The sequence below is a fragment of the Ahaetulla prasina genome, chromosome 4 (assembly GCF_028640845.1).
Source record: "Ahaetulla prasina isolate Xishuangbanna chromosome 4, ASM2864084v1, whole genome shotgun sequence".
Lineage (NCBI taxonomy): Eukaryota > Metazoa > Chordata > Lepidosauria > Squamata > Colubridae > Ahaetulla > Ahaetulla prasina.
The window spans coordinates 145,847,624-145,991,802 of NC_080542.1; the positions used below are offsets into that span (position 1 = coordinate 145,847,624).

The window sequence follows — 144,179 nt, forward strand, 5'->3', positions numbered from 1 at the left end:
CTAGTAACTGAATTAATCCTGGTTTCATGCCGAGTCCAAAAGCTGGATTTGCACTATGCTTTAAACCCCACCAAACAAACCACGATTAAAACTAGCCAAACCTAGCATGGTTGTATACAGTAAGCATGAGGACTTAAGAGCTATTAAAGTATATTTTGCAGAACCAACAATGATTTTTAAAAAAACCTTATTTATCCCAATTCATAAATACAAGAATGTCCGTACAAATAGCCCTCAACTTATAACAGTTCATTTAGTGACCATTCAAAGTTGCAACGACGCTGGAGCAAATGATTTATGACTGTTTTGACATGGCTGCTGAAGCGTGGTTTTGTGATCAAAATTCAGTTGCTTGGCAACTGGCGTGTACTTAGGGCGGTTTGCAGCGCACCCCTTTGTGACCTTCTGGCAAGCAACATCAATGGGGGGAGGGGAGCCAGATTCGCTTCACAAATCTGTGACTCACTTAACAGTTGCGGCAAGAAAGGCCGTAAGACGGAGCCAAGCTCACTTATAACAAATGTCTCACTTAGCAACAGAAATGTAGGCGTCAATTGTGGTCATAGGTCAAGGACTTATATACACAGATTATGACGATCAAGGAAATTGTCACCAACCATTTCTGCATTCAATTTCCTGGTATCATGTTTTACAACCTATGTCTCCGGTTATCCATTTGAAACGCTTCCTTCGGCTGCCATAGATCATAAAAAGCCAGACTATAATCAACATTTTAATTGCTGATAATGATGCCAGCCTTGGAGTATTTTTAGGACATGCTGACGTATCCTTACAAAATGTACCCAGGTGCTTATTTCTCATTTTCTATATAGAGAGAGGTATACATTTCTTGTTCTGTCCCAGCTCCCCAAACACGACCAACCCTCTGTAGTTGAAGCAATGATTCCTATATTAGGAGCGACAGCAGCCTCGGCAAAGAGTTTCTTTCTCACTGCAGGCTAAGAGGTCTGTTGGGCAGGGAAATGAATAGTTGTCTGCCATCTCTATTCATCTCCGCCCCCTGCCTTTTATCCCCAGATCTAGGGTGGGGCTTCACTAGCAGCGTTGGCTCTTCCGTCCCAAGGACCGGCCCATAGATTTCCACTGCTCTCCTCTCCTCTGCCTTCTGTGCATCAGGCACTGGACCCAGCTGTTCCTCCTCTTCCTCATCAGCCACCTCCAGTCCTGGAGGCTGTTGACTCTCCATCTGAGGGTTGACGGACACCTCTGTCTCCTCCTCTGCTAGCTCCATTCCTCCTTCCCCCTTGGAGCTCTCAGGTTGCCTTGATGCTGACCTGACTCCTACATCCCCCTCCTCTGATTCGGCTGCTGTAGGGGCCGGTGCCGACAGGTCACAACCTTCCTATTGCCAAAAGCCAACCTGAAACTCACACAAACCAATCAAAAGAATAGGAAGAGCATACCGTTTTTCATTTCTTCTGCAACAATTTTTTTTTTATTATTTACATTTATATCCCGCCCTTCTCCGAAGACTCAGGGCGGCTTACACTATGTCAAGCAATAGTCTTCATCCTATTTGTATATTTATATACAAAGTCAACTTATTGCCCCCCCAACAATCTGGGTCCTCATTTTACCTACCTTATAAAGGATGGAAGGCTGAGTCAACCTTGGGCCTGGTGGGACTTGAGCCTGCAGTAATTGCAGGCTGCTGTGTTTTAATAACAGGCTTCTTACAGCCTGAGCCACCACGGCCCTAAATAAAGGCAGTCCTGGGCTTAGGACAGCAACTGAGCCCAAAATTTTCGTGAAACATTTGTTAAGTGAGTTTTGCCTCATTCCTTGCCACAACTGTTAAACGAATCCCTGCGGTTATTAACCTAGTAACACCTTTGTTAAGTGAATCCGGCTTTCCCCCACCTACCCCAATGACTTTGCTTGTCCGAAGGTCAGGGGATCACGTGACCCCGGGACACTGCAAAATGTCTGAATTTTGATCATGTGACCCTTGGGGATGCTGCAGTGGTCGTAAGTGTGAAAAGGTCAATTACAATTTTTCGTTGAATGACCATTCAGTTACAACAGCACTGGAAAAAGTGACTTATGACCATTTTTCACACTTATGACCAGTGTAGTATCCCATGATCGTGTGATCAAAATTCGGACGCTTGGAAACTGACTCATATTTATGACAGTTCGCAGGATCCCGGGGTCACATGACCTTCTGACCAGCAAAGTCAACGGAGAAGCCAGATTCACCTAACAACAGCGTTATTAATTTAACAACTGCAGTGATTCACTTAACAACTGTGGCGAGAAAGGTCTTAAAACTGGGCAAAGCTCGCCTTAACAACAAAACTCTCGCTTAGCAATGGAAATTTCAGTGGCCAATTGTGGTCGTAAATTGAGGACTACCTGTAAGAGGTTTCCAGCCAGCCGTAAATGAAATATTAGGGATTTGGGAGAATGTATATATAATAATATAATATATACAGTATATATAATATACAAATGGATGAAGACTATTGCCTGACATAGTGTAAGCCGCCCTGAGTCTTCGGAGAAGGGCGGGATATAAATGCAAAAAAAAGAAAGAAAGAATTAATTTTTTGTTTTATTAATATATGACTGTAAGAGGGCAAACCAAGCTACAAAACAGACAGGACCTGTTCTGCTGGTGTCCCTTCCAATTGTCTCCTTAGCCAGCTCAGCAAAGGTGATCAAGAGACAATTGGGTGTGGTTGTGTTATTGTCTGGGAGAGAGAGGGAAGGGTGTTTGTGTGTTTGTAAAGCAGTGTGAAGCTGTTTAAAGCAGACATAAAGAGCTACTGTTCTCTAGAAGAGAATTCTTTTTTTTTATTGGCCAAGTGTGAGTGGACACACAAGGAATTTGTCTTGGTGCATATGCTCTCAGTGTATATAAAAGAAAAGATACCTTCATCAAGAATCATAAGGTACAATACTTAATGATAGTCATAGGGTACAAATAAGCAACCAGGAAACAATATAAATCATAAGGATACAAGCAACAAAGATAGTCATACAGTCATAAGTGGAAAGAGATTGGTGATGGGAACAATGAGATGATTAATAGTAGTGCAGATTTAGTAAATAGTTTGACAGTGTTGAGGCCTTCTATATATTTTGGTGTGTAAGTATTACTGTTCGCCACCAAGTTAATTCTTTCACCATTCAAGTAGAAGAGACTTAAGATGCTCAGAAAGGTTGCCAGTTCGGCGGTTAAAATCCCTAGTATAGGTCTCCTGTGTGAGCAGGGGGTTGGACTAGATGACCTCCAAGGTCCCTTCCAACTTTGTTACTAAATATAGTGTTTCAAGTGAACAGAATAACAAGCAGAACAGAATAACTGTTGGAAGGGACATTGGAGGTCTTCTAGTCCACCCCCTATCCTATTTTGGACCAGTGGTTGTCCAATCTCTTCTTAAAAACCTCCAGTGATGATGTATTTGGAGGAAAAGAAAAAAGTGTAGCAGAAGTGGGAAAGAGTAAAAGTAGTGAGCAGTGAGTAGTAGCCTTGGAGTACTCGGATGTGAGTTCACTAGAGACCAGTGTGATTGTGTTGGCTCTCTTCGGTTTCGAAGCCTACTGGCTATAGACGACAGAACCTGGGACAACCATATTTTTTGTTTTTGCCTTTCCTCCTCCTATTTTCCTCACAACAACCACCCTGTGAGGGGGATTGAGCTGAGAGAGGGGGGACTGGCCTAAGTCACCTAGCTGGCTTTTATGCCTAGAATTCACTTTCTCCTGGCCATTAAGCCAAAGTCACTCACCCAAATGTGCCTAAAATAAAATTAGAACTCACTGTCTCATTATGATTAGCACAGAATCATCCAGCTGACTTTTTCACTTAAGGGAGAACTAGAATTCACAGTCCTCTAGAGATTGGACCAAAGTCATGTAGTTGACTTTTATGCCTAAAATGGGACTAGAACTCGCCGTCTCCTGGTGATTGGCCCAAAGTTACCCAGTTGGCTTTCATACCTAAAATGGGACTGGAACTCACTGTCACCTGGTGATTGGTCCAGTCACCCATCCGACTAAGAAGAACTAGAACTCCGCATCTCCTGGTAATACTGTTGTGGGTATTATTAACCTTTCCCACTTTTGAACATAGAGCAGTGTTGAAAGAAATGACCATCTGGGGTTCAGTTCCAAGTGGGGAGAAAGACACTGGAAACACGGAAACTGTTTGGAAAGATGGTTTAATGGTGGTCAGGATCACATGGTTCAAGGTCCTGGGCAATAGAACACATGGGTAAGAGAGAGAGAGAGATTTATACCCTCTTTTGGGCCCTGCCTTGGAGCTTCCTGTTCCTGTGGTAAGGACCTGTATTCTGATTGGTTGTCAGACTCCCATGGGGCCCATGCAGGGGTAATTTTGTAGGTTGTCTTGAGTCCCAGGCTTGGTTGAACCTTGCTGGGTGATGCAACCTCCCCAGGTGCCATGTGATGAGTTCTGTTGCTAGATGGGTAGAGGGCTAATCCTATCCTGTCCTGGGGGCCATGTCTTAATCCCATCACCCTGGAGCTGAAGGGGTGGTGGTGCAGGGAGCTTCAGGGAGCTGCTTTGTCCTTAAAACATGTTTTTCCTTTTCTCATCCAGGGAAATATAATATTCTGCCTTTTTAATGTTTCCTAAAATATTTCATTCTTCTAGGAGGGGGGTGGGTACTAGCTTTCTTCAGCAGTGTCACTGCGATTGCCATATATAAAAACAAAATATTTATTTATTTTATTTGTCATAACAATATATATATAAGCATCACACAAAAGATTATATAGTATATAAACATATATATGAGGAAATATAAGGAGGTATAAGCATATATATATATATATATATTTAAGAAGGAAAAAAGAAAAGAAAAAAGTGTAGCAGAAGTGGGAAAGAGTAAAAGTAGTGAGCAGTGAGTAGTAGCCTTGGAGTACTCGGATGTGAGTTCACTAGAGACCAGTGTGATTGTGTTGGCTCTCTTCGGTTTCGAAGCCTACTGGCTATAGACGACAGAACCTGGGACAACCATATTTTTTGTTTTTGCCTTTCCTCCTCCTATTTTCCTCACAACAACCACCCTGTGAGGGGGATTGGGCTGAGAGAGGGGGGACTGGCCTAAGTCACCTAGCTGGCTTTTATGCCTAGAATTCACTTTCTCCTGGCCATTAAGCCAAAGTCACTCACCCAAATGTGCCTAAAATGAAATTAGAACTCACTGTCTCGTTGTGATTGGCGCAGAATCATCCAGCTGGCTTTTTCACTTAAGGGAGAACTAGAATTCACAGTCCTCTAGAGATTGGACCAAAGTCATCTAGTTGACTTTTATGCCTAAAATGGGACTAGAACTCGCCGTCTCCTGGCGATTGGCCCAAAGTCACCCAGTTGGCTTTCATGGGACTGGAAATAGGACTGGAACTCACTGTCACCTGGTGATTGGTCCAGTCACCCATCCGACTTTCATCCTTAAGAAGAACTAGAACTCCACATCTCCTGGTAATACTGTTGTGGGTATTATTAACCTTTCCCACTTTTGAACATAGAGCAGTGTTGAAAGAAATGACCATCTGGGGTTCAGTTCCAAGTGGGGAGAAAGACACTGGAAACAGGGAGGCTGTTTGGAAAGATGGTTTAATGGTGGACAGGATCACATGGTTCAAGGTCCTGGGCAATAGAACATATGGGTAAGAGAGAGAGAGAGATTTATACCCTCTTTTGGGCCCTGCCTTGGAGCTTCCTGTTCCTGTGGTAAGGGCCTGTATTCTGATTGGTTGTCAGACTCCCATGGGGCCCATGCAGGGGTAATTTTGTAGGTTGTCTTGAGTCCCAGGCTTGGTTGAACCTTGCTGGGTGATGCAACCTCCCCAGGTGCCATGTGGTGAGTTCTGTTGCTAGATGGGTAGAGGGCTAATCCTATCCTGTCCTGGGGGCCATGTCTTAATCCCATCACCCTGGAGCTGAAGGGGTGGTGGTGCAGGGAGCTTCAGGGAGCTGCTTTGTCCTTAAAACATGTTTTTCCTTTTCTCATCCAGGGAAATATAATATTCTGCCTTTTTAATGTTTCCTAAAATATTTCATTCTTCTAGGAGGGGGGTGGGTACTAGCTTTCTTCAGCAGTGTCACTGCAATTGCCATATATAAAAACAAAATATTTATTTATTTTATTTGTCATAACAATATATATATATAAGCATCACACAAAAGATTATATAGTATATAAACATATATATGAGGAAATATAAGGAGGTATAAGCATATATATATATATATATATTTAAGAAGAAAAAAAGAAAAGAAATTTATTTATTTATTTATTTATTAAATTTTTATACCGCCCTTCTCCCGAAGGACTCAGGGCGGTGTAGAGCCAAAGATAAAAAGTTGATATACATACAATTTAAAACCAAGATTTAAAACTAAGCAAATTACAAAAAGGCCAATATTAAAATTTAAAAATTTAAAAACCCTAAGACAATAAAAACCCAATTTAAAATTAATAAAACTATTATGCCAGTCCCGCTTGAATAAATAGATGTGTTTTCAGCTCACGGTGAAAGGTCCGAAGATCAGGCACAGACGTAGGCCAGGGGGAAGTTCATTCCAGAGCGTCGGGGCTCCAACAGAGAAGGCCCTACTCCTGGGGGCCGCCAGCCGACATTGTTTGGCGGATGGCACCCTGAGAAGACCCCCTCTGTGGGAGCGTACAGGTCGGTGGGAGGCATAAGGTAACAGCAGGTGGTCTCGCAAGTACCTGGGTCCCAAGCCATGGAGCGCTTTAAAGGCGGTAACCAAAATCTTGAAGCGCACCCGAAAAACCACAGGAAGCCAGTGCAAACTGCGTAGTAGCGATGTTACGTGGGAGCCACGAATGGCTCCCATTACTACTCGCGCAGCCGCATTCTGGACTAACTGCAGTCTCCGGGTGCACCTCAATGGCAGCCCCATGTAGAGAGCATTGCAATAATCCAACCGAGACGTAACCAGAGCGTGAGTGACTGTGCATAAGGCATCCCGGTCAAGGAAGGGACGCAACTGGCGAACCAAGCAAACTTGGTAAAAGGCCCTCCTGGAGACGGCCGCCAGGTGTTCATCAAAGGACAGCCGTCCATCCAGGAGGACGCCCAAGTTGCATACCACCTCCTTTGGGGCCAATAACTCGCCCCCAACAGTCAGCTGTGGGTGCAGCTGACTGTACCGGGGTGCCGGCATCCACAGCCACTCTGTCTTGGAGGGATTGAGCTTGAGTCTGTTTCTCCCCATCCAGACCCGTACGGCTTCCAGGACAGCACTTCGACAGCTTCGTTGGGGTGGTCCGGGGTGGAAAAGTACAGCTGAGTATCATCAGCGTACAGATGATAACTCACCCCGAAACCACTGATGACCTCCCCCAGCGGCTTCATATAGATGTTGAACAGGAGAGGCGAGAGAATCGACCCCTGAGGCACCCCACAAGTAAGGCGCCTTGTGGACGACCTCTGCCCCCCTGTCAACACCGTCTGCGACCGGTCAGAGAGATAGGAGGAGAACCACCGATAAACGGTGCCTCCCACTCCCAATCCCTCCAACCGGCACAGCAGGATACCATGGTCGATGGTATTAAAAGCCGCTGAGAGATCTAATAGGACCAAGGCAGAGGAGCAGCCCCTATCCCTGGCCCTCCAGAGGTCATCTACCAACGCGATCAAAGCCGTCTCTGTGCTATAACCGGGTCGGAAGCCGGACTGGAACAGGTCTAGATAGACAGCTTCATCCACGTACCGGGGGAGCTGCCATGCAACCACACTCTCTACAACCTTCGCCACAAAGCGAAGGTTGGAGACTGGACGATAATTCCCCAAAATAGCTGGGTCCAGGGAAGGCTTCTTGAGGAGGGGTCTCACCACCGCCTCTTTCAAGGCGGCAGGGAAAACCCCTTCCAGCAGAGAAGCATTTATAATCCCCTGGAGCCAACCTCGTGTCACTTCCTGAGTAGCCAGCACTAACCAGGAAGGACACGGGTCCAGTAAACATGTAGTTGCATGCAACCTCCCCAGCAATCTGTCCATGTCCTCGAGAGCCACAGAATCAAACTCATCCCAAATAACCTCTACAAGACGCGTCTCCGTCATCTCGGTTGGATCATCGCAATTTTGGTCCAAACTATCCTGAAGCTGAACAATTTTATCGTATAGATAACCGTTAAACTCCTCAGCTCATCCTTGTAAAGGGTCATCCCGTCCCTCCTGATGAAGGAGGGAACGGGTCACCCAAAACAAGGTGGCTGGGCGGTTATCTGCCGATGCAATGAGAGTGGAAACGTTTCGCCTCCCTCATTGCCACTAGGTAGGTCTTAGTAAAAGACCTCACTAGTGTCCGATCAGCCTCGGAACGGCTAGACCTTCAAGTGCTCTCTAGGCATCTTCTCCGGCGTTTCATCTCTCTCAGCTCCTTGGAGAGAGCATTGCAATAATCCAACCGAGACGTAACCAGAGCGTGAGTGACTGTGCATAAGGCATCCCGGTCAAGGAAGGGACGCAACTGGCGAACCAAGCAAACTTGGTAAAAGGCCCTCCTGGAGACGGCCGCCAGGTGTTCATCAAAGGACAGCCGTCCATCCAGGAGGACGCCCAAGTTGCGTACCACTTCCTTTGGGGCCAATAACTCGCCCCCAACAGTCAGCTGTGGGTGCAGCTGACTGTACCGGGGTGCCGGCATCCACAGCCACTCTGTCTTGGAGGGATTGAGCTTGAGTCTGTTTCTCCCCATCCAGACCCGTACGGCTTCCAGGCACCGGGACAGCACTTCGACAGCTTCGTTGGGGTGGTCCGGGGTGGAAAAGTACAGTTGAGTATCATCAGCGTACAGATGATAACTCACCCCGAAACCACTGATGACCTCCCCCAGCGGCTTCATATAGATGTTGAACAGGAGAGGCGAGAGAATCGACCCCTGAGGCACCCCACAAGTAAGGCGCCTTGTGGACGACCTCTGCCCCCCTGTCAACACCGTCTGCGACCGGTCAGAGAGATAGGAGGAGAACCACCGATAAACGGTGCCTCCCACTCCCAATCCCTCCAACCGGCACAGCAGGATACCATGGTCGATGGTATTAAAAGCCGCTGAGAGATCTAATAGGACCAAGGCAGAGGAGCAACCCCTATCCCTGGCCCTCCAGAGGTCATCTACCAACGCGATCAAAGCCGTCTCTGTGCTATAACCGGGTCGGAAGCCGGACTGGAACAGGTCTAGATAGACAGCTTCATCCACGTACCGGGGGAGCTGCCATGCAACCACACTCTCTACAACCTTCGCCACAAAGCGAAGGTTGGAGACTGGACGATAATTCCCCAAAATAGCTGGGTCCAGGGAAGGCTTCTTGAGGAGGGGTCTCACCACCACGTCTTTCAAGGCGGCAGGGAAAACCCCTTCCAGCAGAGAAGCATTTATAATCCCCTGGAGCCAACCTCGTGTCACTTCCTGAGTAGCCAGCACTAACCAGGAAGGACACGGGTCCAGTAAACATGTAGTTGCATGCAACCTCCCCAGCAATCTGTCCATGTCCTCGAGAGCCACAGAATCAAACTCATCCCAAATAACCTCTACAAGACGCGTCTCCGTCATCTCGGTTGGATCATCGCAATTTTGGTCCAAACTATCCTGAAGCTGAACAATTTTATCGTATAGATAACCGTTAAACTCCTCAGCTCATCCTTGTAAAGGGTCATCCCGTCCCTCCTGATGAAGGAGGGAACGGGTCACCCAAAACAAGGCGGCTGGGCGGTTATCTGCCGATGCAATGAGAGTGGAAACGTTTCGCCTCCCTCATTGCCACTAGGTAGGTCTTAGTAAAAGACCTCACTAGTATCCGATCAGCCTCGGAACGGCTAGACCTTCAAGTGCTCTCTAGGCGTCTTCTCCGGCGTTTCATCTCTCTCAGCTCCTTGGAGAACCAGGGAGCCAATTGAGATCTACACCGGGTCAGAGGCCGCAAAGGCACGACACAGTCCAAAGCCCCAGCCGCGGCCCATTCCCCGGCCGCAACTAGTTCTTCAGTCGTGCCATGGGCAAGATCCTCAGGGAACGGCCCAAGCTCCGTCCGGAACCTCTCCGGGTCCATCAGGCGCCTGGGACGGAACCAACGCATTGGCTCTGTCTCCCTGCGGTGGTGGGCGGCGGTCCGAAAGTCTAGGCGAAGAAGAAAATGATCTGACCATGACACCGGTTCCATCACTATATCTCCTAATTCCAGATCATTAACCCACTGACCAGAGATAAAAATCAGGTCTAGTGCGCCTCCCCCAATGTGTATAGGGCCATCAGTTACTTGAATCAAGTCCAAGGCCATCATGGAGGCCTGGAACTCCTGAACCACCGTCAACGACAAGCCGGCCGATGGCAAGTTGAAATCCCCCAAGACCAAAAGTCTGGGAATCTCAACCGCCACCCCAGCAAGCATCTCTAGTAGCTCAGGTAGGGCTGTAGTCACGTAGCAAGGAGCCAGGTACGTGATCAACAGACCCATTTGATTCCGATGGCCCCACTTCACAAGGAGGGATTCACAACCAGCTATCTGAGGTACAGTGGACTCCCTTGGCTCCAGACTCTCTTTAATCACAACCGCCACCCCCCCACCACTACCTTGGGCCCTCGGCTGATGGAATGCACGGAAACCCAGAGGGCACAGTTGAACCAGGGGTATACCCCCCTCTGTGCCCAACCAGGTCTCCGTAATGCCCATAAGGTCCGCGGACTCCCTCTGAATCAGATCACAAATCAGGGGAGCCTTATTAACCACGGACCGGGCACTGCAAAGCATCAGCCGAAGACCCAGGCTCTGAGGGTCCTGGCCATCCGGGAAACGAGTAAGGACTAAGGGGCCGGAGCACGTGATTGCTTTTAGACATCGAACACGTGCTCCCAAAGAACAATACGGCCCCTTGCCTCCGCCATATCTGCCTCTCCCACTTACCGTACAGATGGAGTAACACTCTCTGCTCTAAAAACAATAGGACAGGAACAGTAGGCACGTTTGTGCTCTTATGCATGCCCCTTAATATCATGACTTTTTTCTAGCTGCTAATCTCTTAGTCCCAAAATAAAACTGCTGTATCTGGTCAGCATCTTAAACATACGTTTGATGAAACTGGGACCTTAAAAAAAATCCAATTTCTAACCCACCTGTAGCTCAAATGCAAAAGGGCTGTTTTATCAGTCATCTCGGCAAATCTTTTGATGTCTCTCTCTTTCAGTCTGTGTGTGTGTCTGTCTGTCTGTCTGTCTGTCTGTCTGTCTCTGTCTCTCTGTCTGCCCCCCCCCCCACTATGTGTGTGTGTGTGGATTTGTCTCTGTCTCTCTCTTTCGGTCTCTTTTTCTGTGTCTCTCTCTCTCTGTCTCGCTCTGTCTCTGTGTGTGTATATGTGTGTCTCTGTCTGTCTCTCTGTGTGTGTGTGTGTGTGTGTGTGTGTGTGTGTGTTGTCTCTTGTGTGTGTGTGTGTGTGTCTCACTGTCTCTCTCTTTCTGTCTCCCTGTCTCTCTGTCTGTATCTCTCTTTTTCTTTCTCTATGTCTCTCTCTGTCTCTGTGTCTCTCTCCTTTTCTTTCTCTCTGTCTCTGTCTCTCTCTGTCTCTTTGTATGTATCTCTCTCTTTTTTCTCTCTGTCTCTCTCTGTCTCTCTTCTTTTCTTTCTCTCTGTCTCTCTCTGTCTTTGTCTCCGTCTCTCTCTCTCTTTCTGCGTCTCCTCAATAATTAAAAGTGCAAAATTCCATTTCCAAGATCTAAACAGATTTATTCAAAGAGCATCCAACCCTTATACGAAGCTATTCCATAACAGGGGGGGGGGAGGGGGAAAATCCTAATTACTTTTTGGCTACCAGCAATGTGATGCTTTTCACCAATAACTGAAAAGTTTGTCACTGTTTATACAATGATTTCTTGAATTTTATCAGCCTGGGAACCAAAACTCATATCCCCCAGAAACTGATAGTGTTTTAAAGATTTTGGCTTTATTTCAGACCTCTCTGAAAAGATCCACTTAAAGAAAACACAGTTATGTATAATATAAAACTTCATTAATTTCCTTTCTTAATTGAGGGTTCCAATTTTCATGGTTCCTCATTATTTTGAATTATTCAATAGCCACAATGATCAGAAGAAATGAGATAATCCACTTACAATCATTCATTTAGCCACCATTCAAAGTTAGAACAACCCAGAAAAAAAAGTGACATACAGCTGTTCCTCGCACTTATGACCGTTGTAGCATCCCCACAACCACATGAACAAAATGCTTGGCAACTGGTTTGTATTTATGATGGTTGCATTGTCCCAGAATCACCTGATTACCACTTAAAAACTTCCCAGCCAGCTTCTGGGTCACAAAGTCAGTGGAAGAAGCTGGATTCACCTAATGGTATGATTGACTTGTTGGAAGAAATGTCCATCTGGGTTCAGTTCTAAGTGGGGGGGAAAGACACTGGATTTATTTATTTATTTATTTGTCAATCATATATAAGATAACAGAGTATGAAAAGAGTAAGTAAAAAAGGAATATTAGGACAGGGACGGTAGGCATGCAAGTGCTCTTATGCACGCCCCTTACAGACCTCTTAGGAATGGGGTGAGGTCAACAGTAGACAGTTTAAGCTTAAAGTTTTGGGGGGTTTGGGGAAGAAACTTCATGGAAGTAGCTTGGAAAGAAGGTTTATTGATGAACAGGATCGCATGGTTTGAGATCGTAGGAAGAAAAAACGGGCAGAGAAGCTGGGAGTCCCTGGGTTTTATGCCCTCGGTTGGGCTTGGAACTTGAGCTTGCGTTCTGATCGGTTGCCAGACTCCCATGGGGCCATGCAGGGGTAACTTTGTAGGTTGTCTTGAGTCCCAGGCTTGGTTGACTCTTGCTGGGTGATGATCAGAGGTGAAATCCAGCAGGTTCTGACCAGTTCTGGAGAACCGGTAGTGGAAATTTTGAGTAGTTTGGAGAACCGGTAAATACCACCTCTGACTGGCCCCATCCCCATCTATTCTCTGCCTTCCGAGCAGTGGTGGGATTCAGCCAGTTCGCACTACTTCGGGAGAACCGGTTGTTAACTTTCTAAACAGTTTGGCAAACTGGTTGTTGGAAGAAATCATTAGGGCAGAGAACCGGTTGTTAAATTACTTGAATCCCACCACTGCTCCCGAGTCCCAGCTGACCAGGAGGAAATGGGGATTTTACAGTATTTTTCCCCTGGAGTGGGGAGGGAATGGAGATTTTAAAGTATCCTTCCCTGCCATGCCCAAACTACTCAAAATTTCTGCTACTGGTTCTCCACAACAGGTCAGAACCGGCTGAAACAGAATAATGGAGCTGGAAGAGACCTTTAACAATAACAGAGTTGGAAGGGACCTTGGAGGTCTTCTAGACCCTACCCCATTCAAGACAAGTGGCTGTCCAGCCCCTTCTTTAAAAAGTTGGCGCACCCACAACTTTTAATTAAAATTTATTTAAAAAACGAAAGATTTATATCATACAAGATAAGCAGAAACTAAAGGAGATTGTCTCTCACAAAACCAGGCCTTGTGACGTGAAAAACTTTATAGGTGTGATAAAACGTCCACATTCCCATGAAGGAGGGGCTCCATTCCAGAAAATGACACAATTCATGTGTGAGAAAGAGAAGATAGCTCCTTTTTAATAGATCCCTGGTGATCCTTGACTTTCAACCATCCGTTTAGTGACCGTTCACAGCACTGAAAAAAGTGATTTATGACCGTTGTTCACACTTATGACCATTGCAATATTCCTGGGGTCACCGGGGACACAACGTTTAGATGCCTGGCCGCTGATTCATACCTATGACCATTGCTGCATTTCACAGTCCTTTTGCGACCTCTGACAGGCAAAGTCAATGGGGAAGCCAGATTCGCTTAATAACAGTGTTACTAAATTAACAACTGAAATTATTCACTTAACAACTGTGGCAGGAAAGGTCATAAAACTCAACGAATATCTCTCTATGCAACAAAACATTTGGGCTCGCTTGTGGCCATCAATCAAGAACTTACCTTTTTATTCAGCAAATTATCATTTACTAAATGATACGCCTGGATACTATAATCTCCCTGACTTGATTTCTTTGTGCTTCATTCTCTATTTTCTTGATCTGCTTTCTGTTTTTCTTCTCTCTTTTTAAATTTGGGCCTGCTTGTATGCTTTCTCTAGAAGTTTAAGACGGGGAAGAAAAAAACAGAAAAATAATAGATTTCATAACACCCTGTTTTGACAGAGAAAAAGGAGGCGGAATGAGAAGAAAAAAAAAGAAAACTTTATAAGGATTTTAAGGAGGTTTGGCAGCTTCTCAAAATAAGAGAATATTAACAAAAGAAAAAAAAAAGGGGGGGGGACTATTTTGCAAAACGATGTGGAGGAATAGCTTAAGATTTTAAAGCAGCCCACCCAGTGGTGGGATTCAAGTAATTTAACAACCTGTTCTCTGCCCTAATGATTTCTTCCAACAACCAGTTTGCCAAACTGCTCAGAAAGTTAACAACCGGTTCTCCCGAAGTGGTGCAAACTGGCTGAATCCCACCACTGAGCTCACCTGAGAAATGGAAGCGGATCAGCTAGCCGGTAACTAATGCAGAAGTTAGCAGTGTTAACGCACAAAAGCAACTTTTTGACTTGCAAAGCTGAAAACAACACAAAGGCTCTTACGCTTCCTTATGTCAATAGCAAAGGAAATATGTTTTCTATATTTAAATACAAGGGAAAACTTCTAACAATAATACCTGTGAAACAGTATAGATCTGTGACGGCGGACCTATGGCAGCAGAGCCCTTTCTGTGGGCACCTGAACCATCGCCCAGTTCAGCTCAACCTCACTTGTGCCTCCTGCCGGCCAGCTGATTTTTGGGATGTGGGGGTCGGGGACGCATGCAGGAGACTCATGCGTATGTGCAGGGGGGGTTGCAAGCATGCGGGGGGGGAACGGAGTGAGGGGGGGTAGGGCATGCCACCTCTCACAGCCTATTTTTGGGGCCAGGAAGCTGCAGGGAGGGCTGCTAGGCCAAATACGGCAGTGGGTCGAGGTGGGTAGCGCCTGCATGCATAGGGGTAGGGGGAGCATGGGAGGATTGTGTGCGTATGTGCGGGAGGCGGGGGAGCATTGGTGGGGAGTACACACATGTGCAGCAGAGGTGGGTTTCACCAGGTTCTGACCAGTTCTTGAGAACCAGTAGCGGAAATTTTGGGTAGTTCGGAGAACCGGCAAATACCACCTCTGGCTGGCCCCGCTCCCATCTATTCTCTGCCCCTCTGAGTCCCAGATGATTGGGAGGGAATGGGGATTTTGCAGTAATCTTCCCCTGGAGTGGGATAGGAATGGAGATTTTAAAGTATCCTTCCTCTGCCATGCCCACCAAGTCATGCCACACCTACCAAGGCACACCCACAGAACCGGTTGTAAAAAATGTTGAAACCCACCCCTGATGTGCAGGGAGGACGCCCATTGAATTATGGATGATGGCATGCACTGTTGCACACACGCACTTTTGGCACATGACAAGAAAAGATTAGCCATCACTGATCTAGATAGCCCTTGACTTACGACGAGTAGCTAAAGAAGGCTAAAACATATGAAGAACGGTTGCAGGAGTTGGGTATGTCTAGTCTGATGAAAAGAAGGACTAGGGGAGACATGATAGCAGCGTTCCAATATCTCAGGGGTTGCCACAAAGAAGAGGGAGTCGGGCTATTCTCCAAAGCACCAGAAGGCAGGACGAGAAGCAATGGATGGAAACTAATTGAGGAGAGAAGCAACCTAGAACTAAGGAGAAATTTCCTGACAGTTAGAACAATTAATAAGTGGAACAACTTGCCTGCAGAAGTTGTGAATGTTCCAACACTGGAAGTTTTTAAGAAGAGATTGGGCAACCATTTTTCTGAAATAGCATAGGGTCTCCTGCCTGGGCAGGGGGTTGGACTAGAAGACCTCCAAGGTCCCTTCAGGCTCTGTTATTCAGATATGCTGTTGTATTCTAGATCAGGAATCTACAGACTCCTGTCATGTCCGGCTGGGGAATTCTGGAAGTCGAAATCCAGAAGACTTCAAATTGCCCAATGTGGGCATTTCTGTCCTAGATGGGTTTTGAGAGATGAAGTTAGCCTTGAAACCAACAATTATGGAAACACAACACAGGTCCCATCAGGAAATCCAGGCAGGAAAAAGGTGGCATTAGGGTGTGGATGGAACATGGGAAGAAGTTGGAATTTAAACTGAGGATGGTGTGTGCTTGCACACGCCCATATCCACCTAGCCTTTATTTGCTTAAATGTAAAGGCTACCCAACTCAGAGGACTCTGGGCGGTTTACAGTCTGGAAGTCTAGAACCATAAAAATGAAAGAGGTAGATGGTAAACAAATGTATTGCTCCACGAAAGAAAAACTGATGGACTCACTCACCCCAAATACAGTCCTGAGAGTAAAGTTCTCACTTGCTATTCCAGCTTCCTTCCTCCTTCTCTGCCTCCCTCTGTTTCTTCCTATCTTCTCTCACTTCCACTCTCCCTCGTCGTCCTTCCTTCTTTTCTCTATTTCTTGCTTCCTTCCATCTTTCCTCCCTCCTTCCCTCCCTCCCTCTTCTTTCTTTCTTTCTTTCTTTCTTTCTTTCTTTTTCTTTCTTTCTTCTTTGGCTTTCTTTTTCTCGCTCCTTCCTTCCTTCCTCCTTCTCTGCCTCCTCTGTTTCTTCCTATCTTCCTTCCTTTGTTCCTCCTCCTTCCTTTTCCTCTTCCTTCCTCCCTCCTTCCTTCCTTCTTCCTCCCCTTCCTTCCTTTTCCTTTGTTCCTCCTCCCTCCTTCCTTTTCCTTTGTTCCTCCCTCCTCCTCCTCCCTCCTTTGTTTTTCCTTCTTCCCTCCCCCTTCCTTCCTTCCTTTTTCCTTTGTTCCCTCCCTCCCTCTCCCTTCTTTCATTCCTTCTCTCTATGCATCTTTCTTTCTTTCCTTCCTTCCTTTGTTCCCTTCTGCCCTCCCTCCATTCTTTTCTCTTTCCCTCCTGTTTCCTTCATTCCTTCCTCCTCCTTCCTTCCTTCCTTCCTCCTCCCTCTCTCCATCCTTTTCTTCTTTCCTTCCTTCCTTTGTTCCCTTCTGCCCTCCCTCCATTCTTTTCTCTTTCCCTCCTGTTTCCTTCATTCCTTCCCTCCCTCCCTCCCTCCCTCCCTCCCTCCATCCTCCCTCCCTTCCTTTTTCCTTTGTTCCCTCCGTCCCTTTCTCCTAGGCTGCTTAACAATTGTAGTTAATTATTTTTTTTACTTGTTCAAACTAGGTCTTTGTCTTTTCTTGAATGCAAATTGAGCTCCTACAAAGAGAGAAACTATTGGCCCAGGACTAGCCTATGACAGCAGGGTCTGACCAAAACAAGATAACCTGGAAGGATTACTTGCTGTGATTTGCAAATTATATTTCTATTGACGCAGCTGAAAATTGCACTTGGCTTTGTGGAAGCTACATTAAAAATGCAAGCTTGATTTACCTCAACTAAGAAAACTCACTTCATTGGGATATCTTAGACTTGGTTGCTATCTATTGCTGGATCCCAAAGCAAAATGCATATATTTTACCCCATCAAAGGGTTAAAACAAAACAAAAAAAAGGCTATTGACAATCTCATTTGGGAAAAAAAGCCATGCAACCTAAAGCATCAACTTCCAGAAACAATGGATGGTAACCTTTACAAAACCTTTGTTTAGCAAATTTAAAATTAATTCCTACTATGGCTATTGATTTCCTTAAACAGCTACTGAAAAATGTGTTACGGCCATAAGAGAATGTTTGCAGCTCAGGACTGAACTTCGAGCTCTAAGCTTGACTGTTTTATTGTTGAGATTTTATTACCTAACTAGGTAACATCATCAGTGCTAGAAGGGAGTGGGGTTTGTGGGTGGGAGGGAGAGAGGGAGGAAGAGGACGGGGGAGGGGGAGGACATCTGTGGGGTCTTTGATACTCTCTGAGCTTGGTGGTTTTCTTGCAGATGTTTCATGACCCAAATAGGTAACATCATCAGTGCTAGAAGGTTAGTGGGGTTTGTGGGAGGGAGGAAGAGAGGAATGGAAGGGGGAGGGGGGAGGAAGAGAAGGAGGAGGAGGAGGAAGAGGAGGAGGATTGTGCAGTCATTTTTTTTAATTCAAAAGTTTTACAAAATTTTCCCTTCCCCACCTCCTCCTCCCCTTCACAACCCCTCCCCGACTTCCCGGAACGAGCACAAGGTATAGTTAAAATAAAACAAACATATGCTAAAAATTTCATCCCAACTTAATTATACCCTACAATCATCAATTCCTAACTTCCCCAAAAGCAATCAAAATAATACATCATAATCATTCAAAAACAGTCTGATAACTCTTAGTCTGATATCTACGTTGAATATAGTCAATCCATTTTTTCCATTCCTTTAAGTATCTTTCTTGCGTATTGTCTTTCAGAAAGGCTGATATCTTCGCCATCTCAGCCAAATTGGCAACTTTCAATATCCATTCTTCTATTGTTGGTACTTCTTTTTTCTTCCAGTATTGTCCTATTAGTAATCTTGCTGCAGTTATTAGATTTAAAATCAATTTAGTCTCAATTACTATACAATCCGTAATAATTCCCAACAAGAAAAATTGCGGCAGGAACTTTATCTTCTTTTTCAGAACATTTTGTAAAATCCACCAAATTTTTATCCAAAAGGCCTTTATGTCCTTACAAGTCCACCAAATGTGAAAATATGTAGCGTCATCACAATTACATCTCCAACATTTTGCTTGCATTTCTGGATACATACACGATAATTTTTTAGGATCTAGATACCATCTATAAAACATTTTATAAAAATTTTCCCTCAGATTCTGTGCCTGCGTGAATTTAACATTTCTAACCCAAATTTTTTCCCATGTTTCCAATAATATTGGCTCCTGAAAATTTTGTGCCCACTTTATCATACAGTCCTTTACCAAGTCCCTTTCAGATTGTGCAGTCATTGTGTTCTCTCAGCTTGGTTGTGTTCTAGGATAGTGTCGTGTCCCACTCCTCCGCTGACGGCCGGGTCAGGGAAATCCGAATCAGGCTTGCCTCTGCAGCTCTGCCCAAAGTCCTAGCAAAGTCCTCAGAGCAGGCAGGAGACCAGAAAGTGACTTCAGCAAGATAAGTTCGACTTTGCCTGACTCAGAGACTGCCAGAAAGCAGATCCTTTATATAGGCCATGGGGTGTGGCTCCATGACTCAGCACTCATTAAGGCCTGCCCCTCCCTTCCTTCTGTTGTCTCCGCCTATCCAATCTTCTGATGCGAGGGTCACTCCAATCAGCGGCTGTTGGAAATAAACTTTCCTCAGGCTCACATGCTGTGGAGGAGGGGGAGGGGTCTAGCTGCTCCGTTTGCCTGGGCATGGAGCCAGGGCTGGGGCCGGGGGGTGCTCCCTCCTCTGCAGCCTGCTTGGGCATGGAGCCAGGGCTGGGACCGGGAGGTGCCCCCTCCTCTTCAGCTTGTCTGGGCATGGAGCCAGGACTGGGGCCGGGAGGCATACATTCCTCCGTGTTCGGGAGCAGATAAGAAGGCCCCGGCTGCTGTGAGAGCGGGCAAGACACAACAGATAGGGGTCTCCAACCTTAGCAACTTTAAGACTTGCTGGCTGAGGAATTCTGGGAGTTGAAGTCCACAAGTCTTAAAGTTGCCAAGGTTGGAGACCCCTGTTTTAGTAGACATTTCACGACCCAACTACATAACATCATCAGTGCTAGAAGAGTAAGGTGAGCTCTTATGCTAGTAGCTACAAATGTGTTCCTGGTCCTGTGCATTATTAAAGCACAATCTTGTATATCTTTAGGAGGATGTGGATTCATTACCACAATTCTTACAGAAGAATGATCAAGCTACAGGTATTCTTCGGGTTATGACTGCTTGCTTGCAGGGTTTTGAAGTTATGACCTGCTTGAAAGAGGGGACTTACAACCCAGATTCAAAGTCCAACAGCCATCTCTCAAAGTCACATTTCCACACTTTAGGTGTGCAGTAACACAGCAACATTATGGCTATTTGCAGCATCCTGAAGTCACACAATCAACTTTTCAGCAATTGTGATGAAAACCGGCATTTCCAGTTTGGGGCAAGAGCCCACCTGTAGCAAATAAGGGATTCCTACTTACGACCAGCGCATTCATTTAATGACCACTGCAAAAAATAGGAGGAGGAAGATGCTTTGAATATATTTGTAAAAATATAAAGAAAGACACAGACTTCAGAGGATAATTAGAACCGCAGAAAAAATAATTGCTACCAACCTGCCTTCCACTGAGGATCTGTATACTGCACGAATCAAGAAGAGGGCCGTGAAAATATTTGCAGATCCCTCGCATCCTGGACATAAACTGTTTCAACTCCTACCCTCAAAACGACGCTATAGAGCCCTGCACACCAGAACAACTAGACACAAGAACAGTTTTTTCCCAAAGGCCATCACTCTGCTAAACAAATAATTCCCTCAACATTGTCAGACTATTTACTGAATCTGCACTACTATTAATCTTCTCATCATCCCCATCATCCGTCTCCTTCCACTTATGACTGTAACTTTGTTGCTGGCAATCCTTATGATTTATATTGATATATTGACCATCATTTGTGTTGTAAATGTTGTACCTTGATGAAGGTATCTTTTCTTTTATGTACACTGAGAGCATATGCACCAAGACAAATTCCTTGTGTGTCCAATCACACTTGGCCAATAAAAATTCTATTCTATTCTATTCTATTCTATTCTATTCTATTCTATTCTATTCTATTCTATTCTATTCTATTCTATAACCAAGGCAGGATAGAAATGAATGCATTTTTAAAAATTGTAAAATCAGGTCGGTCACATGACCAATCTGCTTAACAACAATTGCAGGGCAGGCTCCATTACAGTCATAACTCAAGGACTACCTGTATAAGGATGCTGTAAGAAATGAAGCAGAAAGACCCACTGAATTCTGCTCCTATCGATTCACACTGCATGGACTTCAAAGCAGCATAAAAGTGATTTAAATATTATTTTGACTTCTAGTAGCTCGAAAACCAGGACTTTTCCCTGGCACTTCATCCAAGAACTGGCCACATCCCTCTCTGTAGGTAGTCCTCAACTTATGACCATTTGGTTTAGTGACCGTTCGAAGTCACAGCAGCATTGAAAAAAATGACTTAGGACCATTTTTCACACAACCCTTGCAGCATCCCCAGGGTCACATGATCAAAATTCGAACATTTGGCAACTGACTCATACTTATGACGGTTGCAGTGTCCCGGAGTCATGCAATCCCCTTTTGCAACTTACTGATAAGCAAGTCGGACATAAATACAATCGAGAGATTGTCCAGAGATATTTCACGAAAAGAGTCCTCCACTCCTCTACTCGCAATAAAATACCTTATGCCACCAGACTCCAAATTTTGGGCTTAGACAACTTAGAACTATGCAGACTTCAATCAGACCTAAGCATGGTACATAAAATTATCTACCACAATGTCCTACCTGTCAATGATTACTTCAGCTTCAACCTCAACAATACACGAGCAAATAATAGATACAAACTAAAAGTAAGACCTATTCTTGAATACAGCTCACCTGTCTGGAACCCACACCACATCTCTGACATCAGTACAATTGAACGTGTCCAGAACTATTTTACAAGAAGAGTTCTCCACTCCTCTGAAAACAACAAAATACCTTATCCCACCAGACTTGAAATCCTAGGCTTAGAAAACTTGGAACTCCGTCGCCTTCGACAAGACCTAAATTTAACTCATAGAATCATCTATTGTAACGTCCTTCCTGTTAAAGACTACTTCAGCTTTAATTGCAATAATACTAGAGAAACCAATAGATTTAAACTTAATGCCAACCGCTTTAATCTAGATTGCAGAAAATAACAGAATCATCAGTGCTTGGAATACTTTACCTAACTCTGTGGTCTCTTCCCATAATCCTAAAAGCTTTATCCAAAAACTTTCTATTATTGACCTCACCCCATTCCTAAGAGGACCATAAGGGGCGTGCATAAGCGCACAAACGTGCCTACCGTTCCTGTCCTATTGTTGTTGTTTTTTCTTTTCTTCTTCCTATATATATATATGCTTATACCTCCTAATATTTACTCATATATATGTTTATATACTATATAATCTTTTTGTATGATACTTACATATATTGTTGTGACAAAAATAAATAAATAAATAAATAAACCGCTCCAAACTCAATTGCAGAAAATACGACTTCAGTAACAGAGTGGTCAATGCCTGGAATGCACTACCTGACTCTGTAGTTTCTTCCCCAAACCCCCAAAACTTTAAGCTTAAATTGTCTACTGTTGACCTCACTCCATTCCTAAAAGGTCTGTAAGGGGCGTGCATAAGAGCACCTACGTGCCTACCGTCCCTGTCTTAATATTCCTTTTTTACTTACTCTTTTCATGTATCCAAATTATGTTTATATTTTTACCTGTTATCTTATATATGATTGACAAATAAATAAAATGAAAATAAGTCAATGGGGAAGCCAAATCCACTTAACAGCCGTGTTGCTTACTTGACAACTGCAGTGATTCACTTAACAAATGCAGCAAGAAAGGAAATGGGAAATGGAGCAAAACTCCATTAAATAACAATTGTCTCGCTTAGCCACAGAAATGCGGGGCTCAATTGTGGTTATAAGTCGAGGATTGTCTGTACTTACCAGTCATTTCCGTAACAACAGACTTAACTAATCACTAATTTCCAAAGTCAGCATTTCACTTTTTTTCCCTCCGTGTCTCAAGCACAAAAGTCCAGAAGTGGTTTCGAACTAGAAATAAAATTCCGCATTTTCTTTGATTAAAACAGTTAATTTGGCTTGAAATTCTACAAGCTCCATCAGTTGTTCCATCCATTCTTCCATCCTGGAGATTAATATATCTTTTTTGTGCATAAAGAATTCTAGCTGCAGTGAGCATCTTCAATATTTTTTTTTTCAAGTTCCTTGTCCGGAAGTCCTAAAAGAAAAGTCTCTGGTTTCAGGTTTATATTTATAAATATATTAAATATAATATTAAATATAATTATATTTTAATATTTATTGTACGAATTGCTCTGCATTAAAATATGAAATCTGGCCCCTGATTTCTAGAAACCTGGAATTGGGTAGTAAACTAACCGTTACGACTTCGTTGCACACAATTAGTAAGTTTAAACCAGGTGTTAACTGAAAAATAATTTTCAGCTTTATTATGATATAGTTGCCTTCTTTTGGTTGACATTGTTTAAAGGTAAAGGTAAAGGTTCCCCTCGCACATATGTGCTAGTTGTTCCCAACTCTAGGGGGCGGTGCTCATCTCTGTTTCAAAGCCGAAGAGCCAGCGCTGTTCGAAGACGTCTCCATGGTCATGTGGCTGGCATGACTCAATGCCAAAGGGACACAGAATGCTGTTACCAAAGGTGGTCCCTATTTTTCTACTGGCATTTTTTACCTGCTTTTGAGCTGATAGGTTGGCAGAAGCTGGGACAAGTCACGGGAGCTAAACACGTTAAACGGCAACACTAGGGATTCGAACCGCTGAACTGCCGACCTTTTGATCAACAAGCTCAGTGTCTTAGCCACTAAGCCACCGCGTCCCTTGACATTGTCTACTCTTCCGTTATTAAAATGTTTTTCTGGCATATTTGCCTAAATATGGAAAGATTCAAATCCTTTCCTAAAATCCATTCAGCTTCATCTGCTCTATCAAGGATTTGCCACTTCAATCTGCAATCTTATCTTTTTAAGATTCAGGAAATTTCATATTTAGAAACTTTAGAAAAAAATAAGAAGTCAATTTGTGTCCAAATTGAATCCAACATTTCCTTAGCTAAGCAAGTGTATTTCTTGTGTATTTGCCCCATTTTACAACTTTTCTTGCCACAATTGTTAAGTGAATCATTGCAGCTGTTAAGTTGCAAACATGGTTGTTAAGTGAATCCGACTTCCTCCATTGACTTTGCTTGCCAGAAAGTCACAAAAGACATTCACGTAACCCCAGGACACTGTGTCCGTCATAAGTGTGAGTCAGTTGCCAAGAGGCCAAATTTTGATCACATGGCCATGGAGATGCTGGCAATAGTTGTGTGAGAACCGGTTATAAGTAGCTTTTGTCAGTGCCATGTAACTTCCAACGGTCACTAAACGATTCGTTGGAAGTCCAAGAAAATCAATATCCTTTTCCAAATGTGATTTAAGAAAATGTTGGATAGCCATTTTGTCTGAAATGGTGTAGGGTTTCCTGCCTGGGCAGGGGGTTGGACTAGAAGACCTCCAAGGTCCCTTCCAACTCTATTATTATTATTATTATTATTATTATTATTATTATTATTATTATTATTATTATTATTATTATTATTATTAATTATTATTATTATCCCAAACTGCATGTGTTAGTACGCATTTTTATGTCACCCACCTTTAAGAACAGCATCCAAAAGATAGAAATTGAAAAGAAAAGATGTTTATGAGCCATCAATTGGATAGAAAATATGAGTTAAGGTTGGCTAGATACCAGATTCAGATCAAATGTGAACTTCAAACATTATTTAGATCAGGGGTCTCCAACCTTAGCAACTTTAAGACTTGTATACTTCAACTCCCAGAGTTCCTCAGTCAGCAAAAGCTGGCTGAAGAATTCTGGGAGTTGAAATCCACAAGTCTTAAAGTTGCTAAGTTTGGAGAACCTTGATTTAGATGGCATTCTGATTGAATTCCCTTTACATACCGATTAGGGTTAAAACAGGATCAAAAATCGGAGTTTAGCGCAACTTGGAAACCATCCAATCACACGGAAAATAATCCTCAACGTACCACCGCAATTGAGCCCAAAATTTCCATCGCTAAGCGAAACATTTGTTAAGTGAATTTTGCTCTGTTTTGCGGCCTTTCCTTCCACAGACGTTAAGTGAATCCCTGCAGTTGTTACATTGGTCACACGGTTGCTAAGTGAATCCCCATTGTCAGAAAGTTGCAAAAGGGGAACGAGAGACTCTGCAACCATCATTGGGCTGGGAAATGGCTCAACAGGCTAATGCAGCTTGTTATTAACACAGCTGCCTGCAATTACAATTACTGCAGGTTCGAGTCGTACCAGCCCAAGGTTGACTCAGCCTTCCATCCTTTATAAGGTAGGTAAAATGAGGACCCAGATTGTTGGGGGCAATTAAGTTGACTTTGTATATAATATACAAATGGATGAAGACTATTGCTTAACACAATATAAGCCGCCCTGAGTCTTCGGAGAAGGGCGGGATATAAATTCAAAAAAATAAAATAAATAAAATAAATAAAAATAAAAATAAATACGTGCTAAATGCCTGAATTTTGATTATGTGACCGAAAGGATGCTGCTATCGGCATAAGTGAAAAATGGTCACAAATCCCTTTTTTTCAGCGCCGCTAAATGACAGTCACTAAATGAACTGTTCTGAATTGAGGACTACGTGTGGATTTAATTTCCCTTTCTTTCTTTATATGTTTTTTTCTTTATAAGTTTTACAAAGAGCAAAAGCAACAAAGAAAAGAAAGAGGAATAAAAAAAAAACAGAAGTGCAGAAAGTTAAAAAAAAAATTCCTTTTGCGGCAAATATAAGTACAGTGGCAAAATTATCTTTTTCTATCATTACAAAAAATGCAGACATGGTTTTTATTATTGATTTTTTTTTTCTTATCATCAAAAAGGATTATGTGCGTTTGGTTTTTTCAGTTTGATGTAAAAATCTGTAAGACATCACCAGTCAACCATAAATACAGGTATTGTTTGTTTATTTGTTTTATTTTATTTTGTCACAACAGTATATATAAGCATAAGCATGAAACAACTATACAACACATAAGCATATATATAATGAAAGGAAACAATAGGACAGGAACGGTAGGCACTTTTGTGCTCTTATGCATGCCCCTTATAGTCCTTTTAGGAATGGGGTGAGGTCAATAGTAGACAGTTTTTGGTTGAAGCTTTTGGGATTTTGAGTAGAGACCCCAGAGTCAGGTAGTGAGTTCCAAGCGTTAACAACTCTGTTACAGAAGTCATATTTTCTGCAATCAAGTCTGAAGCGGTTGACATTAAGTTTGAATCTATTGTTTGCTCTTGTTTTGTTGCGATTGAAGCTGAAGTAGTCTTTAACAGGAAGGATATTGCAATAGATGGTTCTGTGTGTGTTTTTTTTTTTATTTATTTATTTTGTCACAACATTATATATAAACATATATAATGAAAGAAAACAATAGGACAGGAACGGTAGGCATTTGATTTTTGATTTGATTTGATTTGACTTCTCAAATCAAATCTCTGCAAGTTATCTTCAATAATTCTTGTTGAGGGTAATGCTGAATCTTTTGCAATTAGAATCTCAATGCAATTCTTGTATATGAAAACAAAATTCAATGCCTTTTTTTTCCCACTTGTCCATAAATCCCTCCCAAAAAAGTATCTGATTTGAATTGCAATTAACTTTTAAAACTGCCTGAATTAATGTATGTAAAGTCACCAAGTCAGCTTTCATGTCTAAAGTGAGATTAGAACTCAGTCTCCTGGTGATTGGCCCAAAGTCACCCAATTGGCTTTCATGCCTAAAGTGGGATTAGAACTCATTCTCTCTTGGTGATTGGCCTAAAGTCACCCAATTGACTTTCATGCCTAAAATAGGACTAGAACTCACTCTCTCCTGATGATTGGCCCAAAGTCACCCAGCTGGCTTTCATGCCTAAGGCGGGACTAGAACTCACTGTCTCCTGGTGATTGGCCCAAAGTCACCCAATTGGTTTTCGTGCCTAAAATAGGACTAGAATTCCCTGTCTCCTGATGATTGGCCCAAAGTCACCCAGTTGGCTTTCCTTCCTCCTCTTCTTCCTTGAGAGACATGGTCAAAAAGATGGAGAAAAACAACCATGAAAAGGCTTGGTTAACTCATAAAATCCAAAGCGAAGTCGTGGTAACCCTTCTTGTGTTGATATGCTGAGGGTTTCCTCTTGGTATCGAGCTGCGGGTTTGTTTGCTGATCAAATTCTGATTCAGCATTTCCTTTCCTGCTTTCTTTATCGACTGGTACAAATCTTTCTCTTTTGTCTTAATCTTCAAGGAAGCCATAATAGCCTTCTGCAGAACAAATATTATGGTCTTATCGAGGTTACCAGAGAGATGGTGGTTGGTTAAGAAATACACTCACACACACAAACAAATATAGATATAGATATATATTTTCAGAGTTCTTGCTTGAAGCACAAAGAACAAGGCTTAAATTATCCAACTTTGGACACATTTGGAGTCCAGGAAAGGAGGAAGAGAAGAGGGCAAATATGAGAGGGTGGATGGACTCAGTGATGGTGGGTGTACCATTGGAAGACTTTATTTATTAATCACACTTTTATACCGCCCTATCTCCCAAGGGACTCAAGATCTCAAGGGCCAACCTGGGCCCCGATCATTCTCTAGAACAGGGCTGTCAAATTTGATTTCATTGAGGGATGCATCAGGGTTGTGTTTGATTTGGGGGGGGGCTAGGGTGGGTATGGCCAGCTCAATGTCACTCAAGTTGGGGGCAACTGTGGTGGCCCGAGCTTCCTGCATCCCTCTGCCAGTGAAAATGGAGCTCAAGCGGGCCACCAGTGGCCCTCGCAACAGGGGTGAAATCCAACAGTTCTAGAGAACCAGTAGCGGAAATTTTGAGTAGTTTGGAGAACTGGCAAATACCACCTCTGGCTGGCCCCAGAGTGGGGTGGGAATGGAGGTTTTGCAACAAGGTTTCGCAATAATACAAGAGCAAACAATAAATTCAAACTTAAAGTTAACCGCTTCAATCTCGATTGCAGAAAATATGACTTCTGTAACAGAGTTGTTAACGCTTGGAACTCACTACCTGACTCTGTGGTCTCTTCTCAAAATCCCAAAAACTTCAACCAAAATCTGTCTACTATTGACCTCACCCCATTCCTAAGAGGTCTGTAAGGGCCGTGCATAAGAGCACAAACGTGCCTACCGTTCCTGTCCTATTGTTCCCTTTCATTATATCAAATTAATATAGTTGTTGCATACTTTTGCTTATATATATGTTTATATGATGTGTTGTTGTTTTATGTCAATGTTTGCGTATACTGTTGTGACAAAATAAAAATAAAAAATATCCTTCCCCCAGGAGTGGGGAGGGAATGGGGATTTTGCAGTATCCTTCCTCCAGGACTGGGTAGGGAATGGGGATTTTGCAATATCTTTCCCCTGCCACGCCGACCAAGCCACGCCCACAGAACAGGTAATACAAAAGTTGGACTACACCACTGCCTTGCAAGCTCTGTTTTTGGCGGCAACCGCTTCCTGCAACTCTCTGCCGGAACTTCACTGGCAGAGGCACCGCAGGCTAATCATTTGCTGTTTCCAGGGCAGCCCTGCAGACCAAATCTAAGCACCCCATGGGCTAGTTCCGGCCCACAGGCCTTGAGTTTGATACCCCTGCCCTAGAAGATCTGTCTATCTATGCCAAGGGTCTCCAAACTTTAAGTAACTTTAAGACTTGTGGATCTCAACTCCCAGAATTCTTCAGCCAGTATATAGGGAGACCCCTGGTCTATGGGGTCTCTCAGACTTGATCTCGGCTTGAAGGAGCATAAAGAAACAGTCAGCCAAGGTGGAGATCCTTTTTACCTTGAGAAACGAACAATTCTGGGAAAGAGAAGGAGAGGTTGACCGAAAAGAAAGTTGGAGGAGCTCGGCGGTGATGAGTGTTACACTGAAGGACCCGAAAGACAAGGTTGAGGAAAGAAGAAAGAAAAGAAACAAGAAAGGAAAAGAAAAAAGAAAGAAAGAGAAAGAAGGAAGGAAAGAAAGAAAGAGAAAAAGAAAGAAAGAAAGAAAATAGGGAGGGAAGAAAGAAAGAAAGAAAATAGGGAGACCCAATTTCTTGCCCACCCAGGAAAGTCCTGGGGGGGGGGATGAGGGCCTCGATTCTGCCCGCTTTGGCGCCGACTATGCAGGAGACTTAAGCAATGCCACTGAAACATAAAATTCATCATTCAGGGCAGAAATACAGATTAGACTTCAGAAAAATGAAAAGGACACGATTCTCCTAGTTTGGAGCCAAACTGAGGGAGCCTCGGACTCCCTTCCTTCTTCTTTCTCTCTTTTCTTCCTTCTCTCTCGTCTTTTCCCTTCCCTCTTTCTTCGCTCTCCTTTCCTCTCTCTTTCTTTCCTTCCTCTCTTTCCTCTTCCTTTTTTCTTCCTCCTTCTTTCCCCCTCTCCTTCCTTTTCTCTCTCTCTCTCTCCTTCCATCCTCTCTTCTTTTACTCCTTCCTTCCTCCTGTCTCCTTCTTCTCTCCCTTTCCCCTCCGCCCGATCCCTTCCCTCGGACCTCACCTGCCACCCGAGTCCCGCCCCCCGCTCCTGCCAGCCTCCCATTGGCCTCCGGCCCCTCCGGCCCCGCCCCTAAGCCTCTCCCCCCCCCCCGGGGGGCCTGGGAAAAGGGACTCCCCGCCCCCTCCCTCCCCGACGAGCCCGTGGGAGACCCGCGGCTGGGCTTGCCCTCTTCCCGCCGCGCTGCTTCTTCCTCCACTGCGTCGTCTCTTGCCAGCTGCTGGAAGAGGCAGCGGAGGCAGCTGGAAGCGTCCCTTGCAAGTTGAGACCCCCGACGCTGTCCTGGGACGCGCGATGCAAGCCCGCCGTCCTTTTGCATCATAACCATAAATAAGAATTCCGAGAATAAAAACAGTGTTTCGCCTTCCTTTCGCCCGCGATGGACTCCAGGCTCCTGCGCCTCTGTCTTTGGGCTGCTTTTTCCGGCTTTTTCCTGCCCGGGGTGAGTGAGGGGTCTTTGGGTGGGTGGGGGGGGGTCTCTGCAAAGATGGTGAGGGGCTCGGAACTTCACATTGCGCGCGCGCCCCCCACATCTTCCGATATATATTTCATTTATTTCTTTCATTAAATGTCTACGCTGCCCGTTCTCGTCCTCCGGAGTCTGCCCAAGCCAGGTTGTTTGCTTATTTACTTATGTTTTAAGGAATTAATTTATATATTTATGTATCACTTGCTGTTGATATGTACAATGTGAGCTTATGAATTCCTTGTGCATCCAGTCACACTTGGCCAATAAAAAAATTCTATACTGTTCTATTCTATTCCATTCTTTTCTCTGTTCTCTTTTATTCTCTTCTCTTCTCTTCTCTTTCCTTCCCTTGCATTCCATTCTATTCTCTCTTCTCTTCTCTTCTATTCCATTCTTTTCTCTATTCTCTTCTTTATTCTATTCTCTGTTCTCTTCAATTCTTCTCTTCTCTTCTCTTTCCTTGCATTCCATTCCATTCCATTCTCTCTTCTCTTCTCTCTTCTATTCTTTCTTCTCTTCCATTCTTTTCTTTTCTTCTCTTCTCTTTCCTTCCCTTGCATTCCATTCCATTCCATTCTGTCTTCTCTTCTCTTCTCTTCTCTTCTCTTCTCTTCTCTATTCTATTCTATTCTATTCTCTCTTCCATTCTTTTCTTTTCTTTTCTTCTCTTCTCTTTCCTTCCCTTGCATTCCATTCAATTCCATTCCATTCTCTCTTCTCTTCTCTTCTCTCTCTCTTCTCTCTCTCTTCTCTTCTCCTCCCTCCTCCCTCCCTTCCTTCCATTCCTTCCCTCCCTCCCTCCCTCCCTCCCTCCCTTCCCCCTCTCTTCTCATCTCCTCTCCTCCTCCTCTTCTCTTCCCTTCCCTTCGATACCATTCTCTCTTCTCTTCCCTCTTCTCTTATCCGTTTGTTCCATTCTATTCTCTCTGATTCTATTTCCATTCCATTCTTTTCTTTTAATTGGCTTGCCGGCCGCTTCCGCCTCCCCTAAAAAACATGATTGCAAGGCAACTTCCAACCTCAAGAGAAAAATCTATAAATAGGCAAATGTAGAGAAATCTCCCCCAAAAAAGATAGCAATTAAAAATACGGGTTGTAACTAACCCTAAAAGTCAGGCATTTAAAACGGAATGAATGCGTACAGCACCTGGCACATCCTACCTGTAACAGGCCACTTTGCTTAAAACCTATCCAGGTTAGCTTTTCGTATGAATGTTGCATCTGGGCTCTGAGAGTACGTGTGTGTGTGTGTGTGTGTGTGTGTGTGTGTGTGTTTGTGCACACGTACACACACACACAAATTTATGTGTCAGACATTAGGCACCCCAGATCTCCCGTCTCTCTTCATCCACATTAAGACCCACATCCTTTGCTATCTTTGCTGCATAAGAAAAAAAAAAGCACTTTGTACATGCTCCAATAAAAGCATTCTGCACATGCTCAGTTGCTCGGCCAGATGGCCATTTCTCAGCACGGTTGGTTGGAGGGTTTAAAACCGGTGGTGAAATCCAATTTTTTTTACTATCGGTTCTGTGGGCGTGGCTTGGTGGGCGTGGCTTGGTGGGCGTGGCAGGGGAAGGATATTGGAAAATCCCCATTCCCTCCCAACTCCTGAGGGAAGGATATTGCAAAATCTCCATTCCCTCCCCACTCCTGAGGGAAGGATATTGCAAAATCTCCATTCCCTCCCCATTCCTGGAGGAAGGATATTGCAAAATCCCCATTCCCTCCCCACTCCTGGAGGAAGGATATTGCAAAATCTCCATTCCCTCCCCACTCCTGGAGGAAGGATATTGCAAAATCTCCATTCCCTCCCCACTCCTGGGGCCAGCCAGAGATGATATTTGCTGGTTCTCCGAATTACTCAAAATTTTCACTATCAGTTCTCCAGAACCTGTCAGAACCTGGTGGATTTCACCCCTGGTTAAAACCCACAGCTGGTTCTGGGTTGAAATTCAGCTCAAAGGATTCTTATGGATAAATTTTGCCCCCCCTTTTTTACACCCCACCCCCCCAAGTCTGGTTGAAAAAAAGGCTTCAGAGAGATTAAAAACCTTCCTGGAGAATTGTTGTAGGTGCCAAAAATATTTTAGTTTGGGCCTCAAAACATTTATAAAATGTGGGGAGGGGGATCAGCAGGAAAATGCTCGGCTGACATAACCCCCTTTCCTCTAAAGGGGTCCTGTTGATTAGCCACTGAGGTGGCAAGATAAGGGTGAACGGGAGATTTATGAGTTTTTATTATATGGTGGATTTTCAATTTTAAAAAAAGCCTGCAATCACTTACATGTGAGTTGTGTGGCTACTTAAATTGCTTTAACTAACCAAATAAATAAATTTAAGCTGCACAGAGTCCAGTAGGGTTGGGCAGCCAATAAATTTAAATTAATTGCAATATTGGGATCAATTTATCCCATATTTATGAGATTCCGGGTCTGTGCTGCCCTTCCAGACCCCTTAAACTCTCATTTGTGGTTTAAGTTTGGCAAAACCTAGCTAGTTCTAAACTCCATATTTCTGAACTTCAAGTTCAGCCACTGATTCGCTTTTTCTCCTTCCTGAATGGCTTAAAAATCTGCTGAGGAGCAAACCTTTGGCTTGATGAGATCAGAGCTGCCAAAGTCAGAAGTTTCCCCTTTCTCTGAGCGATGGACTACAGTACCCATCATCTTCCAGCGAGATGGGAATTATGGGGCTTGGTTCAGGGTTATCAAATTAAGGAATGCAGTACTCTCCATCTCTTCCGCCACACGAATAATCCTTTGATTACACTACAAATTGTCTTGCTAGGGTGTTATTTTCTTCCTAGAGAGAAAAATGGTAAATTGTTATATTGCCGTAGTCTGAGAATTGCAAGAAATCTCCCCTTTAGCTTTTCTGCTTCCCGGCAAACCAATACTTGATTTAGGTGAGAATATTGTAAGATTTTAGCCTGAGTGTACATCATTTTAAAAAGTGGTACTAAAATCAGGCAGCCTGCAGAAATCTGGATTCAAACTTCCATTTAGTCCTGAAATTCCTTTATGTGAGTCACAATTTCTGCACGGCTCTCACGGAGTTGCTGTGAGGTTCGAACAGCTCGTGTGCAGCTTGACATCTGTAGACGGGTGCCTTTCTGATTAGTGCAAGACATGCTAAAATAAAATAAAATTATATCTATTGATTACATCCATGTATATTTATTACAGCAAATGACATTTGGTTTTATGTGATGAAACAACTAAAGGAAAAAAAAACTGCAAGAAGTTGCTTTTTTATATATTGTAAGAAGCACTTCAATGGATAAAGTTGAATCTTTTTAATAAATCTGTGTATATTCATAAAAGCATAAAGTGTTTGGTTTTATGAATATAGGGTGTACAATCGCTTGACTGAAGAAGTGCTTTTTATATTCATATAAGAAATGCTTCGGCAAATAAAAACAGCATCTATTTAATACATTTATGCTTAATTTATAAAAGCAAAAGTTCTTTGGTTATATAAATACAGTATAAAAAGCACTTAACTAAAGATAAAAATTGCAAGAGGGTGTTCTTTTTACTCGTGTAAGAAATGCCTGAATAAATAAAATTGCATCTTTTTAATAAACCCATGTATATTTATAAAAGCAGAAAGCTTTTTGGTTTTATAGGGTGAAAAAACAACTAAAGAAAAATAATACAAGGTGCTACTTTTGTATTATAAGAAATGCTTAAATAAATAACATTGCACCTATCTTTATGTATTTATAAAAGCAAAGAGCCTTTGGTTTTATAAATATAGGGTGGAAAAATACTCAACTAAAGAAAAAAATGTCAAAATGACACCTTTTTATTCACATAAGAAATGTGTAGTCAGTAAAATTGCATCTATTTATTAAATCAATGTTTATTTATAAAAGCAAAGGTCCTTTAGCTTTATAAATGCAAGGCATAAATGTTTCATAAATGCAGGTTATAAATGTTTTATAAAAGTAGGGTGGAAGAAATACTTAACTAAAGAAGAAAAAACACAATTAAGTTCTCAGTAAGTAATTTACAATGTGGATCAAAGATTTGGAAGTAAAGAAAAATGCAGATAAATTCAGGTTGTCCTCTACTTATGACTACAATTGAGCCCAGCATTTCTGTTGCTAAGTGAGACATTCTAAGTGTCTCTGCCAGCATTTCTGTCTGCTAAGTGAGTTTTGCCCCATTCTGCAACCTTTCTTGCCACGGTTGTTAAGTGAATTACCGCCGTTGTTAAGTTAGGGACACGAGTTGTTAAGTGAATCTGGCTTCCCCATTGACTTTGTCAGAGGGTCGCAAAAGGGGATCACGTGACCTTGGGACACTGCGACCGTCATAAATATGAGTCAGTTGCCAAGCGTTCTGAATTTGGATCATGTGACCATGAAGATGCAGCCAAACTCATAAATGTGAGAAACAGTCATAAGTCCCTTTTTTCAGTGCGTTGTAACTTTGAACACTAGATAGTCATTAAATGAACTGTTGTAAGTCAAGGAGTACCCTAGCTGTAGCCTAGCTTGACTGTAACCCACCTGCAAACATCTTCTTGGACTGGGCCGGATATCTCATAATTCCTTCCTGGCAACCCGGCTCTGACTGATGGTGGTTGTAGTCCCAGGTACTTGAAAGGCGCTAGATTGATTGATTGGAGAACCAGGGAGTTATCTACTTAAAATGAAAGCAGGGCTTCTGATTTATGGTTTATTCCATCATACTTGGAATTCCGTCTCACCTGGTGACCAGTCAGCTATTTTTGGAAGCTGCTAATTGTGGACTGGAGGATTGGTCGCCTCGACCTGTTGTTATTCCTGCTAGTAGTTGCTATTGATAATTTTCTGCTTGTAATTCTCAGCCACCCAAAGTAGCATGAAATTCAGAAATTTAGTGTGAATTTCTCCAGTTCCCCTTTCTATCAGTAAATCAGTGGACGCCTTTACATCCAGAGGCAGCCAAAACCGTTGCTGAAATACACCTTGCATTTATTTTATTTTTTTAAAAAAGTTATCTCTTTTTTTTTTTTGACCCTGAGTGATAATAGACATGACCTCCAAATTCTGATTCGAAGAATTTGAATATGGGGGGGGGGAACTCCTTCTCTGTGTTTTCCTTGCTAGATAATGCCCCTGTTACATCTTCCCAAACTCTCATTTGCAGCACACTAAAAAAATTGCAGAGTGTTGCATTAATTTGTAGATTTTTACCCCAAATTGAGCAAAAGTCTACAAATTATCTGGTTTTTTGCACCCATTCTGCCTGAAGGGACTTTTCTCAAATGTCAGGTTCTGTATGCCATGCTCGAAATGCAGATATATCAGGGAGGGAGGGACAGGGAGGGAGGATGGATGATGGATAGACAGACAGACAGACAGACAGAATAGTGACAGAAGACGGATGGATGGATGGATGGATAGAGATAGATAAATATAGATATAGGATAGATAGATAGATAGATAGATAGATAGATAGATAGATAGATAGATAGATAGATAGATAGATGATAGAATGAAGAGGAGAGAGAGAGAGAAGGAGAGAGAGAGATGATACAATGGGTAGATAGATAGATAGATAGATAGATAGATAGATAGATAGATAGATAGATAGATAGATATAAATACAGATATAGGATGGATAGATAGATAGATAGATAGATAGATATAGATGATAGAATGAATAGATAGAGAGAGAGATGATACAATGGATAGATAGATAGATAGATAGATAGATAGATAGATAGATAGATAGATATAAATATAGATATAGGATGGATTGATAGATAGATAAAATAGATAGATAGATAGATAGATAGATAGATAGATAGATAGATAGATAGATAGATAGATATAAATATAGATATAGGATAGATAGATAGATAGATAGATAGATAGATAGATAGATAGATAGATAGATAGATAGATATAGATAGATGATAGAATGAAGAGGAGAGAGAGAGATGATACAATGGATAGATAGATAGATAGATAGATAGATAGATAGATAGGTAGGTAGATAGGTAGATAGGTAGATAGGTAGATAGGTAGATAGATATAGATATAGGATAGATAGATATAGATAATAGGATAGATAGATAGATAGATATAAATATAGATATAGGATAGATAGATAGATAGATAGATAGATAGATAGATAGATAGATAGATAGATAGATAGATAGATATAGATAGATGATAGAATGAAGAGGAGAGAGAGAGAGATGATACAATGGATAGATAGATAGATAGATAGATAGATAGATAGATAGATAGATAGATAGATAGGTAGATAGGTAGATAGGTAGATAGATATAGATATAGGATAGATAGATATAGATAATAGGATAGATAGATAGATAGATAGAGAGATAGAGAGATAGAGAGATAGAGAGATAGATAGATGATAGCATGAAGAGAGAGAGAGAGATAGATAGATAGAGATAGATAGATAGATAGATAGATAGATAGATGATAGATAGATAGATATAGATAGGATAGATAGATAGATAGATAGATAGATAGATAGATAGATAGATAGATAGATAGATAGATAGATATAAATATAGATATAGGATGGATTGATAGATAGATAGATAGATAGATAGATAGATAGATAGATAGATAGATAGATATAGATAGATAGATGATAGAATGAAGAGGAGAGAGAGAGAGATGATACAATGGATAGATAGATAGATAGATAGATAGATAGATAGATAGATAGATAGGTAGATAGATATAGATATAGGATAGATAGATATAGATAATAGGATAGATAGATAGATAGATAGATATAGATAGATAGATAGATAGATAGATAGATAGATAGAGAGAGAGAGAGAGAGAGAGAGAGATAGATGATAGCATGAAGAGAGAGAGAGAGATGATACAATGGATAGATAGATAGATAGATAGATAGATAGATAGATAGATAGATAGATAGATAGATACATACATACATACATACATACATACATAATATTAGAGAGAGATGAGACAGAAATTGGACGGATGGATGGATGGAATTACTATCTTGGGATTTTAATTTTCACTTTTTAGAGATTCCAAATTCTGGAATGTGCCTCCCCCCCCACTTCTACTCATAGCCACTGACCTTTTAATTGACCTTTTAATTTGTACATGCTCCTTATCAACGATCTGCCACTGTTGACCTTCAAGCAATTTTGCCCTTTTCTCTAATCACTAACTAACCACCCCAAAAACATGCATAAAAAAAAGCGAAGCATATTCTTTCTTTCTATTTGTGTTGGCCCTTAAGGCTGTCTTGCCAGTTTTAGTCATTTCTAAGAAATTTCTCCAATATCCACAACTGGCAATGTATTTCTGATGTTTGCCTCTCAAAACAACCTTTAAATATCCAAATAAAAAAGGATGTTTCAGAGGTTTGGGTGGAACAGAGGTAGCCCCCATTCATTTAGTGACTGTTTGAAGTTACAACAGCACTGAAAAAGTGACTGATGACCGTTTTTCACATTTCTGACCACTGCAGCAGACGATCAAAATCTGGCCTCTGGCAACTGACTCATACTTATGACGGTTGCAATGTCCCGGGGTCACGTGGTCCCCTTTTGCGACCGTCTGACAAGCGAAGTCAATGGGGAAGCCAGATTCACTTAACAACCACGCTACTAACTTAACCGATGCAGTGATTCACTTAACAACTGTGGCAAGAAAGGTCGTAAGATGGGGCTAAAACTCACTTAACAACTGCCTCGATTAACAATGAAAATTTGGGGGGTTCAATTGTGGTCATAAGTCAAGGACTACCTGCAATTGATTTTTTTTTCCACTGAATCTCTCCTATTATTGATCACCCTCAAAGATATTTCTTTCCTTTTTAAAGAGCTTATTTTATTCTTTGTATTTCTAAAAAATCCTGCAGCTCATCAACTGAAATCGCTCATCACTTTGCGCTGGGTTTATTAGCAAATATAGTTAATTAGCAAATATAGTTAATTAGCAAGGGTTGACGCATTTTAGCGGATGGTTTCTGGTGGTTTGCAAAGAAGACCAGGGTAAATCTCAGCCTGGAGGAATGTTTGGTCTAAAATTTGGGGAACACAGAATATAAAGTAACCCGCCTCACTGCAAAAACCTAGAAGGAAGAATTCGGAAAAATATCAAGTTTTTAGTCCACATTAACTTCTCTTCCCCGGCATACTTCGGGTGACCTCCAAGAAGTGTGAGATTTCGTGATGTCCTGAAAATTACTGGAATTAAACTCTGACACACCTAAAAAGCAACGGAATGAGAAGGAAAAATCTCACACGCCAGGGTTGTGTCATCACTGTCTTGCACTATGTCTTTTCTCCCTTTATTTGAATTTATTAGTAACTTCCTTTTCCACACCTGAACACCATAATATCAAGTTTTTCCTTTAATCTTTACATTCAGGGAAAAGTTGCATTTGCATTTATTTATCTATTTATTTATTTATTTATTTATTTATTTATTTATTTATTTATTTATTTATTTATTTATTTCTCCCTCCCTCTCTCTCTCCCTTCCTCCCTCTCCCTCCCTTTCTTGCCTTATTTCCTTCCTTCCTTTCTTTCTCCTTCCTTCCTCCCTCCCTCTCTCTCCCTCTCTCTCCCTCCCTTTCTTGCCTTATTTCCTTCCTCCTGTCTTTCTTTCTCTCTCTTTCTCTCTCCTTCCTTTCGTCTTATTTCCTTCCTTCCTTCCTTTCTTTCTTTCTTTCTCCTCCCTTCCTTTCTTCCTTCCTCCCTCCCTCCCTCTCCCTCCCTCTCCCTCCCTCCCTCTTGCCTTATTTCCTTCCTTCCTCCCTGCCTTTCTTTCTCTCTCTCTCTTTCTCTCCTTCCTTTCTTCCTCCCTTCTTCTCTCTCCCTCCCTTTCTTGCCTTATTTCCGTCCTTCCTTTCTTCCTCCCTCTCCCTCCCCCTCCCATTTTTGCTTTATTTCCTTCCTTCCTCCCTGCCTTCCTTTCTCTCTCTCTCTCTCTCTCCTTCCTTTCTTCCTCCCTCTCTCCCTCTCTCTCCCTCCCTCCCTCCGTCCCTCCCTCCCTCCTTCTCTTTCTACCCATCTGACAAGTGACTCTGGGTGGTGAACAATCAAAACACCAATTAAAAGCCAATTGCCATCACAATAGCAAAATTAAAATACACAGAGCGGCTGAGGACAATGTTACAGTCTAGGGTTGTTAGCACAACTTGGAGACGGTTCCATACATACACTCAAGGCACCAAGCAGAGAGTTTAGGGACTTATGAAATACCAGCATCATTGGGCCCATCTTGGTTTCTGGAAATAGGACGTCTGGGTTCTTCGGTGCTCTCTGAGCTTGGTGGTTTTCTTCTAGTCATTTCATGACCCAACTAGGTAACATCATCAGTGCTAGAAGAAACATCCTCTTAATAAATATAAATAATTTAAAACAAACAAATATACGACAGCTATTAAAATAGCTATAGTTCTACAGGGCATCTGTTGCATAACAGATCCAACTCTTAGTTTCAAGGAAGACGAAGTTGAAATAAAATTTCTGGTTGTCCTTGGTGCTTTCTAAGCTTGGTTGTTTTCTTGCAGACATTTCATGACCCAACAAGAAAATTTCATCAGTACTAGAAGCTAGGATCCCACCTCCTTCTAGCACTGATGATGTTTCCTAAACTGGACCATGAGATGTCTGCAAAGAAAGCCACCTTTCTCAGAGAGTGCCACGGACCACAAAATTCAGCCCTGAGCTACCAATATTCTATCAGTCATCCCAGCTGGATATTGACCAAGCTTTAAACCTGATTGATTCAGCTTACAAGCAAACAAAGCCTCCTTTGAAACAATCCTTTGCATTACGCGGAATATTTCCACTACTGATTTTCTCCTGATGCAACTCAGAGCAAATAGGTAGTGAGCTAAAGGCAGAAAAGAAGAGTCTGGCTAGAAATTGGAAGGAAGTTCAAAAGGGGAAGAGAGGTTGAGTTAGCATCTTGAATTTCCTTCTTGGTTCCCACCCACCCCCCATCTCCATAGTAAGTGGATGGAGGCTCTGGGGCCTTCGTGCAAGGGGAACACCAAGAAAACTGAAGGGGCAAATCATTTTTGAGCATTTTATCAGGTTCGCCTGATGCGCCAGTTGCGCCCCTTTCTTGACCGGGACTCCTTACGCACGGTCACTCACGCCCTCGTTACCTCTCGCATGGGGCTCCCCTTGAAGAGCACCGGGAGGCTCCAGCTAGTCCAGAATGCGGCTGTACGGGTAATAGTGGGAGCACCACGTTGCTCCTATATAACACCTATCCTGCGTGGCTTGCACTGGCTGCCGGTAGCCTTCCGGGTGCAATTCAAGGTGTTAGTGCTCACCTTTAAAGCGCTCCATGGCTTAGGACCGGGCTATTTACGAGACCGCCTTCTGCCACTGATAGCCTCCCAACGACCTGTGTGCTCCCACAGAGCGGGCCTGCTCCGGGTGCCATCAGCCAAACAGTGCCGGCTGGTGACCCCCAGGGGGAGAGCCTTCTCTGTGGCAGCACCCACCCTATGGAATGAGTTACCTCCTGGGTTACGCCAACTTCCCGACCTCCGTACCTTCAAGCGGGAACTGAAGACTCTGCTATTCAATCGGGCGGGACTAGCCTAAATATTATTTTAATTTGATATTTTAGTTTAACTTAGTTTTAATTGAATTTTAAACTGTATTAATTTATTTATAATTTTATAGTTTAGGGTTTTATATCGGTCGTTTGACCATTTTAGTTTTAAATTGGCCGGTTAAATATTTCATTTTAAATGTATTTTAAATTTATTGTCTTCCTATGTGTTTTAATAAGGCTGTACACCGCCCTGAGTCCTTCGGGAGAAGGGCGGTCTAGAAATCTAATAAATAAATAAATTTGTACATAAACAGAGAGCAAACCCCTCTCTCTTCTAGCACTGATGATGTTATCTAGTTGGGTCATGAACTGTCTGCAAGAAAACCACTAAGTTGAGAGACCCTTCAGACCTCCTCCTCCTCCTCCTCCTCCTTGCAACCCCCTTCCTTCCAGCACTGATGATGTTCCCTAGTTGGGTCTTGAAACATCAGTAAAAAAACCCCACCAAGTTCCAAGAGTACCAATGACCTCACAGTTCTCCTCCTCCTCCTCTCTCCACCGCCCTGAGTCCTTCGGGAGAAGGGCGGTATACAAATTAAAATATTCATTCATATTCATTCATTCACCCTCTTCTAGCGCTGATGATGTCCCCTAATTGGGTCATGAAATCTCTGCAAGAAAACAACAAAGCTTAGAGAGCCCCAAAGATCCTACATTATTATTTCACCTATTTTTATTTTAAAAGACCCCACCACCAGCGCACACACATTAAATGCGCTCTGTGTCACTTTTGCATCAGAGAGTCAGAAAGTCTGTGAGTGCTTGGAGGCACTCATTCTATCTGGCCTATTTATTGTATTTTTGTTCAATTCCATTTATTCTTTTGCTGGCAATTAAAGTAGGGAGGGGGAGAACTGGGGTTGTTCCAGGGGGAATTGGGGACACTCAGTTTATCCTCTAGCAAAATTGTGCTGCTATTTTAATTGGCTGCCTTCCCATGTTTGATTGCTGGCACCGAATTTTTTCTTGGAGGTCTGTTGCCAAATTCACATCCCTCTTCTCTTCTCTTCTCTTCTCTTCTCTTCTCTTCTCTTCTCTTCTCTTCTCTTCCCTCTCTTCTGAAAACTGGGTGGAGTTAATTATTTAATCAGGCAAAATGTCTCTTTGCCGGAATAAGCCATTTGTCTGCCATTCCGGCAATGATTTCTTCCTATTTACCAAACCAATAAAAGAAAATATTTGTAGCTCAGGGTAGAATGATGAGCCTCTTGATGGTCTCTTAACTTGACGATATTCTAGCAGACATTTCCTGACCCAACTAACTAACATCATCAGTGCTAGAAGGGAAGGGGGGTTGTGGGAGAGAGGGAGGAGGAGGAGGAGGAGGAGGTGGAGGACTGTGGGGTCCTTGGTACACTCTGAGCTTGGCTGTTTTCTTGCAGATGTTTCATGACCCAACTAGATAATGTCATCAGTGCTAGAAGCTAGAACCCTACTTCTTCCTAGGAGTGATGATATTACCTCCTAAACAAACGGTCCTAAGTCGAGGACTACCTGTAGCCTTGTAGAGAATGGGCTTAATTCAGGCTCTCAACGAAGCCCTACTTCTAAAAGCAACATTTCTTTAGCTGCTCCTGTTAATTAGTCTCCTTTCCAAGTCAACATCTCCGGACGGTTTAGCAGGCTGATATTTAACAGAGGAAGCATTTCCTGCTCTCGCTTTACCTGCAGTGCACCAGTTGAAATCCTCCCGGGGAAGTTATCCTGACCTGCCTGTCACCACAACAGCAAATAACAACCTTGAGAATGCTCTCGTTGCGATGGCTCTTTGGCACAGCAGCTTTTGCAACAAGGTGCCCAAATCGGAGCTTGCTTTTCCTGTTCCCAATTCTTGTGGCTTGTGGCAACCGTTTTTTATTTTTAGCAAATTTCTTCCTTTGCCCAGCTGCTTCCGCCCGCTGCTGCAGTTCTGCATTTCGGCATCTGTCAAAGCTTGGCCTGTGTTTGGCCTCTCCGACCAGCTGTTTTTGGTCTGAGCTCTGGAACAAACCAAAAAAAAAACAAACCTAAAACCCTTTCTGACATGCTGTGACAAACAAACTGGGGGAAACCAGCCAAACAACTTTGGCATTGCTCGTGAGAGAGAAAAGGAAATTGAGGAGGTGTGTGTGTGTATTGGGGGGGGGGGTTATGTGTGTGTTGGGCGGGGGGGGGTGGTTTGCCCTTCCATGCGGCTGGAAGGAAAATGTTGAAAACTTTTCCTGGCTATGCATAGGGAAGATCAGAGGGCGATTTCCCCTTGGAGAAGAGCTAGCTGGGGTTAAATGATGAATGGATTTAACACTGGAGGTTTTAAAGAAGAGATTGGGCAACGATTTGCCTAGAATGGCACAGGGTCTCCTGCTTGAGCAGGGGGTTGGACTAGAAGACCTCCAAGGTCCCTCCCAATTCTTCTGTTATTCTCTAGTTCTGTTTGTTATTCTGTTATTCTATTGTGGGTGCCTCCATCACTGGAGGATTTCAAAGCAGATTAGAAGTTGTCTGAAATGTTATGGGGTTTCCTGCTTGAGCAGGGGGTTGGGCTAGAAGACCTCCAAGGTCCCTTCCAAATCTGTTATTCTGTTGTTACTCTGTTATTCTGTTACAGGTAGTCCTCAACTTACAATCCTGCATTTATTGACCATTCAAAGTTATAACGGCACTGAAAAAAGTGACTTACGACCATTTTTCACATTTAACAACCATCGCAGCATCCCCATGGTCACCTGCTCAACGTTCTTGTCAATTGACTCGTATTTGTGACGGTAGCTGTTTCCCTGGGTCATGCGATCCCCTTTTGCGACCTTCTGCCAAGCAAAGATTCACATAACAACCGTGTTACTAACAACTTCAGTAATTCACTTAACCATTGTGTCAAGAAAAGTTGTAAGAGGGTGCAAAATTCACTTAACAACTGTCACTTAGCAACATAAATTTTGGGATGAATTGCATTCATAAGTTGAGGACCTCCTGCATAGCTGCATTGTTTTTTATTTTGAAGGCAATTGCTATATATTTTTTTCAATTTATGTACCTGCGTGTGGACCTACACACCTTCCCAGTAATCATAATATGTGTACTTACCAGTAGCAGCTAATCAAAGCCAAATGATTTACTGCTTTTTATAAAGCGACAAAATTGATCTTGAGCAGAATTAAGTTCAGGCTATTGGCTTGACCTTCCGCAACAATCCAGTTTATCATGGGCCTCATTGAGAAAATTAATTGTCCACCTTTGTCCTAGAGGATCAGTCTAGAACAGGGGTCTCCAACCTTGTCAACTTCAAGACTTGTGGACTTCAACTCCCAGAATTCCTCAGCCAGCAAAGCTGAAGTCCACAAGTCTTAAAGTTGCCAAGGTTGGAGACCCCTGGTGTAGAAGACACAGAGGGAGGGAGCCTCTTGGGAGATGATTTGGCCTCCAAATTCTTGCTTTTAGTACTGGGGTCAAAACTTTCCCCTTCAGCCAGATGTTGGGAGCAGGGTCTGAGTCTAAACTGGTTTATAATGATTTTCTTCATTTTGGTGATGGCATTTGGAGGGAAAGGGTTGATAGCCTCTTGTTGTTAGCCATCTTGAATGGCCCAAGGAGTGGGGAGGTGGGAAGGAGAAGAGAAAAGAGAAGGAGGTGGAGTAGAGGAGAAAGAGAGAGAAGGAGGAAAAGAAGGGAAGGAAGAGAAGGAGGAGAAAAAGGGAAGAAGAGACAGAGAAAGAGGAGAAAAGGGAAGAAGTGGAAGAGAAAAAGGAGGGCAAGGAAGAGAAGGAGAAGAAGGGATGAAGAGTCAGGGGAGGAGAAGAAGGGAGGGGGAAGGGAAGAAGGGGAGAAGAAGAGAATAGGAGAAGGAGGAGAAGGGAAGAAGAGACAGAAGGAGGAGAAAGGAAGAAGAGGAGGGCAGAGAAAGAAGAGAAGAGAAAAAAGAGGAAGAAGGAGATAGGAAGAAGAGACATTAGGGTGAAAGAAGGAAGGTGCAACGATCGTTAAACAACAATCAAGGAACCATTAAAAAGATTCATACCAACTAGGCATGCCAGTTGCATATAAATTGAGAATAAACCATTTTTTTTACTACTGATTCTGTGGGCGTGGCTCAGTGAGCGTGGTGTTGCTTGGTGGGCGTGGCTTGGTGGACATGACAGGGGAAGGATACTACAAAATCTCCATTCCCACCTCACTCCTGGGGCCAGCCAGAGATGGTATTTGCCAGTTCTCCGAACTACTCAAAATTTCCGCTACCAGTTCTCCGGAACCTGTCGGAACCTGCTGAATTTCACCCCTGGAGTAAACCCCTTTCACTTCTAATACTGATGATGTTACGTTGTTGGGTCATGAAATGTCTGCAAGGAAACGTCCCGAGCTCAGAGAGAACCAAAGACTTCACATGAAGATAATAATAATAATAATAATTTAAAAAACACTTAATAATATTTATCCAATTTACTGACATCCAGCTGAGGGGCAAAGATTGCACAAAACTTTCATCTCAGATCCCAAGAAAAATAAATGCTGAAATTATATCCGCTTTCCTTCCCAAAGGAAATCATTATGAAATTATCTCCACTTCCCAAAGGAGTCTAAAAACATCATATCCACAAATCCCAAATGGAAGAGAGAGAGAATCCCACTAAACCCAGTCTTTTTGAACGTGACAGAGCAGCACACCAGAGTCGTAGGAAAATTTATTACCCACAAATGAGTGCAGATTATTCTGCTTAAAAGCTGCTTTTTTTAAAAAAAGAAAGAAAGGCAAGAAGGAAAAAAACATATTCAAGATGAACTTCAAAGTCCACCATATAAAAAGCAAACTCGATGCCTGAAATAACTAGCATTTTGTACTTTTAAAGATGAGAAGCAAGGAGAAATCAGTTTTGTCTTTATTTCAATCATTTAATTCAAGGTAAATGCTACCTAGCTCCATAACAAAGCTGATTATCATTTTTTACGGATGGGTGGGTGGATGGGAAAACGACCTTTGAATATTTTTTTTCAAAGGGAGTTTCAATTTGCAATTCCATTGAATTGCAAAATCTGCATGTAGTTTCTGATGAACGTGGCTCAGTTCAAACGGTGAAAAATCCCTTGATAATTAAAAAAAAACAAAAAAACTTATCTTCCAAATAGATCAAATGAATAAAACAGCACCACGATGAACAAAAGCAATGCAGTAAAAGTTAAAAATAGCACGGCAGCTGTTTTAATCAAAGGCCAGGGGGAGTTAATACAGGTAGTCCTCAATTTATGATCACAACTGAGTTCAAAATTTCTGTGAAGATTTAAAACCCAAATTTGATGCTCACAACTCCAAGACGAGTCTGATTAACAAAATCAAAGATTTATTGTAAAAAAAATATGAAAAGAAAAAGAAAAGAAAAGCTTTTTTTTGCAAGCGCGGCCTCTTAGACTCTTCCCAAATGGATTGAGTTCAAAGAGCGCAAAAAGCAGTTTTCAAGCTACACATTTTATACTCCTACACAATGCACGCCACGCCTAAGAAATTCCCCCCTTCCCCCCTTTGGTTGTTTTACACCTTTATTTATTTATTTAATTAATTAATTAAACTTTTATACCGCCCTTCTCCCGAAGGACTCAGGGCGGTGTACAGCCTTTATTTAAAACAATTAATATACATATTAAAATAACAATTAAAAAACTTATTCCATAAAAGGCCGAAATTAAAACCGTCTAATTGACCATATAAAATACCCAATAAAATTACAAATAAAAATTTAAAATTTAAAATTTAGAATTTAAAAATTAGGCCAGTCCCGCTTGAATAAATAAATAAGTTTTCAGTTCCCGGCAAAAGGTCCGAAGGTCAGGCAATTGGCGTAAACCGGGGGGAAGTTCGTTCCAGAGGGTAGGTGCTCCCACAGAGAAGGACCTTCCCCTGGGGGCCGCCAGCCGACACTGCTTGGCGGACGGCACCCTGAGAAGACCCTCTCTGTGAGAGCGTACGGGTCGGTGGGAGGCATGTGGAAACAGCAGTCCCGTAAGTACTGCCTGTTTAAGGGTCATCTTGGCAATTTCCGTCCATCCTCTGATATCTTTTCTTATTTACTTATAATTTTCACCTTGGGCCAATGTTCCTGTCTCCTGATAGGATTTTTGGCTCAGGCGTAAGTTTCTGCCTCCTGGGGAGCTCTTATCAAGTCATAATACATTGTCTCCACCGTTGATTACATTGCCAATTATAGTCACTTTGCATAGTCAGAAAACAGCAAACAGATAGTCTCACACTTTGGTATTACATTTGTCACAATTTACAAAAGAATAACCTTTATTTATTTCCTTTATTTCCGTCACTAAGCGAGACAGTTAAGCGAGTTTCTCCCATGGTATGACCTTTCTTGCCGCAGTTGTTAAGTGAATGTTGACTTCTCCATGGGCTTTGCTTGTCAGAAGGTCGCAAAAGGGGATCACGTGACCCTGGGACACCGGAAACGTCATAAATATGAGTCAGTTGCTGAGTGTCTCAATTTTAATGTCACTATTTTGGGTGCTGTTGTAACTTTGGGCAGTCATTCAACAAAAATGTCGTAAATCGAGGAGTACCTGGAAATCGCAATCGCCTGGAACTGAAAACATTTTCTAGGTGATGCAATAAAAGGGATATGTGGAATTTTCCTTATCACGTCTTCCTCAGTTGGTAAATTTTGGATTGTGCTGAGATGGACAAATTAACAACGGAGTTAAAGGAAGATACAGAATACTACGCAGTATGGAATAAATAGTATAACTGGATAGAGATTGGAAATGGTAAATAAGAATAAAGGGGAGGGGGAAATTTATTTATTTATTTATTTGATTTCTATACCGCCCTTGTCACAAAAAATACAATGCTTGTAAAAAAATAGAATAGAATAGAATAGAATAGAATAGAATTTTATTGGCCAAGTGTGATTGGACACACAAGGAATTTGTCTTGGTGCATATGCTCTCAGTGTACATAAAAGAAAAGATACGTTCATCAAGGTACAACATTTACAACACAATTGATGATCAATATATCAATATAAATCATAAGGATTGCCAGCAACAAGTTATAGTCATACAGTCATAAGTGGAAAGAGATTGGTGATGGGAACTATGAAACGATTAATAGTAGTGCAGATTCAGTAAATAGTCTGACAGTGTTGAGGGAATTTTTGTTTAGCAGAGTGATGGCCTTCGGGAAAAAACTGTTCTTGTGTCTAGTTGTTCTGGTGTGCAGTGCTCTATAGCTGCTTTGAGGGTAGGAGTTGAAACAGTTTATGTCCAGGATGCAAGGGATCTGCAAATATTTTCACGGCCCTCTTCTTGATTCGTGCAGTATACAGGTCCTCAATGGAAGGCAAGTTGGTAGCAATTATTTTTTCTGCAGTTCTAATTATCCTCTGAAGTCTGTGTTTTTCTTGTTGGGTTGCAGAACCGAACCAGACAGTTATAGAGGTGCAAATGACAGACTCAATAATTCCTCTGTAGAATTGGATCAGCAGCTCCTTGGGCAGTTTGAGCTTACTGAGTTGGCGCAGAAAGAACATTCTTTGTTGTCCTTTTTTAATGATGTTTTTGATGTTAGCTGATAGGTATGATGGAATATATATAGAAATAAGGGATAATGGGACAAAAAGGCTTGGATTGGCTTGAATTTTAATTTTTTAGATGATTTTATGGGTTTTAAATTTTAATTAGTTTTATAGGGTTTGAATGTATTTTAAAATTTGGGCCAAATTTAATATGTTTTTTAATTATTGTTTTTAGTAATATTGTATGTGTCTTGATTGTTATTTTATTTGGCTGTTAACCGCCCTGAGTCCTTCTGGAGAAGGGCGGTATACAAATTAAAATATTATTATTATTATTATTATTATTATTATTATTATTATTATTATTATTATTATTATTATTATTATTATTATTATTATTGTTATTATTATTATTATTATTAAAAAGATAAGTAATCAAAGAAAAATGGGGGAATGTAAATAATAGAGGATTACTGTTAAGAAATTATTCTAAAGAAGGAATATATGTTTTATGTTTGTATTTGTTATGTCTTGTTATTTAAAAAAATAAAAAGTATTAAATTAACAGTGAATGGCAAAAATACACCATAGTATATGGAAGTCAAAAAAAAAAGGGGGGATATCTGGAAATCAAGTTGCGAGGAGTCCCATAAGCTTGGGCCCGACTTTGGCTGAGAAAAAGTGGTTGGTTTACAGAGTTCACTGCTGGAACAACAACAATGATATTGTTGAATCAACAGTTTCTAAAACTCGACAAAAATATAGGAAAACCTTGAAAATGGGGAGGCTGCAGAAAGATGATTTTCAGGTTTGGGATAAGAAAATTAAGACAGTTAGTCCTTGACTTACATATCAGTTCATTTAGTGATCATTCAAAGTTACAACAACACCGAAAAAAGTGACTTATAACTACTTTTCACAATTGTGACTGTTGCAGCATCCATATGGTCATGTGATCAAAATTCAGAAGTTTGGCAACTGGTTCATATTTATGACGGTTGCAGTGTCCCGGGCGGGCGGGGGGGGGTCACCTGATCCCCTTTTGTGACCTTCTGACAAGCGAAGTCAATAGGGGAGCCAGATTCAGCCAACAACTGTGTTACTCACTTAATAACTGCAGTGATTCACTTAACAACTGTGTCAAGAAGGTTTGTAAAATGTGACAAAGCTCGCTTAACAAAGGTTTCGCTGAGCAACAGGAAACCTGGGCTCGATTCAGTCGTAAGTCGAGGACTACGTGTACAATGAGAATCCGTGGAGAGCAGTGGAGAATTATCCAGATGTTGCTCAGGATCTGCTAGCAAAGTGTAGTGTAGAATCGGGAATGGCCTTGGAGGGTCAAAGGGCAAAAATACAGCACAGGGCAGGGGTCTCCAACCTTGGCAACTTTAAGACTTGTGAACTTCAATTCCCAGAATTCCTCAGCCAGCTTTGCTGAGCAATGAGGAATTGCTCATTGCTCATTGCTGGCTCTTTAAAACTTTAAAAGAGTCAATCTTTTTTTTTAAAAAAAACACAACAACCCTATTCCCATGGGAACTCCAGGTCAGTGAGTTTTAAGGGATTACTTGGAAATCAGTAGGGTTGATTCCAATTTAGCTTTGGAGGAGGAGGATAGTCCACACAAAAAAAACCCACACAAAATGCACAAATACAGTATATGTGGTACCTTGCCCAATAGTAGTAACTGTGAGAGGGATTTTGGAGTCCTAGTGAACAACCATTTAGATATGAGCCAGTCGTGTGCAGCAGCTGCTAAAAAAGCCAACACAGTTCTGGGCTGCATAAATAGAGGGATAGAATCAAGATCACATGAAGTGTTAATGCCACTTTATAATGCCTTGGTAAGGCCACACTTGGAATATTGCATTCAGTTTTGGTCGCCACGATGTAAAAAAGATATTGAGACTCTAGAAAGAGTGCAGAGAAGAGCAACAAAGATGATGAGGGGATTGGAGGATAAAACATACGAAGAACGGTTGCAGGAACTGGGTATGCCTAGTTTAATGAAAAGAAGGACTAGGGGAGACATGATAGCTGTGTTCCAATATCTCAAGGGTTGCCACAAAGAAGAGGGAGTCAAACTATTCTCCAAAGCACCTGAGGGCAGAACAAGAAGCAATGGGTGGAAACTAATCAAGGAGAGAAGCAACCTAGAACTAAGGAGAAATTTCCTGACAGTTACAACAATCGATAAGTGGAACAACTTGCCTGCAGAAGTTGTGAATGCTCCAACACTGGAAGTTTTTAAGAAGATGTTAGATAACCATTTGCCTGAAGTGGTGTAAGGTTTCCTGCCTAAGCAGGACTAGAAGACTTCCAAGGTCCCTTCCAACTGTAGCAAGACATGTTCCACAGCAGAGAAGCCCTCTCCCCTACTGAATTCCTTTAGTGAAGGATGTTCAGATTCATACATTTTTATCCTGGGATTGAGAAACTCTAAAATGCTGTGAGAAGATCATCGGTTGACTCACCGATTGGACTAGAGAGAGACATCTTGATGGCCTTCAGAAGATGTTTTAGACTGCTGCGCTTTCGCTATTGGCTGTGAGATGCTTACAAGTCCTGAAAACTGATCTCTAAAACATCTGGAAGTCAACTACTGCCCAACTCTGTCCAAGTCAGTTGGTTCAATTGCTGGGACCTGGAAGTTGCGTGGTGAACCAGAAGCTGTGTAGATAGTTGTTCTCAGGAGAAGTTGTGGGGCTGAGGAGCCAAACAGAAGTTAGGAGCAAGTAATAAGTAAGGAGGAAAAAAACCCTGTCAAGATTCAGAAATAAAACGAAATCGGTAAAGGAAGACCTTATCTGTTCTTTTTTGTGGGGTCTTTGGTGCTCTGTGAGTTTGGTTGTTTGCTTGCAGATGTTTCATGACCCAACTATGTAGCATCGTCAGTGTTAGAAGGGAGGGGGCTTGGAGGAGGAAGAGGAGGAGGGGGAGGAGGGGGAGGAGGAAGAAGAGGGGGAGGAGGAGGAGGACCGATTTACTGAACATCTGTGACAAAGATCACAAAAATGGGGTGAAATTCACTTAACAACTGTCTTGCTTAGCAACGGAAATTTTGAGCTCTGTTCTGGTCATAAGTCAAGGACTACCTGTATTTCTGACTCCAATGTTGCTGAAAAAAATAGGGGTGTTTTTTTTTTTTCCCTGCACTAGATAAGCCTCTGTTCCCCAGAGCTGGGGATTTTAGGCCAAGCAACCTCCTTCGCCATCATCGCTTCGCCGCAAAAGTCCGGCAGTTTAGTTAAAGACTCAGAGAGAGAGAAAATTACATGAAAAATAAAATAAAAAGGAAGCACAACTTAATCTCCCTTAATCTGGCGTCGCTCCGAGAAAATAAAATGTGGGCGCCGGAGAGCAACAGATTTGTTAGACCAACCTGCGTTGGATACAGATTGGATTTTGCCGTGCTGAGATGAGCTGTAAGGCTTAACTGATCCACCAGCAGACAAGTCCGATTTAACATTCAATTTATAATCTCTGAGCACAGCAGGCTACAGATTTTCCTCTAGGGAGGAAAATGTTTCTGAACCTCAGCATCTTTAAAATGTGAGGACATCGACTCCCAGAATCCCCTAGTCAGCATGCTTTAAGAGGGGTGGGCTTCAACTCCCAGAATCGCCCAGTCTACCTGCTTTAAGGTGCGCAAATGCTCCCCAAATCCCACAATCAGCAAACTTTAAGGTGTGCAGGCTTTGACTCCCAGAATTCCTCTGCAAGTGGGTTTTAGGATGTCTGGACCAAATCCCAGAATTCCCCAGCAAATATGCTTTAAGAGGGGTGGAGTTTAACTCACAGAATCCCCCAGCCAGCATGCTTTAAGAGGGGAGGACTTCAATTCCCAGAATCCCCCAGCCAGCATGCTTTAAGAGGGGAGGACTTCAATTCCCAGAATCCCCCAGCCAGCATGCTTTAAGAGAGGAGGACTTCAGGACCCAAAATTCCATATCTTGGAAGAAGAAAAAAAGCACTCCTGTTTTTTAATTATTTGCATTATAAAGACTTTTTTTTCCTTCCCAAATCCTCAAATTCAACTCTTGGGAGGTTCAAAACAGTCAAGATCATGGTTTTGACTGCGTTTCCTTTTTAGACCCTGTCTGCAGACTCCTTTGCTTGATTTAAAATGCAGGAAGAAAAGGGAGACTTCAGAAAAGTGTCTTTCGTAGAGAATAATTTCATTTAAATCTGTTTTTTAAAAAAGGAAAACGAATAGCATGCCAACGATGTAGCTGAGGAATTTACATTATTCTCTGGAAAAAAAAATAGCTGAGCCGGCCTCACCTCTATCTGTACTTAAGAACTGGATAAAGAATTATGAAAATCTGTTTTGTAATCTGTTTGGGGAACTCTTAGGAAAAATACATAGATTTTAGCAGCACAGACTTAAACCTGTTTACGAAACTTGGGTTGCGAAACAAATCAGCCATAAATTTCCATGCCGATAGATAGATAGATAGATAGATAGATAGATAGATAGATAGATAGATAGATAGATAGATAGATAGATAGATAGATAATTTTTAGATCCACCCACCCATTTGTCGAAGGATAAATGTCACTTCTGAACAAACTTGTCTTCGTTCCATTTTGGAACAGAATTTATTTTTCTCAAATCAAAACTCCGTCCACCCCAAAGACATTTATTGATGCATCTAAATCGTTTCCTGTTTCTGAAAGCTGGGCTTGATTGGAAATTTATACAAACCGAGAAAATCCGAGAAACTTTTCTGGACTTTTGACTAATTGCTGTGTTTATTTGGAGGAGCTGGGTTTAAAAAAAGGTTTGTCAGCTAGGGAAAGCCCAGAAGAAAAATGGATGTTTTTTTTAAAAAAATATGGAATTATGAAACAATAACAGAGAAAAAGTCCAAATATTTTCCGAAGCTATGTTGAAACCTCTTCAGTTTCAAAATACAGTCCCCAACTTACAATTCTTTGTTTAGTGACCGTTTGAAGTTGCAATGACACTGAAAAAAATGACTTACGACTGTTTTTCACACTTATGACCGATGCAGGGTCCTTAGAGTCACACAATCAAAATTCAGAGGTTTGATAGTGATTCATATTTAAGGTGGCTGCAATGTCCTCTTTTGTGACCTTCTGACAAACAAAGGCCATGGGGAAGTCCCAGATTCACTTAACAACCATGTGGCTAACTTCAGTGATTTGCTTAAAAACAAGCTTCCCGAACAACTGTTTCACTTTGCAACGGAAATTTGGGGCTCAATTTGGGCCGTAAATCAAGGACTCCATGCATTGTGCTCTTTTTCCCTTCCTCTCTGCATCCCGTCAGGTGGAGCACGGGTGGTGTGCATGTGTCTAATTGTGTGCTTATTTGGGTGTACCAAGGAAACAAAACTCTTTTTATTGTTGCATTCATGCACGCTCTCTCTCTCTCTCTCTCTCTCTCTCTCTCTGTGTGTGTGTGTGTGTGTGTGTTTATACAATGCCTCCCCTGAGAATCTCATTTCAACATTTGGGATCTGTCACTTTTTAAACTGCTGTGTTTATAATGTTGGTTTTAGTGTTGTGTTTATGGATGTTCTAAGGAAAGGGTTTGTGTTTTGTTTTGTTTTTTTGTTTTTTTTTTTGAAATGTGGTTTCCGCAAACCTTAATTGCTGGTTCAAATGTTGGCTGTTGTAGTTTTGACCTTTTTAATGTACTCTTTGCAGCTTGTACGGACGCCCAGCCAGCCAATTATTGGGTGGGTTAAAAAGCTTTTCCAGGAGTAAAACTGGAGTCGGAAATACTATGACTTTTTTTTTATTAATGCCTTGTGCAATATTTTCTAAAGACGGAGTGAAGAATGAAATGTTGCAGCTGGGGTGCCTGTTTTTCATTGTTGGGTTTGCTAGAGGGTCAAGTAAGCTCACCAGGAGACTGTGAGTTCTAGTCCCATCTGAAGCATGAAAGTTGTCTGGATGACTTTGGGACAATTACTAGGAGACAGTGAGCTCTAGTTCTGCCTTAGGCATGAAAGCTGGTTGGGTGACAATGGGCCAATCAGTAGGAGAGGGTGAGTTTTAGTCCCGCCTGAGGCATGAAAGCTAGTTGGGCGACTATGGCCAATCAGCAGGAAATGGTGAATTCTAGTCTTGCCTGAGGCTTGAAACCCAGCTGGGTGACTTTGCATATATTAATTCCGGAGGTTTTAAAAGTTAAAAGTGCAACTGAAACCAGAGATTTTAACTTTTGGGATTTAGGGAAAGCAACTGGAAAAAAAAAACAGCCATGGAATTTTGCTTTTATATAACTTTTATATAACTTTTATATAACTTTTATATATAACTTTTATATAATTTGCTTTTATATAAACTTGGCAACTCCAAATCTCAACCAGCAAATGCTCAGTTTTACATATAGGAAAAAAGAAACCAAACACTAAGTACTTGCTTGATGGACATTACCTCACAGATGACCCCCATCCCGTTAAAGACCTTGGAGTTTTCATGTCAAATGATCTAAGTGCCAAAGACCACTGCAAATACATAGCAAAAAAGGCTCTAAGAGTTGTAAACCTAATCTTGCGTAGCTTCTTCTCCAGAAACACTACACTACTAACCAGAGCATATAAAACATTTGCTAGACCAATTCTAGAATACAGCTCGCCTGTTTGGAATCCTCACCACATCTCTGACATCAATACAATTGAACGTGTCCAGAAATATTTTACAAGAAGAGTTCTCCATTCCTCTGTAAACAACAAAATACCTTATCCCACTAGACTTGAAATCCTAGGCTTAGAAAACTTGGAACTCCGTCGCCTTCGACAAGACCTAAGTTTAACTCATAGAACCATCTATTGTAATGTCCTTCCTGTTAAAGACTACTTCAGCTTTAATCGCAATAATACAAGAGCAACCAACATATTTAAACTTAATGTCAACCGCTTTAATCTAGATTGCAGAAAATATGACTTCTGTAACAGAATCATCAGTGCTTGGAATACTTTACCTGACTCTGTGGTCTCTTCCCATAATCCTAAAAGCTTTACCCAAAAACTTTCTACTATTGACCTCACCCCATTCCTAAGAGGACCATAAGGGGCGTGCATAAGAGCACAAACGTGCCTACCGTTCCTGTCCTATTATTTTTCTTTTCTATACCTTTATATACTATATAACCTTTCTGTATGATAGTTACATATATAGTTGTGACAAAATAAATAAATAAATAAAAATAAATAAATAAATAAATACCATAACTGCATTGGGATTATAATTTGAAACTTTGAACAGATGTCAAATGACCAGTTGCATGGATTTTCTTTGGAAGGTACAGACAGATATGGCAAAAGGACCATTAATCCAAAGCAATTTTCCCCAAGAGGGTGTGCACTAGATATTTTGGACTACAAGTCCAATCATGCTGTGCCACCTTCAGCATAGTCTCCAGGATGTTCAAGGATGTTAGCAGGTTTTTCTTCCCCTCAATCTTGTCTGCAAATACAGATAATCCTTGATTTACAATGCTTCATTTGCCACAAGGGTCGTAAGTGTATTTATTTATTTATTTTATTTGTTTTATTAGATTTTTATACCGCCCTTCTCCCGAAGGGCTCAGGGCGGTGTACAGCCAAATATTAAAAAACCCGCAATATACACATTAAAAACAAAACTAAAACAAGCATATTACAAATGGCCGAAAATTTAAAAGTGTGAAAAAGTGTGAAAAATAATCATAATCATTTTTTTGCAATGCCATTCTAGCAGTCACTAAACAGATTGTTTTAAGTCAAGGACTACCCTTTTAACTGATCCCATTCAGAGCCTTTAAAATACTCAAATCTGTTCCCATCACCCTGGCGAACGTGCAGTGGATGATGGGCACCCAAGTCCAGCATTTCTGGATGAGCACCCAGCGATGCAAAATGAGAAGGGATTCAGGGTGGAAAAATTAAGAGGAACAGAGACCGAAAACGCATATACAGTATTTAAAAACATACAAAAGTTCCTTTCAGTTCAGTTGAAAAACTATAAATAGCTCAGAGGAATACAACTAAAATAGACACTAAAAATTTACAAGGAAGGGACGGGTTTAATACAGATAGTCCTCGACTTAAAGCAGTTCATTTAGTGACCGTTTGACGTTAGAACAGCACTGGAAAAACTGATTTAGGACCATTTTTCACACTTATGACTGCTGAAGCAGCCCCCACCCCCCCATGGTCACATGATCAAAATTCAGATGCTTGGCAACTGACTCGTGTTTATGACGGTTGCAGTGTCCTGGGGTCATGGGATCAACTTTTCAGACCTTCTGACAAGCAAAGTCAATGGGAAAGCCTGATTCACTTAACAACCGTGTTACTAACTTAGCCACTGCAGTGATTCACTTAGCAACTGTGGCAAGAAAGGGCATAAAGTAGGGCAAAATCTCACTTGACGATTGTCTTGCTTAGCAACAGGACTTTGGGGCCCAATTGCGGTCGTAACTCAAGGACTACCTGTAGAAATTCCCCTAGAACGACATGATTGGATGGGCTACAAAGAGGACAATTCGGCACCCTAAAAAAATTTAGACTCCCTAATAAAATAGCGTTTGCTATTTTATTTTGCTTTCCCCAAGCTCCAAAGCCTTCCTAGGAGCCTGGGGAGGGTGAAAACCGCCTTATAAAAAGAAGAGTACGGTGATGTAACTTTAAAGCGAGAGAGAGATATTTGCCTTATAAATGCTGTGAAGAATATCAGAATAACAGATTTAAACATAAATAAAAGGCTAAAACGTATGAAAACGATTGCTGAAATCGGGTAGGTCTAGCAGTCTTAATGAAAAGAATGATAGTAGCGCTCCGATATTTGAGGGGCTGCCCCAAAGAAGAAGAGGGGGGGGTCAACCTATTTCCCAAAGCACCTGTAAGCAGGAGATTAGGAGTAATGGATGGAAACTCGTTAAGGAGAAAACCAACCTAAATTACGGAGAAACTTCCTAGCAATGAGAGCAATCCATCAGCACAACCCGCTTGCCTTCAGAAGTTGTGGGAGCTCCATCAAGGGAGGTTTTCAAGAAGAGGCAGGACAGTCGTTTGTCTGAAATGGTATAGGGCTGTGATGGCGAATCTATAGCATGCGTGCCACAGGTGGCACGCGGAGCCATATCGGTGGGCATGCAAGCTCAGCTGATTTTCGGGCCTTCTGGGCCCACCGGAAGTCAGGAAACGAGACTGTTTTCACCCTCCCTAGGCTCCTAGAAAGGCTCTGGAGCCTGGGGAGAGCAAAAAACGGTCCTTCCGGTCCCACTGGAAGTCAGGAAATGGGCCGTTTCCGGCCTCCAGAGGTGGGGGGAGGAGACCATTTTCGCCCTCCCCAGGCTCCTAGAAAGGCTCTGGAGCCTGGGGAGAGCAAAAAACGGTCCTTCCGGTCCCACTGGAAGTCAGCAAACGGGCCATTTCCGGCCTCCAGAGGTGGGGGGAGGAGACCGTTTTCGCCCTCCCCAGGCTCCTAGAAAGGCTCTGGAGCCTGGGGAGGGTGAAAAACGGGCCTACTGGGCCCACCGTGCCATCAAATGCCAAAAGCGGTGGGGGGAGCACGGGGAGGTCGCATGCACATGTTTGAGGAAGCGGGGCGCATAGAATTACGGGTGTGGGCATGTGCTCTCTCCCTGCTTTTGGCACGCGATGGCGAAAAGGTTAGCCATCACTGGTATGGGGTCTCCTGTTTGAGGAAGGGGTCGAACTAGAAGACTGGAAGGTTTCTTCCAATTCTCTTCTTTTTTTTCAACTTGGGTTATTCCGTTATATAAATTTAAAAATAGAGCTCAAACTTTTACGGACCTCCCCTTTGGAATATTTGTGCAATCCCATCAGTATTCAGATGTTCTCATAGCAGGAGGCAGGCAGGCAAGAAAAGCGGGGGGGGGGGAGGGAGGAAAGGGAAGGAAGGAAGGAAGGAAGGAAGGAAGGAAGGAAGGAAGGAAGGAAGGAAGGAAGGAAGGAAGGAAGGAAGGAAAAGAAATTTTAGTCCTGGCCTGTGATTCCCAAGACACTCAACGTCCTCCAAGCATCTGGCACCAATGTTGTTGCACCCCGAACAGCAAGTGGACACACAATTTGCAGAGTGTTATGATACAGGCTAGCACAGGGGTCTGCAAATTTGGCTTTTTTAAGACTTGTGGACTTCAGCTCCCAGAGTTCCTCAGCCATAAGTCTTAAAAGTTTGCAGACCCCTGGCCTAGCACAACAGCTGGGGCAGATGCTACCTCAACCTGCAGCTGGACCGCAGATGGCAACTCAGACGGTGCTCTGGGTTTCCCATGGGAGTTTCCCAGAAAGATCGAGGCGGGAGCAGGATCAGTTGCAAACATTCACCGTTGAATGGGGAAGGCTTGTGGACAGACAAACTGGCGGCGTTTCCCACTAATCACTCCGTGTGTGTGTGTGTGTGTGTGTGTGTATTGTGCTGAGTTTGCCAAAGGACGTAGCAGCTAAGCGGTTAGCGCTCTCTGCAGGTAATCCTCAATTTACAACAGTTCGATTAGTGACTGTTCGAAGTTACAACGACGCTGGAAAAAGTGACCGACGGTCGTTTTTCACACTTACGATCGTTAAAGCATCCCCATGGTCACGTGATCAGAATTCAGATGCATGGCATCTGCTTCATACTTATGACCGTTGCTGTGTCCGGGGGTCATGTGAAAATATTTATCACCTCCAGGACGTAAACTGTTTCAACTCCTACCCTCAAAAATAGAGCACTGCACACCAGAACAACTAGACACAAGAACAGGTTTTTCCCGAAGGCCATCACTCTGCTAAACAAATAATTCCCTCAACACTGTCAGACTATTTACTGAATCTGCACTACTATTAATCTTCTCATCGTTCCCATCACCAATCTCTTTCCACTTATGACTGTATGACTGTAAATTGGTTGCATGAAGCGCTTGCACGAAGCCAATGAGTGGTAACACTGATTGAGACCCACCACTGGGGAGTTTCATCACTGGAGGCTTTCAAGAAGAGCCTGGACAGCAATCTTGTCATAAATGGTGCAGGGTCTGCTTGGGTGGGGGTTGGACTAGATGACCTACAAGGTCCCTTCCAACTCTGGTAATCTATAATTTGTAATCTCCTCCTCCTCCTCTTCCTCCTCTCTACAAACCCCCCTTCCCTTTTAGCACTGATGGTGTTACATAGGTGGGTCATGAAATATCTGCAAGAAATCACTAAGCTCAGGAGCACCAAAAATCTCACACCCTTCCCTTCCCTTCCCTTCCCTTCCCTTCCTTCCTTCCTTCCTTCCTTCCTTCCTTCCTTCCTTCCTTCCTTCCTTCCTTCCACCATCTATCCTTCTTCCTCCTCCTCCTCCTCTTCTCCACAAACCCCCCTTCCTTTCTAGCACTGATGATGTTACCTAGGTGGGTCATGAAATGCCTGCAAGAAAACCACCAAGCTCAGAAAGCACCAAGGAACCAACATCCTTCCTTCCTTCCTTCCTTCCTCCCTCCCTCCCTCCTCCTCTCTACAAAGCCCCCTTCCCTTCTAACACTGATAGTGTTACATAGGTGGGTCATGAAACGTCTGCAAGAAAACCACCAAGCTCAGAGAGCACCAAGAACCCAGCAATTCAACCCTGAGCTACAAAATATTCTCAGGTAGAATTGGCATATCTGCATCGGTTTTCTGTCTGATATGCCTGGGAAAGCTGAGATTAGTTCAAATTCAGCCACCCCAAATATTTAACCACCTAATGGTGTACAAAGTGCAGCGATGTGGAAATATTTGTTCAGAGAATATGGCTTTATTGGCAAACAGATCGTATCATAATGGAGTTATTACCGTTTCAGTGCCCGGAAATGTTGCCAATTGATTTTGCCTGGATTTATCAAGGATTTTAATAGTTGGTGGGGGTATCCGAAATGCTACTTACCTGGTGGAATTTCGGGAGCAAATATGAATGTAAAAGGCAGTTGCTGTGGAGGTAGTCCTCGACTTGCAACATTCCTTTAGTGACCATTCACCGTTAAAATGGCACAGAAAAAAAAAACTGAGCATTTTTCACACCACAGTTGCAGTCTCCCCACAGTTACGTGATCAAAGTTCGGTTTCTTGACAACTGACTCATACTTATGACGGTTGCAGTGTCCCTGGGGTCATGCGATCCACTTTTGCAACCTTTTGTCAATGGAGGGAGCCAGATTCATTTAACAACCGTATTGCTAACGTAACAACTGCCGTGATCCATTTTACAACTGTGACAAGAGAGGTCGTAAAAGCAGGCAAAACTCACTTAAGAACGGTCTCTTAAGAACTAAATAACAAACTTCTTCTAACTTTTTTCCTCTGGGTGTTTTTTTTTGTTTTTTTGTTTGTAGGTATCAGGAATAACTCCAGAGTGTGACCTTATGATAGCCATTGAAGCCGAACGAGAGAAGTGCGTGAGATACTCCAGTTTGGATAATCTGACTTTAGGTAAGAGGTTGGACAACTTTTTCATCACCTTAAATGATCGAAAGGTCGGCTGTTCAGCAGTTCGAATCCCTAGTGCTGCCGTGTAACGGGATGAGCTCCCGTTACTTGTCCCAGCTTCTGCCAACCTAGCAGTTTGAAAGCACTTTAAAAAAAAGCAAGTAGAAAAAATAGGGGCCACCTTTGGTGGGAAGGTAACAGCGTTCCGTGCGTCTTTGGCGTTGAGTCATGCCGGCCACATGACCATGGAGATGTCTTCGGACAGTGCTGGCTGTTCGGCTTTGAAATGGAGATGTGCACTGCCCCCTAGAGGCGGGAACGACTAGCACATATGTGCAAGGGGAACCCTTACTTTTTTAAACAGCGAAAATGTCAGTACTGCAGCATACTTCTGCTGACGGCCAGCTTACTGCAATTTGGCAGTTCGAATCTCACCGGCTCAAGGTTGACTCAGGCGTTCATCCGCCTTCCGAGGTGGGTAAAATGAGGAGCCAGATTGTTGTTGGGGGGGGAAAAGGCTGACTCTGTAAATCGCTTAGAGGGGGCTGTAAAGCAGTATATAAGCCTATGCGCTATTGCTGTCTAAACTCTGGTGGCGTGGTGGTTAGACTGCAGTATTGCAGGCTGACTCTGCCCACAGCCAGGAGTTCAACCCTGACTGGTTCAAGGTTGACTCAGCCTTCCATCCTTACGAGGTGGGTAAAACGAGGACCCAGATCGCTGGAAGCCATAGGCTGACTCTGTAAACCACTTAGAGGAGGCCGTAAAGCAGTATATAAGCCTATGCGCTATTGCCGTCTAAACTCTGGTGGCGTGGTGGTTAGACTGCAGTATTGCAAGCTGCTGACTGTCAGTAGTTCGAATCTCATCAGGCTCAAGATTGATTCAGCCTTCCGTCCCTTCCGAGGTGGGTAAAATGAGGACCCAGATTGTTGGGGGCAATAGGCTGACTCTGTAAACCGCTTAGAGAGGGCTGTGAAACCCTGTGAAGCGGTATATAAGTCTATTTATTATGGAATTTTGTTGTCATGTGAGCAAAGACATTTCTGAACAAACATCCATTTCTGAGAGCCATCACTCTTCACTTATTAATTTGGAAGTTCAAACATTGGGGGCCTCTGTGGCTCAGATTGGTAAGACAGTCTGTTATTAACAGCAGCTGCTTGCAATTACTGCAGGTTCAAGCCCCACCAGACCCAAGGTTGACTCAGCCTTCCATCCTTTATAAGGTAGGTAAAATGAGGACCCAGATTGTTGGGAGGCAATAAGTTGACTTTGTATATAAATATACAAATGGATGAAGACTATTGCTTAACACATTGTAAGCCGCCCTGAGTCTTCGGAGAAGGGCGGGATATAAATGCAAATAAAAAAAAAAATTGGTCCGTCTGAAAAACAGGTGGGATACAGCAAAGGTAGTCCTCGACTTATAAACCAGGGGTCTCCAACCTTGGCAACTTTAAGACTTGTGGACTTCAACTCCCAGAAATCCCAGATTTCTGGGAGTTGAAGTCCACAAGTCTTAAAGTTGCCTAGGTTGGAGACCCCTGTTATAAACCATTTCTTTAGTGACTGTTTGAAGTTACGACAACACTAAAAAATGGTGACTTACAACCATTTTTCACACTTACGACCACTGCAGCCTCCCCAGCATCACGTGATCAAAATTTGGATGCTTGGCAGCTGATTCATATTTACGACGGTGGGATGGTGTGATCTTCTTTTGCGACTTTCTGATAAGCAGAGTCAATGGGGAAGCCTGATCCACTTAACAACCGTGCGACTGAAGTTAACAACTGCAGTGATTCACTTAACAGCTGTCACAGGAAAGGTCTTAAGATGAGGCCAAATTCACTTAACAAATGTTTTGCTTAGCAGCTGAAATTTTGGGCTCAATTGTGGTCGTAAGTCGAGGATCTACCTGTATTTTTGTTCTTTAAAATTTCCGTGATATTATATAAACCTCTTAACAATCACTCGGTTTTGCCTCACTCATCAAATTCTTCCTGATTTTGCAACCTGACTTGATGAAAAATAAGGAAGTTAGAGAACAGCAGAATTGTTGTATTATTATAATAATAACAACAGAGTTGGAAGGGACCTTGGAGGCCTTCTAGTCCAACCCCCTGCCCAGGCAGGAAACCCTACACCATCTCAGACAGATGATTATCCAACATTTTCTTAAAAATTTCCAGTGTTGGAGCATTCACAACTTCTGCAGGCAAGTCGTTCCACTGATTAATTGTTCTAACTGTCAGGAAATTTCTCCTTAGTTCTAAGTTGCTTCTCTCCTTGATCAGTTTCCACCCATTGCTTCTTGTTCTACCCTCAGGTGCTTTGGAGAACAGCCCGACTCCCTCTTCTTTGTGGCAACCCCTGAGATATTGGAACACAGCTATCATGTCTCCCCTAGTCCTTCTTTTCATTAAACTAGACAAACCCAATTCCTGCAACCGTTCTTCATATCTTTTAGCCTCCAGTTCCCTAATCATCTTTGTTGCTCTTCTCTGCACTCTTTCTAGAGTCTCAGCATCTTTTTTAGAAAGAGTGCAGAGAAGAGCAACAAAGATGATTTTGTTTAATTCAGGAACTGAATCAGCGTCTATTAAATTGCGCTGTTGTTAGTCAATTTTAATATCACACATCAACAGACTTCCAGTGCGTTTTTCCTGGCAATATGTTATTTATATACAGGTAGTCCTCAACTTACGACCACAACTGAGCCCAAAATGCCCGCTGCTAAACTAAACCACTGTTAAGGGAATTCTCTCCCATTTTACAACCTCTTTCTTGAAACGTTTGTTCAATGAATCACTTCAGTTGTTAAGTTAGTTAACACGGTTGTGAAGTGAATCTAACTTCCCCGATGATGTTGCTTGTCAGAAGGTCGCCACACTGTGACCGTCATAAGCATGAGTCAGTTGCCAACCGTCTTAATTTTGATCACATGATTGTAAGTGTAAAAAAAATAGTCATAAGTCACTTTTTCCAAGTGCCATTGTAACTTCGAATGGTCACTAAACAAACTGTTGTAAGTTGAGGACTATTTGTATTTATATTTCTCAACCTCTTTCCCTGACAGATGGCAGTTTTTCTAGGCAAGGACCCAAATTTGCAAATTTTGTAGAAACCCCTTGCTTCTGTCTCTGCCTCTTTTCTTTCCTTTCTCCAGAATATTATTGGATCTCCATGCTTTGAGTGGCAGTTCTATCACCCAATCCTCACAAGGTTAGAAAAAGTTCCCAGGATTGTAAAAAGAGAGTTTGGGGCACATTTAGGTCTGTTGTCCATCTTTAGCCAGGAGAATTAAGGGACTGATGTACCTGCTCTGGTGGTTAGCTTTTTAGTCTGGGAAATAAGAAATTCCAAAGCTGCAGAAATAATTGATAGGGAATTCCCTTTCATAGGAAGTCACTGGAGACTGAATTACATTTTGTAATGGTAGTTATTTTTAACTACCATTAAATTTTAATTATCATTAAGTTTTAATTATCATTAATTACAAAATTACATTTTGTAATGATAGTTAAAAAAAAAGTTTATAAGTTTGCTGAGAAATTGAAGTGAACTTATAAAGACCCTTTACTTACTTGCTCCTTCCTTCCTTCCTTTTTTCATTCATTCATTCTTTTATTCGTTCCTTCCATCCTTCTCCTTCTCTGTCCTCCCTTCCTTCTTCTTTTCCTTCCTTCCATTTTTCCTTCCCTCTCTCTCTCTCTCTCCCTTCCTTCTTTTTCCTTCCTTTTCTCTTCCATTCACTTATTCTTTCCATCCTTCTCTTGCTCTATCCTCCCTTTTCCTTCCTTCCTTTCTCTATCCTCATTTTCCTTCCTTCCTTTCCTCTTAACCTCTCTCTGTTCCTCCCTTCTCTCTCTCTTTCCTTCCTTCCTTCCTTCCCTCCCTCTCTTTCCTTCCTTCCTTCCTTTGCGCCCACTGTTCCTTCCTTCCCTCTTTCCTTCCTTCCTCTTTCTCCCATCCACTCCTTCAAGTATCATAAATATGAGTCAGTTGCCAAGCAACCAAATTTTCATCACGTGACCATGGGGATGCGGCAATGGTCGTGAGTGTGAAAAACGGTCATAAGTCACTTTTTTTCAGTGCTGTCACAACATTAAATAATCTAAGTATGAAAAATCAGCAATCCGTTTCTGTTAACTTCTTCTGGGCAATTTAGGAATGCATAAATTTGCAAGATACCTTAACCTTTTAGCACAGGGGTCTCCAACCTTGTCAACTTTAAGACTTGTGGACTTCAATTCCCAGAGTACCAGCAAAGCTGGCTGAGGAACTCTGGGAGTTGAAGTCCATAAGTCTTAAAGTTGACAAGGTTGGAGACCCTTATTTTAGCAAATGTCCTTGGTCAGCTGAGCCTAAGGGAGTCCTGCTGTGGGAGGGCCAATATATTGAAACCTGGTCAATTATAGCTTCCAGGATAATGGCAAGGATATTTACATAGCTCTCTTTGGCTCAGTGAAAGCTGGCTCAATAGCAGTAACCCATGAGAGTGATCTTGGAATCCTATCATGATTAAATGATCTTGGACGATCATTTAAATCTGAGCCAGCCGTGTGCTGCAGCTGCCAAAAAAGCCAACACAATCCTAGGCTGCATCAACAGAAGGATAGAATCAAGATCACGTGAAGTGTTAGTACCACTTTATAATGCCTTGGTAAGGCCACACTTGGATACTGCATCCAATTTTAGTCACCACGATGTAAAAAGGATGTTGATTTTTTTTTTCAATAAAAAAATAAAATAAAAAGGATGTTGAAACTGTAGAACAGAGGTGTGAAACTAAAGCCCTTCAGGCCAGATCTGACCTCGCGATGTGGTTGGATCCTGCCCGCAGGGCCGTCGTGGTCTACCCAGAGTGAAGTGGAAACATGCCAGTAGTTTGGGGAGTGGCGTCAAACTGGCCACGCCCATTGAGTTGGCCACACCCACCCAGTCGGCCACGCACGCATCCCCCTTTCCCCCCCCCCCGGAGGTCAACCACATACCTGATGCATCCCTCAAGGAAATTGAGTTTGACATCCCTGATCTAGGAAGAGTGCAGAAAAGAGCAACAAAGATGATTACGAGTCTGGAGGCAAAAACGGTTGCTGGAATTTGGTTTGTAATGAAAAGGACAATTAGGGGTGATATGATAGCTGTCTTCCAATATTTGAGGAGCTGACCCAAAGTAGAGTGGGAGTCAAGCTATTCTCCAAAGCCCCTGAAGGCAGGGCAAGAAGCAACGGATGGAAACTCATCAAGGAGAGAAGCAACCTAGAACCGAGGAGAAATTTTCCTGGCAGTGAGAACAATTAACCAATGGAACAGCTTGCCACCAGAAGTTGTGGGTGCTCCATCACTGGGACGTTTCCAAGAAGGGATTGGACAGCCATTTTACTGGAATGGTATAGGGGTTCCTGCCTGAGCAGGGGGTTGGACTAGAAGGCCTCCAAGGTCCCTTCCAGCTCTCTTATTCTGTGATACTTCCCTTCTTTCCGAGTCTCATCCGAGTCACCAAACTTGTTTGAGAGGTCAAAAGGCAGTTTAAGAACCTGGATAAGTTTGTCTGCAGAATAAACATTGCACGCCGTGGGTTGGCATCGGCTAAAAAGAAACTTTCCCTGTTTCCATAAGATGTTTACTTTTCATTTTACGCAAGGTAAAAAAAATCGCACACCGGGAGCCCTGTTGGTGCCAAGTGTTGTTTAATGATGGACAGGTACCCATAAACCAACGGATCCTGTTTTAAGCCTCCACTGAGCCAGCTGGGGCAAAATTAAAGACACCGCAGTCTCAGATAATAACAGAATAACAGAGTTGGAAGGGATCTTGGAGATCTTCTAATCTAACCCTCGGTTCATGTTATCGTATCAGCAAGTAATAAATGGAATATTGATTATTCCATGGGGGGTGGGAATGAACTCTACATAAAACTTTCTAGTTTATGTATCTGCCCGTGCAAATCCCTTGGGTTTTGTTATTGCGGCCATATACAGGTAATCCTCGACTTACGACCACAACTCAGCCCAAAATTTATGTTGCTCAGAGAGACGTCCTTTAAGTGAGTTTTGCCCCCATTTTAAGAACTTTCTTGCTACAGTGGAGAGTGGCCGTTGCTAAATTAGTTAAGGCGGTTGCTAAGCAAATCTGGCTTCCCCACTGATTTTCCTTGTCAGGAGGTCACAGAAGCGGATCGCATGACCCTGGGATGCAGCAACCGTCATAAATGTGAGTCGGCTGGCAACTGTCTGAATTGTGATCATGTGCCCATGGGGATGGCTACAATGGTTGGTAAGTGTGGAAAATGGTCCTGAGTCACTTTTTTCAGCACCGTTGTAAGTTCGAATGGTCACTAAGTGAACTGTTATAAGTCAAGGGTTACCTATATGTAATTTTTTTTGGTATTTTCTGGTACTAATAACTTTCCCTGTCAACGTGAGTGGGAGAGTTCTTGGTGATTCCTCAATTTGGCTGCTGTTGTTTTTTACTATTGGATTGTTTCTCCGAGTTGGTAACATAACATCAGGGTTGGAAGGGACCTTGGAGGCCTTCTAGTCCAACCCCCTGCCCAGGCAGGAAACCCTACAGCATCTCAGTCAGATGGTTATCCAACATTTTCTTAAAAATTTCCAGTGTTGGAGCATTTACAACTTCTGCAGGCAAGTCGTTCCACTTATTAATTGTTCTAACTGTCAGGAAATTTCTCCTTAGTTCTAAGTTGCTAGTTGGTAGTTTGCTAAGTTGGTAGTTTATTTATTTATTTTTTATTTATTTATTTTGTCACAACAGTATATATAAGCATAAGCGTGAAAGTAACTATATAATATATAAGCATATATATAAGCATAAGTATGTAATAACTATATTAATTGGATATAACGAAAGGAAACAATAGGACAGGAACGGTAGGCACTTTTGTGCTCTTATGCACGCCCCTTACAGACCTCTTAGGAACAGGGTGAGGTCAATAGTAGAGAGTTTTTGGTTAAAGCTTTGGGGATTTTGAGAAGAGACCACAGAGTCAGGTAGTGTGTTCCAAGCATTAACAACTCTGTTACTGAAGTCATATTTTCTGCAATCAAGATTGGAGCGGTTCACATTAAGCTTAAATCTATTGTGTGCTCGTGTATTGTTGCAATTGAAGCTGAAGTAGTCTTTGACAGGAAGGACATTGTAATAGATGATTCTATGAGTTAAGCTCAGGTCTTGTTGAAGGCGGCGTAGTTCTAAGTTTTCTCAACCCAAGATTTCAAGTCTGGTGGCATAAGGTATTTTGTTGTATTCAGAAGAGTGGAGAATTCTTCTTGTAAAATATTTCTGGACATGTTCAATTGTATTGATGTCTGAAATGTGGTATGGGTTCCAGACAGGCGAGCTGTATTCAAGAATTGGTCTAGCAAATGTTTTATAAGCTCTGGCTAGTAGTGTAGTGTTTCTGGAGAAGAAGCTCCAGTAAGATTAGGTTTACAACTCTTAAAGCCTTTTTTGCGATGTAGTTGCAGTGGGCTTTGGCACTTAGATCATTGGATATGAAAACTCCAAGGTCTTTAACAGGGTGGGGGTCATCTGTAAGATAATGTCCATCGAGTTTGTAGTTAGTGTTTAGATTCTTTTTTCCAATGTGTAAGACAGAGCATTTGCTGGTTGAGATTCTACCCCAAGTTCCTTGACGGGGTATTGTTTGCTTCATGGTTGCTGGTCTGATATTAGTCTTGTGGTTAATCTCTGCTTACCTGAATGTGGATTGCTGGCAAGGTGGTGTTCCGTCTTTTTGTTTCCTTTTTTGGTGGTTTGGTTGTCTCTTCTAAATAGTATGTAGACATTGTTTATCTCTCCGTGGCTGTTGATGGCTGACCTGGCTGATAACATTAACAGGGTAAGCCACTTGACTACTGGTGTCACTAATTTAAGTGGCACGAAAAGTCGTAAAATGGGGCAGAGCTCACTTAACAAATTTCTCACTCAGCCACCGTGTTCATAAGTCGAGGACTAGCTGTAAAACATTTCCTAGTCAGGTTTGCATAGAAGCTGCCGGCTGTTTTGCATCCCGCTGCTGGGTGGAATTATGGGGTTGCTGCTGTCTCAGGTACCCATCTATTTTGCGGCGTTAATTAAATGAGCCACATTTCCTTTAAGAAAGCAGTCGGCTATAATCAGGATGAAGTGAAAAACGCAGACGGATCGAGTCACCCAGTGATCCATCGCCTTGATTTAAGTTGATTCATCCCTTCAGATACGTTAAGTTTACCCTGGGACGAGTCATGCATCGCAACGGTCCAGCATAACACTTCATCCATCATCTCCCCCCCCCAACAACTTCTCTCTTCCACCCCAAGATGCTGGTGATAAAAAGCAATTTCCTGCTTATGAATCATTCAGGAAAGGGGGTAATTATTAACCGTCCCTGGTAGTCGATGCAGCATCGGTTTGGCACAATGACAGGCAGTCCTCGACTTACGACCAAAATAGGGACCAGGGTTTCCATCGTTAAGTGAGTCACACCCAATTTATAGCACCCTTTTTTTTTTTTGCCGCAATTGTTAAGGGAGTCACGGGCGTTGTTAAGGGAATTTATGCAAACGTTGACGGAATCCAGCTTCCCTCCAGAACGAAACCTGTTATTGTTGTTGTTTTTTAATTTATTTATTTATTTACATTTATATCCCGCCCTTCTCCGAAGACTCAGGGCGGCTTACAGTGTGTAAGGCAATAGTCTCATTCTATTTGTATATTTACAAAGTCAACTTATTGCCCCCCCAATAATCTGGGTCCTCATTTTACCTACCTTATAAAGGATGGAAGGCTGAGTCAACCTTGGGCCGGGCTCGAACCTGCAGTAATTGCAGGCTGCTGTGTTTTAATAACAGGCTTCTTACAGCCTGAGCCACCACGGCCCTACCACGGCATTGCCAAGGGCAGGTGATTAAAATTCAGATGCTTGGAAACTGGCAGGTACTTATGACTGTTGCAATGTCCCATGTTGGGGTGGGGGGTCACGTGATTGCCTTTTGTGACCTTCCAATGAGCAACGTCGATGGGGAAGCCAAATTTCATTAACAACCGGGTGAACAACTTCGCAACTGCAATGTTTCACTTAACAACCGTGGCAGGAAAGGTTGTAAAATGGAGCACAACCTGCTTAACAACGGTCCTGTCTGGCAATGGAAGTTTGGGGCTCAATTGTGGTTTTAAGTCGAGGAATACCCGTATCCCCTTCCTCACAATATGGCTGGTTTAATTTTAGCCTGGCAGACGTTGTCGTTTAAGAAGAAGAAGAATAGAATTTTATTGGCCAAGTGTGATTGGACACACAAGGAATTTGTCTTGGTGCATATTCTCTCAGTGTACATAAAAGAAAAGATACCTTCATCAAGGTACAACATTTACAACACAATTGATGGTCAATATATCAATATAAATCATAAGGATTGCCAGCAACAAGTTATAGTCATACAGTCATAAGTGGAAAGAGATTGGTGATGGGAACTATGAAACGATTAATAGTAGTGCAGATTCAGTAAATAGTCTGACAGTGTTGAGGGAATTATTTGTTTAGCAGAGTGATGGCCTTTGGGAAAAAACTGTTCTTGTGTCTAGTTGTTCTGGTGTGCAGTGCTCTATAGCGTCGTTTTGAGGGTAGGGGTTGAAACAGTTTATGTCCAGGATGCGAGGGATCTGCAAATATTTTCACTTATAATTTCACTTATAATTTATAATCACTTATAATTTTCACTGTAAATATTTTATTACTTAACTTACCCAGCGGGATGGAGTTTATTCAACAAGCCACGTTTAACCCAACCATGGCTTAACATGATGCATCAACCCAGCCCATGACTTCCCATGACCCAAATTTAGAAGCAGGATTTTTCAGGGTTTGCTGAGAACGAGAAGCCCAAATCTATCCTATAAAGGAGAAAAGGAACACAGGCAGTCCTCGACTTACAACCCCAAAGTTTCCATCGTTAAGCGAGACTGTGCCCCAGTTTTCGACTTTCCTTGCCACAGTTGCTAAGTAACTCACTGCAGTTGTTGAGTGATTAAGACACGGTCGTTAAGTGAATCCAACTTCCCCCCTGGCTGGGCTTGTCAGGAGGTTACAAAAGGGGATTACGTGACCCCGGGACACTGCAACCGTCATAAATATGGAACCAGTTGCCAAGCGTCCAAATTTGGATCGCATGGCCACGGGGATGCTGCAGCGGTTGCAAGTGTGAAAAACGGTCGTATGTCGCATTTTTCCCCCGTGTCCTTGTAACTTCCGAACGGCCACTAAATGAATTGTTTTAAGCGGAGGAATTTATATACTCGTTTTTCGTGTCAAACTGCCTTCTCAAAACTCAGGGACGCCGTGTGACCGCTGTTTGGCCACCTCTGGCTCATTTGGTGATCCGGTCTCTGGGCATCATTTCTTTCTTTTAACAAATATTTTGGGCACAATTTTGGGCACTCAGCACTGCTGGACGTGTGCAGTCAGTTGGATGCTCAATGTTTAGACAGCCTGCAGCTTTTCTGCATGCACACAAACACAGACACACACACACACATATACACGTCCCCCCAAAAACCAAGGAACGGGACAATGCCCCCCCTCCCCTTCAGCCCTGTGCCGAAAGGGAGCGACTGGGACAAGCACAATGCCGGCCAGCAATTTTTGCAAGGCTCATTAAACACTCGGCAAATGCGTTAATAATTCGGAGCTGGAAGAAGTGAATCAAAGCTCAGACGAGCGCCGGAGACCCAGGTTGAGGGGTCACAAGGGTTGGGAAAAGGAGCAGGAAAAACAAAATAAAATAAAATGGTGGATGCATTGCCTGCCACCTGCTTTTTTTTTTTTTTTTAAAAACATTAAAAAGTGAGCAAGGTTTTAAAATGACTTTTACGGCCCTGCGGTTAATTTAAGGTCTTAGCAGCTGGGATGTTGCTGGGCTCTGCAGGCAGAAGGAAGAAAGGAAGGTTTTTTTTTTATTATTTTATTTTATTTATTTACATTTATATCCCGCCCTTCTCTAAAGATTCAGGGCGGCTTACAGTGTATAAGGCAATAGTCTCATTCTAGTTGTATATTTACAAAGTCAACTTATTGGCCCCCCAACAATCTGGGTCCTCATTTTACCTACCTTATAAAGGATGGAAGGCTGAGTCAACCTTGGACCTGGTGGGACTAGAACCTGCAGTAATTGGTTATTTATGGAGACCTCCCTTAGACCTTGGGGGGGTTGGACTAGATGATCTCCCAGGTCCCTTCCAACGCTTTGATTCACTAATGAACAGACTCCGCTAAAATTCAACATTCCAGGGCTCGTAGCAGATTGTAAGGCCGAAGATGAGAGCCAGTTTGGTCTAATGGGGAAGGCACCAAGGCTAGAAACCAGGTGAGCGTGAGTTGTAGTCCTGTCTCAAGCATGAAAGTTGCCAGGGAGACTCTGGGCCGATCACCAGGAGACGGTGAGTTCTAGTCCAGTTTTATGTGGGAAAGCCAGCTGAGTGACAATGGGCCAATCACCAGGAGACAGGAAGTTCTAGTCCCGCCTTATGCATGAAAACCAGCTGGGTGACTTTGGGCCAATCACCAGGAGACGGTGAGTTCTAGTCCTGCCTGAAGCATGGAAGCCAGCTGGGAAACTTTCTCAGTCCAAATAAAGCCATTAGTCTGGTTCTGTGCCTTCCCCACCAACAGTGAACAAATTCTCCAGGTCTTGTACTACAATTCCCACAATTCCTCACCATCAGTTCCTGGGAATGCTAGGAGCTGAAGTTTATCAAACATTTGAAAAGTCAGGCAATACCTCCGGAGTACAGGTAGTTCTTGAGTTACAATAATATTTCATTTAATGACTGTTCGAATTTGCAAATAGCACTGAAAAAAGTGACATGGCCGTTTTCACACTTACGACCGCTCCAGCATCCCCATGGTCACGTGACCAAAATTCGGACGCTTGGCAACGGACTCATATTTAAGACGGTCGCGGTGTCCCGGGGTCATGTGATCCCCTTTTGCAAATTTCAAGACACGCAAAGTCAATGGGAAAGCCGGATTCACTTAACAACAGTGTTACTAACCTAACAACGGTGGTGATCCATTTAATGACTGTGGCAAAAAAAGGTCATAAAATGGGGCAAAACTCACTTAACAATGGCTTCGCTGAACAACAGAAATTTTGGGCTCAGTTGCGGTCGTAAGTGGAGGACTACCTATAGGTAGATCTGCAAGATTTCAACTTTTATTCTGATCTATTGGAGATACCTCCATGAAGTTGCAATCTTCTAGATCCCTCACAATGGATCTTGTGATCTTCCTCTGCATTTTGTACCTTGCAGTCATCATAAATAGATTGCAACCATCACAAATACAGGTTGCCAAGTGTCTGATCACGTGATTACGAGAGCTGCCGCCACATTTATAAGTCTGGAAAACGGTCATAAATCACTTTTTCACTGCTGTTGTAACTTTGGACGGTTACTAAATAAACTGTTATAAGTTGAGGACTACTTGTATATATTTAGTTGTCATGCTGTAGAGATGGGGTAATAGAGAAACATAGCAGAAGTTTCTGGTTTTTCCCCCCCATTAAAACAGCAGCAAGAATATATGGGGATTTTTCGGTCTTGTAATAAAAATGTCAGAACATTATAATATGCAACAATTCTTTCAGACAAGTGGAGGATGTTTGCCTGGAAAATGTCTGGTACGGGAAAATAACCTGTGAAAGACAATATGGGAAATCTGTCAGTCTTCGAGGTGGCCCGGACAAGAAATCAATACGGGGAGTATTAACGCTGCTTTTCTTGCAAGGAGACGGGGGTGGGGTGGGGGTGGGAACACTAACTTATAAGTTCTGAAAGGACAATTCTTGCCCTTCCCCCACTCCCCAGCCTTTACAGGGGGTCTCCAATAAGCAACCACGGTTGGATTAGGGTTAGGGATTTTTCCTCTGTATCGACTCTTGCCTGAAAGCTTCCTTCATTTATTTCCTTCCTTCTTTTCCTTCCTTCCTTCCTTCCTCCTTCCTTCCTTCTTTTCCTTCCTTCCTTTCTTCCTCCTTCCTTCCTTCCTTCTTTTCCTTCCTTTCTATGTTCCTTCCTGTTTACTTCCCTCTTTCTGTCCTTCTCTCCTCTCTTTTCCTCCTTCCATCCTTTCTTTTCTTCTTCTTTCTTTTCTTTCTCTTCCTTTCCTCCTTCCCCCTTTCCTTTCTTACTCTTTCATTACTTCCGGTTTCCTTTCATCTGCCCTCCCTCTCCCTCCTTTCTCCCTGCCACACTCCTTTCTCCCTCTCTTCTTCCTTTCCTTTCTTTTTCTTTCCTTTCCTTTCTCCCTCCCTTTCTCCTTTCTCCCTGCCACATTCATTTCTCCCTCTCTTCTTCCTTCCTTTCCTTTCCTTTCCTTTCCTTTCTTCCCCCTTTCCTTTCCTTTCCCTATTTCCTTTCCTTTCCTCTCTTCTTCCTTTCCTTTCCTTGCTCCCTCCCTTCCTCCTTTCTCCCTGCCACACTCGTTTCTCCCTCTCTTCTTCGTTTCCTTTCCTTTCCTTTCTCCCTCCCTCCCTCCTTTCTCCCTGTCACCTTCCTTTGTCCCTTCTTTCTCCTCCTCCTCCTCCTTCCCCTCCCTCCGCCCCTCCCACTGCATGTTGCAAATAAATCATGCAAAGACCTCAACCCATCCATCCAAAATGTAGCAGAATAAAACCAGTTTTAGTGTGGGAGAAATTGGCAAAAAAGCAAACAGACCAGATCCAGTTAAGGACATGCAGAGAAAAATATATCTGAAAATGACAAAAAAGTGGCAGAAAAGAACAAGGGGCCAATCTTTCTGACTGGGAACAGATAGATGATCTTCTAGATAGAATTCCAGTGGCCGGTAGTTCCACTGATCCTGCAGTTCATCCTGACCTCCTTTATTTCTCTCTCTAAACCTTCCTCAACGCCCGCATTCCCAATCAATAAAACAGCATTTAAATATCCCAGAAAGAAGCAACAAAACCTCCCAAGTCCTGAACACATATAGTCCTCAACTTATAACAGTTCGTTTAATGACAGTTCGGCACAGGAAAGAAAAATGACTTATGACCATTTTTCATACTTAAGATCATTGCAGCATCAGATGTTGAAAATCCAGACCCTCGGCAACCGACTCATATTTACGACCGTTGAAATGTCCCGGAGTCACGAGATTCCCCTTTGGCGACCTTCTGACGAGCAAAATCAATGGGGAAGCCAGGTTCACTTAACAACCCGGTGACTAATTTAACAGCCGCTATGATTCACTTAACGACCGCAGAGAGAAAACTCATCCAGTGGGGGAGAAATTCACTTAACAACTGTCTCGCTTAGCAACCAAAATTTCGGGCTCAGTTGTGGTCATAAAGGCAAGGACTATAATATAATATAATATAACAACAGAGTTGGAAGGGACCTTGGAGGCCTTCTAGTCCAACCCCCTGCCCAGGCAGGAAAACCCTACACCATCTCAATCAGATGGTTATCCAACATTTTCTTAAAAATTTCCAGTGTTGGAGCATTCACAACTTCTGCAACTACAACTGCCTGTATCTTGTGTAGTAGCATTGTGTCGATCCTAAAGGAGTCTCATTTCTTAAGCTCGTTCTAAAGGCAGTTTACAGATTTAACGTCGTATCGATCGCCTGATACTTGAGATACTGTCCAAGTTTGTTGCCTCTCCTCTTGGCTGCTGTGCAAAAAAAAAATTCCAATATTTGCTACAGGAAAAATTGGTGGTGTGGGAAGCCCCTCCCCCACCCGAAGAATGAAATATTTTGGGAAATATTTTTTTAAAAATAGGACAGAATATTATAGGAGAAATAGGGAAAGATGTTTTTAGAGGCAGGAAGTCTCTCTTAATAGCCCACAGCAGATGCCAGCACTTAAGGAGATAAAGAACTTATTGAAAGAGGAAGCCAGCGATCTAGATGGCTCTATTCCTAAGCAAAGCAAATACTGCCAGCAGAAGCCCGTTCCAGACAGGATATTTAGGAACTCCTTGCAGCAAGGTTCGACAGCTAAAATTAAAAAAAAAAAAGCAGAACGGCAGGATTAGAACAAGCAACCCCTCACCCAAGATCCAACACAGGACCAAGGCCATTAAGCCACAATAGGAATTGGCCGAAGCCCCTTCATTGCGCCATCGCCAAATTAGTCCAAATTTCCAATATAAAGATCCATCTGCTCATTCAGCCAGAACTGCCCCCAGAACTTCAAACTCTGGTGGTTTTACTTTATCAATAAATGGACTTTTTTTTTTTTTAAATACCAATCAGCCTCTAGCCTCCTTTTTATTTTCAGAGTCTTTCTCTCACTTTGGAACTAAACCAGATGGATTTTCCTTCCAACTGTGTGTTATATCATCCTGCTACTAAACAAATATTTTGTTTATTATTTTTTTAGCCCGGTAATAAAAATAGTTGACAGTCCAGAAAGAAAAACTCGCGCTGGGGACCGCAAATTGCCTTCCTTCAAGCTTCTTCAGCAAAAATTCAATATTTAGCTTGGCTGAGTAAGTTATCCTGGGATTTTGCGTTTCGCCGGCTGAGTCAGTAAGCAAACAGAGATAGGGAGCGTGAAACCGATCAATATCGAAGCAGGGGAAAACAAAGGCAAGAACGCTATTCATTCACACACAGGGGAGTCCTCAACTTACGACCACAACGGGGTCCAGAATTTCCCTCGCTAAGCAAAGCAGTGGCTAAGTGAGACGCACTTGATTTTACAGCCGTTCTTGCCGTGGTCGTTAAGTGAATCGCTGAAGTTGTTACATGAAACATGCGGTCGTTAAGCAGATCCAGTTTCCCCCCATGGACTGTTGCTTGTCAGAAGCTGATTAGGAAGGTCACAAATGGAGATCACGTGAGCCCTGGAAGCTGAAACCGTCGTAAGTACATGCTGTTGGCCAAAATTTGTCTGAATTTCGATCAGGTGACGGCGAGGGATGTAACTGCGAGGACTGGTTGTAGGTCACTTTTTTACGTGCCGTTGTAACTTTGAACGGTCACTAATCGAATGGTTTTAAGGTGAGGGATACCTGTAGCTCACCTCACATCCGCTAGTGTGGTTGAAATTTACTGCAACGGCTGTTCTCTGACAAGCAAAGTCAATTGGGAAGCCAGATGGTCTTGCTTAGCAACGGAAATGGGCTCAGTTGTGGTCATAAAGTGAGGACTCCCTATAACTTTATAAATCTGTGCATCAGGAGAGCAAAGAGAATTCGGGAGTTCCTCTCAGATTTTTTTTAAATCTAAGACTGGGGTCTCCAGATGAGGCAAGTTTAAGACTTGTAGACTTCAACTCCCAGAGTTCCCCATGCTGGCTGAGGCATTCTGGGAGTTGAAGTCCACAAGTCTTAAGATGGCCAAGTTTGGACACACACACCCCGCCCCGCCCCGGTCTCCAAAAGGTTGGATGGATCTGAGCAGGAGGCATTTTGTGGAAGGATCTAGAAGAGTGGGCCAACTCTGCAAATAGAGGCTGACTTTTGGTGGGGGGGGAGGGTGAGAATCTGCTGCGAAAGGGATTTGAGTGGAAGGTTCCTTGTTTGATTGATTGATTCAATAAACCAATGGAAGACCCGGATGAGAATCTCCCAATCTGGAAGCTGTGGAGATTCAGCCATGGAGGTCTGATGGTGAGGATCTCATGGTGGGAATCTCATCTCATACCGGTGGTCGAGATCTCGTATGACTGGGATCCCATACGACATGGGATTTCGACTGGTGGTCGAGATCCCGTGGTGAGGATTTCATACTGATCCCAGGGTGGGGATCTTACACTGATTATGGAAATCTCATGGTGGGGAATCTCATGCTGGTAGGGGAATCTTGTAATAATTATGTGGATCTTGTGGGATTTCATCATGGGGATCTCATACTGGTGGATGGGGATTTTGTGATCTCATGGTGAGGAATCACTGGTGGGGGTCTCAGTGATTATGGGGATCTCGCGGTGGGGATCTCATACCGGTGATTTTGTGATGGGGATCTCATGGTGGAAACCTCAAGAGGAGGAATTGTGGGGATCTACTGATTGTGGGGATATCGTAGAAGGATCCAATATGGATCCCACAATGAGGATCTCATACCGATGGTAGAGATCTCCTACTGGTTATGGGGATCTCATGGTAGGGATCTTGTACTGGTGAGAGATCTCATAGTGATGATAGGGATCTGGTGATGGGGCTCTCCATACTGATAGTGGGGATCTCATCATGGGGATCTGATAACTGCTGGCAGGGATTTCATGGTCGGGCATTGAATATAAATGATGGCATTTCTGTCTCTCTCTGAGAACTGATAATTAACTTATTTCGAGCACTCAGAGAACAGATCATGACAGAACAAAATAAGAGAATAGCAGAGTAGGGAAGGGACCTCGGAGGTCTTCTAGTCCAACCCCATTGGACATCAAGCAGGAGGCTCCATATACCATTCGAGACAAAACGGCCATCCAGTCTCTTCTTAAAAAGCTCCAGTTGACAGAGTGGTCACAATATTTGGAGATAATAATTCTCATTTCTAGACTCGCCACCCAGTCGGGTTATTCTGGGCTCACTTTTATCACTGAACAAAAATGAAAAACCTCCAGATATGTTTACACAACACACTTGGTGACAGAAGCAGCTCATTTTTCAAGATTAGCTCAACCGACTGGATCACAAACTGACAAAATAGGCTAACACACACACACACACATACACACAAACAAATTAATCCAAATTTAGCCAAAGAAGCTGCTTGGTCCTCATTTGACCCAAGGGAAGCATGTTGTGTGACATACACCGCAATTTTTTATTTTTTTTTGCCTCCCTTCCGTTGGAAGGGTCTGCAAAACTTAAGACCAGAAACGCAACCGTGCAAAATACGTTGCAAGAGGTTGGACTTATACACAGGTAGTCCTTGACTTAACGACCGCAATTCAGCCCAAAATTCCTGTTGCTAAATGAGTCGGTTGTTCAGCAAGTTATGCCCCATTTTACGACCGTTCTTGCCACCGTTCTTAAGTGAGTTCCTGCAGTTGCTGTTAGTAACACGGTTGTTGTTGAGTGAATCTGGTTTTCCCCCCGGTGACTTTGCTTGTCAGAAGATCGCAAAAGGGGATCGATCACGTGACGCGCACACAAACACACACAAACACACCACACACACACACACGGTCACTGCAACCGTCATAAACTTGAATCAGCTGCCAAGTGTCCGAATGTTGATCGTGTGACCGTGAGGATGTTGCAAAGGTTGTAAGTCTGAAAAACGGTCCTAAGTCGCTTTTTTCTCTGATGTAACTTGGAACAGTCGCTGAATGAATTATTGTAGGTAGGTGGAGGATGTGCCTGTGAAAATGGAGCTGTTTGCAAAGTCCTTGTGAGAACGCGGTTGGATCGATGGATGCTTGTCAGGGGGAGGGATTGATCAGTCCCGTTTCTCAATGGGCAACACTTCCAGCCTCAGCCTTTTGTCAATTCAGAGGTGGCTCGCCTGCTTTTTCACAGTATTCTTTCCAAAATTGACAGAGGAGAATGTCTGCAGCTCAGGGTTGAATTGCTGGGTCCTTGGTGCTCTCTGAGCTTGGTGGTTTACTTGGAGACGTTTCATGACCCACCTATGTAACACCATCAGTGCTAGAAAGGTGTGGCCTTTGCTCTCTCTCTCTCTCTCTCTCTCTCCCATAATGTTACCTAGCTTAGTAATGAAATCTGTGCAAGAAAACAACTAAGCTCAGAGGACACCAAGGATCAAGGGAGAGGGGAAGGCAAGGAGGAAAAGAGGAAGGGAAGATGTGGGAGAAGAAGAAGAGAAAGGAGGGAGGGAGGGAGAGAGGGAGGGAGGGAAGGAAGGAAGGAAGGAAGGAAGGAAGGAAGGAAGGAAGGAAGGAAGGAAGGAAGGAAAGAAGGGAAGAGGAAGGAAGGAAGGATGGAAGGAAGGAAGAAGGAAGGAAGGAAGGAAGGAAGGAAGGGAAGAGGAAGGGTAACGGAGGAGGAGAGGGAGAAGGAAGGAAGAAGGTGTAGAGGAAGGGGGAGGGAGGAAGAAGGAAGGAAGGAAGGAAGGAAGGAAGGAAGGAAGGAAGGAAGAAGGGGAAGAGGAAGGGTAACAGGAGGAGAGGGAGAAGGAAGGAAGAAGGTGTAGAGGAAGGGGGAGGGAGGGAGGAAGAAGGAAGGAAGGAAGGAAGGAAGGAAGGAAGGAAGGAAGGAAGGAAGGAGGGGAAGAGGAAGGGTAACTGAGGGAGGGAGAAAGGGAGGAAGAAGGGGAAGAGGAAGGGGAACGGAGGAGAGGAAGAAGGAAGGAAGGAAGAAGGTGTAGAAGGGGAACAGAGGGAGGGAGGGAGAAAGGGAGGGAGAAGGAAGACGGAAGGAAGCATCCTTCCTTCCTTTCTTTTTTCCTCTCTCTCTCCTTCTTTCTCTCTCTCCCTCTCTCCCTCCCTCCCTTCTTTCTCTTCTTCTTCTCCCACTTCTTTCCTTCCTTTTTTCCTCCTTTCCTTCCCTACTCCCTTGGTCCTTGGTGCCCTCTGACCTTAGTGATTGGCCCAAAGTCACCCAGCCGGCTTTCGTGCCTAAAGCGGGACTAGAATGTGACCTCAATGAAAACCTCAAAGCATGATGATAATGTTATCTAGTTGGGTCATGAAACGTCTTCAAGAAAACCATTGTAACTTTGAATGACCACACAGCAAAAGAAGTTTCAGTGGTTTTGTTGCAGATATTTCATGACCCAACTAGATAACATCATCAGTGCTAGAAGCCAGAACTCTCTTCCTCCCTGCTCCTTTTCTTCTCTCTCTCTCTCTCTCTCTCTCTCTCTCTCTTTCTTTCTTTCTTCTGTATTCCACAACTTTGTGGTTTTCACTGAGGCCAAGTTCTAGTCCTATCCTAGGTATGAAAACCAATTGGAGGACTCTGGGCCAATCACTAGGAGATGGTGAGTTCTAGTCCCGCCTTAGGCACAAAAGTTGGCTGGGTGACTTTGGGCCAATCACTAGGAGACGGTGCGTTGTAGTCCTGCCTTAGGCATGAAAGCCAGCTGGGTGACTTTGGGCCAATCACCAGAAGACTATAAATTCTAGTCCCGCCTTAGGCACGAAAGTTGGCTGGGTGACTTGGCGCCAATCGCTCCCTCTCACCTCAACCGATCTAACGGGGTTGTTATGGTGGGTAAAATAGGAAGGGGAAGGAGTATTAGATAGGTTCATCATCTTGCATTGTTTATAAAAAAAAACCCTAAAAGCAGAATATAAAATAAATAAATATGTGGTATTCTTTTCCCACAGGTTGTGGAAGTCTCTGGGATAATATTAGTTGCTGGTCCGCCGTAAATTTTGGGGAAACGAAAGTATTGTCCTGCCCAGTCGTTTTCACCTACTTTACAAAATTTCAAGGTAAGTTAAGCTAAACATTTCCCCCCCCAACAATTGATCAGTGAAATTTTGTGCTGTGCATAAGGTTACAGTCTCTCAGGTGTAATCTACAAGTTGACCACAAGATGGCACGGAAGAGCAAGGAAACGCCTCTGAACTCTTTGCTGCCATCTAATGATTCTCACAATTTTTGCAATTTAGGTGAAATAGTCTTAATTCTCTAGTTTGGTCATTCTGGTGCCTTTTAGTAGCCCAGAAGCAACTATGTTACTAAAATCAGAGTGGTGTCTGATTTTGATGATCTTTTACGCCATGGTTATTAAGTGGGTCACTGTACTTACTAAGTGAATCATGAGGTCATTAAGAGAATCTGGCTTTCTCCTTTGAGTTGGCTTATCAGAAGCCAGCTGAGAAGGTCACAAAAGGTGATCATGTGATCCTGGGACACTGCAGCCATCATAAATACATGGTTCTAAGTGCGAGGACTGGTCATAAGATGCCTTTCCAGTCTTATTGTAACTTCAAATGATCGCAAAGCGAATGGTTGTAAGTCAGGGACTATCTATATAAGCTGCTCAGTCTTAACACATGTTTTTATTTATTTATTTATTTATTATTTAGATTTTTATACCGCCCTTCTCCCGAAAGACTCAGGGCGGTGTACAGCCAGAATAAAAACAGTACAATATACAAATTAAGACAAAAGTTAAAATAACATATTCTATAAATGGCCGAAAATTTAAAACCGTCAAATTTGACCCATAAAATTCATAAAAATACCCCAATTAAAATTATTAAAATTCAAAAAGTTTAAAAATTAAGCCAGTCCCGCTTGGATAAAAAAGTTTATAAACAGCAAATGTTAAGATGGGCACTTCATAAATTTTACAAATAAATACAGGTAGTCCTCTAATTACGACCACAATTGAGCTCACTGTTTCTGTTGCTAAGTGAGACAGTCGTTTAGTGAGTTTTGCCTCATTTTACAAACTTTCTTGCCACAGTTGATCACTACAAGTGGATCACTACAGTTGTTAAGTTAGTCACACAATTGTTACTCTTTCCCATTGACTTTCCTTGTCAATTGGTCCCGAAAGGGGATCACATGATATTGGGGCAGTGCAACTGTCATAAGTACATGCCAGTTGCCAAGCATAATATATATATATATTTTATTTGCATTTATATCCTGCCCTTCTCCGAAGACTCAGGGCAGCTTATACTATGTTAGCAATAGTCTTCATCCTATTTGTATATTTATATACAAAGTCAACTTATTGCCCCCAACAATCTGGGTCCTCATTTTATCTACCTTATAAAGGATGGAAGGCTGAGTCAACCTTGGGCCTGGTGGGACTAGAACCTGCAGTAATTTGCAGGCAGCTGCTGTTAATAACAGACTGCATTAGCAATCTGAGCCAGAGAAGCCCAATTGCGCTATTCCGGGGTCATGTGATCCCCTTTCGCGACCACCTGTCAAGCAAAATTAGCAACGGTGGCAAGAACGATAGTAAAATGCGGCAAACTTCATTTAAGGACTGTCTCGCTTAGCGGTGAAAATTTTGGGCTCAGTTGTGGTCGCAAGTCAAGGACTGCCGGTATAGCTTTACTAGAAAGTGGAATTAGCGTATCTAATCTGATTCCTATCTTCTTCACCCTGCCAGACCGAAGTTGGAGAAAGAAATATTATTATTTTTTGCTCACAGGGTTTAATTCGGACGGTATGCCAAGATACAGATCACGGTTAACTCTTTCGGAGGCTTGAAACAATAAGCCGATCATTTAAACCACAGACTTTGTGTCCTGACCACAAACTCCTTATGCCACGATATCCGTCACCAATTTTGACGGACATAATCATCCCAGAACAAATGATTGTCTCTGGGGTGGAAATATGATACAATTTGGTGTCAAGGCTGAAATTACCGGTGGAGTCCTGCAGACACTCAGGAAAAAGCTATGAATATCATACATCTTAAAGACTGTCAAAAGAGCAGCCTTATCATTAACAGCCAGGCAGTTGTTTTGTCGAAAGGGCTAAGTTTTCCTCACACCAGGAGCCAATGATTAAATTATCCTTAGATAGGAAAAGGAAGCTGGCAGGTAGGAAGAGGAATATTTGCATTCAGGCTTGAATTGTGCGGTTCTTGGGGCTTTCTGAGCTGGGTGGTTTCCTTGCAGAAGTTTCATGACCCAGCTAGGGAACATCATCAGTGCTAAAGAGGAGGAGGAGGAGGAGGACTGTGGGATCCTTGTTGCTCTCTGAGCTGGGTGGTTTCCTTGCAGAAGTTTCATGACCCAGCTAGGGAACATCATCAGTGCTAGAAGGGAAGGGGGCTGTGAGGAGGAGGAAGCGGGGAAAGGGGGAGAGGAGGAGGAAGAGGAGGACTGGAGGGTATTTGGTGGTCTCTGAGCCTGGTTGTTTTTCTGCATACATTTCATAACCCAACTAGGTAACCTTATCAGTGCTAGAAGGAAGTAAGGAGTTCTAGCTTCAAGCACCCTCAAAGCTAATATTCTTACCTGGTTGGGTTATGAAATGTTTGCAGGAAAGTAAACAAACTCAGAGACCAACAAGGACTCCCCACTTTCTTACTTACCCGAGTACGGGAAGTTCTCGATTTACAACTGGTTTGGTTAGCGACTGTTTGAAGTTGTACTGATCCCCCCAAAAAACCCTACGTATAACCCAGATCTGACGTTCTGATATCATCCTGGCACTCATGTGGCTGAATTTTGGATGCTTGAGAACTGGCCTGCATTATGACCATCGACAATTATGGTCACGTAGTTGCGGTTTACGACATTTTTTGCTGTAAACCAGCATCTTGTTTCCATCACACAAGGCTGATAAATAAATAAATAATTCCACATTTATACACATGCAGGTAAGTCCTTAAAATACAACCATGTCCCTAGCAATCGTTTGAACTGGGGGGAAAAAGAAAAGAACATACGACTGTTTTTCACACTTACGACCGTTGCAACGTGATCAAAATGTGAACCTTTGGGAACTGACTCATATTTATGACGGTCGTAGTGTCCCCTTTTGTGTCTCGAGAAGCAAAGTCAATGGGGAAGCCGGATTCACATAACAGCCATCTTATTAGCTTAACAACTGCAGGGATTCATTTAACAACTGTGGCAACAAGGTCGTAAAATGGAGCAAAACTCACTGAACAACTGTCTTGCTTAGCCGTGGAAATTGGGGGTTCCGTTGTGGTTGTAAGTCGAGGACTATCAGGTCCATACCTACATATATACATAGATATATGGAGCTTACAGCAAAGCAAAATGTGATGTTTCATTTAAGAAACATCACATTCGCTTTAAATGGCTTTGTTCCTTTTATGGCCACCATGCTCACTTAACGACCAGTGCATAAAAAGGTTGTAGAATCAGCTTTAGGCACACGGTCACCAGCTTAACAACCATCATGACTGATGGCCCAAAATTGTGGGCTCAGTTACAGTCGTAAGTTGAGGACTGCCTGGAGCAGACTAGTTAGGCCAATAAAATATTATTCGACAGTACCACAAAATGCAATTTTTGTGTAACGCACCCCCACGTGCTTTGCAGCTGCCATCTCCAGCTTTGTGTGTATTGCTGTAGGCATTCTTGGTTTTCATTCCGCTCCAAATCAACCATTTCTCCTTTTTTTTTCTCCTGGCCTCGAAGTTTACTCAGAACAGTTATTTCTCTCTCCGCCTCTCTATTTCTGTGTTGAATGACAAACCAGGAAATGCCTCAATCCCTTAATGCAAACACACATGGATCATTGTGTTCTCCGAATGTGTCACCCCGCCCCAGAATTAATCATTGCGGTCCCCACTAAGACGGTAGACAAATCTAAATATTTCTTCTATGCTTTCCAGTTTCGAGCTTTTTTTTTTTTTTTTTTGGCATTCCGATTCTGAGGTCACATGTTCTCGTGCTGAATAAAGAATTTAATGCAGAGCGTATCCAAATAAAGTGAATTCTGAAATGAAGGCAAATATACATTTTCCCAGAATAATGTTGCAGGATCCAATCTAGGTCGGTCATGGTGACCAGAGCTTTCAGATTCTGCTAGATCCCATCTCTTGATCAGAATATCTGCTATAAGCTATTCTGCCCTTCATATTTATGCTGTGCCTGGTTGTGTGTGGCATTGTAGTTGTTGTTTGGGGTGCTGAGGGCTGGCTATTAAGTCGTTGGCTGTCGTTTCTTTGTGCTGCCAAGCCCTCCGTGCGGTAAATCAGCACTCCTGTTGATTACAAGTGGCCCATTTCCCAGTCTTTGATTATTTCCCTGGCTGTTTTTGTACCTGCTTGGCCAACAATCTTAGTAGTCATGAAATTGAATGTATGTTAATGTTGTGATTTGATTCACAAACAGTTTATCAGGTAATTTGGGAGCCAATGACTTGGCAGCACAAGGAAACAACAGCCAACGACTTAATAGCTGGCCATCAACATCCCAATTAACAAATAAAAGGCTACACACCACAACCAAAAGGCACCACATAAATATTACATACTTATAACATAACATAACATCAGAGTTGGAAGGGACCTTGGAGGCCTTTTAGTCCAACCCCCTGCCCAGGCAGGAAACCCTACACCATCTCAGTCAGATGGTTATCCAACATTTTCTTAAAAATTTCCAGTGTTGGAGCATTCACAACTTCTGAAGGCAAGTCGTTCCACTGATTAATTGTTCTAACTGTCAGGAAATTTCTCCTTAGTTCTAAGTTGCTTCTTTCTTTGACCAGTTTCCACCCATTGCTTCTTGTTCTACCCTCAGGTGCTTTGCAGAATAGTTTGACTCCCTCTTCTTTGTGGCAACCCCTGAGATATTGGAAGACCGCTATCGTGTCTCCCCTAGTCCTTCTTTTCATTAAACCAGACATACCCAGTTCCTGCAACCGTTCTTCATATGTTTTATCCTCCAGTCCCCTAATCATCTTTGTTGCTCTTCTCTGCACTCTTTCTAGAGTCTCAACATCTTTTTTACATACTGAATAACCCAAAGCAAGGGTCTGCAAATTTAGCTCTTTTAAGACATATGGACTTCAACTTTCAAAGCTGGCTGAGGAACTCTGGGAGTTGAAGTCCACAAGTCTTAAAAGAGCCAAGTTTGCAGACCACTGACCCAAAGCATATATTCTGGTAGAGACAAGTTCCCTCAGAAGCTCAGAAGTCAAAAATTCTGGTGACCGACCCAGATTAGATCCTGTAAAACAAATTCCAGATCCTGGAACAGAGATCTTTTTTTCCCCCCCGATTTATTTATTGATTAATCAAATTTACATACCACCCACCTCGATATCTGAGTGATTCTGAGTGCCTTACAAGTTTTTTTTTTTAAAAAAGCAAAATCCTTACAAAATTGGACTTTAAAATGTGGAGAGAGAGAGAGAGAGAGAGAGAGAGAATCCTCTAGCCCAGGGGTCCCCAACCTTTCGGACCTCAGGGGCCACTAAATTCATAATTTTAAATCCCACGGACCACTAATATGATCTGCCTAATGACCGGCTGGGTGGGTGTGGCTAGGTGGTCATGTGACTGGGTGGGTGTGGCCAACTCAATGTCACTCATATCGAGGGGCGCCTCACCAGCCTCTACTCGCCCCTCCCCTCCCAGCCACTCTTCACCTGCCCACCCGAGCTCTTTAGGGCCCCAACAGGAAGCAGTTGTTGGAGCTAAGCAGCCTCCATGAGAAAGAATTGGCAAAACGGCTCAGTTCAAATTGGATGTGACCGAGAAGGAGGCTCAGCGGAAGCACCTCACTGAGGACTAGGAGCATAGACTTTCCAAGCAGAGGGAAGACCTGCGGGAGTGCAAAGCCAGGTACCAGCGCCTGGAGGCTCAGTGGGCTGAGATGGTCAGTCATTTCCAGGCCATGATGCTGTCCCACTGGAACGAGGCCCTCCGGCTCTTTGCCACCAGCGTCACTTCCTTCCAGCCTTTGCCCAAAGCCTCGCACCAGGAGGCTGAAGCAGACCCCAACCCACACAAAAAGACCCCGAACGGGGAGACTCTCTGCAGCAACACAAGCGTTCATTGCACATATCTGGCCCAGGGACCATAGTTTGAGGACCCCTGATTTAGTGCAGTATTTAAAAAATGCAAATAATTTTTCTGTGGACCACCAAAATTTTCTCACGGACCACCACTTGGTGACCTCTGCTCTAGGCCTTTTCAGCGGGTCAGGTAGTCCTCGACTTAAAGCCATTTCTTTAGTGACCGTTCAAAGTTTCCAATGGCTCCGACAAAAATGACTTATGAGAGTTTCTCACATCTATGACCGTTGCAGCATCCCATGGACACATGATCAAAATTCCGACTGCTGGCCACTGATTTATATTTATGACGGTTGGAGTAACGTGATCCCCCTTTTGTGACCTTTCCGATGAGCAAAGTCAATGCAGAAGCCAGATTCACTTAATGACCATGTTAATAAATTAACAACCACAGTGATTCACTTAACAACTTCGGCAAGTACGATTGTAAAATTGGGCAAAACTCACTTAACTGTCTTGCTTAACAGCACAAATTTGGGTCTCAACTGTGGTCGTAAGTCAAGGGCTACCAGTGGTAGCGGACACTATATAAATCTAGGTGGAGGGGCACATTTTATGATCTTCCTTTATTGCCCATCTAGGTAACATCAGCAGGAACTGCACCAGGGATGGCTGGTCAGATATTTATCCTGCCCCGTATCCGGTGGCTTGTAGATATGACCCCAACATGACAATCACTGAGGAACAGGTCAGTAGAAGGGGAATCGAGGAGGGCAGATGAATGGAAAGGAAAGAAAGAGAGAGAGAGAGAAATAGAGGAGAGGAGAGTAAGGAAGGAAGGAAGGAAAGGAAGGAAGGAAGGAAGGAAGGAAGGAAGGAAGGAAGGAAGGAAGGAAGGAAAGATGGAAAGAAAGAAAGAAGAAAGAAAGAAGAAAGAAAGAAGAGAGAGAGAGAAATAGAGGAAAGGAAGGAAGGAAGGACAGAAAGAAAGGGAGAGAGAGAGAGAGAGAAATAGAGAAGAGGAAGGAAGGAAGAAAGGAAGGAAGGACAGAAAGAAAGAAAGAAAGAAAGGGAGAGAGAGAGAGAGAAATAGAGGAGAGGAAGGAAGGAAGGAAGGAAGGAAGGAAGGAAGGAAAAGAGAGGCTATGGGAGAGAAAAAGGAATTAAAGAAAGAAAGAGAGAGAGGAAGTAAGGAGGAGGGAGGAAAGAAAGAGAAGGAGTAGAGGAGGGGCAGAAAGGGGAGAGGAGGAAGGAATAAAGGAAGAATAGAGGGAGGGTGAAGAGCAGGGAAGGAAGGAAAAGAGAGATAACGGGAAAGAAAAAGGAAGAAAGGAATGGAGGGAGGGAGGAAGGAAGGAAGGAAGAAAGGAAAGAGAGGAGGGGAGAAAAGAAAACCAAGATGACTAAAAGGGGCTTCATTTATTTAGTTGTATCCTACCTTTATTATTATTACAAATAATTCAAAACGGTGAATATATCCAACAAACCTTCCTCCTCTTATTTCTCCCAAAACAACAACCCAATGAGATGGTTGGGCTGAGAGAGAGCAACTGGTCCAAAGACACCCAGCTGGTTTTCATGCCTAAGATGGGACTAGAACTCACCATCTCCTGGTTTTTGGCCCAATGTCACCCAGCTAGCTTTGATGTTTACGGTGGGACTAGAACTCACTGTCTCCTGGCGATTGGCTGAAAGTCACCCAGCTGCAGGGGTGAAATGCTACCGGTTCACACACATTCTCAGTATGTGCCAAAAGGAGGCTTGGGAAGGTAAGTAGAACAATGTGTGGGGGGATCAGCTGTGGTGCACGGTTTAGCTTTGCTAGAAAGCAGGAAATCCTGCTTTCTAGCAAAGCTAAACCGCGCGGCACAGCTGATCGTTGGATCATAGCTTTTTTTAACTACTGATTCAACTGAACCGGTAGCTTTTTAAATGCGCAGTGTGTGTTTGGTGCACACTGCACACGCCGCGCACATTTGCTGTGCATGCATGTGCATAGTGCACATTTAGCGCACGGTACGCATGCGCAACCGGCAAACTGGCAGCAAACCGGTTCAGATTTCACCCCGTCCAGCTGGCTTTGATGCCTAAGGTGGGACTAGAACTCTCTGTCTGCTGGTCATTGGCGCTACGTTACCCGGACAGCTTTATGGCTAAGGCAGAACTTGAACTCATGGCTTCCTGTTTTCTAACTTGGTGCCTTAACCATTGGACCAAACTGGCTGTCTTCTATTTGAAGGGTGGCAGCAGCTTTGATATGAGCAGCGCACAGCTGGAATCCCTGCAGGACAGTTGTGTTCCTGTGGTTGTGATTATCACTGAAATCTATTCCACGTAAGGCTCAGCTTGCAGTCCTCGGCTTACAACCACGATAGGCCTAAGCAAGGAGATTGTTAAGTGATTTGCACCCAATTTTTACCACCTGTTCTGCCATGGTTGTAAAACGAATCACTGCGGTTGTTAAATGCATTATGCAGTCGTGAAGCAAGCCCAGATTTCCCCAATGACTGTGCTTGTCAGAAAGTGGACGGGAAGATTTTTGCTGTGACGGTCGTAAGTGCGAGGACAGATCATAAGTACGTTTTTTTTCAGCACTGTTTTAAGTTCAAATGGTCAGTAAATGAAATGTTGTAAGTTGAGGTAGAGTGGACGAAAGATTCTGCAGAGCAGGGACTTAATGGCTTCTCAGTTCATTTAATTCTGGAAGTAACCCTCAACTTACAAACATCCTTTTACTGACCATTCCAGGTTACGACGACACTGAGAAAAGTGACTTACGACCATTTATTCACACTTACGACCGCTACAGCATCCCCAGGCTCACATATTTAAAAATTCAAACGCCTGGCAGCTGACTCGCATTTATGACGGTGATGTGATCCCACTTTTGCGACCTTCTGACAAGCAAAGTCAATGGGTAGGGGAGCCAGATTCACTTAACGACCGTGTTACTCCCTTAGCAACTGTAGCGATTCCCTTAACAACGGTGGCAATGGAAGGCTTTTAGGATGAGGCAAAACTCACTTAACAAAACGTCTCAGAAATCTTGGGCTCCGTTGCGGTCGTAACTCGAGGACCGTCTGGATTTGTCAATTCCAGATGGAAAGTGTGTTGACCAGTTTGTTGTGCTGTTTCTCTCTCTCCGCAGAGTGTCGTCTTCTACGGCACAGTGAAAACTGGATACACAATTGGACACAGTTTGTCTCTAATTGCTTTGACGGCGGCCATGATGATTCTCTGCTTCTTCAGGTATTGGAATCACCTGAGCCCGGGGGGTGGGGGGGCGAGGGGGGGGGCAGAGGTTGGGCTTCTTCACTCCCAAGTGTAGCCCTCCATACAGGCAGTCCTCGACTTATGACCCACACAAGCCAGCCCCCCAAGTCCCCACCGCTAAGCAAGCCAGTTCTTAAGTGATTTTTACCCCATCTTCCGACCTTTCTCACCACCGTTGTTAAGCGAATCCCCGCAGTATTAAGTTAGTGACACGGTCGTTAAGTGACCACTGGCTTCCCCATCGGCTTTGCTGATCACAAACGGGGGTCACCTGACCCTTGGACGCTTGCAACCGTCATAAAATATGAGCCGGTGGTCAAAGCCTTTTGATCGCATCGCCAGCGGGGATAAGTTTGCAACGGTCGTAAGGGTGAAAAACGGTCATGTCACTTTTTCAAGTGCCGTTGTATCTCTCGTCACTAAACAAATGGTTGAAAGTCGAGGACTGCCTGTAATGGTGTCTCTCAGTCTTCACAACTTGAAGATATGTGGACTTTTCTAGCTGATTCTTATTCTCCTTCTCCTTCCTCCTCCTCCTCCTCCTCCTCCTCCTCTAAATAACAGAGTTGGAAGGGATCTCGGAGGTCATCCAATCCAACCCACTGCTCGAGCAGGAAACCCTGTCCCATTTCACACAAATGACTGTCCAATCTCCTTCTCCTCTTCTCCTTCTCCTCTCCTCCTTCTCCTTCCTCCTCCTCCTCCCTCTCCTCCTCCTCCCATTCCTCCAAATAACAGAGTTGGAAGGAACCCTAGAGGTCATCCAGTCCAACCCACTGCTCAAGCAGGAAACCCTGTCCCATTTCAGACCCTGTCCAATCTCCTCCTCCTCTTCTTCTCCTTCTCCTCCCTCTGCTCCAAATAACAGAGAAGGAAGGAACCTGAGAGGTCATCCAGTCCAAACCACTGTTTGAGCAGGAAACTCTGTCCCATTTCACACAAATGACCATCCAATCTCCTCTTCCTCCTCTTCTTCTTCTCCTTCCTCCTCCTCCCCCTCCTCCCCCTCCTTCCTTCTCCTCTTCCTCCTCCTTCTCCTTCCTCCTCCCCTCTTCTTCTCCTTCCTCCTCCTCTTCTTCTCCTTCCTCCTCCTCCCTCCTCCCCTCCTCCTCCTCTTCTTCCTTCTTCTCCTCCTTCCTTCTCCTCCTCCTCCTTCCTTCTCCTCCTTCTCCTCCTCCTCTTCTTCCTCCTCCTCCTCCTCTTTTCCTTCTCCCTCCTCCTCCCTCTCTTCCTCCTCCTCCTCCTCTTCTTCTCCTTCCTCCTCCTCCTCTTCTTCTCCTTCTCCTTCCTCCTCCTCCCCCTCCTCCCCTCCTCCTCCTCCCCTTCCTTCACCTTCTCCTCCTTCCTTCTTCTCCGCCTCTTCTCCTTCTCCTTCCTCCTCTCCCTCTCCTCCTCTTCCTTCTCCCTCCTCCTCACCCTCCTCCTCCTCCTCCTCAATCCAGTCCTACTAACTTCTGGCAGTTGAAGTCCAGAGACCTTAACACCAGATTTCTGGCTTCAAGTTTATTTATTTATTTATTTATTTTGTCACAACAGTATATATAAGCATAAGCATGAAGTAACTATACAATATATAAGCATATATATGAGTATGAGTACGTAATAACTATATTAATTGGATAAAACGAAACGAAACAATAGGACAGGAACGGTAGGCACGCTTGTGCTCTTATGCACGCCCCTTTCACGTGTTCGTTCGGTCGAAGAACCTCCTTCCACTTCCCACCAGAGATGGTCGAAAGCACCTTCAGATATGGAGGGTGTCCCCATCATCTCCTCTTTCTCCTTTGCAGGAAGTTGCACTGCACCCGGAATTACATCCACATGCACCTGTTTATGTCCTTCATCCTGCGTGCCGTGGCCGTCTTTGTCAAAGACTTCATTTTGTTTGAAAATGGAGAATCCGAATACTGCTCCATAGGCTCGGTCAGTCTCATCTATTCTCCGCTCTTCCAGTGTCTTCCTACCTTTGAATGTTGGTTCCCCATTCCCCGTCATTTAACGAACGGTACTCCTTGACTTACGACCGCAGTTCAGCCCAAAAACTCTGTTGTTAAGTGAGTCTTGCCCCGTTTTACGACCTTTCTTGCCACTGTTGTTAAGGGAATCGTTGCAGTTGTTCAGTGAATTACATGGTCATTGAGCGAATCTGGCCTCCACATTGACTTTGCTTGTCAGAAGGTCTCAAAAGGGGATCACGTGACCCCGGGAAACTGCAACCGTCATAAATACGAGTCGGTAGCCAAGCAACTGGACTCTAATCACGTGACCATAGGGATGCTGGAACGGTCGTAAGTGTGAAAAACGTTCATAAGTCAGTGCCGCTGAAACTTTGAATGGTTGTAAGTCGACGACTCAAAGTTTCGTTTGTAATTTCAAACGGTCACTAAATGAATAGTTGCTGAATATTTGGCCGCAGATCAAAACGGGGCGTCACCTTTTCAAATAACTAAGAATGCTCTTTTTTAATTGCCTAGCTAAATTTGTCGGTTGCAACCTCTGTGTAAGAACACATCCGGAGTGTGAAAAAAACCAAGCAGGATATTGCTAATATAAGCCAGCCGGCACAAGCTAATAAAAACCAACCGGTGGAGAGGAAAAAAAATAATAATATACATAATATTGCGTAATATTTTTCTCCAAACAGGAGTTGACTTCTTAGCGCGTGTGAGAGCAGGTTTAGTCCTGAAGAGAGAGAAGTGGGGGGGGGGGGGCGGGGAGAAAATACACTTCAATTTTGCCAAGTAATTTTTACAATCTGTAAATATAAAGAGGTCGTTTGGGTTCGTTGCTTGTACCGATGACAGAAGGATTATACAAAGAAATACTATAAAGAAGACAAACAACCTTAATAACTGGTTGTAATCCTTTTCTGATTCACGGCTGTTTCTTTCTCTTTTCAATTGTTGGGGGCAAAAAAACCACTGGACAACCAAAATTGTTGCTTCCTGAACACTTTGGGAAGCGGGAGTCTTATAAATGTTTGGCTACCCGTCCCCCAAAAAATATTTTATGTATATTTATTTGTATTCTGGTACTATTGTTTTTACGAATAACGTAAGTCAAGACAATCAACATATCCCGCACATTTTCCTCCTCTTATTTTCTACACAACGACAACCCAGTGGGGTGGGGTGGGCAGAGAGAGAAAGAGTGTGAGTAGCCTAAAGTTATCTAGCTGGCTTTCATGGCTAAAGCGGTACTAGAACTCACTCTCTCCTAGTGATTGGCCCAAAGGCACCCAGTTGGCTTTTATAGTTAAGGCGGTACTAGAACTCACCGTCTCCTAGTGATTGGCCCAAAGTCACCCAGCTGGCTTTCATAGTTAAGGCGGTACTAGAACTCACCGTCTCCTGGTGATTGGCCCAAAGCTGGCTTTCATAGTTAAGGCAATACTAGAACTCACCATCTCCTAGCGATAGGCCCAAAGTCACCCAGCTGGCTTTCTTAGTTAAGGCGGTACTAGAACTCACCGTCTCCTAGCGATAGGCCCAAAGTCACCCAGCTGGCTTTCATAGTTAAGGCGGTACTAGAACTCACCATCTCCTAGTGATTGGCCCAAAGTCACCCAGCTGGCTTTCATAATTAAGGCGATACTAGAACTCACCATCTCCTAGTAATTGGTCCAAAGTCACCCAGCTGGCTTTCTTAGTTAAGGCGGTACTAGAACTCACCGTCTCCTGGTGATTGGCCCAAAGTCACCCAGCTGGCTTTCATAGTTAAGGCGATACTAGAACTCACCATCTCCCAAAGTCACCCAGATGGCTTTGATGCCTTCACTTTAATTGGGTGCCTCTGTGACTTCCCACGGCCACTGAACGAGTGGCTGTTAATCCAGCCGAGCGCCCGAATTTTGATGGGGTGACCATGGGGGGGGATGCTGCAACCGTCGTAAGCATGAAAAACAGTCCTAAGATCACATTCCTTAGTGCCCTTGACTTATGACTAAATGAACTGTCGTAAGTCGAGGACTACGGCCATAAGTTGACGACGGCCTGGGAGGAAGCGGAGAAAAATGTGTCGGGCATCAAAGGGCTGTTTTGGAGCCACATTCAATGTTGGAAAAGTCTGTCTAGGGCAGAGGTCTCCAACCTTGGCAACTTTAAGCCTGGAGGACTTCAACTCCCAGAATCCCCCAGCCAGCAAAGCGGCTGGATTAACAGCCACTCGTTCAGTGACCGTGGGAAGTCACAGAGGCACCCAATTAAAATGAAGGCATCAAAGCCATCTGGGTGACTTTGGGCCAATTACTAGGAGATGGTGAGTTCTAGTATCGCCTTAACTATGAAAGCCAGCTGGGTGACTTTGGGCCAATCAATAGGAGATGGTGAGTTCTAGTATCGCCTTAACTATGAAAGCCAGCTGGGTGACTTTGGGCCAATCAATAGGAGATGGTGAATTCTAGTACCGCCTTAACTATGAAAGCCAGCTGGGTGACTTTGCTGGCTGGGGAATTCTGGGAGTTGAAGTCCTCCAGGCTTAAAGTTGCCAAGGTTGGAGACCTCTGGTCAAGACACCAAATAAACTCATCTTTGCAAGATGGTTTTGTTTTCCCTTTTTCAGGTGGGCTGCAAAGCTGCGGTGGTCTTTTTCCAGTACTGCATCATGGCTAACTTCTTTTGGCTTCTGGTCGAGGGCTTATATCTTCATACCCTTCTGGTCATCTCCTTCTTTTCGGAGAAGAAATACTTTTGGTGGTACATCGTCATAGGCTGGGGTATTGTGACTTTTTATCGTTCTTTGTTTCCCTACATTTCCATTCTTCTTTGTTTCCGTTTCATTGCCATTATTCTTGTCTTTATTGGTCAGTTCGTTTGCGCCCTGCCTTTAATATTTTTATAAATAACTCAAGGCGGCGAACATGCGTTAGATTCCTTCCTCCTCCTGTTTTCCCCACAATGACAACCCTGCAAGGTAGGATGGGCTGACAGGGAGGGAGGGACTGGCCCAAAGTCACCCAGCTGGCTTTTGAGACTAAGGCAGGACTAGAACTCACTGTCACCTAGTGTTTGGTCCAAAATCACCCAGCCGACGTTCATGGCTAAGGTAGAATTTGCACTCTCTCCTAGTTTCTAGCCAGGTGCCTTAACTACTAGAATTGGCCTGAATGCTCTGGGATTTGATTGGCCTAAAGTTACTGGTTTTTGTGCCTAAGGTGATGCTAGAAGTCACTGCCTCCTGGCGATTGGCCCGAAGTCACTCAGCTGGCTTTCCTGCCTAAAGCAGGACTAGAACTCACCGTTTCCTGGCGATTGGCCCGAAGTCACCCAGCCGGCTTTCACACCAAAGGTGATACTAGAATTCACCATCTCCTGGTGATTGGCTCAAAGTCACCCTTCCCATATAATAATAATTATATTCAAACTGGTGTCCAGGAAGTAAAATAACGTTGTGCTGCTAATTCGGGCACATCTGATTGTGTTCGTTCCCTGTTCTTGTTGTTCTGCCTTATGCACCGTTTTGAGGTTGTGCAGCTGCAAAAAGTGACAAATCCTTAATTCTCTGTTGTCAGGTGCGCCGATGCTATTCATCTTGGCTTGGACTGTCACGAGGATTCACTATGAAAATACAGGGTAGGCATGAATCTCCCTTCTTCTTTTATCCAGCTGAAAGAGCATGTGACTCTTGGTAAGAGGCTATTTGGGTAGTCCCCGACTTACGGCTGCCCTTGAGCCTGCAACAACGGTCGGAAGTCGGTGGGACACAGCCCTTTCAAGCAGTGGGTGGTCTTTTGGAGGGTTTAGACCTTTAAGATCTGAGGGCTTCCAACTCAAACCTGGACCTTCCATGGTTCACTGGAGAAGAGAGGGGCCGTGGTGGCTCAAGGCTATAAGAAGCCTGTTATTAAAAAACCAGCTGCCTGCAATTACTGCAGGTTCAAGCCCACCAGGTCCAAGGTTGACTCAGCCTTCCATCCTTTATAAGGTAGGTAAAATGAGGACCCAGATTGTTGGGGGGGCAATAAGTTGACTTTGTAAATATACAAATAGAATGAGACTATGGCCTTACACACTGTAAGCTGCCCTGAGTCTTCGGAGAAGGACGGGATATAAATGTAAACAAAAAAAAAACACTTGCATTTACTTAATTTAGGTAGTCCTTGACTTATGACCGATTCCTTAGTGACTGTTCAGAGTTACAATCTGGCTCCCCCAGGCTACTTATGCTCCAGATTCAAAATCCTGATGCCCCTCTGCCCCTTGCAACCACATGGTCAATTACCTTCCTTCCTTCCTTCGGTCCTTCCTTCCTTCCTTCCTTCCTCTTTTTTTTTTTTGTCACAACAGTATACACAAACAAATGTCATAGATAAAACAGCATATCTTGAAGAAGAAAATATATATATATATATAATTAAAATTATGCATCAACTATATTAATTGGATATAATGAAGGGAACAATAGGACAGGAACGGTAGGCACTTTTGTGCTCTTATGCACGCCCCTTATAGTCCTCTTAGGAATGGGGTGAGGTCAATAGTAGACAGTTTTTGGTTGAAGATTTTGGGATTTTGAGTAGAGACTATGGAGTCACGTAATGAGTTCCAAGCATTAACAGCTCTGTTACAGAAGTCATATTTTCTGCAATCAAGTTTGAAGCGGTTGACATTTAGCTTGAATCTATTTTTTGCTCTTGTAATATTGCGATTGAAGCTGAAGTAGTCTTTTATAGGAAGGATATTGCAATAGATGATTTTGTGTGTTAAACACAGGTCATGTCGAAGTCGACGGAGTTGTAAGTTTTCTAATCCTTCCCTCCTTCCTTCCTTCCTTCCCGCCTGCCTGCCTTCCGCCTCCCCTCCCTCCTCCCTTCTTTCCATCTTTCTTTCTTCTTTCTTTTCTCTGTCTTCCTTTCTTCCTTCTTTCCATCATTCTTCCTTTTTTTCTATCTTCCTTCCTTCTTTCCTTCCTTCCTTATTTTTCTTTCTTTCTTTCCTTCTCTACATCTTTCTCCTTCCCTCCCTCCTCCTCCTCCTTCTCCTTTCTTCTCCTTTTCCTTCCTTCCTTCCCTCCCTCCCTCCCTCATTTGTTTGTTTTGTTTTCTTTCTTTTTTCTTTTTTCAATTATTTTATTGCATATATATGACCCCCTCTCTCATTATCAACCAACCTTGCACAGCTTACCATGTCAAAAATAGCAGCATAATACAATCAAAATATTAAAAATATAAAACATTGGTGCAGTAAAAGTCGAAACGTTAATATATTCATTTATAGCTATTTGCAGTCTCCCACAACCAAAATTTACGGCATTTTTTTTTTGCTGGAAACCAGTGTTTACTTCCAATTTCTGGCAAAAAAAAAAAAATCCCAACGGGAATACTTAATGACCGCAGCAGCGGTCACTGAATAAACTCAGCATTGACCTAATAAGCATGTTTGCTTAGCAGCTGGTGTAGAAAATGGTTAGAAAATTGGGCACGCTTGTGTGATGACCTGTTTAATGACCAACACAAGTTTCAGGTTCCATTCTGGTTGTAACTCCAGGACCATCTGCGTAGCCTGCATTTAGGGGGGGTGGGGAACCTTCTGGGGCATTCCGGTCATGTATTTTATTTGTGTCATTAGCAATCAAAAGTCATATATATATTTTTTCTGTTGGCTTCCTCTGTTACCCTTTGAGTATAGAAAGTTTCATCTAATTTGAGAAATTCTTTTCAGCTGCTGGGATTTAATCGAATCTCCATATTGGTGGATTATCAAAGCTCCCATTTTGGTTTCTATACTGGTAAGGTATCTGTGGGTTTTTTCGATTTCTTTCACTGCATGCAGCCGCCCTTTCTGATGGCACGTGAGCCATTGGCCTAGTTCATGCATGTCCACTGGCCAGCTGGTCTTTGGGTTTCTGCCGCGTGGAGGGCGGGGCACAGGGGAACATGCTCAGGGGGACTGCACATGTGTTCATGGGGGCGGGGCGCACGCGTGGGGCCGCACACACGATGCATTTGGGGGGTTTGGGTGCACGTGTGTGTGATTTACACACTCAGCCCGGAAAAGGTTAGCCATCACTGGTCTAAACTAAGGGGCTCCAAACTTAGCAACTGTCTGCTTCGGGAAATGGAAGAAAGGATTATAAAACAGAATGGGGAAAGAGGGAAACGAATGTTAAATTTCTAAGGGAATAGTTGAATATAATGTACCCCTTTTAATTTTTAGATTTTATTTTTTTTTTATTTAAAAGTATTATAGAATAAGTTGAGACTTGTGAAATTGAAGAAAATTAAGAGATAATTAAAGAACGATTATTCATGATGTTTTGGGGAATTAAGAGAATTAAGTTAGAAATGAAACTGAAATTGAATTGATATGTAAGAGATATTTTACATTTGTTTTTTCTTGTAGTATTTTTTTTCTTTTTTCTGGATAATAATAACAATATTTTTAAGAGATTAAACTACTGTTATATTGGGAATAAAGGAGCAGAAGGGATTTTAAATTTGGGGACTAGACTTGATCTAAATATTGATTTCAGAACGGAGGGACGGAATAGAATTTTGGGAAAAATATGTGCAAATAAAAATAATTTTATAAGGGAGAAGGAAACATATTAGATTTAATCTAATGTGGGGGGGTGAAATTTGTTTAAAGATGTACCTGACTGATACTCTGTTCAAAATGATTGTTTTATGTTTTACAAAAAAAATAAAAAACTTTTGGCAAACTTAGCACCTGTAAAACTTGTAGACTTCAACTCCCAGAATTCCTGGCTGAGGAATTCTGGGAGTTGAAGTCCACAAGTCTTAAAAGTTGCCAGATTTTGAGGCCCCCGATCTAAATACCCTCAAATAACTTCCTGACATCTCTGTGGTTTGATTCTGTGTCAATAAACAGTACATTAGTCGGTTCTCGACTTATGACTACAGTTGAACCCAAAGCTGCCACGGCTAAGCAAAAGAGTTGTTACGTGAATTTTGCCCCATTTAAAGGCCCCACTGTTAAGTGAATCACGGCAGTTGTTAAGTTAGCAACTCAGTTGTTAAGTGAATCGGGCTTCCCCATTGATTTTGCTGGTCAGTGGGCCACAAAAGGGGATCACGTGACCCTGAGACATAGTGACCGTCATAAATATGAATCAGTTGCCGAGTATCTGAATTTTGATTACATGACCCTGGGGAATGCTGCAACGGTCGTAAGTGTGGAAAAACGGTCATAAGTCACTTTTTAAAGTGATCTTGTATCTTTCAATGGTCACCAAATGAATGGTTTTAAGTCGAGGTCTGGTTTGATTCTGTGCAAATAAACAGAATTTTTTATTTTTTATTTTTTTATTTTTTATTTATTTTTTATTTATGGCCACAATTCATGGCTGAAATCCAGCAGGTTCTGACAGCTTCTGTAGAACCAGTAGCGGAAATTTTGAGTAGTTTGGAGAACCGGCAAATGCCACCTCTGGCTGGTCACAGAGTGGGGTGGGAATGGGGATTTTGCAGTATCCTTCTCCCAGGAAAGGGGTGGGAATGGGGATTTTGCAGTATCCTTCCCGTGCCACACCCACCAAGCTACGCCCACAGAACCGGAGGTAAAAAAAATTGAATTCCACTACTGCCACAATTGAGCCCCAAACTTCCATTGCTATGCAAGACAGTTGTTAAATGATTTTTGCCCCATTTTATGACCTTTCTTGCCACCAATGTTAAATGAATCACCACAGTTATAATAATAATAATAATAATAATAATAACAGAGTTGGAAGGGACCCTGGAGGTCTTCCAGCCCAACCTGCTGTTCAAACAGGAAACACTAACATTTCAGACAAATGACTATGCAGTCTCTTCTTAAAAACCTCCAGTGTTGGAGCATTCACAACTTCTGGAGGCAAGTTGTTCCACTGATTAATTGTTCTCATGGTCAGGAAATTTCTCCTTAGTTCTAGGTGGCTTCTCTCCTTGATTAGTTTCCATCCATTGCTTCTTGTCCTGCCTTCTGGTACTTTGGAGAATAGTTTGACTCCCTCTTCTTTGTGGCAACCCCTGAGATATTGGACCACTGCTATCATGTCTCCCCTGGTCCTCCTTAATTTTGTTAAGTTAGTCACGTGGGTTGTTAAGCGAACCTGGCTGAGCTTCCTGTAGAAGGAAAATATGGAGAGATTTCCTTCAGGGCTACTTAATAAATGGAACTGAACCCAAAGATAAATTCTATAAGAGACAAATACAGAGTTTAGCTATTCCTCGACTTAACAACCGTTCATTTAGTGCCTGTTCAAAGTTACAACCGCACTGAAAAAAAGCGACTCACCTTCACACTTATGACCATTGCAACATTCCCTGTGTCCCACGATCAAAAGTCGGGCCCTTGGCAACCAGAATGTATTTATGATACTTGCACTGTCATATGATCACCCCATGGTGATTTTTCCAGCTGGCTTCGGACAAGCAAAGTCGATGGGGGAAGTTGGATTCGCTTAATGACCGCACGATTCACTTAATGACTGCCTGGTTCACTTAATGACACCAGGTTCACTTAAGCGTAGTAACTCCTTGATGACCATGGCACAAAATGTTTTAAGTTCAGTTGCGACTCACTTAACAGCTGCCTTGCTTAGCAACGGAAATACTGCTAGTGTTTATACTGTAGGTAGTAAGAAACTCGGTCTGTGAAAAAAACCAAACTTTATTCGAACAGCTGAGATTTATTTTGTTCCCAGCATCATTCAACTCAAATTAAAACAAATTCCTCCCAATACAAACTCCTCAGTCCTATCGCAAACCTTGGTCCAAGTAGGCAAACTGCCAAAGGCCTTTCTTGGCAAACGTTCAGAAGTCACAGATACAAAAATAAATGCAAGAAGACGAAGCTATCAACGTTGTTTTCCGGCAAAGCCCAAATGCCGTTGCTGGTCTTTTAAGCCTTATGGGAGGGGCCAATCATCTCTTGGCCCTATTCCCGAGTTGTCCTCTCTGCTTGAGCTGCTCTTGCCTTCTGGCAGCTCTTCTCATGCGTGATTAAGAAGAGGTTCCTCCTGTTCCTCTGCCTCACTACTATCAGTCTCTGGAGGCTCCGGAGTCCGCACCTCATTCCCGGGTGGCCCTGGCCTCACCTCTGTCTCCGACGCAGAGCCCTCATCTGGGTCTTCCCTAGCCTCCAGGACTGGCCCATGTTCTTCCTCAGCCTCATCGCTGTCCGACTCCGTTGCCAGCTCTGCAGGCTGCTGACGGACCACAACAGCTGGTCATAAGCCGAGGACTACCTGTACAACGCCAGCTCTCAATGCCTTTTGCCTGCTCTGAAAAATGTCTCAGAAATAGATGATCTATAACCGTGTGGCTCTACGTATTTCGTCTTCTGCACAACACGGAATTTTATTGCTCTCTTTTTAATATGTTCAACAGGCCAACTTCGTGCTGTTTATATGCATCATACGGATCCTGGTTCAGAAGCTTCACTCTCCAGATGTTGGGCGAAATGAAACAAGTCAATATTCGTAAGTTCCGGCCTCCATTTGAAGCTGTTTAACCCCGTGAGTTTTTCTGATTTGGCCTCGTGGATCTGATTCAGGATCAGAGACCTCTGCGGGGCAGGGGGGGGGTCCTCCAAAAAATGGTGGGTGCAGTCACGCCATTAAGCTCCGCCCCATTTTGATGTGTATTTTAGGTAAGTCCTCAACGTACGACCAAAATAGAGCCCAACATTTCCTCTGCTAAACTTGTTCGATGCAGCTGTTGAGTGAATTTGGCCCCCTTTCTTGACACCGTTGTTAAGTGAATCATTTCAGCTGTTAAATTAGTCACACGGTTGTTAAGTGAATCCAGCTTCCCCCCCACACACAGGCTTTGCTTCTGTCAGAAGGTCGCAAAAGGGGATCACGTGACCATCATACATACATGCCCGTTGACAAGCGCCTGAATTTTGATCATGTGACCATAGGGATGTTGTCGGGACTAGAACTCCCCGTCTCCTGGTGATTGGACCAAAGTCACCCAGCTGCTTTCATGGCTAAGGCAGGACTAGAACTCCCCGTCTCCTGGTTTCTAGCCCGGTGCCTTTACCACTAGGCCAAACTGTTAAGGATTAGAACGATTTCCACCACATGAATCTCTCACCTGAGTGACTTGCGGTTCTCTCCAGTCCTCCATGATGAAACGATTTGTCATTATAGGGCCTCCTTCTTGAGCAGCGGGTTGGACTAGAGTAGGGGTCCCCAACCTTTTGGACCCCAGGGACCACCGAGTTCGTAATTTTAAATCCCGCGCACCACTAATACGAATCCAGCGTGCCGCTTGCTGAAGCACCTGGACTCCCAGTGACGGGATGGGGTCCTTCAGACACTCTCCCTCCTCTCTGTTTCTCTGTTTCTCCCTCCCTCCCCTCTCTCTCCCATTCTTTCTCTCTCATTCTCTCTTTCTACCCCCCTCTCTCCCACTCTTTCTCTCCCTCCCCCCTCTCTTTCTCTCTCTCCCCCACTCTCTCTCTCTCATTCCCTCTCTGTCTGTCTCTCTCTCTCTCATTCTTTCTCTCATCCATTCAGTCTTTTTCTCTGTTTCATTTTCTCTCTTTCTCTCTCCCCCCTCTTTCTCTCTCTCATTCTCTCTTTCTCTCTCCCCCCTTTCTCCCTCTCTCTCTCTCCCTCTCTGTCTCATCTCTCTTCCCCCTTTCTCTCTCTTGTCTCTCTCCCCCTTTCTTTCTCTCTCTCTCCCCCCCTTTCTCATTCTCTCTCTCTCTCTCTTTCATTCTCTCTTTCACTCTCTCTCTCTCATTCTCTTCCTCTCTCTCATTTCATGGGCCAGCCAGTGTCTTGGGGCTGAGAGGAAGTCAACCGTCCCCCCGAGAGACCGAGGGGCACAGAGCACCAAGAAGGGCCAGAAGAAAGGGCCCCGAGATCTATCAAGAGACAAAACTTTGCTCCCATTCTGGAATGTGGAGCGAATCTCCATCCCCCCCCTCCCCTTCTCTTGCCAGGCGAGGAGTGACTGGGAAGGGAGGGCGAGGGGCGGGGACAGCCATTGGTGGGTTCAGCCGACAGGAAGCTACAGCAGGGGGAAGAAACCACCCAGGGTTCCCGTCATCCATTGCTTTGGCCCACCTGCACCGCCATCCCCCCCCCTGCACCATTACCTCATTGCGGCCGGCGAGAGCTGTGCTGCAAAGTTGCAAGTTACACCAACCTCCCTCTACGGCGGAGATTCACAGCCCCACCATGGGCTTCCTGGCCAGCCCCATATTCCAGAGCTCTAGTCACAAGACTGGCCATTGCTCATCCCGGAGCAGCTCCTCCACCCGGCTGCGCCACGGACCACCAACATTTTCTCACGGACCACTGGACTAGAGGACCTCCAAGGTCCCTTCCAACTCTATACCGCAAACCCCACTCCTAGCATTGAAAACCTCCATGTCTTCTTGTCCCCGTCTCTGTCTTTTTCAGGAGGCTAGCCAAATCCACTCTTCTTCTGATCCCTCTGTTCGGTATCCACTATGCCATATTTGCCTTCTTTCCGGACACGGTCAAGAAAGAAGTGATGTACGTCAAACTGGTCTTCGAACTTGTTTTGGGGTCCTTCCAGGTGAGCCTTCTGTCGTTTCCAACCACCGTCATCATGCCACCAGGAGTTTTCCAAACTCGGTGACTTTAAAACTTGTGGACTTCAACTGCTAGAATTCCTCAGCCAGATTGTGGACTTCAGCTCCCAGAAGTAGCTGTGCTGGCAGGGGGAATTCTGGGAATTGAAGTCTGCAAGTCTTAAAGTTGCCAAGTTTGGATGTCAACCTGCCGCTACCTGCCACAGTCCTATAGCAATCCTCTCCTAGAATACTCAGAGTGCCAGAGAGAGCTTGGCTTAAGTGACGGTGGGTGGTATTTAATGGCTGGGGGCTGTCAGATGTAGAAACGCCTCCCAAAACAGTAGGTGCTGAGAAGAAGGGAAGAATTAGGAGGAGAGGAAGAAAAGGAAGTGGAGGGATGGGGAGGAAGGAAAGAAAAGAAGAAGAAAAAGAAATGAAGGGACGGAGGGAGGGAGGGAGGGAAGGAAGGAAGAAAGAAAAGGAAGAAAAAGAGAGGGAGGGAGGGAGGAAAGGAAGGAAAGAAAAAGACAGAAAGAGAAAGGAAGGAAGAAAGAAAAAAGGAAGAAAGAGAGAGAGAGAGAAGCAGGGAGGGAGGGAGGGAGGAAGAAAAGGAAGGAAAGAGAAAGACAAAGAAAGGAAGAGAAAGAAAGAGAGAGAGAGGGAGGGAGGGAAGGAGGAAGAAAAGGAAGGAAAGACAGAAAGAGAACGGAAGGAAGAGAGAGAAAGAAAGTAAGAAAGAAAGAAAGAGAGAGAGGGAGGGAGGAAGAAAAGGAAGGAAAGAGAAAGACAAAGAGAGAGAGGGGGGAAGGAGGGAAGGAGGGAAGGAGGGAGGGAAGAAGGAAGAAAAGAGAACGGAAGGAAGAGAGAGAGAGAGAAAAAGAAAGAAAGAAAGAAAGGGAGACAGGGAGGCAGGGAGGAAAGGAGGAAGAAAAGGAAGGAAAGACAGAAAGAACGGAAGGAAGAGAAAGAAAGAAAGAAAAAGAGGGAGGGAGGGAAGGAGGGAGGAAGAAAAGGAAGGACAGACAGAAAGAGAACGGAAGGAAGGAAGAGAGAGAAAGAAGGAGAGAGAGAGAGAGAGAGGGAGGAAGAACAAAAAGGGAGGGAGGGAACGGGGTTCCAGCTTGCAGCATTGATTATATTATGTAGTTGGGTCATGAAATGCTTGCTCCTCCTCCTCCTGAACCCCCCTCCCTTCTAGCCCTGATGATGTTCCCTAGCTGGGTCACAAGACATCTGCCAGAGAGCCCCCAGGCTCAGAGAGCCCCAGGGCCGCCCCCCCCCCTTCATGACGTTCTGTTCATGGCATCCTGCACAGAGTTATTTATGCTGGTTGAAATCTTTCCTCTCTCTCTCTTTTTTATTGTTTTTCCCATTCTCTCCTTCAGGGCTTCGTGGTCGCTGTGTTGTATTGCTTCATCAATGGGGAGGTAAGATGTTGGAAGAGTTGCTCAGCCCAGGGAGTGTTTTTTAGCTTCCAAAGTTAATCATCACCTCCCCTTTTTTTTGGTTTCCCCCCCACCCCACATCGGTTAATGCATAGATTAAATTTAATTACATTTGCTTTTTAATTTTGCAAGGTCAACGAGGCCTTTTAATGAAGGATCCAGTGAGCATCCCATAATAATAGACAGTAAGAATTTCTGCAATAAGCCAGGAAACCTGGCCAGGGGTGCAAAGCCTGATCTGAATAATTATAAAGCAATCTCTCTCCAATAACCCGCCTGATGTTAGATAAATCTAGGATCCTGGAAGGGTTTTATTTTTTTTTTTAATTACTGCTCGATTTTAATGCAAAGTGGCTCTGATTAAATTTGAGTTTCCAGATTAGTCCTGTCAGACACCAAATATCAGCTCAATGAAATGCATCCAGCAAATAGAAGTTGCCCCTGACTTGTGTTCCGGAAATTGCACGGATACAGGGAGTTCTTGACTTCCAACAGTTCATTCAGTAGCTATTTGAAGTTATAATGGTACTTAAAAAAAAGCGTTAACGACCGTTGCAGCCTCAGGGGATCAAAACTCAGACACTTGGCAACTGGTTCATATTTATGACAGGTGCTGTTTCCCGGGATCACGTGATCCCCTTTTGCGATCTTCTTTGACAAGCAAAGTCAATGGGGAAGCCAGATTCACTCAAGGACCCTGTGGCTAACTTAACAACTGCAGTGATTCACTTAACAAGGGTGGTGTTGTGGCTCCGGCCCCCGGGCCTGGCCTCCTGAAGTCGGATGACTCGGAGAGTGAGGAGGAGGAGCTGGCAAGGCCTCCTTCCCGCCCTGGACCCTCCTCCCCCCTGGCACCGTCCCAGATTCCAGCTGCAGGCCAGGAGGAGGAGGAGGAGATGACAAGGCCTCTTTCCCCCGACCCCTCCTCCTCCCTGGCAACGCCCCAAGAACCAGCTGCTGAGGATCAATCTTGGCTAGATGCGAAACAGCGACGCCGAGATAAGCGTGCGCAGCAGAGGAAAAGGTGGGGCAGGCCCAGAGGGTGCTGAGTCATGGAGCCACACCCCACAGGGGATAAAAGCAGGGAGAGTGCTCCCTAGGCTCTTGTGTCGGACAAAGTTACGGACTACTGGCTCTTTAACTGCTTTGGACCGAAGGCTGGGATTTCTTGTGAGTACTTTAGATCATCCTGCAGACTCCTGGTTGCCCTGGCAATGGTCTGTCGGCACGCTGCTACTTGATAAGGACTTGGCTGGCACATGAAGGAACGTTGCCAGAACTTTTCGTGGCCAGAAGAAACCCGGCCAAGTGTAAATAAATTGCTGGCAGACCGCCTTGGCTGGCGTATTGTTTTGGGGAGGAAGGGAGGGGACAGAACTGGTGGCAAGAAAAGTCACAGAAATGGGGCAAAAGTCACTTAATTGTCTCGCTTAGCAACAGAAATTTTGGACTCTATTGCAGTTATAGGTTGAGGGTGAGGTAGTCCTCCATTCGTGAATGTCGCTTAATGATGGATTTTCCCAGTTTACAACACATGACCCTGGGATACTGCAACCGTCGTAAATATGAGTCAGTGGCCAAGCATCCAAATTTTGATCACCTGATCCAAATCACCGGATCCCGCAACAGTCATAGGTACAAAAAACAGTCCTGAGTCACTTTTTTCTGTGCCGTCGTAACTTAGAACCGTCACTAAACGAACGGTTGTAAGTGGAGGACCATCTGAAATTGTGTTGTTTTTTTTCCCCCTCTCCTGTGCCTCCCCGCCTTCCCCCCCCCCCATATCTCAGGTTCAATCCGAAATGAAACGCAAATGGCGCAGGTGGCATCTGGAACGCTTCCTGGGTTCGGATATGAAGTATCACCACCCGTCTGTCGGCAGCACCGGAACCACCCAGATCTCCATGTTAGCCACCTCCAGCCCCAAAACTCAACGCAGCTCCACTTTTCAAGCCGAAAAATCCCTGGTTTGAGTCCCGGAGGCCGAAGACGATCCAGACAAACCCGCCTGGCAAAAGCTGCAAGCAACAGAATTTGGGAATCAAGTATTTGGCATTATTGTTATTATTGTTATTTTTAAAACCAGTTTTTTTTTTTTTTTTGCAAGCAGAATGGAGACAAAATTCTGTGGCCCGGAGACTCGGAACAAGTAAAGTTAAGTTTGGACAGACTCCTCCTCCTTTTTTCCGATCTGGAATCGAAGGCAGAATCAAAAAAAAAATCAGCTTTCAAAAACAGAATCGTTTCGCTGATGACGTGGCTTACGTGGGTCATGAAATCTCACGGAAAAAACAACTGAGCTCAGATAGCATCAAGGACCCCATAATCCTCTTTTTCTTCCTCTTCATTTTTCTTCTCCTCCTCTTCTTCTCTGCAAACCCTCCCTCCCTTCTAGCTCTGATGATGTTACCTAGTTGGGTCATGAAACATCTTCAAGAAAGCTGCGAAAGTCAGAGAGCACCAAGTTATCGTCTTCGCCTCCTCCTCCTCCTTCTTCTTCTCCTTCATCTCCTTCTCCTTCTTCTCCTTCTCCTTCTCCTTCCTCTCCTTCTCCTCCTCCTCCTCCTCCTTCTCCTCCTCCTCCTCCTCATCTTTTTCTTCTTCTTCTCCTTCTTTTTCTTCTCCTCCTCCTCCTCCTCCTCCTCCTCCTCCTCTTCTTCTTCTTCTTCTTCTTCTTCTTCTTCTTCATCTTCTTCTTCTTCTTCTTCTTCTTCTTCTTCTTCTTCTCATTCTCCTTCCTCTCCTTCTCCTCCTCCTCCTCTTCCTCCTCCTCTTTTCTTCTTCTTCTCCTTCTTCTCCTCCTTCTTCTTCTTCTCCTCCTCCTCCTCCTCCTCCTCCTCTTCTTCTTCTTCTTCTTCTTCTTCTTCTTCTTCTCCTCCTTCTTCTTCTCCTCCTCCTCCTCCTCCTCCTCCTCCTCCTCCTCCTCCTCCTCTTCTTCTTCTTCTTCTTCTTCTCCTTCTCCTTCTCCTTCCTCTCCTCCTCCTTCTCCTTCTCCTCTTCCTCCTCCTCCTCTTTTCTTCTTCTTCTCCTTCTTCTTCTCCTCCTTCTTCTCCTCCTCCTCCTCCTCCTCCTCCTCCTCCTCCTCCTCTTCTTCTTCTTCTTCTTCTTCTTCTCCTTCTCCTTCTCCTTCCTCTCCTTCTCCTCCTTCTCCTTCTCCTCTTCCTCTTCCTCTTCTTCTTCTCCTTCTCCTTCTTCTTCTCCTCCTTCTTCTTCTCCTCCACCTCCTCCTCTTCTTCTTCTTCTCCTTCTCCTTCCTTCTCCTTCTCCTTCCTCTCCTTCTCCTCCTCCTTTTCCTCTTTCTCCTCCTCCTCTTTTCTTCTTCTTCTTCTTCTCCTTCTCCTCCTTCTTCTCCTCCTCCTCCTCCTCCTCCTCCTCCTCCTCCTCCTCTTCTTCTTCTTCTTCTTCTTCTTCTCCTTCTCCTTCTCCTTCCTCTCCTTCTCCTCCTTCTCCTTCTCCTCTTCCTCTTCCTCTTCTTCTTCTCCTTCTCCTTCTTCTTCTCCTCCTTCTTCTTCTCCTCCACCTCCTCCTCTTCTTCTTCTTCTCCTTCTCCTTCCTCCTCCTTCTCCTTCCTCTCCTTCTCCTCCTCCTTTTCCTCTTTCTCCTCCTCCTCTTTTCTTCTTCTTCTTCTTCTCCTTCTCCTCCTTCTTCTCCTCCTCCTCCTCCTCTTTTCTTCTTCTTCTTCTTCTTCTTCTTCTTCTTCTTCTTCTTCTTTTTCTCCTTCTCCTTCCTCTCCTCCTCCTCCTCCTCCTCCTCCTTCTCCTCTTCCTCCTCCTCCTCCTCCTACTTCTCCTCCTCCTTCCTCTCCTCCTCCTCCTCCTCCTCCTCCTTCTTCTTCTTCCTCCCAATCCTCCTCCTCCTCTCTACAAACCCCGTTCCCTTGAAGCACTGATGGTGTTACCTGATTGGGTCATTAAACATCTGCAAGAAAACCAATAAGATCAGAGACCACCAAGGACCCCACAATCCTTCCTCCTCCTTCTGTCTGCAAACCTTCCTCCCTTGTAGCACTGATGATGTCACCTAGTTGGGTCATGAAACGTCTGCGAGAAGACCCCCAAGCTCAGAGACCGTCAAGGACCTCACCAGATTATTTCATTTGCCATCAGGTTCCACAGGAAAAGACCTGAGGTTGGGATTAGATTTCCTCAGATCATTAGTGGATTTCAGAAAACCATCTTCATTCGTTGGGGGACCTTCTCCTTTTTCTACAAAACTTCCTATACCTTGAATGCTGAAATACAGGTAGTTCTCCACTTACAACCAGTTGCTTAACAAACTTTTGATGTTACCAAGGTCCTCCCAGAGCTACTTATGTCCCCGTTTGCAGAGTTACGAGAGCCGCAGAGTTACACCTCTCCCTGGTCACATTTTTTGGCCCTTTGCAACTGGCTAACCTTCACATGAATTTGCAGTGTGCTGTGGTCACATGATCACAATTTGTGAGTAGTTTATCAGTTCCTGGCATTAATTTCCAGTTTCTGGCCAAAAAAAAAAAAACAATGGGGGAAGCATTTACTTAATAACTGCATTGTTTACTTAACATCTGTGGCACTTGCTAAATGAAAATGTCCTGTCATGTGATGCCTCGATTTACGACCACAATTCAGCCCAAAATTTCCATTGCTAAGAAGGACAATTAAGTGAATTTCCCCACATTTTACGAGCTTTCTTGCCACCGTCGTTAAGTGAATCACTGCAGTTGTTCAGTTTACAACACACTAGTTCAGTGAATCTGGCTTCCCCATTGACTTTGCTTGCCAGAAGGTTGCAAAATGGGATCATATGACCCCAGGGACGCTGCAACCCAGGGACGTCATAAATATGAGTCGGATGCCGAGCGTCTGAATTTTGATCACACGATCATGGGGATGCTGCAAAGGTCGTAACTTTGAAAAACGGTCATAAGTCACTTTTCCCTCAGTGCCGTTATAACTTCGAATGGTCACTAAATGAATGGTTGTAAGACAAGGACTACCTGTACTATTGTAGCAGCTTCTAAATTGTAGAAATTAGAAGCTGTTGGTGCTAGAAATAAAGATGGTTTTCTGAATGTATTTGTAATTAACGTTACTCACAGATGATAGCTAAGCTGCAAATGATGGTTAGAAAAAGTTCACACAGCACAGTATCCAGGCTGCAAGCAAAACTTCTTGATAAAGTACGAAGCCTGCCTACATCCAAGATGAGGAAGAAATGGTTTGTGAAGGAGTTAAGTTTTTCTTCTCAAACTATTCCTGAGCAACCACATCTCCCAACCTTGACTGACCAACACTGACCATTTTGCAATGGTGATTAGCTTTTTGGGCTCATGTCCTGTGGTTGTGTCCAGAAGTCCATCATCATTGGATGGATGCTACTACCCATGAAAGCCATCATTGACAGCAGATCATTTTGGTTTCCTATGTATCTGTTGATAACATCTGAAGGACATCAAGGTTGGTGACAAGATTGTTGGTTTTGATCTCTTTCATTGTCACACCATGAACCTCAAAGCTGAAAATTGAGAAGATAACCAACACATATGGACATTTTTGGACAACCTACCATCTCTTTGGACAACCTACCATAAGAGCTAAGGAACACCTAACTTTTTGATGTTCAACCAACCTTCAGTCAACAATTCTCCACTGTGGCTTCCATCTTGTAAATATTTCAGGCCACAATTCCTGAAATCTGAACATATTTTTTTCATGGTATTCCACATTTTCCAATAAGGAAAAACCCATCAAACGTGCGAAGACTTCTTGTTTCGTTTGACCTTCAACCTTTTCTTATTTATTGAGCCGTAACTGTAAATATGAGCTTTTCCATGAATTCATCTCAGGTTTTGCTTTTTAAAAAAAATAAAAATTCAGAATAGTGAGATGGAGGTGAGTAGGACAATGTGATTTTGTGTGTGTGTTTGATTATCATTGGCAAGAAAATAATAAAGTTACTGCATATCTTTACGCTTTATGTTGGAGGGAACGATAACTGTATGCTCTCTGAAAATCAGTTTGCATTAGTATAAAGTAGTTTGTAAAATTATGCTGAGCGTAGGAAATGCTGCCGGATCTGAAATTTATTGATCAGGTTGACTTGGTCATTAATTTTTCACAATTTTCTAGTTTGCCTGAGGGTTACCGTGTGAGGGCTATGCAATTCTAGATAACTTATTGGAAGGAGATAAGCATATTATAACCTCTCTTATTTCATAACATAATAACAGAGTTGAAAGGGACCTTGGAGGTCTTCTAGTCCAACCCCCTGCCCAGGCAGGAAACCCTACACCATTTCAGACAAATGGCTATCCAACATTTTCTTTAAAATTTCCAGTGTTGGAGCATTCACAACTTCGTTACTGCATCTCTCACACAGATGAAAGTATAACAGAATAAGAGTTGGAGGGACCTTGGAGGTCTTCTAGTCCAGCCCTCTGCTCAAGCAAGAGACCCTATACCATGTCAGACAAATAGTTGTCCAGTTTCTTCTTAAAAGCCTCCAGTGTTGGAGCACCCACAACTTCTGGTGGCAAGCTGTTCCACTGGTTAATCGTTCTCACTGTCAGGAAATTTCTCTTTAATTCCAGATCGCTTCTCTCCTTGATTAGTTTCCATCTGTTGCTTCCTGTCCTGCCTTCAGATGGTTTGGAAAATAAACTGACCCTCACTCTTATTTATGGCAGCCCCTTGAATATTACCCACTATCACCTGCTACATTCATTATTGACTATATACTTGGTAGTTATATTCTACACTCAGCTTTGTAGACATTGGTAGAAGCAGAATTTAGATGGCTGGAGCAATTCCAGCTTCCCAACTATTCTTTGAGCAACTTTTGAGGCAGTTCGGTCTAGTGGTTAAGGCTCCAGCCTACAAAATAGGAGACTAGTGAGTTCTAGCCTTGCCTTAGGCATGAATGTTGGCTGAGTCACTTTTGGCCAATAACCAGGACACAGTGAGTTCTAATCTCACCTTAATTTTAAACTGGCTGAGTGACTTTGGGCCAATCGCTAGGAGACTGTGAATTCTAGTCCCGTTTCAGGCATGAAAACCAGCTGGGTGACTTTGGGCCAATCAGCTAGGAGATGGTGACTTCTAGTACCGCCTTAAGCATGAAAACTGGCTGTGTGTCTTGACCAATCACCAGGAGATGGTGAGTTCTAGTCCTACCTAAGGCGTGAAAGCCGGCTGAGTGACTCTATGCCAATCACCAGGAGATGGTGAATTCTAGTCCTGCCTTAGGCATGAAAGCTAGCTGGGTGACTTTGGGCCAGTGCCTCTGTTTCCCAGCCCAGCCCACTTCACACATGTTGTGGCGAAAACAGAAGGAAGAAAGAGTATTATGTTGAATGCCTTGAGTTATTTCTCAAGAGGGTAACGATGACATTAAAAAAAATCAACTCCAGCAAATCCATCTGCCTTCGAAGAGCAAGCCAGAGTGAGAAACAGTTACAGACGGTCCTCAACTTACAACCAGTCGCTTAGTGAGAACTCGGAGTTCCAACGACACTGAAAAAAGAGTCCTATGACCATTTGTCACACTTAACGACCGTCGCAGCCTCCCCATGGTCGCGTGATCAAAATTCAGATGCTCGGCCACTGACTCACATTTATGACGGTTGCAGCTTCAGTGTCCCGGGGTCACGTGGTCCCCTTTTGCAACCTTTTATCAAAGTCCATGGGAAGCCCGATTCACTTAACGACTCAACAACTGGTATTGTCCACTTTACAACTGAGGCAAGCAAGGTTCAGGACATGGGCCTAAACTCCCTTAACCACTGTCTCCTTTAGCAGTGGAGATGTTGGGGCCAGTTGTAGTCATAATTCAAGGACCACCTTGAAAGCAGCCGCCTTAAAGCCTGCATTTTATTAGCCCAGATGGAATTCTCTTGAATTTCCTCAGAGGATAGTTTTAATCAGACACCAGATAATGATCACTAAATGATCCCTACAAACATTGGCTTCCTTGCCGGGATGCTAGATAATAATTCCCTGGAATTAGAACGTAGAATAACAGAGTGGGAAGGGACCTTGGAGGTCTTCTAGTCCAACCCCCTGCTCAGGCAGGAAACTCAACACCACTTCAGACAAATGGTTATCCAACATCTTCTTAAAAACTTCCAGTGTTGCAGCATTCACAACTTCTGGAGGCAAGTTGTTCCACTTGATTAATTGTTCTGACTGTCAGGAAATTTCTCCTTAGTTCTAAGTTGCTTCTCTCCTTGGTTAGTTTCCATCTGTTGCTTCCTGTTCTGAATTCAGCTGCTTTGGAGAATAGCTTGACTCCCTCTTCTTTGGGGCAGCCCCTCAAATATTGGAAAATTGCTGTCATGTCACACCTAGTCTTTCTTAGTTCCAATTTTGGCTTGCATTCTTCCAAATTTTCTGCCTCCTACCACGAATATACATATATATTTCTTCCCCTAAGTGATTTCCAGCAGCCTTCACCTAAGTAACCTCCTCTGCAGTCTTTCATTTCTCTCGGCTGAGTTGAAGGAAGGAGAGAAAAGCCGAAAATTCAATCACGCTGACATATGTAATTTGCTCTTTTACCCCTTTCCTCAGCAGATCCTGCAAAGGCAGTCCTCGGTTTACGACCCTGCACAGGCAGTCCTCGGCTTATGACCATAACTGGGATAGGAGTTTCCATAGCTAAGCCAAGAAAGGCAGCCATTAAGTGACTCACCGCTGATTTTCTGGCCATTTTTTAACCTGTTGGTTCAGCGAATCAGTGCTGTTGTTAAATGAATCACTGTCATTAAGTGAATCCAGTTTCCCTCACCCCACCCCCATTGACTTGGCTTGTCAGAAGCCAGTTGCGAAAGTCAGAAATAGAGATTGCGTGATTCTGAGAGGCTTCGATCATGGTAAATATGGGCTAGTTTCCAAGCACCTGGATTTTGATAGAAGTTGTAAGTCATGAGGTTGTAAGTCACATTTTCAATTCCCTTCCAACAGAGAATAGAAGAGACAGTGGATGGGAAGGGAAGAACGGAACAGAACAGAACAGAACAGAACAGAACAGAAGAAAAAATAACAGAGGGGAGTGGAGGAGAAGAGAGAAGGGAAGAGAAGGTGCTAAATAGATCAAGGGTCTCCAACCTTGGCAACTTTACGACTTCTGGACTTCAACTCCCAGAATTCCTCAGCCAGCATGCATTGGCTCAGTCATCCTGAAGATGCCTTCCCTAAGTTATTCAACGTATAGAATATAGAATAGAATAGAATAGAATAGAATAGAATAGAATAGAATAATGGATTGGACTGGAAAGAATAGAATAGAATAGAATAGAATAGAATAGAATAGAATAGAATAGAATAGAATAGAATAGAATAGAATAGAATAGAATAGAATAGAATAATAATAGAATCACCGGCTATGGCAAACCTCCTTCCCAGGCTGAAGGTAATCAACAACTGGCAGATGACCTGAATGAGTTTTACTGCAGGTTTGAAAGGAAACTACAGCCACCTATCTCCACAACCCCCATCTCAGACACACCAACAACAGCCAAGCCTCCTACAACTGACCCCATTTCATTGGGTTCACAACCCCTAGTGATCACAGAAAAGGAAGTGCAGGACCTATTTCACAGACAAAAGCCAGGAAAAGCTCCAGGCCCAGACAAGATAACTCCTTCTTGCTTAAAAGTCTGTGCTGACCAATTGGCCCCCATCTTCACCCATATTTTCAATAAATCACTAGAGATGTGTTATGTTCCTTCTTGCTTCAAACGCTCTACCATCATCCCAGTGCCGAAGAAGCCCACCATCAAGGAACTGAATGACTACAGACCAGTTGCTCTAACATCTGTAGTCATGAAAACCTTTGAAAGGCTAGTGCTTTCCTACCTGAAAACCATCACGAATCCGCTCTTAGACCCCTTGCAATTTGCATACCGAGCAAATAGATCAACAGATGATGCTGTTAATATGGCTCTGCACTACATCCTACAACATCTTGAGTCTCCAAAGACCTATGCAAGGGTCCTTTTTGTAGACTTTAGTTCAGCATTCAATACCATCATTCCAGACATTCTTCTAACTAAGCTAAACCAGCTACAGGTACGGAACAGACTTGTAAGTGGATCACAAGCTTCCTAACAAACAGGAAGCAGCAGGTGAAGCTAAGCAAGATCACATCAAATACCTGTACAATTAGCACAGGGCCCCCCCAAGGCTGTGTGCTCTCCCCACTTCTCTTCTCTCTGTATACCAATGACTGCATCTCCAATGATCCATCTGTTAAGCTACTGAAGTTCGCAGATGACACAACAGTGATTGGTCTCATTCGAGACAATGGCGAATCCGCATATAGACGAGAGGTCGAACGACTAGCCTTGTGGTGCAACCAAAACAATCTGGAACTGAACACACTCAAAACCGTAGAAATGGTGGTAGACTTTAGGAAAAACCCTTCCATACTTCCACCTCTCACAATACTTGACAACACAGTATCAACAGTAGAAACCTTCAAATTTCTGGGTTCTATCATATCGCAAGATCTCAAATGGACAGCTAACATCAAAAACATCATCAAGAAAGGACAACAAAGAATGTTCTTTCTGCGCCAACTCAGTAAGCTCAAACTGCCCAAGGAGCTGCTGATCCAATTCTACAGAGGAATTATTGAGTCTGTCATTTGCACCTCTATAACTGTCTGGTTCGGTTCTGCAACCCAACAAGAAAAACACAGACTTCAGAGGATAATTAGAACTGCAGAAAAAATAATTGCTACCAACTTGCCTTCCATTGAGGACCTGTATACTGCACGAATCAAGAAGAGGGCCGTGAAAATATTTGCAGATCCCTCGCATCCTGGACATAAACTGTTTCAACTCCTACCCTCAAAACGACGCTATAGAGCACTGCACACCAGAACAACTAGACACAAGAACAGTTTTTTCCCGAAGGCCATCACTCTGCTAAACAAATAATTCCCTCAACACTGTCAGACTATTTACTGAATCTGCACTACTATTAATCGTTTCATAGTTCCCATCACCAATCTCTTTCCACTTATGACTGTATGACTATAACTTGTTGCTGGCAATCCTTATGATTTATATTGATATATTGATCATCAATTGTGTTGTAAATGTTGTACCTTGATGAACGTATCTTTTCTTTTATGTACATTGAGAGCATATGCACCAAGACAAATTCCTTGTGTGTCCAATCACACTTGGCCAATAAAATTCTATTCTATTCTATTCTATTCTATTCTAATGGATTGGACTGGAAAGAATAGAATAGAATAGAATAGAATAGAATAGAATAGAATAGAATAGAATAGAATAGAATAGAATAGAATAGAATAGAAATAGTAAGATAGGATAGAATGGAATGGAATGGAATGGAACGGAATAAAATAGAATAGAATAGAATAGAATAGAATAGAATAGAATAGAATAGAATAGAATAGAATAGAATAGAATAGAATAGAGGGATGGGATGGGATGGGATGGGATGGGATGGGATGGGATGGGATGGGATGGGATAAATAAAATAGAATAGAAAGAATGGAATGGAATGGAATAGAATGGAATGGAATAGAATAGAATAAATAGAATAGAATACAAGATAGGATAAGATAAGATAAGATAGAAATAGAATAGAACTAGGATAGGATAGGATAGGATAGGATAGGATAGGATAGGATAGGATAGAATTAGAAATAGAATAGAATAGAATATTGGAATGAAGAATAGAATAGAATAGAATAAATAGAATAGAATAGAATAGAATAGAATAGAAATAGTAAGATAGGATAGAATGGAATGGAATAGAATAGAATAGAACAGAAAATAGAATAGAATAGAATAGAATAGAATAGAATAGAATGGAACATAGTAGAATAAAGTAGAGTAGAGTGGAGTGGAGTGGAGTGGAATGGAGTAGAGTAGAGTAGAGTAGAATAGAATAGAATAGAATAGAATAGAATAGAATAGAATAGAATAGAATAGAATAGAATATTGGAATGAAGAATAGGATAGGATAGGATAGGAAAGAATAGGATAGGATAGGATAGAATAGAATAGAATATTGGAATGAAGAATAGGATAGCATAGGATAGGATAGGATAGGATAGGATAGAATAATGGGATGGGATGGGATGGGATGGGATGGGAAAGAATCACCCACATTTTTCATTCTCCTTTTTTTCTACCATCCCCAAACGGTTGCCAGGAAGGATGCTGTTGCTGGCCTTAACGCCCCGCTGGCGAAGTGAATCACGCTGGGTTTTCTGTGCTTGGACATTGATGGATTCTTGCATTTTGCTTACTGCTCCCAATGGCAAGCTGGTCAAATTTTTAAAAGCTGCAGAGTTTTCCGGAAACCCTGACCCTGCTGCTTTCATTCATCCTTCGATTCAGGGAAAATAACAAGTCACTGGTGAAAAATGAACCCTTGCTTTGTTTGGGCTTTGTTTATCGCTCTCGCCTTTAACATTTCTTGCAGATTCGGTCAGCAAATGCCGGGCTGAGTGGGCTCTCTCCATGGGGGAATTTTGGGGAGGAGGTGATGACAGATGGATTTAAAAAAAAAAAAAACCCTCCTAGGAGTGAACCAAGCTGGGTGGGGTTTGAAAGTCGGTTCCCACTGTGATCCACTAATGTTTGAGGGGGAAAAAATAATAACACATGGACGAATTTTGGAGGCACCCTTGAAAGTCTTACATGTAGGAGCAATCTTTCTGCAAAACCTAGAGAGCTTAAAATGTCAAGTGGAAAAGAGCCGAAGTCGAGACAGCATGAAAAAGGATAAAAAACGCCATACTTTTCTACAGGTCAGATCCCAAGGGGAGGAGGAAGAGGCTTCACAAACTATTTAGGCCTCCAAGGAATTTGGGAGAAATCATCCGTAGGGAGAGGTTTTGCCCAGGGGTGAAATCTAAAAATTCTCCCTACCGGTTCTGTGGGCGTGGCTTAATTGGTAGGCGTGGCTTTAATTGGTGGGCGTGGCTTGGTGGCCAGGTGACTAGGTGGGTGTGGCCAATAACAATAAATAATAAAATTAATAAACAAAGTATACAAAACAATAAGAGGTACCAAAAACCAACTTTCACACTTTACACACACAAACAACACAACACAACTGACTCACACACAAGGTAAAAGCAGCTGCACTTCACCCAAAATGGCCCCTGCAACAAGCAGGAACCTCACACAGCCACGAAAATCTCAAAAACCAACTTTCACACTTTACACACATACAACACAACACAACACAACTGACTCACACACAATGTAAAAGCAGCTGCACTTCACCCAAAATGGCCCCTGCAACAAGCAGGAACCTCACACAGCCACGAAAATCTCAAAAACCAACTTTCACACTTTACACACACACAACACAACACAACACAACTGACTCACACACAATGTAAAAGCAGCTGCACTTCACCCAAAATGGCCCCTGCAACAAGCAGGAACCTCACTTTCACACTTTACACACACACACAACGCAACACAACTGCCTCTCACACACACACACACAAAATGCCACATACAGCTTTGTGAGATTTTGTGTGTTTGTGTAGTTAGAGTGAAACACTACAGAAACACACCAAATCTCAGAAAGTTGCACAAATATTTTATTTTATTATTTTATTTTTAGATCAGGAATCTCCAACCTTAGTAGCTTTAAGGTTTGTGGACTTCAGTTCCCAGAGATCCTCAGCCAGCAAAGCAGGCAGAATCAGTTGTTGACTGAGGAGATGGATTGCAGGCAGGCAGATTCAGTTGCTAGCTGATGTAACTGATGTAAGCATGGCTTTCCCAGCCTGAAAAGAGCAGTTAATTAGGTAAGTGCCTTATCGCAGCCCAGAACCTCTTAAAAGGAGATTTCTACAAGCTCTTCAGCTGAAAAGCTTGTAGAAAACATGTTTTTTAAGGTTCTGGTGATGAGGAACTCAGCTGGGATCGCCAGAGGAGCCTTTTAAAACTTTTTGTTTTTACAATCTCTTTCACTGGAGAGGTTGTTTAAAAAAAAGAGTTTAAAGGCTCTGACATCCCAGCTGAGCCGTGAGATCATCAAAGGCTTTTTTATACTTTTAAAGGCATGTTTTCGGCTGAAGAAAAACTGCTTTTAAAAGTAAAAAAAAAACCAAGCCTCTGATGATGGACCGGCTCACAGACAGGAGGTAGGGCCAGGGATTTTTGCTACTGGTTCTCCGAACCACCAGCCGCCATCACTATCGGATCAGGCAAGCCGGTCCAAACCGGGAGCATTTTACCCCTGGTTTTGCCCCAGAACAGATTATCTATATTAGACAAAAAGATAGGAGGGAGAGATGATAAAAGAGACGAGGGAGGGAGGGAGAGAGAGGGGGGGGATGATAGATAGATGATAGATAGATGATAGATAAAATGGAGAGATGATGGAGAAATACAGATAGAAAAGATAGATTATAGATGGATAAATAATAAATGATCAATCATCAGGGGTTGCCACAAAGAAGAGGGAGTCGGGCTGTTCTCCAAAGCACCTGAGGGCAGGACAAAAAGCAATGGGTGGAAACTGATCAAGGAAAGAAGCAACTTAGAACTAAGGAGAAATTTCCTGACAGAACAATTAATAAGTGGAACGACTTGCCTGCAGAAGTTGTGAATGCTCCAACACTGGAAATTTTTAAGAAAATGTTGGATAACCATCTGACTGAGATGATGTAGGGTTTCCTGCCTGGGCAGGGGGTTGGACTAGAAGGCCTCCAAGGTCCCTTCCAACTCTGATGTTATATTATATTAAATTATCAATAGAGAGATAGATAAGAGATAGATGATGATAGATAAATAGATAGATAGATACATGATAGATAATAGATAGATAAATAGATAGATAGACAGATAGACATAGACATGTAGATAGATGATAGATAGATAGATGGATGGATGGATGGATGGATGGATGGATGGATGGATGGATGGATAGATAGATAGATAGATAGATAGATAGATAGATAGATAGATAGATAGATAGATAGCGGATGATAGATGATCGAAAGATGTAAGACAGAAAGATGGATGATTATAACCCAGATCTAGGATTATGGGGTACTTGGTGCTTTCTGAATTTGGTTGTTTGCTTATACGTATTTCATTACCTGTCTTGGTAACATCTTCATTCATGATCAGCCATCAATACACACAGAGGGATAAACCACATTTACCCGTCATTCAAAAGACACAATAAAAAAAGCTAAGAAGGAAAGACCAGAATGCATCGTCTCCAGCAGACAAAGACCAGATAAACAGGGATTAACACCAGACTAAAAAAAAAATTGAGCAGAAAACAATACTTTAATCAAGGAACTACCAAGGAGAAAGCTGCGTCCCAACCAGCATGTGTAGGGGAAACTACTGTACATAAACAGAGAGTAAACTCCACCCTTCTGCATGTTGATGGTACCCTAGTAAACCTTGAACTTTGTTCATGATAACTCAGTTTAGTTAAAACATGATGCTTTGGCTCCTTAAAATTTTTTAAAAGCCCTTTCAAATCGAATCTATTTTTCACGATCTTCCCCTTCTGTTAGAAATGTGAGAAGTTTTATATCCAAATTATATATTTTATTCTTTGTACTGTTTCCATCTTCCCTTAAAATATTAGCAGAGTTCACAATGGTCTGAGAATCAGCATCGCCAAGTTAATCAAATTAGCAATCTTCTTCAAACCCCAAAATAAGTTTCCCAGACCTAATCCACATATCAAAGGATAAGGTCTGCAAACGCAAGAGTTAGTTAAATTATGTCTCCCAGAGGAAATGCATGTTCCCAAGAATAAACATACTTACACACACAAACACACCCACCCACAACCTCATGTGTCACCCTAGCACATGATATCCTGGACAAACTCCCGCTACAAAATTTTGCTACTGTACCCCATTTCTCTACAGCCTCCCCACAAATGCAAACTGTTTGCTTTTAGGAATAAATATTTATTCTTTCCTCACACGGTCTGAATATTATTTTTATTTATTCTTTTGCAACCCCGGCTCCAGTTGGAGCCACAAATTATTTTTCTGACAGGAGGCTTATCACTTCTTGACCATAATGTGCTTTAATCCAAACAAGGAATTATGATGACACTTAACCAAAAATGTAGTTTTAAAACAATATATGGCAGATCTTATTATTGTAGGTAGCCCTTAACTTGGAACAGTTCATTTAGAGACCGTTTGAAGTCACGATGGCACTGAAAAAAAGTGACTTATGACCGTTTTTCACACTTACGACCATTGCAGCAGTCCCCTGGTCACATGATGCTTGGCGCCTGACTCATATTTATTTATTATTTATTTATTTATTTATTAAATTTCTAGACCGCCCTTCTCCCGAAGGACTCAGGGCGGTGTACAGCCTTATTTAAAACACATAAATACACAATATAGAATAGAATATAATTTTTATTGGCCAAGTGTGATTGGACACACAAGGAATTTGTCTTGGTGCATATGCTCTCAGTGTACATAAAAGAAAAGATACCTTCATCAAGGTACAACATTTACAACACAATTGATGGTCAATATATCAATATAAATCATAAGGATTGCCAGCAATAAGTTATAGTCATACAGTCATAAGTGGAAAGAGATTGGTGATGGGAACTATGAAACGATTAATAGTAGTGCAGATTCAGTAAATAGTCTGACAGTGTTGAGGGAATTATTTGTTTAGCAGAGTGATGGCCTTTGGGAAAAAACTGTTCTTGTGTCTAGTTGTTCTGGTGTGCAGTGCTCTATAGCATTGTTTTGAGGGTAGGAGTTGAAACAGTTTATGTCCAGGATGCGAGGGATCTGCAAATATTTTCACGGCCCTAAATATAAATATAAATATATAAATATATAAATCCCAGATTTAAAATACATTTAAAATAAAATATTTAACAGGCCAATTAAACTAAAATGGTCATAGACCGATATAATACCCTTAAAATTTAAAAATTATAAATAGATTAATACATTTAAAATTAAATTAAAATTAAATTAAAATAAATATTTAGGCTAGTCCCACCCAATTGAATAGTAGAGTCTTCAGTTCCCGCTTGAAGGTTTGGAGGTCGGAAAATTGACGCAGCCCTGGAGGTAACTCATTCCATAGGGTCGGTGCTGCCACAGAGAAGGCTCTCCCCCTGGGGGCCACCAGCCGACACTGTTTGGCTGATGGCACCTGGAGCAGGCCCGCTCTGTGGGAGCGCACAGGTCGTTGGGAGGGTATCGGTGGCAGAAGGCGGTCTCGTAAATAGCCCGGTCCTAAGCCATGGAGCGCTTTAAAGGTGAGCACTAACACCTTGAATTGCACCCGGAAGGCTACCGGCAGCCAGTGCAGGCCGCGCAGGATAGGTGTTATATGGGAGCAACGTGATGCTCCCATGATTACCCGCGCAGCCGCGTTCTGGACTAGCTGGAGCCTCCCGGTGCTCTTCAAGGGGAGCCCCATGTAGAGAACATTGCAATAGTCCAGGCGAGAGGTAACGAGGGCGTGAGTGACCGTGTGTAAGGAGTCCCGGTCAAGAAAGGGGTGCAACTGGCGCATCAGGAGAACCTGATAAAATGCTCCCCTGGCGACGGCCGTCAAATGCTCTTCTAAAGACAGCCAATCGTCCAGGAGAACGCCCAAGTTGCGCACCCTTCCCCTGGGGGTCAGAACTTCACCCCCAACAGTCAGCGAAGGTGTAAGCTGACTGTACCGGGACGCCGGAACCCACAGCCACTCTGTCTTGGTGGGGTTGAGTTGGAGCCTGTTCCTCCCCATCCAGACCCGCACGGCCTCAAGACACCGGTCCATCACCTCGACAGCTTCGTTGGGGTGGTTCGGGGTGGAAATGTACAGCTGAGTATCATCAGCATACAGATGATAATCCACACCGAAACCACGGATAACCTCACCCAGCGACTTCATATAGATGTTGAACAGGAGAGGCGAGAGAACCGACCCTGAGGCACCCCACAAGTGAGGGACCTAGAGGTCGATCTCTGCCCCCCTGCCAACACCGTCTGCGAACGGTCAGAGAGATAGGACAAGAACCACCGATAAACAGTGCCTCCCACTCCCAATCCCTTCAACCGCCGCAGCAGGATACCACAGTCAATGGTATCAAAAGCCACCGAGAGATCTAACAGGACCAGGACAGAGGAACATCCCCTGTCCCGAGCCCTCCAGAGGTCATCCACCAACGCAACCAAAGCCGTCTCGGTGCTGTAACCAGGTCTGAAGCCGGACTGGAACGGGTCTAGAAAGACAGTTTCCTCCAGGTATTGGGGAAGCTGATATGCCACCACACTCTCAACAACCTTCGTCAAAAAGCAAAGGTTGGAGACTGGACGGTAGTTCGCCAATACAGCTGGATCCAAGGAAGGCTTCTTTTCTTTTTTTTTGCTTAAAAAGTTTTATTTTAACATTCATATCCAATAACATATTTAATGTACCATCATATACAATTAATCGGACCTGCCCGGTCACCACCCCCTTCCTTTAACTCTCTTCCCTTCTCTACCTTCTTCTACTTTCCACGACCATCCTCCCCTTCTCTTATCTACATCCTCTCCTCCTTCCTCCCTACTCCTTTCTTCTCCCTCTTCTATCCCTCTTCCTTCCTTTCCTCTTCCTCCTCTTCTCTTTCCTACCTCCTTCTCTCTTCTACTTCCTTCCTTCCCATCATTCTGAAATGGTAGCCAGGCAGCTCCGATCTTACATTGATTATACATCTTCAATCATCTCTGTACATTAACCATCAATCCATTTTCTACCTCATCCCCTCCCTTCCCTTCCCTCCCCCCATGCCCCGGGACTTCCCAGAACCGAATACAGGGTATAAAACTAACAGTCAAAAATTAAAATATAACACAAATCATAATCCATAGTCACTCCTTAAAACCTCGACTCCCCGATCTCAGAAATTTCCAGTTGAGGTCGTATTTGTTCTTCATTAAAGTACATAGTTTTTAATATCCAGCCTTCATCAATCAGTACCAAAACAACGTTCCATCTTCCAATATTCACCAAGGATTCTTCTGAAATATCTTTCTTCCTTAAGCAGTCTCAAGGATAGTTCGTATTTCCAACTTAATTTCTTAAATTTTACTGTCCAACCTCCAAAGATAAACAATAATCCATCTCCAGCCCCCATCTTCACCCATATTTTCAATAAATCACTAGAGATGTGCTATGTTCCTTCTTGCTTCAAACGCTCTACCATCATCCCAGTGCCGAAGAAGCCCACCATCAAGGAACTGAATGACTACAGACCAGTTGCTCTAACATCTGTAGTCATGAAAACCTTTGAAAGGCTAGTGCTTTCCTACCTGAAAACCATCACAAATCCGCTCTTAGACCCCTTGCAATTTGCATACCGAGCAAATAGATCAACAGATGATGCTGTTAATATGGCTCTGCACTACATCCTACAACATCTTGAGTCTCCAAAGACCTATGCAAGGGTCCTTTTTGTAGACTTTAGTTCAGCATTCAATACCATCATTCCAGACATTCTTCTAACTAAGCTAAACCAGCTACAGGTACCGGAACAGACTTGTAAGTGGATCACAAGCTTCCTAACAAACAGGAAGCAGCAGGTGAAGCTAAGCAAGATCACATCAAATACCTGTACAATTAGCACAGGGCCCCCCCAAGGCTGTGTGCTCTCCCCACTTCTCTTCTCTCTGTATACCAATGACTGCATCTCCAATGATCCATTTGTTAAGCTACTGAAGTTCGCAGATGACACAACAGTGATTGGTCTCATTCGAGACAATGACGAATCCGCATATAGACCAGAGGTCGAACGACTAGCCTTGTGGTGCAACCAAAACAATCTGGAACTGAACACACTCAAAACCGTAGAAATGGTGGTAGACTTTAGGAAAAACCCTTCCATACTTCCACCTCTCACAATACTTGACAACACAGTATCAACAGTAGAAACCTTCAAATTTCTGGGTTCTATCATATCGCAAGATCTCAAATGGACAGCTAACATCAAAACATCATTAAAAAGGGACAACAAAAAATGTTCCTTCTGCGCCAACTCAGTAAGCTCAAACTGCCCAAGGAGCTGCTGATCCAATTCTACAGAGGAATTATTGAGTCTGTCATTTGCACCTCTATAACTGTCTGGTTCGGTTCTGCAACCCAACAAGAAAAACACAGACTTCAGAGGATAATTAGAACTGCAGAAAAGATAATTGCTACCAACTTGCCTTCCATTGAGGACCTGTATACTGCACGAATCAAGAAGAGGGCCGTGAAAATATTTGCAGATCCCTCGCATCCTGGACATAAACTGTTTCAACTCCTACCCTCAAAACGACGCTATAGAGCACTGCACACCAGAACAACTAGACACAAGAACAGTTTTTTCCCGAAGGCCATCACTCTGCTAAACAAATAATTCCCTCAACACTGTCAGACTATTTACTGAATCTGCACTACTATTAATCGTTTCATAGTTCCCATCACCAATCTCTTTCCACTTATGACCGTATGATTCTAACTTGTTGCTGGCAATCCTTATGATTTATATTGATATATTGATCATCAATTGTGTTGTAAATGTTGTACCTTGATGAACGTATCTTTTCTTTTATGTACACTGAGAGCATATGCACCAAGACAAATTCCTTGTGTGTCCAATCACACTTGGCCAATAAAAAAATTCTATTCTATTCTATTCTATTCTTTTCATATCTTTGATATCATTTACATACATCAAATCAGATTACAAATATTATTGTTAATCCTATATTATCTCCACAATATGTCAATTGTAATAATTAAAATCTTCACTTTACCTCACTTATATCAAATAACATTATTAAAATTACACCTATAACTTATCCAAAATATTTCAGTTATAATAATTAAATTCTAGTTAACCATATAACAACCTTACATCCATCTCTCAAATATAATATTTAATCCAAATTAAATTTTACTATCTATCCTCCAAAATTAAACAATATTCCATCTTCCTATTCCTTTATACCTCAAATATATCAAATAGTACCCCTAAAATTACACATTTATATCCAAAATAAATCATTTACAAAAATTAACCGTAATCATATATAATAAAATTAAACATTCTCACTCCCCTTATCTTCTATCTTACACATTTTCCACTATCTATTCACCATTCAACTTAACATCTATCGATAAAGGGTTCCCAATCTTAATACAGTTTTTAAAGCACGAGATTTCTACACTAATGTATTAAAGATTGGGAACCCAAGGAAGGCTTCTTGAGGAGGGGCCTCACCACCGCCTCTTTCAGGGCAGTGGGAAAAATGCCCTCCAACAAGGAGGCGTTGGTAATTCCCAGGAGCCAGCCTCGTGTCACCTCCCGTGTGGCCGGTACCAACCAGGAGGGACACGGGTCCAATAAACATGTGGTAGGATTCAGCCTAGCCAACAACCTGTCCATGTCATCAGGAGTCACAGGATCAAACTCATCCCAAATAATATCCACAAGACTCGTCCCCGTCCCCTCGCCCGGATCTATTCAATCAGTGTCCAGCCCATCCCGGATCCGAGCGATTTTATCGGACAGATACTGTACAAAATCCTCAGCACGCCCCTGCAAGGGATCTTCCCGAGCCTCCTGCGAAAGCAGGGAGTGGGTCACCCTAAACAGGGTGTCTGGGCGGTTATCTGCCGATGCGATAAGAGCGGAGAAATAGCTATGTTCCGCCGCTTTTATCGCCACTAGATAGGTCTGAATATGAGATCTAACTAGTGTTCGGTCGGATTCGGTGCGGCTGGACCTCCAGGCACTCTGTAGGCGTCATTTCCTGCGCCGGGTCAGAAGCCGCAAAGGCACAACACGGTCCAAAGCCCCTTCCCAGGCGGCCACCAGTTCTTCGACCAAGTTGTGGGCTAATTCCCCAGGAAGCAGCCCAAGCTCTGTCAGGAACCTCTCAGGGTCCATCAGGCGCTTGGGACGGAACCATCGAACCGGCTCCGGCTCCCTGCGGCGGGGTGCAGCGGTTCGAAAGTCTAGCTGAAGGAGTAAATGATCTGACCATGACAAGGGTTTAACAATTAGTTCCCCTAAATCCAGATGATTAAGCCACTGTCCCAAGACGAAAATCAAGTCCAGAGTGTTACCCCCAGTGTGGGTGGGACCATTAATTACTTGGGTCAGGTCCAAGGCCGCCATGGAAGCCATGAACTCCCGAACTGCCGCTGACGATTCACCCACTGACGGCAAGTTGAAATCCCCCATAACCATAAGTCTGGAGGTCTCAACCGCCGTCCCGGCTATCATCTCCGACAACTCGGGCAGGGCTGCTGCCACACAGCAAGGAGCCAGGTACGTGACCAGAATGCCCACTTGTACCCCACGGCCCCACTTAACTAAAAGAGTTTCACAACTGGCTATCTGCGGGACAGTGACCTCCCTCAGTTCTAGACCCTCGTGGATAACAACCGCTACCCCCCCACCCCTACCCTGGGCCCTCGGTTGATGGAATGCCTGGAAACCTGGTGGGCACATCTCGACAAGGGGAACCCCCCCATTCTGCGCCCAACCAGGTCAACATCTATATGACGGTTGCAGTGTCCCGGGGTCATGTGATCCCCTTTTGTGACCTTCTGACAAGCAAAGTCAACAGGGAAGCCAGATTGTCTTAATGACCATGTAATTCACTTAACAACTGTATTGACTCATTTAACAACTGTGGCAAGAAAAGTCATAAAATGAGGACTAATCATTTAACCACTGCCTTGCTCAACAATTGCAATTTTGGGTCGTAAGTCAAGAACTGTCTGTAGTTCTTTGTATTCATTTTGTTCTTCTTGTAAAGTTTTAACAAATATTACATCCAAAAAAAAGTTTGCATATTTTTTTAAACCCAACTTTTAAACCCAACTGAAAAAAAAGTCTTCTTTACAAAAGGTGTAAAAATAGCAAAATATTGTTGCTGACATGAAAATGTTTTCAGAGCTGAGATATTTTCAAACACACGATATGTTCCAAATGCTTTTCTATAGATGTGTGAATATAGGATTTGAAATTAAATATTAGGGACGTAAGCGCAAAGTTTTCCTGGTTATTCTTTCTATGTTAAGGCCTTGGGCAAATTCTGACATCAAAAAGAATGCTCTATTCAGCTGGATATAAGAAAAAAAAGGGGGGGAATTTAAAAACTCGTTTTTAAAATAGGAAAAAAGGAATAATAAAATACATTACATAAACTAAAATTAAACTACATTGCATTACACTGAATTAAGTTAAATTACATTAGTAAACCAGATGACATTGAGGAAAAAAGTGAAACCTTAAATTCCAGCCTCTCTAAATCAGAAACCGCAAATATTGTCCTGAGAGACACAATTAATTTCATGAACATGAAAAAGCACTCAAGAAAGCCGATAAGCCTCATTTTGGAGCAGAGCCATCGTGATTCATTAAAGGAAGCAAGCTGGCATTTAATAGGTGACACATATTTTACAGGGACCTGAAGGAAAAAAGACAAGTCTGGAAATTTAACCATCACATGCACCCCTGGCTACAATTATTCTTTTAACAAAGAGAACTTTTGTAGCTCAGGGTTGAACTATGAGGCTCTTGGTGCTCTCTGAGCTTGGTGGTTTTATTGCAGTTGTTTCATGACCCAACTAGGTAATATCAACAGTGCTAGAAGGGAGGGGGTATGTGGAGAGGAGGAGGGGGGAGGAGGAGGAGGAAGAGGAGGAGGAGGAGATGATCACAACTGTAGGGTCCTTGGTGCTCTCTGAGCTTGGTCATTTTCTGCAGACATTTCATGACCAAACTAGGTAACATCATCAGTGCTAGAAGGGAGGGGGAGGGGTTTGGAGAAGAGATCAATGGGAAAGCCACTGTCGTGTCCCACTCCTCCTCTGACGGCCGGGTCGGGGAAGTCCGTATCAAGCGTGCCTCTGCAGCTCTGCCAAAGTCCTATCAGAGTCCTCAGGGCAGGCAGAAGACCAGGAAGTGACTTCAGCAATCCAGATTAGACTTTGCCTGACTCAGAGAATGCCAGAAAGCAGATCCTTTATATAGGCCATGGGGTGTGGCTTCATGTCTCAGCACTTATCCAGGCCTGCCCCTCCCTTCCTTTTGCTGACGTCGCCTCTCCATTCTCCGGAAGCGTGGATCTATCCATTGCATCGTTTCGTCTCCAGCTGTTGGTAATCCCAGCTCGTGGCTGGCTTCAGGCGCACATGCTATTTGTTTGGTTTGTCCAGGCATGGTGCCAGGGCTGGGGGCTGGAGGCATGCCAGGACATTCTTCAACACTATCAGCATCCGGCAGGAGATAAGAGGGGCCCGGCTGCGGCGGGGGGGGGGGGCGAGCAAGGCACAACAGCCACATTCATTCACTTTACAATCGTATTAACTAGCTTAACAACGGCAGTGATTCTCTTAACATCTGTGACAAGGCAGGTCGTAAAACGGGGATAAACTCACTTAACAACTGTCTTGTTCAGCAACAAAATTTTGGGCTCCATTGTGGTCGTAAGGCGACGACTATCTATCGTTTGGGTTTGTTTTTTTTTCCCTCCTTCATTCTTCTCCATGCAGCTGTGTACCTTTAGCTAAAATCTAAAAATCTAAAAATCTAAATCTAAATCTAAATAATAAGACAAAGGGGGAAATAATAAGAAAGGGGAAAAAAGTTATTTTTAAATATGTGGAGGAAGGAGAGAAGAAAAATATCTTGGCAATGTCTCTTGAAGCTAAACACCTTTTCAACGATAACCGGCAAACTCACAGCACCTGAAGGAGAAAATATTTTTTATATATAAATCCGTCTGTCTTTGACGAAGGCCAGTTTCAAAAGTAGCCGAAACTGAGTTATAAAACTAGAATAACCATAAAACAGAGCCCCTTTCATTCAACTTAAAACCACAACTGAGCCCCACAGTTCCAGCTGTTAGGTGACTTCTGCCCCGTTTTACGACATTTCTCATCCCAATTGTTAAGTCAGTCACTGCAGCCATTCAGGGAAGAACACGGTTGTTAAGTGAATCTGGCTTTCACGTTGACTTTGCTGGTCGTAAGGTCGCAAAAGGGGATCACGTGACCCCCGGGACACAGCCCCGGTCATAAATATCAGCCAGTTGCTAAATTCAAATTCAGCGTCTGAATTTTGATCACGTGACCAACGGGGATGCTGCTATAGTGGTGTGAAAAATGGTCATAAGTCATTTTTTTCAGTGCCGTTGTATCTTTCGTCACTAAATGAATGGTTGTAAGTCGAGGACTACCTCGATTATCCTTGCCTGAAGGTTGTAGGTAGCTGTCCATCAGTAATGCCAGAGCTGGCAGCATTTTATTTGATTTTTGTCTCTGTTGGTCAGTCTTCATATAAGACTCCTAAGCATCAAATATACCAAATGTATGTTAAAAAGGTAAAGGTTTCCCTTGTACATCTGTGCTAGTTGTTGCCGACTCTAGGGGGCGGTGCTCATCTCCGTTTCAAGGCCGAAGAGCCAGCGCTGTCCGAAGACGTCTCCGTGGTCATGTGGCCGGCATGACTCAACGCCAAAGGTGCACGGAACGCTCTTCCCTTCCCACCAAAGGTGATCCCTATTTTTCTACTTTCATTTTTTACGTGCTTTCGAACTGCTAGGTTGGCAGAAGCTGGGACAAGTAACGGGAGCTCACCCCGTTACGCGGCAGCACTGGGGATTCGAACTGCTGAACTGCCGTCCTTTCGATCGACAGGCTCAGCTTGTCTTACAGCAATTCCTGTAGTGGCCATTCAAAGTTGTTAGGGCACTGAAAAAGGCGACTTCTGACCGTTTTTTCAAACTTATGACGTTTGCTGTATCCCCAGGGTCACAGGATCAAAATTCAGGCGCTTGGCCACTGACTCGTATTTATGACGGTTGCAGTGTCCCGGGGAGCCACGTGATCCCCTTTTGCGACCTTCTGACAAGCAAAATCAACAGGGAAGCCAGATTCACTTAACAACTGTGTTACTTACTTAACAACTGCAGGGGTGCACTTAACAACGGTCTCCTTTAACGACCGAAATTTTGGGCTCAACTGTGGTGGTAAGTTGAGGATTAATAACCCTGAAAACATGGCAATTTCAACCATCAACCCTCCCGGGCTTCTCCCCTTGTAAAATGAATGTTTTGAAATATTTGCCCTAGCACTTCTATGATCTCCCGCAAGAGTGTTAATTGAAGGAAGGGCCATCAAGAGCAAAGGCTGGAGCGGGAAACGGATGGTTTAACCTGAAGCAAACAGGAGGTTAATTTCCACCCAGAGGCTCCAAACACAACACAGGCTGTCTGTTTTGGCTTTTTGGTGCCAAAAAATAAATAAATAAGTAATACTAATGGTTGCATTTTCTTCACTTTTGCTCTTTAACTACAAACTGATCTACAAACTGGTTCTAAAGCAGACGACTTCTCCTCCTCCTCCTCCTCCTCCTCGCCCTCACTCTCCTCCTCCTCTTCTTCTTCCTCCTTTTTCTCTTTCTTCTCCTTCTTCCTCCTTCTCCTCCTTTTCCTCTTGTCTTCCTCTTCTTCCACTTTCTCTTCCTCTTCTTCCTCTTCCTCCTCTTTTTCCACTTCCTCTTCTTCTTCCTCTTCCTCCTTCCTTCCTCTTCTTCCTCTTCCTCCTTCCTCCTTCCTTTTCTCTTCCTTTTCTTCTTCTCCTCCTCCTCTTCTTCCTCTTTTCTTCCTCTTCTTCCTCTTCTTCCTTTTCTTCCTCTTCTTTTTCCTCTTTCTCTTCTTTCTCTTCCTCTTCCTCTTCCTCCTCCTTTTCTTCCCCTTTCTTTTCCTCTTCTTCTTCTCTTCCTCCTCCTCTTATTCCACTTTTTCTTCCTCTTCTTCCTTTTTCTCTTCCTCTTCTTTTTCCTTTCTCTTCTTTCTCTTCCTCTTCCTCTTCCTCCTCTTCTTCCCCTTTCCTTTCCTCTTCTTCTTCCTCTTCCTCCTCCTCCTCTTATTCCACTTTTCTTCCTCTTCTTCCTCTTCTTCCTTTTCTCTTCCTCTTCCTCTTCCTCTTCCTCTTCCTCCTCCTCCTCCTTCTCTTCCCCTTTCTTTTCCTCTTCTACTTCCTCTTCCTCCTCCTCCTCTTATTCCACTTTTTCTTCCTCTTCTTCCTCTTCTTATTCTGGCACGTCTTCTTCTCTTCTTCCTCCTCCTCTCCCTCTGTGGATGCAGCCTAGGACTGGATTGGCTTTTTTTTTTTGGCAGGTGCAGCACATGGATTACAAAGAAGAAAATATATTCCTAACTTGTCCTTCCCAAATTAATTCCCATTTGCGACGTTATATCTCTGGCTGGGCTGCAGACCGCTCTCCCTCCACGGCACTGCAGCGAAAGAATTGTGCCGGTGAAAAATCCCAGCTGATCTAATTCTCCTCTCATCCCACTTTTCAAGTGCTTTGTATCATAGCTTCTAAAAACCTCAAGGATGAAAGCTGCTCCATCACCATCAGTCCACATGGTTATGATTTATTTAAGAACCTGTAAGAACTCAAGAGGAAGCCATTATTATTATTATTTTATACATATAAATTGTGCTTCTTGGCGGAGCATAATCCAACAGCTTGAAACGTCACACCTGCCACTAAACTCTTTCACGGCCTCCAGGATGTGTGAACGAAAGTCAGAGACCCAAAAGAGCCAAAGTTTCAGAATAGAGGACGTGGTCGTCCCGATGGTGTTTTTCCTTGAAGACGTTTCGCTTCCCATCCAAGAAGCTTCTTTAGTTCTGACTGAATAGGTGGTGGAGGATGGAAGGGTTTATATTCCTTGCAATGCCCTGGTCGTTGGTATTTTTTTCTGAGAGCCATTGAGGCCACTTGAAAAAGGGGTGAAAGACAATTAAAGAAAGAGAGGAATCGGAATACTTTTAAGATACGGGGGGCAATTTTACCATTGGTTAGAGAAGAGCGATATATATATATATATATATATATATATATGTAGGTCTTTGGTTATTCGGGTTTTCTCCCGCGTAAAATTGGAAGTGTCTTGGCGACGTTTCGACGAAGTCTCATTCGTCATCTTCAGGCTTCAGCTTCGTGCTTCTGAGAGCAATGTTTTTTTTGCTCACATTGCTCCCAGAAGCACGAAGCTGAAACCTGAAGATGACGAATGAGACTTCGTCGAAACGTCGCCAAGACACTTCCAATTTTATGCGGGAGAAAACCCGAAAACCTCAGAAAACATATATATATATATATATATATATATATATATATATGGTAATGTTGTAATGAAATAAGTGAAGAAGGAAGAGGAGAAAGAAGATAGATAAGTGTATTAATAGAAATGCAAGAAATGTGGGAGAAACGTTACAATAAATGAAACGATAATATTAAGAAGTGATAAACATTGGAGGAATAAGAAGAAGACACAAAAGATGTACTCTGAAGACACACTGAAGGGTTGATTATGTATTGTCTATAAAACAATAAAAACTTTTTATTAAAAAAAGAAAAGAAAGAAAAAGTGGTCAAAGATGGTCGAAGAGGCCATCTGTGTCAAAAATTGAACAGCCCTTTCTCGACAGAGCTGGGGGGAGGGATACAACATCATCTATCTACAACACAGTTCCGAGAAGACTCCACACCCATTTGCAACACTCAGGTGACCCTGAGGACACAGGTAAACCTCCAAGTGGCCTCAACGACCCTCTAAAAGGATGCAAGTGACCAGCTTTGTCTGCCAGGAGTATAAATCCTTCCATCCTCCACCATTCGGTCAGAACTGAAGAAGCTTCTTGGATGAGTGTTGTCAGAATGCGAAACTTTTCAGAATAGAATAGAATAGAATAGAATAGAATAGAATAGAATAGAATAGAATAGAATAGTTGGAAGGGACCTTGGAGGTCTTCTAGTCCAACCCCCTGCTTAGGCAGGAAACCCTACACCACTTCAGACAAATGGTTATCCAACATCTTCTTAAACACTTCCAGTGTTGGAGCATTCACAACTTCTGGAGGCAAGTCGTTCCACTTGATTAATTGTTCTAACTGTCAGGAAATTTCTCCTTAGTTCTAAGTTGCTTCTCTCCTTGATGAGTTTCCACCCATTGCTTCTTGTTCTACCCTCAGGTGCTTTGGAGAATAGCTTGACTCCCTCCTCTCTGTGGCATCCCCGGAGATATTGGAAGACTGCTATCATGTCAGTCCTAATCTTTGTTTTCATTAAACTAGACATACCCAGTTCCTGCAGCCGTTCTTCATATGTTTTAGCCTCCAGTCCTCCCATCATCTTTCTTGCTCTTTTCTGCTCTTTTCTGCAATTGTTGAGCAGGGAGGTCAAGTCAGCTCCAAATTCCAGTTGTTTTGGGAGACAAGCAACAGAAAATGGCAGCCGCAAAGCAGAACGAGGCACGGCAGACAAACGATTTTTTAATTGGGGTTTTCTAACCTCTGCAATGCGTGTGTGCCGAGCATAGCATTGCTCCTTCCTCCCACACACCCAAACTCAGGCAGCACAAGACGCCAAGTGAAGTTTGCTCATCTCCCTCCAATAAAACTGCCTGGGGAGGGGGGGCGGGAATTGGACAAAAGAATCCAAAAGAGAGAGAGAGAGAGGGATGAGAGAGAGGAAAAATGAGAGTGAGGAAGGAAGGAAGAAAATAGAGAAGGGAGGGAAGGAGGTGGAGACGGGGGGGGCGGAGGGGGGGAGAGAGGGAAGGGACGGAGGGGAGAGGAAGCAGAGGGAGACAGGAGTAGAGATGAAAGGATGAGAGAGGAAAAGAAAGAGGGAGCAATGAATTCAGGTAGGAAGGAAGGAGAAGGGAGGATTAAGGAAAAAAGATGAGGAAGGAGAGAGAAGGAAAGGAAGGGGAGGGAGAGGGAGGGTAGAAGGGGTGAAGAAGGAAGCAGAGGAAAGGGGAGGAGAAAGAAGGAAAGGAAGGGCGAAAAAGGAAGTGGGGAAAGGGAGGGAGAAAAGAAAGAGAGGGGAAGGAAGGAAGGAAGGAAGGAAGGAAGGAAGGAAGGAAGGAAGGAAGGAAGGAAGGAGCCACCAAAACCTAGCCAGAATGTGGCACCAGAAAATATCCTGGATTGGCCATGGATAACCACATTCAAGCGTTCCTCGATCAGGGAATCTTACTGAGTGGCTAACCGTTATCTCTCAGACTAAGCCACCTCACAGGGTTGTTGTGGGAGAAAGTAGGAGTGCAAACACTCCAAGTGGAAATGCTGCAGGAAACCTCCTAGCAAAAAAAGGAAGGACTCTTAACGTCCCCATGAACCAAACATTAAAGAGTTTGGAGTTGCAAATCCAAAATTTGCAATTAAATTTTTTTTTAAAAAAGCAATAGTTTACATAGACTTCTGTAAAGCTTTTGATTCGGTGGTAGTAAATTTTAATTTATTTTTAAAATTAAAATCCTATGGCATTTCTGGACTCCTACATAAATGGATAGCTGCCTTTCTGTCAAACAAGTAACAAGTGGTCAAAATAGGAAGCGCTCTATCAAATCCTGTACCTGTTAATAGTGGTGTTCCCCAAGGCCGTGTTCTAGGTCCAACACTCTTCATACTTTACATAAATGACCTTTGTGATCATATTAAAAGCAACGGTGTTCTCTTCACTGACGATGTTAAACTATTCAACACTACAGACAATGCAATTACCCTTCAAAAAGAGCTTGACTATGTGACAGTATTGGTCTAACAAGTGGCAACTTCAAATCTCAACCAACAAATGCTCCGTCTTGCACATTGGCAAAAAAAATCAAAACATAAAATACAAATTAGATGGACATGACCTTATAGATGACCCTCACTCTGTCAAGGACCTTGGAGTACTCATTTCTAAAGACCTAAGTGCCAGAGCCCACTGTAACAACATTGCTAAAACAGCACTAAGAGTTGTTAACCTAATCTTGCGTAGCTTCTTCTCTGATAATATTGTACTGCTAATTAGAGCATACAAAACATTTGCTAGACCAATTCTTGAACACAGCTCATCTGTCTGGAACTCGCACTGCCTATCAGACATAAATACAATCGAGAGATTGTCCAGAGATATTTCACGAGAAGAGTCCTCCACTCCTCTGCTTGCAATAAAATACCTTATGCCACCAGACTCCAAATTTTGGGCTTAGACAATTTAGAACAACGATGTCTTCGGTCTGACCTAAGCATAGTACATAAAATTATCTACCACCTGTCAATGACTACTTCAGCTTCAACCAATACACGAGCAAGTAATAGATACAAACTCAAAGTAAACCACTCCAAACTTGATTGCAGAAAATATGAGTACAGCAACAGAGTTGTCAGCCCCCAGAATGCACTACCTGATTCTGTAGTTTCTTCCCCAAACCCCCCAAACTTTAAGCTTAAACTGTCTACTGTTGACCTCACCCCATTCCTAAAAGGTCTGTAAGGGGCGTGCATAAATGCACCTGCGTACCTACCGTCCCTGTCTTAATATTCCTTTTTTACTTACTCTTTTCATGTATCCAAATTATGTTTATACTTTTACCTGTTATGTTATATATGACTGACAAATAAATTCGCGGCTCCAATTTTTCAGAAGAGCAGCAATTTATAAACCTCTAAAACTTTTCCATCGTCTGCTGTGAAGCCAAAACCTAGGAATAAGTCAGTTTAAAAAAAACAACCTACAAGTGTATATAAATATAAATTTAAAAACAGACATTGTTGGTATTGGGAGCTTTAAACCTCCTGGCAGTTAATTTAACTGACTTTTGGAGACTTTCATCAGAAAAAACCTAACCTTGTTGGTGGGAAGAAAAGCTGGTTTGCAAATCAGTTTTTCAGTTTTGTCCCATTTTTCAATCAACAATTATCAGGGGGGAGGTGATGATTAGCAATAATTTTACCCCTCGGTTACCGAAAACACAATTAGAAATGTCTTTTATTTAATTTTAGACAGATACCGAAATTGCTCGCTGCCTGTTTTAGGTTTACAGTCCAATCTCACCAATTGAGTGGTGTTTTTTTTTTCCACTTAAAAACAGGAAAATCAACAAATGAATTCTCTAATTAACACTTCTCTGTAGGGAACAGTTAACAAGGATTAATTGTCTGACTACAACAAGCGAATTAAATCAGAAAGAATCTGGAAGGGAAAAACTTTTTAATGAAAAGATTTAATAGTTCAGACTGGATCCTTAAAAGAGGAAAAAAGAGAACAAGGCGAAAATGGCTAGAAGGCAATGAAGCATCTACAATAATCTGCGTTTTCCTTAAGGATGTAAAAACAATACAGGTGGGATAAGCAGGTCATCCTTGATTTACAGTCACAATTGAGCGCAAAATTTTCCTTTGCTAAACAAGTTGTTATGCGAATTTTGCCCTAATTTACGACCTTTTCTGCCACAGTGAATTTGTTAAGTGAATTGCTGCGGTTTTTAAGTTAGTCACAGGGTTGTTAAGTGAATTTGACTTCCCCATTGCCTTTGCTGGTCAGAAGGTAAGTGACTGGTCACTAAGCGATGACTCCCTGTATTTATGGAAGAACGGCTACTTTAAAAAAAAAATTGTTTATCATGTATGTATCCTGATATCCAAGTGAAATGTTGGAGGTGTGGTTGTGATGACGCTACATATTTTCATATTTGGTGGACTTGCAAGAAAATTAAGGCCTTTTGGATAAGAATTTGGTGGATTATTCAAAATGTACTGAAGAAGAAGATAAAGTTCCTGCCACAATTTTTCCTTTTGGGAATTATAACGGATTGTACAGGGATTGAGACTAAATTGATTCTGAATTTAATAACAGCAGCAAGACTGTTGATTGGACAATACTGGAAGAAAGAAGAAGTACCTACAATAGAAGAATGGATATTGAAAGTCATTAATTTGGCTGAGATGGCTAAAATCTCAGCTTTTTAAAAAGACAATACGCAAGAAAGATATTTAATTGAATGGAAAAAATGGATTGATTATCTACAAAACAGATATCAGATTAAGAAATATCAGATTGCCTTTGAATAATTAGGAAGTATTATTTTATGTAATGGGGAGGGGGTTGGGAGATGAAAAGATTTGGATGAGGTTAATTGGATTAGAAGGGAAAATTTTACTCTATGTTTGGTTTATGTATAACAATACCTTGTGATTGACCCGGGAAGCCGGGGAGGCGGGGAAGGGAGGGGGGAAGGGGGTTTTCTGGGAGGGGGGGGAAGGGGGGAAAATGTTTTTGTTTTTTAAAACTTTTTCAATAAAAAAAATTGTTTGATAGGGGTAGGCTGTCACATCAGACAGGCTCGGAAAAGCAGCAGAGCCAGGATGGAAGACCACCAAGCGATCCCAGGAACTACAGAGTGGCTGGAAAAGGAAGGGAAAACAATCACGTGACCCCCTTTTGTGACCTTCTGACAAGCAAAGTCAATGGGGAAGCCAGATTCACTTAACAACCGAGTTATGTAAAATGGAGCAACTCTCTCACTTAGCGAAGGAAATTTTGGACTCTATTGTGGTCGTAGGTCGAGGATTACCAGTATTAATAATGCTATTTTAAAATATAGCCAAACACAGTCTCTACTCAATTATTTCTGTTTTCTGCAATTAGGTCCAAACCGTGCAAATCTTTCTAAATCCTTGTTCCCTAATTGTTCCGTTATAGGTAGTCCTCGACTTACAACCATAATTCAATCCAATGCTTCTGTTGCTAAGGAAGACGGCTATTTGGCTCTATTTTAAAAATCTTTCTTGCCAGAGTTGTCTCTTTCAACATGCTGGAGAAGACCCAGCCTCGGGGGGGCAAAAAAAGGTTATTTTGTATGTGGGAAAAATTGGAGGTGAAAAAAGGGGCTCGTCGTAACAGGCCAGCGGCTAAGGCACTGAGCTTGTCGATCAGAAAGTTTGGAGGTTCAAATTGCTAGTATAGGGTCTCCTGCCTGAGCAGGGAGGGTTGGACTAGATGACCTCCAAGGTCCCTTCCAACTCTGCTACTGTTACCTGATTAAATCCTCCTGCAGAAATTGTGTGTCGTCCCATCTAGGTGAGAGGCGGAAATTGGCTCATTGCTTAATTAGGATCAGTTTTCCGAAGCAAACCCAAAAAATTCAGATTGTTTCAAAGGGTGGCTTTGGAGCAAATGCGGTCCCCATTGAGCAAAACCCACCTTCAACCCTGATTGGCTGATTTAAATGCCCAGTTTCCTTTGTTAGACCAATGATGGGGAAGTGATTTCTGGTTGTTAAAGTCACTGGCATTGAATAGAAGGAAGTACACGTAGCTCAGAGTGGAGCTTTGGGGTCCTTGGTTGTTTTCTTGAAGATGTTTCATGACCCAACTAGATAACCTCATCAATGGAACAAAAGATTTGCTTTATGTTACTATGCAAGTGGATTGCCCTGTTAGTGTTGGTGGGAGTGTTCGTGCATATAGAGAACAAGTCTGATTCTGTTATAGCACTGATGATGTTCCCTAGTTGGGTCATGAAATGTCTGCAAGAAAACCACTAATCTCAGACAGCTCATTCCTCTTCTTCTTCTTCCTCCTCCTCCTCCTCCTCTTCTTCTTCCTCTTCCTCTTCCCCCTCCTCTTCTTCTTCTTCCTCTTTGTTGTGGCTCCAGTCTGGCCCCCTGCCAGAGAGTGACTCAGAGAGTGAGGGGGAAGGGCCGTCAGGGCTCCCTTCTACAGGGTCGGGCTCTCTGGCTCAGCTCCAGGAGCCAGAGTCAGGCCAAGTGGAAGAAATAACGAGGCCTCTGTCTTCTGTATCTCCCTCCCACCCAGGCAATGCTCCCAGACCCAGCTGAGGACAATCAGTCCTGGTTGGATCCTAGGTTTTGTAGACAGGAGAGGTGGGAACAACAGAAGCAAGGGTGGGGCAGGCCTAGGAAATGCTGAGTCACGGAGCCACACCCCACAAGGTATAAAAGCAGCAGGGGCTGCTATACTACTCCGTGGCGAACAAATCAACTGCTTAGAGAGAACTTGAGCTGAAGTACTGTTTGTTCCTGGTTTCCTGGTTGACTCGCCAGCATCAAGAAAGATAACAGAGAAACTTGGCAGACACTCGCTGGGTTGCTGCCAGAGCTGATAGCTGCCATGGACTGAATTGCCGGCTAATTGAGTCCTTGCTCGTGCCTCCCGGACTGAGGTGGGGGGGACAGAACACTCTTCCTCCTCCTCCTCTCTGCAATTCCCACTCCCTTCTAGCCTGGTAATGTTCCCTAGTTGGGTCATGAAACGTCTGCAAGAAAACCACCAAGCTCAGAGAGCACCCAGGATCCTATAGTCTTCCTCCTCCTCCTCTTCCTCCTCCTCTCCCTCCTCCTCCTTCTCCTCCTCCCCTTCCTCCTCCTCCTCCTCCTCCTCTTCCTCCTCCTCTCCCTCCTCCTCCTCCTTCTCCTCCTCCTCCTCTTCCTCCCCTTCCTCCTCCCCCTCCTTCTTCCTCTTCCTCATCCTCCTCTTCCTCTTCATCTTCCTCCTCCTCCTCTCTGCAATTCCCACTCCCTTCTAGCCAGATGATGTTCCCTAGTTGGGTCATGAAACATCTGCAAGAAAACAACCAAGCTCAGAACACATCAAGAACCCTACCGTTTAATCCGGAACTTAAATATTCTAAATCATCCTAGCTTGATATTGACCAAGCTTTCACCCTGATTGCTTCGACTTAAAAACAAATAAGCCTCTTTTGAAATAATCCTTTGGGATGTTTCCATGGGAGGTTTTCTCCTAATGCAACGTGTGATCAGGGGGGTTAGACTAGATGATCTCCAAGGTCCCTTCCAACTCTGTTGCTATGTTATATAATGGAACTCGTGTTGACATCTGTTTGGATAAATGCAGGAGAAGAGGCTGGATGGAATTTAGACGGGAGTTCAACCGCGGAAGTGAGGTCGAAACCCACCCGATTTAATGCAACAGCTGTAAGCACTGATTAAATGTCTAGAGGGGTCACCTTCCCGGTTGTAAAAATAATTACCTAATACTCATTCTAATGTAACTGATGTGGGCCCTGATTAAATGCACCCAGGATCTCATTTGCTCACTGTAATTTGAAATCCATCAAAGTTTCTCTTTGCAATTTAGGCCTTCTCAAAGGTCTCATGGGGTCTTTGGCCTTCAGAGGAATTGCCAATCTCATTTTATGTCATAAGTTGGTCATTTTTTATTTATTTAAGTTCTCTTATCTATAGAAAAAAAATATTGGCTAACTCTTGAGTTTTTCCTCATGCTCAGTTCTTAAAATTTCTATGCAGCTACAGATAGTTCTCGACTTATAACCATTCATTTAGAATAGAATAGAATAGAATAGAATAGAATAGAATAGAATAGAATAGAATAGAATAGAATAGAATAGAATAGAATAGAATAGAATAGAGTTTTTTTTTATTGGCCAAGTGTGATTGGACACACAAGGAATTTGTCTTGGTGCATATGCTCTCATTGTACATAAAAGAAAAGATACCTTCATCAAGGTACAACATTTACAACACTTAATGGTAGTCATAGAGTACAAATTTAACATTTAAATGATACAACACTTAATGATAGTCATAGGCTACAAATAAGCAATCAGGAAAATCAATATCAATATAAATCGTAAGGATACAAGCAACAAAGTTACAGTCAAACAGTCATAAGTGGGAGGAGATGGGTGATGGGAATGAGAAGATTAATAGTAGTGCAGATTTAGTAAATAGTTTGTCAGTGTTGAGGGAATTATTTGTTTAGCAGAGTGATGGCCTTCGGGAAAAACTGTTCTTGTGTCTAGTTGTTCTGGTGTGCAGCGCTCTATAGCGTCATTTTGAGGGTAAGAGTTGAAACAGTTTATGTCCTGGATGTGAGGGATCTGTAAATATTTTCACGGCCCTCTTCTTGATTCGTGGAGTATACAGGTCCTCAATGGAAGGCAGGTTAGTAGCCATTGTTTTTTCTGCAGTTCTAATGATCCTCTGAAGTCTGTGTCTTTCTTGTTGGGTTGCAGAACCAAATTTAGGGACCATTCAAAGTTACAACTGTCAAATATATAATAACATAATTAATCTATGTTAAGAAATGCTTCAAAACACTTTTTGGAGAACGGTTTGAAAAGTTTACACAGCTGCAGAAGGGATTTTATTTATTTATTATTTTTAAAAACATTTGCAAGCCTTGTTATTTTTTTAACCCTGCTCAGCCAATGAGCTAAAAATCTGGAAACAACTAATAGACAGCATTAAAAGACGGAGCAAACTCAGAGTCTTTTTTCTCGATGTTTACTTACACAATATTTATATAATGCTGACTCTATAAAGATGACAGGCAGTTGATGGATCTCTTCATGTAGAATTAACATAATAATAAACCAAAATGGAAAAGCACTGAAAATGACCAGTCACTCTTCTAACAAGCATCCATCAACATTTTTCCAAATTCAAAGACATTGCAAAGAGCTCCATCGATTTTCAACAGTTCATTTAATGACCATTCAAAGTTACTGAACAGCACTGAAAAAAATTGACTGATGACCATTTTTCACACTTACGACCATTGCAACATCCCTATGAGTTTTATACGTGTGAGGTGATGGATTCTGCGTAGGGCTGAAATTGTTTGGCAAGGAATTTGGTGAGTCAGCTCCATAGGCTCACCTCTACAAAATCTCGCCAAATTCCTTGCCAAACAACTTCAGCCCTACGCAGAATCCATCACCTCACACGTACAAAACTCATTCCACTTCATAGAAACAATAAACTCCGACTCCAACAAGACCTGTGTTTAACACAGAGAATCATCTATTGCAACGTCCTTCCTGTTAAAGACCACTTCAGCTTCAATCGCAATAATACAAGAGCAAACAATAGATTCAAACTTAATGTTAACCGCTTTCAATCTTGATTGCAGAAAATATGACTTTTGTAACAGAGTTGTTAACGCTTGGAACACACTATCTGACTCTGTGGTCTCTTCTCAAACTCCTAAAAGCTTTAACCAACAACTGTCTACCATTGACCTCACCCCATTCTTAGGAGGACTAAGAAGGGGCATGCATAAGTGCACCTTTGTGAAGGGAGGGGGGAGGGGGGTGGGGGGAAAGGAGAAAAAAAATTTGTAAAACTTTTTCAATAAAAAAAAAAGTGCGCAAAAGTGCCTACCGTTCCTGTCCTATTGTTTTCTTTCATTATATGTGCTTGTATATAATGTTGTGACAAAAATAAATAAATAAAGAAAAGAAAAGAAAAGAAAGAAAGAAAGAAAGAAAGAAAGAAAGAAAGAAAGAAAACCTACAACCCAGCGACCTACTCGTGAGCTTCGATGTCATATCCCTCTTCACCAAAGTGCCTATTAAAGAAGCCTTGACAGCTATCCAAAACAAATAACCCCCCCCAAACACTTCCTAGATCTAACCAACCACTGCCTAACCAACATATATTTCATTCATAATGGACAAAGATACAAACAGATAGAAGGAGCGCCCATGGGATCACCCCTCTCATCCGTCATCGCAAACCTATACATGGAATACGTTGAAACCAACGCTTTAGATAAATCTGAACTCAAACCCAAACTCTGGCTTAGATACGTAGATGACACTTTCATAATTTGGCCACATGGAAAGGAGAAACTGGACAACTTCCTCACACATCTCAACCTCCTACACCCCAAAATACAATTCACTATGGAAGTAGAAGTTAACAACCAACTCCCCTTTCTGGACGTCCTAATCTACAAAAAACCCAATGGCTCCCTAGGACACACCATCTACCAGAAAAAAACACACACCAACTGCTACTTAAACACACAATCACATCACCACCCTGCACAGATCTGCTCCGTAGCCAAGACTCTCATCTCCAGAACCAAATGCCTAGCCGACAAAGACCACCTGAAATCTGAATTACACACTCTCACAAATGTATTAATCTCCAACAGATACTAAAGAAACACAATTACCAGCCTAATCCAAAGGGAGACACTGCCCAAGAACCAAGACACAGAAGAAGACAACGGCATTGCCCTCCTCCCGTACATCAAAGGCACCACAGATAAAATCAGCAAAATTATCCACAAACACAACATCAAGACAGCCTTCTGCACAGACCCAAAAAATAGCCAACATCTTAAGAAACCCCAAAGACAAGATCCATCTAGAAAATCAAAGAGTCTATGAAATACCATGCAAAATCTGCCCAGCCACATACATTGGACAAACTAATAGGAGAAAATAGGGGACGCGGTGGCTCAGGGACTAAGATGTTGAGCTTGTTGATCAAAAGGTCGGCAGCTCAGCGGTGCAAATCCCTAGTGGTGCTGTGTAATGGGGTGAGCTCCCGTTACTTGTCCCAGCTTCTGCCAATCTAGCAGTTTTGAAAACACGTAAAAAATGCAAGTAGAAAAAATAGGGACCACCTTGGTGGGAAGGTAATAGCGTTCCGTGCGCCTTTGGCATTGAGTCATGCCGGCCACATGACCACGGA

General features: G+C 43.2%; 1 protein-coding gene across 1 annotated transcript; it reads left to right on the forward strand.

Moving 5' to 3' along the window:
* Window positions 1-29,499: 29,499 nt before the first annotated feature.
* On the forward strand, window positions 29,500-107,540 carry VIPR1 (vasoactive intestinal peptide receptor 1). Its single transcript, XM_058179959.1, has 13 exons — window positions 29,500-29,779; window positions 60,207-60,303; window positions 80,557-80,664; window positions 87,289-87,395; window positions 89,796-89,896; window positions 91,714-91,846; window positions 94,484-94,637; window positions 95,433-95,493; window positions 97,582-97,648; window positions 101,253-101,344; window positions 103,283-103,421; window positions 104,805-104,846; window positions 106,655-107,540. The coding sequence occupies exons 1-13, from the start codon at window positions 29,717-29,719 to the stop codon at window positions 106,835-106,837; spliced, it is 1,347 nt and encodes a 448-aa protein (XP_058035942.1). The 5' UTR covers window positions 29,500-29,716; the 3' UTR covers window positions 106,838-107,540.
* Window positions 107,541-144,179: the final 36,639 nt, after the last annotated feature.

Coding starts and splice junctions, on each gene's coding strand:
- VIPR1 (XM_058179959.1), top strand. CDS start 29,717: ATGGACTCCAGGCTCCTGCGCCTCTGTCTTTGGGCTGCTTTTTCCGGC. Junction 89,897..91,713: donor ATGATTCTCTGCTTCTTCAG/GTATTGGAATCA, acceptor TCTCCTTTGCAG/GAAGTTGCACTGCACCCGGA. Junction 104,847..106,654: donor ATTGCTTCATCAATGGGGAG/GTAAGATGTTGG, acceptor CCCATATCTCAG/GTTCAATCCGAAATGAAACG.